A 133,198-nucleotide genomic window follows, 5' to 3' on the forward strand; every position below is an offset into this window, starting at 1 on the left:
TCTCTTAAGGAACTGATTTTCAGATATGCTCTTTTGGTAAGTGATTTTTTATCACTTGCATTCCACTGGGATTTAAAATCTGTAGTTTAAGAAACGAATAGCCCTATTCGAGCCCTCCTACAGCTCTTTCTGGGCTTCTCAGGCAGCACAGTAGTCAAGAATCTGCCTGCCAGTGCAGCAGACGCAGGAGACTAGGGTTCGATTCCTAGGCGGGGAAGATCCTCTGGAGGAGGAAATGCCAACCCACTCCAGTACTGCTGCCTGGAAAATTCCATGGACAGAGGAGCCTGATGGCTACAGTCCATGTGGTTGCAAAGAGTCAGACATGACTGAGCGTACACACTTATTTCCTTATTTCTAACTTTGCGATTTGCCAAAATCAAGAGACCATTTAACGTCCTCCAGGCTAGACTTTTTAAATTCTTTTCAAATAAGGAATGGGGTGGAAATATCAGGACCCCAAGACATTTAGAGAGTTCAAGAGTTTTCTATTGCTTTTTTTTTTTTTGCCTCCCAGTGAGGCATGTGGGATCTTAGTTCCCCTGCCAGAGATGGAACCCATGACCCTTAAGGCGGAAGCAAAGGGTCTTAACCGCTGGACTGCCAGGTAAGCCCAGGAGTTTTCTATTACTATTCTCTACCCAAAAAAACTGTTTTGCAAGAGTCAGATATTATCTCACTGGATTCAGCCCTCCCTTGGGAGAGGTTTTTTCCTTCATATTATAGCAGACCTTTGATCAATTTGGAGGAGAAAGTCAGTTTTGTCAAACAGCTTCAGAACTGGGGGGGAGGGTCCTGGCCCTATTTGTAACATCAGACACAGAAGCAGAATCTTGTTCAATCAAGATTCCTTTATTTCATTTCTGGCAGGTTAAACAGGCAAGTTGTTCTCTGCTGTTTAGTAGCAACTTTAAACAGTAGGCAGCCACAATTTGGGGGTTAAAATTTCTCACAGAAACTTTGCAAATGCTACATGGTTCATTTATTGCAATGACATAAAATAGATCTGAGAAAGGTCCATGTGTATTTTTTATTTTTGGATTACAACTTTCTTTTCTTTTAATTAAGTATGGTTAATTTACAACGTTGGGTTAGCTTCAGGTATACGGCAAAGTGATTCTCTCTCACACACACACACGAACACACGTTTTTTTCCCAGATTCTTCTCCCTTATAGGTTTTTACAAGATATTGAATCATGGTGTGCACCTTTTTAAATTTGTTTTACCTTGCTCTTGCATTTCCCAAGTTATTCTTCACAGCACTATTTGATAGCTGTGTATTATTCTAGTGTATGATAAGAGAAATTCTGAACAAAATTAAAGGTATTTATGAAACCATAGGGAAGAGTTTATGCAGTCTGCTTGCTGATGTCTTGACATGAAATGCCTTACAGTAATTGCATGTAAAGTAGAAGGCAACCCTAGTTTTAGAACTCACTCAGAGTGGCTGTAACTTTAAGCGTAAGAAAGTCCTTGCTATGTCAGTCACTCAGGTGTGTCCGACTCTTTGCAACCCCACGGAATATAACCCACCAGGCTCCTCTATCCTCGGAATTCTCCAGGCAAGAATACTGGAGTGGGTAGCCATTCCCTTCTGCAGGGGATCTTCCCGACCCAGCGACTGAACCCAGGTCTCCTGCATTGCAGGCAGATTCTTCACCGTCTGAGCCACCAGGAAGTCTAATTCAATTTTATTCAACAGCAACAGAATTCTGTCCTACTCATCACGATGCTATTCTCAAGAATTCCACTAGGTGGCAGCACGGGGCCAGATGATAGATAACAGCCATGGTACTCCACTTTTGCAGGCATGGGAACCACCTGCCCAACTCCAGCCTCAGAGTTTCTGATTTATTAGTCTGCAGTGCAGCCCCCAAATTTGCATTTCTACCAAGTTCCCAGGTAATACGAATGTGCTGGAAGAATATCACATATGTTGGGAACATGGAATCAATGTAGACCAATCCCGGGCCCATTCACCCATGCGTCCATCCAGCCCCTCCTTCTGAGTTTATGCCAGTTCTAGGCCATATGGGCGCCGAGAAGAGTGAGACACTGCTCCTGTTGGCAAGACATAGTCTTATGGTGGAGAAAAAGAGAAACTGAGAAGACGACGCCTTGTCTTTTCAGCTGAGGTTGGCACCATATTCTTCTAAGTGTTCTTTATTTTTCTAGTTTCCTCTCAGAGTTCAAGCAGGAATTCCCTGGCAGTCAGTGGTTAGGACTTGGAGCTTTCACTGCAGTGGCCCATGTTCAATCCCTGGTTGGGGAACTAAGATCCCACAAGCCGAGCAGCACAGCCAGAAAAAAAAAGAGAGACAGAGTTCAAGCTTTGTGCCCTTAAAGCTTGAATGATCAACCAGCTCGTCACCTCACATGGCTAAATCTGCTGAACTAGCAAAACTCAGGACTGTTTGCTCTCCTGCAAAACCTTACAGATGGAAATTTTCCTCTCTGAACTCACAGAGGCCTGAAATGAAACAGCGTGCCTGACAACCGCTCCCTGACTCTGCATTACTGAGTAAAACACGAGGCCAACTATGTCCTTAGAGTCTGCACTTGGTTGCCTTCTGCATTAGTCCCTTTTTGTAAATTTCAACACGTTAATTTGGGGAGACATTTTTTTGATTCATGATTGCCCACACTGTCCTATAAATACTATGAACCACCTGTTATACATCTTCAATAGGAAAAGTTTAAACTAGAAAGTCAGTGCTAGGCCTCCCCTGCTGGCCCAGTGGGTAAGAGCACACTCACAACGCCGAGGGCCCAGGTTCAATCCCTAGTCGGGGAGCTGAGTTCCCACGTGCCATACAGCATGTTCAAAAAAAGACATTTCTGTGTGTCCTGTACTGATGACAGGTTGATGGCTGGCCCTCTTCTGAGGTACTGGGACTCCTACTTTGACAGGCAGTGCGGTTTGTGACAGAGCATGTTAAAAAAAACCCACTCCAGCACTCTTGCCTGGAAAATCCCATGGATGGAGGAGCCTGGTAGGCTACCGTCCAAGGGATCGCAAAGAGTCGGACACGACTGAGCAGCTTCACTGGTTCGCTGGATGTTAATGACTGGGATATAAACAGTGATTGTTGAGAGGCTCACTCGACATCAATCCTCTTTATGGACAGAAAATTTCAACGCATGTCTTGGGTTGAGTTCATACTTCTAAATTAGTGATGCCTAGATCAGTGAGATTTTTTCTGTGACTATCACTCATCTCAATGTTTCCCAAGTTTTTGAAAATGTAAAAAAAAAATAGATGGGTAAAAGAGGAAAACAGAATTCAGAAGAAATACAAATAAGCACACATAAAAATATCTGGGGGCTTTCCTGGGGGTCCAGCGGCTAAGACTCTGCCTCTCAATGCAGCAGGTGTAGGTTTGGGCCCTGGTCGATGAGCTAAGACCCCACATGCCTCATGGTCAAAAAAAAAGAACATAAACAACAGAAGCAGTATTGTACAAAATTCAACAAAGACTTATCTCCACATGTTAAAGAAACGACAAAATTAAAGCGACCTTGAGATACCTTCTCTATACCTACTGAATTGGCCAAAGTTTAAAATAACTACTCAGCACTGACGACGCTGTGTTGAAACATGTATACTGGACCCGGCGAGCTGACACCACCTTTAACCCATGTGGAAAGCGTATGGCAGGCGTGAAGCAAAAGCCATGGCAGTGCTACTTCCTGGAAACAGAAGAGGTTTCTGGGGAGCCAGAAATACTCTTTTTGCTTGGAGAGTGGTTATACAGCTGTTCCCTCTATAGTGACTCAATAAATGGTGTGTCTTATGCTCTCTTCCATGTCTGTAACAACAATAAAAAAAAAGTTTCCTTTGCTTTTACCAATAAGTCATCGATTAGGAACCTGTTCTAAGGAAATCATGCACAAAGAAATTCTCTGTAGAATTATCTAAAAAGCAAAACTGGAAACCACCTAATTATCCACCCAAACAGGAATGGTTTAGCAAATTATATGTAATAAAGGAATATTACAAAGTATTATGGTAATTGCAAAGACTTAGAGCACAATTCTGACAGTACAATATGGAAGAATGACTTGTAATTACATAAATCTACACACATATGCGTAAGGACTAGAAGAATAAAGGTCATTATGATAAATGAGACTGAGTAATTTTCTCGAAAAGTTTCTGTTGTTGGGCGAGCTTTGCCACAGAGAAAAGAACACGTGGTTAGAAGGCAAAGAAGAGGAGCATCGCTGGCAAGGACTCCCCACGTCTCACCGGAGTGATCATCAAACGTCCTGCTCGGCTGTACTCAGAGTACTTTAGATGTTACAGAATATGGCAGAACCACGCAGCCTACGTTCACAGCAGCACTACTGACAACAGCCAAATGTCCACTGATGGACGAAGGATAAGGCTGCGGAGGACGGCTGCACAGCCATACACAAGAGCGCAGCCAGAATGTTAGCGTCTGCTGCAGCATGAGTGGGCTAGAGTGAAGTCAGAGCGAAAGACAAGCAGCCTCTGATATCACTTAAATGGCAAACCTAAAATACGATGCAAAAGAACTTATGTACGAGACAGAAACAGACTCGTGAAGAGAACAGACTGACGGCTGCCAGGGGGGAGGGGGCGGGAGAAGGATGAATCGGGGGTTTGGGGTGAGTAGATGCCACGCATTATATATAGAGGAGACACACAACAAGGTCTTATTGAGAGCACAGGAAACTATAGTCAACATCCTGGGATAAACTGTAATGGAAGAGAATATGGAGAAATGCGTAACTGCATCACTTTTCTGCACGGCAGAAATTAATACAACACTGTAAACCAACTACACGTTAATAATAAATGAAAAAGAACACGGCAGAGGAGGGAAGCCTGAAAGGGGAGGGCTGTGTGTAACTGCTGGTTCCCTTTGCTTCAGCGCCTACATCTTCCAGTTCTTTCCTTCATAACACACAGCCCCCAAGATAATGCATGAAATTTATTAAAACATTAAGACTGTACTGAGCATCACGTAAGAACTCAATCTTAAATTGTTGCTGGAGAGCCAAAGCAGTCACCTAAATTTTTTAAAGTGTACAGATCAAGGGTAAAAGCTAATGGTTTGCCAACTGCAAAAGGTTCTGCGTGATGAATCACCAAATGAGCTGCACAGCTAAGGACTCGGGACAAAACACCGAGTCAGGCCCAGTGGGCGGATGGTGGTCAGCAGACTTACCACAGTGGGAGGCCAACGGGGCCCTCCAGGCTGGCCCATGGGGCCCTCCAGGCTGGCCCGAGGACAGGCAGAGATGGCAAATGGAGCCCTCCAGGCTGGCCTGAGGACAGGCGGAGATGGCAAATGGGACCCTCCAGGCTGGCCCGAGGACAGGCGGAAGCGGCAGAGGGCTTCCCCATGAGGACGCGGGGAGATCCAAGGTGCAAAGACAGGAGAAGAAAGAGCAAGGACTGTTTGAAGAGGTAAGCTGGGACTCAGACTACACTGATGCACCTAGACACTTCTGGTTGATAACGGGGAGTCACTAAGGCTGTTGGACGGAGCTACCCAGGAGGCTCAGTGGTAAACAATGTGTCTCCAACACAGAAGACCCAGGTTCGATCCTTGGCCTGGGAAGATCCCCTGGGGAAGGAAATGGCAACCCACTCCAGTGTTCTTGCCTGGAGAATTCCACGGACAGAGGAGCCTGGTGGTGGTGGTGGAGGGTGTTTTGCAAGAAAAGTGGGGCATGACTTAGCCACTGCACAACAAGGCTGCTGGAAGAGGAGACACGGGCTCCAGGGAGTGGGGGGGAGATGCCCCAGCCGCAGAGTCCACGGCGGCTCGGGAGGGGCACACGAGCGGCGAGGGGGCTGGGCAGCAGTCCAGGTCTGGACTGAAGAAACCGAAGTAGGGAGAGAATGGGAAGAGAAACAAGAAAAGGTAGGAGAAACCCGTGTCTGTGAATGCTGAACACCAGGCCTCCTTCTCACCACTTACTACTCCTGTAAGCAACCAGCCACCCTCCCAAGCCTCAACTTCTCACCTGTGAAGCAGAAAGGCCCTGCATGGCCCTGCTGGGGAGCAGAGGTACAGGGCCATGTACGATGACGGGCCCTACGCAGTCACATCGAGTAGGAAGGATGAACCAACTTGGGGACGTACTGATCCTCAAGTGGGTTCAGCGGAGCCAGGGAGGATTCCAAGGTCTGGACTCCGCACCAAGACATTTTTCTCCCCATCTCCATCTATTCACGAAGGTCGCCAAAATCCTTCCTTGCATTTTGCTTTAAATTTATTTCCACTCTTGGGCCTCGTTGAGATCATTACGTTGTTAGACTGGCATTCTAGAACATACAGAAACCTTAGAACATGGTCGCTTTAGATCATTCGAGGAACAGTTCATTTCAAACACACTTGCTTTTGAAAAGCGTCCTTGAAACTGGCTGGCGGGAGTGGGGGACAAGAAAGCAGTCTTCATTGCAGAATGTAATTTTTAAGGAAATGCAGCTTTATTTCTTTCAAGTACAAACAGTAACTTGGGCTTGGCGAACTGATCAAAGGAACCTGCTTTCATGTATGGCGATAAATGATTTCTAGTTAGCATAATCACTCACAGGTAGAATGCTTCTGTGACACATGAAAATAACTTCTCATCTTACAGAGACATGTTGCTCCACAGTCACTCCACTATTTGCTTAAGCAATCCCTTCTCCCCCGCCCACCCACCCCAGACAGTGCCAGGATAGACTTCACCTCACTCCCCCGAGACCACAACATACATCAAATAAGTGAAACAGAAGTCCCACGCTGCCATCGGCGTTGGATCGGTGAGAACAGCCTGTTTCAACCTGAGCCTTCTCATCAAGAGAACTAAGTCTAAGTGAATGAAATGTGTCTGTTCACATGTCAGTATATGGACCCCAACAGCACTGAGCCTCTATCATCTGAATTAATAATTTGCCAGGTTTAAATATGGAAAAACACATTTTTACTTGAGTACATTCATGAAGAGTAGAAGTTAGCTGGATTTCTTAAGCTGCAGTCATTAAGTATGTTCACGCCGGTCAAGACTGTAACACAAGTTTTAAGCAACTGGGCTAGACTGGAAACACACTGAAAACAACTTGATAGCAAAACCCCTTTTCGCACTGAGCGTGGTCATTCAGCCCCATCAGGCTGAAGGGAGTGGTGCAGAGATCACTGGTAATCCATTTCATGACTTATCCTGAAATTCAATTTCCTAGAGTAAGCACAAGGAGCTGCGGATCAGGACACAAAGGTGGCTGGCAGGCATTTCTGTCAAGAGCGCTAACCTGTCCCCTCCATCAGACACTCTATCTAGGCACTGCAGAATTCTCAAGAGGGTCTTGGTCATCTTAAACATCTTGGCAAGCACCAGCACAAGCAGGTAGGAAGGCTGTGTCCAGGGGACGGACCTGGGGCCTCTCCCCTGTGCCGACAACCCCATGGGCTGAAGGCAAAGGGGAGAGTGTGCCCTGGACCAGGCTGCCTCCCGGGACAGCAGTCTGACTACACACCTCCCTACAGACATTGGCAAGCAGCTGGGACACCAGGGCCCGGCAGAGGCCCAGACGAGGAGGCACGGAGAGCTAGGTGCAGGACGGTGGGGAGACCCGTCTCTAGGCATCCCAGAAGTCGGGCAACCACCACGGCTTCAGGGGGTTGGCTGGGTTTGGCCAAAACAACGTGTCAAGCCGGGCTCCACTCTCCTTAGCCCCTTCTGTTCAGTTGAAACGCCTCACCTGACAGGAACAATTTCTTCATGACTAACGTAATACTGTTTGCAAAAGTATTTCTTTTCTCCCTAAGATGTTTTACAAATGCAGCGCAGTAAACACTCTCCTGAGAGCAAATACTAGCATGGCCACGAACCCTCACTCACGCTTTCCTGAGCGTTTCCAAAGGCCAGAACAGAGTAACTCTGAACTATGAAAAAGGAAGTGCACAGCTTAAAACCCAATAGCAATATTCCATTTCTTCCACTCAAAAGCTGTTCAAACATGTGTACTTCCTGTGGAACTTGTTCAAAGTCGAGCCCCTCCCCTGGAGGAAGTCTTTCTTCCTACTTCTCCGATGGGTCTAAGAGGTCAGGTGAAACCCAGCTGTGACATCACTTATAGTCTTCAAATAACGAGGCTTGCTGGGGGAACCAGTTTCCTTTGGAATGGGAACCAAGTCTGCTGAAACCTCACACCCCCTCGGCTCTCTCAGGCCCCATCCTCTCCCCAGAATCCCAAGTTCTTATGAGTCCTTCCACAGACCCGAGCAGAGAGCCACCCCACCTTCCACCACACTAGGGTCACCAGAGAAATTCAAAGCTCATGAAGAAAGATGGACTCTATCTGCTCATGACCTAAGAATTTTTCAGAAAAGAATACTCGCAAAAGAAGAGGCAAAGGCAAATCCCTAGCCTCTGAGCTACGGAAGCAGAAGTCGGTGTGTGGGAAGAGCGGCCCCGACTCTGTGAAAGGAGCCTGAGTCCCCCCGATCCACGGCGCTCACCAACTCCCCACCTCGCCTTTTTTTCAAAGGATGAGTCGGTTTCCCATTTTTATAGAAGCTGTTGTTGTTCAGTAGCTAAGTCGTGTCCAACTCTTTGCCACGCCATGGACTGCAGTACACCAGGCTCCTCTGTCCTCCACTGTCTCCCAGAGTTTGCTCAAATTCATGTCCACTGAGTCACTGATGCTATCAAACTATTTCTTCAGCCCCCTTCTCCTTTTGCTTTCAATCTTTCTCAACATCAGGGTCTTCTCTTAATGAGTTGCCTCTTTGCATCAGGTGGCCAAAGCATTGGAGCCTCAGCTTCAGCATCAGTCTTCCTGATTAATATTCAGGGTTGATTTCCTTTAGGATTGATTGATCTCCCTGCTATCCAAGGGACTTCAAGAGTCTTCTCCATCACCACAATTCAGAAGCATCAGTTCTTCAGTGCTCAGCCTTATTTGTGGTCCAGCTCTCACATCTGTACATGACTGCTGGAAAAGCCAGCTTTGACTCTATGGACCGCAATACTATGTGAAGAGGGATAAAGGCAGGACTCCGAGCACCGCGCTGCCTTGATGATAACTTTGGTATTCACCACTGAAAAGTGAGAGGAGACGTGCCATACGAGCTTCAGGTCTGCCATTTCAGTCTTCCCCACAGATGACTATATAACCGCGTGGTCTTTAAAGCGAGTGTATGTATGTTGGAAGGTGAGGTGGGGCTACAGATGATCGTCAGATCTGTGATCTCGGTTCCCGGTTCCACGTTCTGGGTGGACGAAAATGAGAAAAGTCATTTCCCCTCACCGTGGCCCAAAGCCTCCTGAGGTTCCTGAGAAATAGATTCTAGCTGTGAACCTAGTCCCATTTCTTAAGAGAACCAAGCGGCGCTCACCCACAGAAATCAACATGAGATGGATCTGGGGCATGTAGATCTTGCTCTTTCACCCGATTTCATCAGACTCTCGGCAGGGATATTGCCTAAACGCATCCTTGGAACCAACTGTCAATTCTCTAAAACCCTGACTTTGCAGCATTCAGAGGGCCGTTGTCAGGCTCTAGGGTGACGGATTTGGGAGAGTGGTGTCCCCCCTGTACTTTGAATCATTCTCAGCTCTGCCAGCAACCCTTTCCCTACCTGAAAAATGGGTTAATATCAAAATTAATAAGAAGAATCCCTCAAATTCCCAGGCAGAGCCTTCCACTCAGGTTCCAGCTCTTAAATTCATCTTCTAACTATTAATACTTTCCTGTAGGTCTGTGAGTGAACGGCCCCCCCTCACTCCTCTGTCACCCAACGGGGGACTCTTGAATTCTTCCCAACACTTGTTCCCTCGACTTTCTCCCTGATGCTTGTGACAATTACATTGAAACACCGCCCCTGCTGCATCACGGCATCTCGTCTGCAGGAACGAGAAGGTGGGGATGGAACTGGCAGCCTGCAGACTTGCTGCGTTATTAGCCCACTGCATTTGACTGCAAGCCACTGTCCGCATCTTTAAAATCAGGGAATTACAAATACAATGCTGGAAGCCTACCTCTGGCTGAGAAGTCAGAAGACCTGCGCCAACACTGGGCTTCTTCCTGCTTGACGCTCAGGGCTCTGAAACTGCCCTGTCAGACGAGCTTCCCTTGGTGCAGCTCCCCCCTGCCCAGAGTGCTACACTCACCTATGCTGTCTGCACAGCTCCCCGGCCCCGCGCGTTTGCAAACCCTGCTCTAGCACAATTTTCCTTCATTTTCAACAGAAAGTTAGCCTGCCTGAGGCTACACATCAAGACAGAGACAGAGGAGCAAGGAGAGTCAGGGATTTTTCTCTCTGATCGGGCACCCTGCTTCTTCAGAGAACCCCAGCTCCTCTCAGCACTTCTTCCACCAACTGCTTACATTTTTTAAAGCAGACTGTTAACATTTGCCACATTCCCTTTTATCCATTCTTTTTTTGCATGTTTGATTTCCTTAGAGATGACAACTTTGTATCAGTGATTTCATTTACAGATGATCTCCAAATGCCAAGAAACAAGCAATTAGCAATCAGATAAAACTGAAGCATCAGCTTTTGCACAGCTCGACAGACACAAGACCAGAGAGAATTCCAGAAATCAAAAGACAGCCTAACAACTAGCTATACAGACAGAAAGCGGGGCCCAGGGAGCTGCACTCCTGGGCTGCAGGGTTCCCAGGCAACAGGCCGGGCTTCAGTCTGCCAGCCTGGCGCTTTCCACTGCACCGTGTCACCTCCACGCAGTCATGGAGGCGGCAGGCGACCCAGGGCTTGTCCCACAGAGACAAAGACGGCAGCACTGCGTGCAGCTCAGACACGGCCAGTCCCGGCTGGGACAAGCACTAGGGTTGAACACGGGTCACAAACCATCATCTACAGAACTGCATTCGCACTGCAGACACACCCTCTTTAGAACTGGCATTTGGTGGAGAACATGAGTGTCACAGAACGCGGTGGTCTTTACAACACGGTTGTTATAAAAGCTAAGCCCCATGTGAGAAAAGTTGCTGTAACAACATCATAGCACCTTTGCTTCAAGAGAGAAAAAGGCAATGGTAAAAAGCTTTAATAATAGACTGTTTTTATAGACAACCAATTAGCAGATTAATGAGCCATTTAAATTTCTTTACTTAAAATCAATATTCAAGAAAGATGAACCCCGGATGCAGCCTCTCACACTGACCCACAAACTAAGAACAAATGAAGCCAACGGTGACCCCGTCAGCGTGCTGTGGTGTCAACAGAACGAGCCCCCCGCCCCAAGCCCTGGCCCCCGGCAAAGAGATACGTGATTGTGCACTGCGCGATGATACCGTGAGGTGAGAACTTTGGTTCATGCAGTCGGCTGCCACAGAGGCTGCACCCCAAACCCGCAGCCCTGGCGCCCGAAGTCAGCCGTGCTCCTTCCACAACACCAGGTGGATGCTGTGGTCTGGCATGCTGGTGGCGAAGACCAAGCCCGTGTCGTTGTGCCCATCCAGTCCGTTCAGCCAGGACGCTTCGCCTGCCAGGAAGCTGGAGCCCCTCTTGGACTTCCTGTACTCGGGGAGAGGCCAGCGGCTAATCAGGCTCTCTGTCCGCAAGTCCAGGATATACAGGTAGCGGTTGTCAAACAGCAGGGCAAAGATGTCCCCAAAGCCAAGCAAGGCCAGGTTTGCTATCTCAGGAGTCTTGATGACCCTGCAAGGATGAGAGTGAAGAGGCGTGAACCAGGCTTGAAGGCCACTGTGTATCTGTTGCGCTGCTGCCATCTTTTCTGGAGACATTTAAGACCGATACAGGGAACCTCCTGGTGGTCCAGTGGTGAGGGCTCCTGCAGGTGGCCCAGGTTTGATACTCAGTCAGGGAAGTGAGATCTCCCATCCCGTGAGCAGTGCAGTCAAAGGAAAAAACCAACACAAAATTCAAGCAAATTTAAAACTAAATGCACTTTCTTATAAAAAGGAAAATATGAGGGCATAAAACTCAGCCTACTTTGGAAAAAAGGTGTGGGAAAAGAACCCTTCATAATAACATAAGACAGGCATATAAGGAAATGAACATTTATAAAAGCATAAAACGCCCATCTTAGCTGGAAAGGATCTTTCAGATGATCTCATTTAATATTTTCATTTCTAAGATGTGAAAACTGAAATCCAGCCAGGGTAAATGCTCTGGCTAAGGCTTTACAACTAGCTAGTTACTCGTCAGAGGGAGCGTCTAACACTCCACTCTCAGTGCTGGGTAAAAACTGCTATACATCATCCCTTGCTTCCTGAACCCCTCAGATACCAGAATCTGAGGATGCTCGAGTCCCCTACATAGAACGGCGCAGTACGGCCGGCCCTCCACGGCCACAGATGCAGAGCACACAGACGTGGAGGGCAGACTGCACTGGCCGAGGGGAAGCCCCCAAGCCCAGAAAGAAGAGGGAAAGTCAAGTGATTTGGTGCTGCTCTGCTCTGCAGGTAGCAAGCCCAGGTTCTGCTCAAGGTAGTCTAGAGGCTGAAAATAAAAAGTTTCCCAAATAATTCAGAAACATTTAATAATAATAGATTCGTAGTAAGTTAGAGAAAACTGGGAGAGCAGGGGGGACTGCTTTAACCGTCTCAGGCTGGCAGTTCATAAAACACTGATGACAAAGGCACAAGGGGGAGAGACCGTGCTGAAGAGGAGCACACATCGAAGCACCTGCTGTCAGCCTCTGCACACTTGGTGAGGTGAAGCGCCAACGTTCTCTTCAGAAGCACTGGGAAAAGAGCGACGGGACAGAGCTACGCAAGCTGCGGCGCCTGTCCGCTGGGGCCCAAGTGACATCCAGTTTGCTCTACACCTTAACAAGGACACCACAGCGAGTGTGCGCGCAAGACGTGAACCAGACGAAACAGGGAGAAAATCGCCAGTCATCACCCTTCGATAGTGAAGGATCTATGAGAGGCCCCGCACGAGGGGCTCCAGCAGGCAGGTCGAAGGGAAGAGCGCACACAGAATCGGACTCCAGTCTGGGGCCAGGAAGGGAGGGGGACTCAGCATGAAGACAAAGACCTGTTCCTCACACTTATCAGGTCCAAAACTCAACTTCGCAGCCAAACCTGTTTCTCTTCGTTTCCTGGCTTGCTCACTCACCCAACCACTCAAGACAGGAAATGTGGCAGCCATCCAACTCTAAAGCCACAAATCCAACCACCGAGGTCTACTGGTTTCACCTCCTAAATCTTCCGGAGTCACTCGCTGCAGCCTGAACTGCCACAGCTCGGACCTAGGACACCGCCTGCTGCCTGCACACCGCCCAGGGTCCCGCTGGTCTCCCCAGCTCTGCTCTTGGACCTGTCAGTCATTTAACCTCCCACTTAAACTTACACCTGTTACCACCTGATTCAAACTTGCAACCCCTCCACTGGCTACCCACTGTACTCCCATCTACAACACTGGCCTTCTTTCAGTCACTCCAGCGCGCGGGGCTCGGGTGGGCTCTGGGCCTTTCAGCAGACTGCACGCTCGGCCTACCATGTTCCTCACCGCACACTCGCACCCCCAGCACTTAGCTAGGTGCATCTCCCCACCCTTAACAGCGTGGCCTGACCCTCCTCCTCAAAGAAGCTTTCCTTTACTTCTCAAACTAGGCAAGGTCTCAGTGTACCCCATTCCATGTTGCTCGTCTCCCAACCACTAAAACATCTGCGTGCAGTTAGCTGTTTAATGTCAGCCTTTCCTGGTTCAACATGTCTGCAAGCTTGGTAAGTACTTCTGCTGGTTCCTAGTGTGCATCACAGCGCCTAACACACAGCTTAGATAAGTAAGTATCTGCTAATGCCTAGAGCAGCGGTGCAGTGAGTACGGGAAAATACAAATTCCTACAAGACAGAGTCAAAGAGGGCTGGGGACACCGGGAGAGTCTAAAGTCCCATATCACTGACAAAGCAGAAAATGACCAGGAACTTGGAAAGCTGAGTGGCTAGGGGATAAGACTTGAGGCTGGGAGGATAAAAGTCAAAGTCACTCAGTTGTGTTGGACTCCTTTGTGACCCCATGGACTATACAGTCCATGGAATTCTCTAGGCCAGAATACCAGAGTGGATAGCTGTCTTCCCAACCCAGGGATCAAACCCAGGTCTCCCACATTGCAGGTGGATTCTTTATCAGCTGAGCCACAAGGGAAGCCCAAGAATACTGTAGTGAGTAGCCTATCCCTTCTCCAGGGGATCTTCTCGACCTAGGAAGTTGAACCAGAGTCTCCTGCATTGCAGGCAGATTCTTTGCCAGCTGAGCTACTAGGGAAGCTCTAAACTGACTTCAACGACTCAAGCACAAACCTGCTGCAGGACTGAACACAGGTCTTGACAGGCTCACAGCACCTTGCACTTTGATTACTTTAGAACTGCAGACAGACATCCCTGCTGTGCCGCCTGCGCCCTGCCTGCTGCACTGAGGTAGCCTCACTCAGCAGAACGCATCGCATCTTACTTGTGGAGCAACACGCTGCTGCTGGCGCTTTGTGTCTTTTCAATTAGCATCGAAGCTTAAGGAACGCAACCCAGTACTGGCAACTGAGGCCACAGTCACAGAATTGTTCAACCCCTTGAAGAAAGGTTGTTTTATTCATGTGAGGAAGAGGGGGAGGAGTAAGAGATAAAATATCCCCTTTTCCAAAAGAAAAAAACCTGAACTTAGCACTTGCAAGCAGCAAGCAACTGTGCAGGTTTATTGGTTACAGCCAATATATCCAAATAGCAAAAGCCAACAGAATCTTCATCTGGAATCTGGACTCCACCTGCCATTCTTACAGGAGAAAAGCAGATCCAGGATCAAATGAAACCTTTCTAGCCTCTAAGCATGAAAAGATCACGACCCCTTTCTTCCACCCTGCCTCAGCACCACTCTCTTCCAAACTTTAATTCAAACAAAAACATTAGTAAGCTATCAAAGATCTGACTTTCCCATGGTGACTACAGTCGTTCTCTGGGGGGGGACTGGCTGCGCAGCCCTCTCAGATACCAGAATGCATGGCTGCTCACATCCTTCGGGCGTAATGGTGCAGTATCTGCATATGACCTAGACACATCCTCCCGGATATTTCAAATCATCTCTAGGTTACTTGCACCTGATGCAATGTAAATACTATGAAAATAGTTGCTGATGCATGGCAAATTCAAAATTTTGCTTTTGGGAACTTTCTGAAAATTAAAAAAAATTTTTCCATCCTCAGTTGGTTGAATCTGTGGGTGCAAAACCCATGGCCAACTGTACTTGAATTTCTTACTTTGCAAACAATCAAGTTCTTTCAAAAGTTCCTTCTCTCTGGCTTGCTGCTGTCTGCTGGATGATCCAGCCATGGATGGACGGATGGATGGAGGGGTGGGTGGGGGCTGGGCTAGGGTGAGTTGTGGGATGTTCGGCCAGGCCCCTAACCTCTCTCAGCTTCAGTTCCCCAACCTGTAAAATGAAGAGCTTGGAGTAATATTTTCTAGGATTTGTTCCAGTCTGTTTTGTCAGTGTGCAATTATCAATTATTTCTAGAAATTATTCTGATAGCTTGGAATTCTAACTGGTTAGAAATGTAGATCTGGAAAAAAAAAAAAAAAAGTAGTAGTGTCTGTCTGACTCCAGGAAGCCAATAATGAGGCTGTAACTTTACGACCAAAGATGGGTGGTCAGCTGCTGGCTGGCAGGACCACATCCCATTCGAGCTGACCTCTAAACAGTCACACATAAAAACAATGAAGATCAACTGTTCAATTTTTGTCTCCAAGCAGTCCTTTCTGAAGCACGCCGAGTGAGTGAGTGAAGTTGCTCACTCGTGTCCGACTCTTTGCAACCCCATGGACTATAGCCTATCAGGCCCCTCTGTCCATGGGATTTTCCAGGCAAGAAGGCTGGAGTGGATTGCCATTTCCTTATCCAGGGGATCTTCCTGACCCAGGAATCCAACCCGGGTCTCCTGCATTGCGGGCAGACCCCTTACTGTCTGAGCCACCAGGGAAGCATGCTATGGAACACTAATTCTGTGAGCTGCCAATAGGCACTCTTCCAAGCAAGGGCACCATGCCAGTGTGTGTGAGGTACAGTAGGTTAAACAAAGTAAAACAGGTTTCTTTATGTAGGACTTCTCAGATGTATTAATAACACAGACTGTCAGGTCCTGAGCTAGATCCTCACTCAGTTCAGTCGCTCAGTCGTGTCCAGCTCTTTGTGACCCCATGAACTGCAGCACGCCAGGCCTCCCTGTCCATCATCAACTTCTGGAGTTTGCTCAAACTCATGTCCATCGAGTCAGTGATGCCATCCAACCATCTCATCCTCTGTCATCCCCTTCTCCTCCTGCCTTCAATCTTTCCCAGCTCTTTCCATCATGTTGCCAAAGTACTGGAGCTTGAGCTTCAGCATCAGTCCTTCCAATGAATATTCAGGACTGATTTCATTTAGGACTGATCCTCATTAGAGGCAATTAATTTAATCTTTACAGGTGAGACAAATGAGGCACAGAGAGGTTAAGAAACTTACAGAACTAGGTCTTAAAGCAAGGTTTATTTATCACCAAAGTAAGTTCTCTTGATCACCACACAGCACTGGCTTCCGCCAGCCTCCAATATGCTACCATATACCGCCATCTCCAAGAGGGGTCTGTGGTATGCAGGGAATCACGAAACTGTCTCTAGGCCTCTGTTCCGTTGGAGAGAAAGCCCGCAGGCTGTGACATTCTCTAAGCACCTCTGTCTTTCTACTAGTCAACAGAAGGTCACTTGATTCCTCAATGCACAGTTTCAAAATGACCAGGATGAAGAACTTAACATATTATAACTAGAGGAAATCGGAAAGACCTCTTCATCTAAACTCTTCATTTTCCAGAAAACTTGGCAGGAGAATCCAGACATTGGGAAAGGGGAAGTTAGCTCCGAGTTAAGAAGCGGGACTGGGCTTGTCTGGTGGTGCAGTGGCGAAAATCCACCCACCAGTGCAGAAGACTCAAGAGCCGCGGGTTTGACCCCTGGGTGGGGAAGATCCCTCGGAGGAGGAAATGGCAGCCCACTTCAGAATTCCTGCCTGGAGAATTCCACGGACAGAGGAGCCCGGTGGGCTATGGTCCATGGGGTCTCAAGAGTCAGATGCGACTGAGCACACAGCACCTAACAAGAGGGACTAGAAGCTGAGTCTCTACAGTCTAACACATAACTCGTTCTAACTTAATTCCTGCCTTACAGCACCTAAGAAGAGGGACTAGAAGCTGAGTCTCTACACTCTAACACATAACTCATTCTAACTTAATTACTGCCTTTAAAATATTTTTGTGTGAGATTTTCAGCACAGAATCATTCACAGCTGATGTGAGTAAACATCTCCCCAAAGCAAGTTATTAACTAGTTTCTCCAAATACTGTTTTGTCTTTATTATTAAACTGCAACAGCCTACTAACGGTAAGGGCCCAGGAAGTATTACCTGAGAATATCGTAACTGGCAAAGTCCCACTGGTAGAGGCCCAGTGCCGAGCTACAGACAATGTATTTGCCGTCGAAATGGAGTCTTGGCTGCAGGCAGATACTTCTATCCTCAGAGACAGACAATGTCTTTAAGCACTTACAGTTAATTTCTCTCCCAATTGGCCAAATCTACAGATAAAAGAAAATTAGGAAAGATGATAGATCACATCACCAGAGAAAAACCTGTTTTTAAACAATGTGGCTTGTGTTTGCTTAAGTCAGAAATAAAGTAAAGTGAACTGGAAACACCACAGGCTTTACAGCTGAGGCAGGGGGGCTCAAATTCTTATTTGGCACCTATGTGTTGTGTAATCTTGGGTAAAATATTCAACCTCTTCTAAACCCGAGTTCCTGCAATGAAGATAGATAGTGCCTACCATATGGAACATTTTAGAAGATACAACAAAAATATATGTCAGAGTGCTCTGTAAACTTTTTGCAAATTGCTTTTATTATTATACTAATAAATATTTATGTTTTCATACTTCAGACCTAAGAATGGAGGAGGGCAGGAGATATATGTCTTAAGAAAATGGTAAGAACGCAGTGAAGATAAATTTCTGTGGATTTTTCCCCCTTCATTTATAAATCAGAGTTAGAAACTGCCTAGAACACGGAGAAAATGAATTCATTCTCTTTCCAACGGGTTTAAGAGGGCTTAGACTAAAGACTTTCCTGCCTCCCTTGAAATATTCCCTTGTGCCACACTCTTTCATGAAGCAAATTCATCGAGGAAAAAACCCTCACCTTGATCTCATATTTGTCTGCACTTAAGAGGATGTAGTCTCCAGGGCTGTGCAAGAGAGACCTGACTTGGCACTTCTGCAAGACCACCTAGAAATAACACACATCCATGTTACAGAAAGACGCTTTTAGCACCATATACATCCCTTTTAAGTAAAATATGAAAAAGAGCTCGAAATGATATGGTATGTGGGTAATCTATAACTCTACGTTAACTAGAACTCAAGTTAACCCTTACTAAGAGTTTTATTATAACCAGATTCTCTAGGCTACCAGCAGGATCCAAAAGTGTCTAATATTGGCAGCATTTACTCTCAGCTTTGGTCCGGAAGCAAACATTAGGACTGATTTTTTAAATCATAAGATGTGACGTCATAAAATGATAAAGAATAGGAAATAAAAAAATCCATATACATTAATAGGTACAAATGACCTGTTTTCATAAGTACATGTGTCATAAAGAGAAAAGACACTCTACTTGCGACCAGAATCTGTCATATGCTGACTCTGCAACCTTGGGTGGGACCATCTAAATTCTTCACCTGTTTCCTCATCTTTAAAAACAGAAGTTGGGGCACCTATTATCTCAGATAATCGCACTGAAAATGAAATAAAAAATGAAAATAAGTCTAATAGAAGCTAAAATCCCATGAGCACTTGGGATAATCTGTAAACACTAGGTTCTGGTTATTTTAGCATTAAATCAGCATCAGGTGAGAAGGGAGGCCAGGCTCACTCCCTCAGAAGCCTGGGTTGCAGATACAAATGAAACTTGTGGGGAGCTGCCCCATCACCTCATTTAATGTTCACAAGAACATGAGCAGACGATGAGACTCTGGCCCTGAAGGGAAGAGTCACTTGTCTAAGACATTATAGCCAGGTCCTAGCCCCAAATCCACTGTTTTTTAACTAACACTAAATTGTCTTATGTAACTTTTCTATTTAAAACTGAATGTGCCCAGTACAGGTTTTCTTTCCAGTTTTTAACTGTGGTAAAATACACAGAACATAAAATGTAGAATCGCAACCATTTTCCAGTGTGTAGTTCGGTGCTATTACTGGTCTTCCCACACAGTCACCCGCCCCACCCGGTCTAAAAGCCACTAGTCATCTTCCTTTGTCCCCGTAAGCTCAGCTGGCTTTGCCTCAAAGACAGCCTCCGCATGTGCCCTTCTCTCTCCCTGGCACCACCCAAGTCCAAGCCAGGGGTCTCTAACTGACCACCGAGCATCCACTTGTGCCCCATTAGTGCCCCACTCGAATTCATTTTTTCACTCGGCAATTATCTTCTTAAAACAGGAATCACACCAGACTCTTGCTCAGAACGCATCAACTGCTTGCTACTACACTTAGAACCACACAAATCCCTTAGTAGGGTCTAGTAGAGCACACCGGACGGCCCCTGCTCCCACGCCTCCCCCAGCTGCAGCTCCGCTCCGCTTCCAGGGCATCAGGTTAGCAAGAGTTCTGGGTTCTTTCCCACCCCAGGGCCTCTGCACACACCGCACCCTCTGAAACACTCCTCTACTCTTTACACAGCTACCTCCAATTCATTCTTCATACTTGGCACCTTTTCTAAAAGCTTTCCCTCAATCAAACTAAACCAGACACCTTCCTAGACTTTCTCGGAGAACACGACACTCTTGCTCCCAATTTGTGATTATGTATTTATTTGTGAAATTACAGACTAATAACTATTTCCCCTACTAGACTAACACTCGTGTTAGGCCTGGGTCTACTTTGCTCACTGATATATACTCAGCCCCTCAAAGAACAGCACGATAGGCTCAAGAACAGTGTCTCTCCATGGCATTTCCATTAACATGGCTTTTGATATTCACAGCATCTCTTTAAAACTAGAAGATATCACAATATTCTTTAAAAGATGCTGTAAATTTTTGTTTCACTTCTTGTAAGATTTTCTCCTTCTTCCTCCCTCCCTCCTGCTCTTTCTTCACATTAAAAAAGCAAAAACCAGTTTACCCATGTCTCCCACTCACCACACTCCACCCTCTGCTTCTGACAGCCACCAATCGGTTCTCTGTATCTATGAACTTGGCTTCCCCCTTCTTCTGTACAGTTCACTTTTAAGAGACTGTACGGTATTTGCCTTTCTTTGACTTATTTCACTCAGCGTAATGTCCTTGAGGTCCATCCATGTTATCATAAATCATAAGATTTCACTTTTTATGGCTAAATAACATTTCAATATACATATCCATCCATCCATCAATGAACAATCTGGTTGGTTCTGTATCTTGACTATTACAGATAATACTGCAATGAACATGGGCATGCATGCATCTTTCTGAGTTTTCCAATTTCTTTGGATAGATACCCAGAAGGGGAATTGCTGGGTCACATGGAAGTTCTATTTCTCATGAATTTTTCACAGTGGCTGCACCAATTTACATTCCCCTAAAAGTGAACAAAGTTCCTTTTTTCTCCACAACCTCACCAACAATGTGCTATTTCTTGTCTTTTTGGTAACAGCCATTCCAACCGGTATGAGGTGCTATCTCATTCTGGTTCCGATTCACAGCTGCATTACCCTGGTGACTATGTTGAACATCTTTTCACTTATCTATGCATCTTCTTTGGGAAAATGTCTGTTCAGATCTTCTGCCCATTTTTTAAGTAGACTGTTTGGTTTTTTGCTCTTAAGTTGTATGATTTACATATTTTGGATATTAGCCCATGACCTATGATTTGTGAATATTTTCTCCCATTCAGTAGGTTGCCTCTTAATTTTGTTGATGGCTTCTTTTGCTGCGCAGAAGCTTTTTAGTATGATGCTTGCTTTATTCTTGCTTTTGTTGCCAGATTCAAAAAATCACGGCCAAAACCTATGTCAAGATGTTCACTATGTTTTCTTCTAGGAGTTTTATGATTTCAGGTGTGTTAAGTCTTTAATCAATTTTGAGTTAATTTCTATGTACCGTTTAAAACAGTGGTTCAGTTTCATTCTTTTGATGTGGCTTTTCAGTTTTCCCAACAAAATTTATGGAAGACACTGTCCGTTCTCCATCATATATTCTTGGCTCCTTTGTCATAAATGAATTGACCATGGACACAAGGGTTTATTTCTGGGCTCTTAATTCTGTTCCATTGATCTAAGTGTCTGTTCTGCTGACATCACATTGCTTTAATTACTGTATCTTTGTCACATAGTTTGAAAGCATGATGCCTGCAGCTTTGTGCCTTTTCAAGGGTTTTTTGTTTTTCATGGTTCCATATGAATTTTAGGACTATTTGTCTTATTTCCTTGAAACATACCATTGGAACTTTGATGCAGACTGCACTGAATCTATAGGTTGCTTTGGAAAGTATGGACATTTGATTGTTCAAATCTGTGAGCATGAAACAACTCTCCATTTATTTGTCTACTTCAATTTCCTTCGTTCATGTCTCATGGTTTTCAATACACAGGTCTTTCTGTTATATACTGATTAAATTTATTCCCAGGGTATTTCATTCTTTTTGATGCAACTGTACATGGGACTGTTTTTTCTTTACTTCTTTTTCTGATAGTTCTTTATTACTGTACAGAAATGCAACAGATTTTGTATACAGATTTTATATCTTGCAATGTTACATGTTTTAGTTCTAACAGATTTCTGATGCCATCACCAAAATATTATCATGCATTCGCAAATCCTGAGAGTTCTGCCTCTTCCTTTCCAACATGGATGCCTTTTTTCCTTCTGCTGCTCTGGCTGCAACTTCCCATTACATGCTGAAGAAAAGTGGCTAGAGACCAGCACAGTGGTGTTTCAGAGAGCCTGCACATCTCTCTCTGTTCCACTTCCAGCAAGAGCTTTCTTTTTCAAAATGAAAATTGCTTTTCTGATTTAAAAAGAAACGTGCTTATCCTAAAGGGAAAAAAGTACTCACAACTTCACAAGAAATAGTCACCTTCAACACTTCAGTGCAAAAACACATTCAGAAACTATCATCATACTCTACGCAGCTTTTCATATAACCTGTTTTACTCACCCGCTCTGTCCACCTAATATACTGTGAGCACCCTCCCATGTCCACTGCCGTTCGTCCACTAACTTACCGAGCGCCTTTCACATGCTGGTCTCTGCTGTACGCCATCATGCCTTGGGGTTGTATCTACTCCATCTTATGGCTCATCTGCCACTTACGAGTCAGTGTCTGCCATCCTCCAACCTGCCCCCAGCTTCCCCACCCTCGGCAAGAGCGACGTCAGCATCAGTGAGTCTTCTTACCTTGGTGACCCACTCTGTGTGCCCCGTGAGCGTGTTCAGGCAGGTCCCAGCAGAGAGAGCCCACACCTTCACAGTGAAGTCTGCAGAGCCACTCACCAAGATGTCCAGCTCGTCATTGTAGTCGACACTGAACACTAGTATACACAACACACACCAAGTTAACACACGCCTTTGCCTGCGGGTCATGTATAACAGTAACACTCATTCTTCCTAGCTGCCCAATTATGTGATTTCTTAACCAGAACTACTGTAAGAAGGGTGCTTTCTCAACCAGCATTTTTTTGCTAAAAAAAAAAAAAAAAAAATACCCATTTCAAAATTCTTATTATTATAGCTTATTATCCTAAGGATGGAAAGTCCCTGGAATATACAATCTCTCATATTTGTACTAGCTTCACAGTCAAACAACTGTAGGAGATCCTGGCATTTCTTCTCAGGATGGAGAAGAAAAATAGGTGGACCTACTGAGATTTGTACTATTTATTGCAGTAAGATAAAATGTCAAGAGTATTCATACTCAGGAAAAGCCAGTGTAATGAGAAAAACAAAGCAAAGGTCTTAAGTTCAGACTGAGCCATTCTCTCAAACCGTCTGATTTTCTTCAGACCTATATCCCTGGCACCTAAAACAGTGCCTGAGTATAACTAGTACTTGTTTTCAAATACCTGTCAAGCTCTAAAGGGACACCAGGGACCCAGAGATGAAGACACTGCTCTTTTCTTTAAGGAACTCTGACTAAGTGAGGGATGGAGAAGGAAGGCAAAAAAAAAAGTAAACGTTTACCTCTTGCTAGGGGAACACCAAGGAGAATGACTAACTCTGCCCAGGGCTATCAGGGAGGACATCAGGGAAGAGGCGATATTGGAGGTGGGCCCTGAAGGATGAGTAGAGTTTATCAAGAAAAGAAAGAGAATACGCAGGTAGAGGCAACAGCGGAGGCACGGAGTTAGGAGAAGCCACAGCGACGTCTTGCGAACAGCAAGGAGGAAATTTTTTAGAACAGGGCTCTCTAAGCTGAGCAGGTATAAAATCACCTGGAACAGGTGCGATCCTTGACAATGCGGAATACTGCACTCAGTTGGATACATAAGCTCCATATTAAGTCATATATCTTCAAATATTAACTACTACAAACAAGTGATAGCAGCCTGAAGAAAAATGTACAGGATGACACACAAAATGGGGGGGTGCAGATTCGGGGGGGTTTATGGTGTTTTTCTTTTTGCCATAAAACAGCTAAATTTACTTTAAAGAATTACTGAGCACCACGCAAGGAATTCAGGACCTAAGGGTGAATAAGACAGGTGGGATCCCTGCCCTTCCAGAAATGACAGGTTGGTAGGGAACCAGTTACCATACTCACTTGGATGACGGGTGTTACACAGGTTACTGGAAGCCTACAGCAGAGAAACTCAACCTGTTTAGGGTGTCCAGGAAGGCGCTCGTAAATGTGATGCTCAAGAGCACAGACTGTGACTCTCAGAGGCGAATGCAGCGGGTAATGGGGGGCAGGGGAGGCGAAGGGAACTCGATCACACAATTTCTACACAAAGCTCCAGGATACGATGTGCCAGAGGAGACGCTCTGGTCAAAAGGCTTCGTTCAGATGACCAGCTTACAGACCAAGGCTGCTGCAACCTCATCAGGAAATATGCAGCTATCTCCTTTTCATCTTGTCTCTCAGCAGTGAGATTAACATCAACCAAGCTCCAATTTGATGTAATCTGTGTAGTCACTACTAAGGATTTCCGGTCCTAATTCTACAAATAAAGTGGACTAAATTTACATTTACTCAATTTGGAGGTATGGAATTTGATCAAAACAAAGGGGGCCGATTGTGCAAACAGGAAATAAATGAAACAGAAGAAAAGAAGAACTGCCTCTCCTAGCCTAAGGGTATAAAGGCATTACGAGTTAAAAAATGGGCCAAGGAAAGCAAAATTCGAGGTAAAATTGTAAGAATAACCTGAATAAAGGGATTAACTGTACTGACTGAAAATGTAGGGGGAATGACTGATTAAATTAAAAAACAAAAAAAACAAAAAAAACAAAAGAGGGATCACATTCTTGGCCCCTGGCTTTAAGCAATGTGGTTAAAGTAACTGTGGAAAGCCTTGAAGAAAGGCGACCCACCCGCCCCCGTGTGCCCCCGGAAGTGCTGGGTCCTGGCTCCGGAGCTCCACTCCCAGCAGGCCACAGTGTTGTCAAAGGAGCCTGTCACAAGCTTCTGCTCATCAAACTTCACCGCAGCACAAGTGTGGGTCTGGATGCCATAAACACACTGCCCTGTGCTCACATCCCACAGTTTTGCAGACAAGTCATCTGACCCTTCAAGAGAAAAACAGGGAGGTTAATAAGAAGACAAACACTAAGGAAGTAACATCAGTCCCCAAAGATGGCATCCTTAAAGGAGAACTTAACTTTCTCCAGCACTCCCACTTTATAGCTAGGGAAAACCAAAGCAGAGAGAGGAACATAGCCTGTTCTGCGTCGCCAAAACAGTGCTAGCAGCCCTGGGACCAACTCCAAGCCTTGGTTTACTCCTTTTCCCTAAATGTTCCAGGTTATAGAGCCGTGTTAGACTGGCACATCCCTTGGTGCGTCCACTTATAAACTTCCCTAAATCTCTGGCTATCATAAGCTCTCTCTGACTTAAGCTTAAAACGATGGGAATTACCTATCACTGCATGTATACACTTGCCTGCCTATCCATTATCCAACAACTCTGAACAAACAAAGAACGCTGAAATAGTAAAGCTGTAGGCTGGAACATGTTCCACTCTAAGGCAAGTCAAAGACAAGCCCTGATCGATCACTGGTTAACTTCTATAAAGTCTAACTGCTAATTTCTTAAGCCATCCCAAAATGTGTGAAGGAGCTTCAAAGAAAACAAGACATAAACTATTCCAGACGTTCACAACAATTCAGCAAAGAGTTTGTAAAGTCTCTTAAGATTATGCAAAATAAAAGGCAGGTTTTACTTCTGCCTCTGATGAAAACTGCGTAACAATTCACAACATTACTGCTCAGTAACCAAGTCATGTCTAACTCTTTGTGGCCCCATGGACTGTAGCCCACCAGGCTCCTCTGTCCATGGCATTTCCCAGGCAAGCATACTGGAGTGGGTTGCCATTTCCTCCTCCAGGGGACTTTGCAGACCCAGGGATCGAACCCATGTCTCCTGCACTGCAGACAGATTCTTTACCACTGAGCCACTGGGGAAATCACATTTAAAATCCTAATGATTAATTCATGTTTCACAATTTATCTTTATAAAATATTAAGAATTAACAAAGAGAAAGTCATTTTGAAGATACATAAATGTAATTCCTGTAATAAGGACATGGTATCTTGAGAAAGCACCAACTGATCAGTTTTCCAAAAGCTTACATGACTAAATAAAGCCAGCCACAATTCCACCTTTAAGGACTGATCAAGAGCCACTGTTTCAGACAACGGAAAAATATCTATCAGTTATGAAAGAGCAGAGCAGAAATTTCAGCCTGGGAAATCCACGAGAGCATACTCGAATGAAGGCTCTATTTGTTGTCATTGTACTATTTAGGGATTCAGTTTCCTTTCTAGAAAATGAAAGGTGAGACTTGGCTAGTGGTTCTCAAAGGCATATGAGGCATCAGAATCAACTGGAGAGCTTTATCAAGACATACATGCTAGGCCTTATCTTCAGAGATTCTAACTCAGAACATCTGAGGCAAGAGCCAATAATCAGAAAAACTTGCCAGGTGAACTTATTAGCAATGCACTGAGGACCAATGAGCTAAGAACAATCCTATCTGATAGATAAGGCAAGCCACATACGCAATGAAAATTTTTCTAATATTTACTTTAAAAAGTACAAAAAAGGAAACAATTTTAAACTCAGTACGCCGAAAAACATTATCAGCTAATGTAATCAATACAGAAATTTATTAATGAAATGGTTCACATTCTAAGTCTTCAAAACCCAGCACGCATTTCCTGTTTCACGTCTCAGTTTGAGCTAGCCTTATCTCAGGTGTGGTGAGTGGCTACCCCAGTGGACAGCACAGGTCCAGACAACCTTTAAGGTCCTCTCAGATTTTTGGCAGAGTCATCATTTTGTGGCTCTATTTCCAGGAAGCTGAAGCAGGGAGAGGAAACACATCTGGCCCTAGCTGAGCCTGGTTCTGATTTATGGCCAGTGTTTCACAGAGTCGTCTTCACTCATTCAACCCATTTTAGAGAACTTTTATGTCAGGTAGGTGCGGGGAGCCAGCACGGGAGATCCCACCCATGACAAGGTCCTGCGGAGAGGCCTGAGGGGCAAGGCAAGTCAGGCTTCAGGGGTTCCCCCTGGGTTTTCCCGAGCATCTACCCCGAAACCAAAACCTGTCTGTTTACCGTCTGCTATACTCTACTCTTCTGACATTACCGCCTTTTCTCTGGAAAGAGTTAATTCAGAGCTCCAGTGAACAGTCTCCTGCACATGAAAAGAACCCCTCTGACGGCTCTCTAACTTGCCTAACAGCTGGGGACCTTACAATCCGTGGATTGTTTACAGCCCCCAACCGTGAGAGGCACGAAGCTCAAAACATCTTAAAGATATAGAGCCTTTTAGAGTTAAGAGTTTGGTGAAGAGTTTGTTGAGTCAATGACTGCTGCCAGGCTTCCATATCCTTTATCTTTTAGGCACCTGGGAGGATATTAATCCATGTAATTGGAATGCAGAAATAGGAATATAGTAGTTTTGATGTTAGCAACACTAGACTTTTGAGTTACTTTTCTCTTTGTTATAAATCACTGTACTTCTTTCATCGTTATAAATTATTGTCTTTGCTATGTAACAATGTAACTTTATTTAGTGCTTTCTGAGAGTGGCACCAGACTTTGGGAAGAACAACACTGTTAAGGCAAATAAGTCTTCTGGTTGACAAACCCTTATCAGGAAAGGGCTGTAAAATGTTAATTGGCCTTCTGGCCAGAAGATGATGTAAATCACGTAAGACTTGTGTACACAACTAGGTAAGCAGAGAGAGAGCCTGGTCTCAGTAAGAGTCAGGGCTGCTGACGCTGCCTAATTTTATATTACCCATAGAGGATGGGCCAGCCACTGGACTGGTTTCCCCCGTGTGGTCTGTTCTCCTTCTCTCCTTTTCTGGCTGAATTCCCATCTGGAGCGGGGAGGCTCGCCATGTCTACTTACTTGCCCCAGCTTCTAAGATCCGTGAGAGAGGGAGCCTAAGGCGGGGCACCCCCAATACTCAAGCGGGCGCCGGTGGCCCAGCGCAGACGGTGCAAGTTCCTAGTCTGGAACTTTACTGGTTTTCCATGTAAACCAAGTTATTCAGCCTCTTTCTCCACTAACTTCCCCACTATACTATTTCTTCCTAATCTCTCTTATATTTCTAGTTAAATAATTCTTTCTAAGATGCCACGCCGTCTCCGCTTCAAATTACCCTGGATCCACCGGGGCTGGACCCCGGCAGGCAGGGATCCTGCTCTTATGGTGCTTGGTCTTCCAAGGAAGACAGAAAGGCTAAACAAGCAGTAACAACTCAGTAAAGTGGCGGGCAGCACAAAAGCCCACAGCAAATCCGAGGAGGGGACGAAAGGAGACAGCACCCCAGATGAGGTTCCGCTGGGTTCACGGCTGCGCTCCTCAGCGTCAAGGGCTTCCACAAACACGCCCTAGGAGACAGCACGCCCGGCTCCACACTACACACTCTGATTTGCTAACCCTAACCCTTGGTGTAGGACTGTTTGAAGAAGGAATTTCATGGCTTAAAAAATACCCAAACTTGGGACTTCCCTGGTGATCCAGCGGTTAAGACTCCAAGCTCCCAATGCCAGTGGCACGGGTTAATCACTGGCCAGGGAACTAAGACCTCACATGCCACATGGCACCACCAAAAATAAATAAACAAGAATAAATACTCTACAAAATTAAAAATTTTCTTTCAATATTAACAAGTTGAAATCTAAAGGATGAGTAAAGTGATCGGCACTCTCCCCCCAGTCAAAAAATAAGAGAAAAGGTCAACAGTATACGCCAGAGCTCAGCCAAACTTTTCCTGTAAAAGCCTGGGCAGTAAAATAGATTAGTCTTCTGGAGCCACAGTCTCCGGGGCAATTACCCCACTCTGCTGGATCTGGCCCCTGTGGTTTGTGGTTTACCAATCCTGGGAATGTAACTATTTAAGTACCTATTAAATACCTCTATTTATTACAGAAATATACGTGGACACGCATTAGGGTCGATTCATAAAGAACTCCTTGAACCCATTCTATTAATAAAAACTAGGTAGGAATTACTGGCAATGCTTGTCAAAATGCACTGCCTCAAACACCCTGACAACAGTTCAGTGTGACCGGGAAGTCGTGGGAAAGGTCAGGATGGCGAACTGGGTACGGAGGGAGCTCAACTATGACCTCATCCGCATTTCTGAAAGACCTCTGTGGCAGCATCACCGGAAACGACGTGAAGGGGAGCAAAGCTGGACGCAGGAAGGCCACTTATAAACCAGGACGGAGGATACACAAAACGTGGCCTATACGTCAAAGGGTTACTATTCAGCCTCAAAAAGGAAGGAAACTCTGACACAGGCAACCACACGGAGGAACCACGGAGACATCACGCTAAGCAACATAAAGTCGGCCACAAAAGCGCAAATGCTGCTCAGAGTCCACCCAAGAGGCGCCTAGAGCGCTCACATTCAGAGAAAGGAGCATGGTGGTTGCCTGGGGCTGTGGGAGGAGAGGAGGTGTCAGTGATTAATGAATACGATTTCACTTTGAGAAGATGCAAAGAGTTCTAGAGACTGACGGTGGTGATGTCTGTGCAACGACAAGAATGTACTTAATGGCACTGAACCGTGCATTTAAAACGGTTAAAATGGTAAATCTTCTATTTTCCCACACTTTGTTAAAAAAAAAGGGCGGGGGAGGAGATTATCCAATGTCATAGAGGAAAACATTAAGCCGTTCAATTTCACACCATAATAAACATCAGAGAACAATCAGGCTGGGCTGCACTCCGTTTTACAAGGCATAAGCCTAACTTCAACTGCTAAGCCTTTAGGAGCCATTATTCCATCCTCTTTTGCTTTGTGTCAACCTTCTTCATAGACTCTCATTTGCTGTGCTGACCAACCCAACATGTTTTCAAAGAGGTCATCAATGACACTGTGTAGAGAGGAAAGTGAAATAACTGAATGCAGACTATTTTTCATTACATGAAAGGGGGGAAAAGCCCTCTCAATTCAGAGAACAGGGGGAAAACAATAATTACAGACACGGGTAATGCAACAAAGGTGAGCAGAAAAATGAGCTGCAATGCAAACAGAGTTAGCTATCTTATCAAGCTAAGTTTAAATATTTAACCGGTAGAATCAGATCTCAGCCCTCAAACCACCTGAGTCATTTGACTCTGTTAACCAACTGAATAAACATTTACTAGTGCCTCTTTCGGAGAAGGCAATGGCACCCCACTCCGGTACTCTTGTCTGGAAAATCCCATGGACGGAGGAGCCTGGTAGGCTGCAGTCCATGGGGTTGCCAAGAGTCAGACATGACTGAGTGACTTCACTTTCACTTTTCACTTTCATGCATTGGAGAAGGAAATGGCAACCCACTCCAGTGTTCTTGCCTGGAGAATCCCAGGGACGGCGGAGCCTGGTGGGCTGCCGTCTATGGGGTCGCACAGAGTTGGACACGACTGAAGCGACTTAGCAGCAGCAGCAGTGCCTCTCTAAGACAGGCAACTTTCATTCTCCCTTTAAAACCCTATTACCCTTCTGTCTCTTTGCCTCTCCCCAATCCACCCTACACTGTGCATTCTTTCTCCTCTCTCCATCTCCTTTTAAAATTTCACCTGCAGCCACAGTTATGATGTGACTAACTCCTAAATCATTCTCTCTAGCCCTGAGCACTCTCGAAAGCTCTTACCCTGCATTTGCAGATATTACGGGAATCTCCACTTCAAGTCCAATCAGATTCAGTTCATCCCACACTGAACTCCATCCATCCTCTTGCCTTTGTCCTCAGTTTCTATTCTCTCATAGTGCTACCTTCGCATTCATACACGCAGCTAGAAGACTTCGGTCACCTTTGAAATATCCCTATTCCTTGCCACATACCCAATTCACTGCCAAATCCTGTCATTTCTGTTTCAATAGCTGCTCTTCCATTCAACTGCTACTTTCAAAAATCTCTACCCGTAGTATCCTGTATCTAGACCGATTTAAACTCATCTGAACTGCAACAGACTAGTAGTTTAATTTGGAAGCTCGAGATCTGTTAGAAGGTATCAGAAGAGTTAATATCTTCTGGGGGAACACTTTAGAAGCGGCAGGGTGGCTTCACTGTCACAGCGAGGACATCGCTGGCCTCCGCTCGGTAGAGCCCGGGGATGCTGGACACACGGTAGCGTCTGCAGGGCACAGAGAGAGTCGCCCGTGCTCTGCATGGCATCTCGAAGGTCCTGCCGGGCATTCCTAAGTGTAAGGCTTACTCTTAGCTACCTGAGCCCAATTTTTGCTGTTTTACAAAGCAAACGAGCGGGTTAACTGTGTGCTTAATTTTCTATGAGTATAACCATCAGATAAACTGAGGAAAGATGTCCTTTCCTGGGGACTCTGCTAAGAGCTTTTCCTCATTTGAAAAGATAAAGTCGTGGATGGTATCTGTGACACAAATGCAACCTTCTACAGTCACAGGTGCCATGCTCACAATGACAGTACATGATGAGGTGCAGACACCTCCTTACCACCTTCTGGAACAGCCGCGGTTGAGCATGTCTTCAATGTTACTGTAAATTACAGTTCTCTAATTTCTCCTCTCGGTCAGACTTTGGCTGTTATACTGATTTCTAAAATGGGTATGTATAGATAAGCTGCTTCCATGACTTTTAATTCATGATAGGGGGATATTGTAAAATCTTGTAAAAAGAGGACCCAAGTCTGACAGAAACAAGAAACATAGTTTCTTTGAAGTGGAAGGCTCTGAACCTGACTTTCTGCTCAAAAATCATTCAGAGTTCACAGAAAACTGTCCAAATACATGTTCACGGCATTCCAGCCCAAACCTATTTCTTCAGATCACATTCTAAGAGTCTTAGAGTCCCTGATCATATTCCCAGATTTTGGTATTCTCCTCCGCCATGCTTGGACCTTTCCATGCCTTTAGAGTGCTTCTCCTCTTACTGGAAAACCCTGACTGTGTGTATCAAACCTTCAAAATGTATACATTCTTCAAGACCCAACATAAACACTACTCTGCTTTCTCAAATCAAGAAACCATCCCTTCTTTTGAACAACCACATAATTTTATTTTCCTCATACAGTCCAACCACGTCATTTTTTTTGGTTGGTCTCTCTTTTAATTACGATACAACTGACAGACAACACTGTATTAATTCTAGGTGTATAATGTAACGATTTGACATCTGTATATAATGTGAAATATTCACAACAAAACTAGTTAAATACATCATCTGATCATATCTCCTTTATAGCGCTTGTTTGTCTCATTTCCCTGCCTGTAAGGCAGGGGTCACAATATAGCCATTTATAGGTTGAATATGATCCAACCACAACATTTTAAAAATTTGAATAAAACTTAGAAAATTAATACTTTTTGTAAAAAATGAGGCTATTTCACAAAAACCTAGACTCCTGAAAAGTCAGATCTGACGATTCAGAGTCTGAATTCCACACGAGAATTCTCTACTACAGTAGAGCAGCAGCTCCCCGTGTCAGTGTTTGCTTATTAGCCACAGTCCACACAGAGACCTTCTTTCACTCAGTCAGGTTACCTTCCTGGTCACAGCATGTACATTCTTTGAGGAAAGAACAATTCTAATTCAGCTACGCATGCTTGCGCTGCCTGTCACACAGTAGGCATTTTAGAAATAAATATCTACTGAACAGCACAAAGCACAATAGGTCCCTTTCTTACCATTTCAGAAATGAGCAGAATTTCTGAAATTCTGAACAGACGTACAATCTCATACAACCACACAATCTATACCATGCTAATGTTAGCATTATTAAACCTTTCGGTAATACTGTTCCACTGCTTGCTTAAGGGCTAATCTGAGTCACTAAATTTACTGCCAAATTCAGAATTTCCCAGTTGAAAACAGTGAAAAGACAAGCTCTTAAGTGACAAGGTGATACAAACACATTTAATTCTATGAAAAATATTTCTTGCTAGTAACAGTCTCAGGAATGCTGCTTTAAACAAATGCTTTGAATCATTTTCAACAGCATACTTTTCCATAAGCAAAGCCCGTGAATTTAATCATACTAAAAATAAGATAGCATATAGACTCACCTGGAGAATAATCATAAAATGCAGGGTTGTGTCCACAGTCATCTGTAGATATTAACCTCCCAGGTGATTAGGGAATTCAGTGAATGTATTCCATTCACCTCTGGGCCAAGTAACTGAGGTTTTACTGAATTTCAAAAGTGAACTTTAACAAGACATTAAAAAAAAAAAAAAGCTGGAGCTAGTTCTGAAAATGAGTCAACTGCCAGTATTGATCCAAGTGTGAGTAAGTGGCAAGTTTAAAGGCAATATGGCATCTTAATCTTAAAAGAGAAACAAAAACCTGCCAGTGATTATGAGGCAAAAAAGAATGCTGAAAGTCATCACCACAGGTGGCAAAGTACATCAAAGTACAGAAGGACAGATGATGCTGTTCCAATAATCAGGCTTTTAATAGGACAGGGCAAGTAATATGAGCATGGAGTAACCTCACGATGACAAGCAAAACCATGAAGTATCTTAAATGTTTATTTTATAAAACTGACAGTGTTGAGCATTTCAGAAGATGTCACCACATAAGAAAATGGACATCCTCAATGAATAAAGAAATTCAATTTTAAAACAGTCTTCAGAAATCACACCTCTCTTAAAAATATTAAACTGAGTATGTGGGATTCTGAGGGAGAAGCAGGTTCACCTTAGACTTTGCTGTGGGCACAGCATCAACTCAATACATCTGGAAAGGACACTAAGAGGGGCTATAAAGGCATTCAAGCTTCGGGATCTGGTGACTCTGCTCTGAGGCTTCTGCCTCAAATGAATAATCCAAACAGAAACAATAACGCAGACAAAACTATCCATAAAAACAGGAACACCCTGAATACGCACTAGTACGGAAATGGCTAAATGATGACATATTTACACAAAGAAACAGCACACGACAGCTGTGTGGTTTGCGTAACACTCAAGTGTTTGTCAGAAATCATTCTGGAGGAAGAAACACATGGAATGTCCCTGTGCTGCGCTCAGTCGCTCAGTCGGGTCTGATTCTTTGTGATCCCGCAGATGGCAGCCTGTCAGGCTCCTCTGTCCATGGGATTTTCCAAGCAGGAATACTGCAGTGGGTTGCCACTTCCTACTCCAGGGAATCTGCCTAACCCAGGGATCAACTTGTGTCTCCTGCATTGGCAGGCGGCTTCTTTACCACTGCACCACCTGGGAAGCCCAATACTGTATATCATATATGATGGAAGTGAACAGCACTGTGATCACTGATAAGATGATCCAGAACCTTGAGCCATTCTAAACTTCGCTTAGTCATTATATGCAACACCCATCAACATGTACTGCCTGAAACATGGGCACCAACTATATAATCCCATGTGGAAACACATGCCCATTATAATTGGAAGACGCACATAATTCTAACTTTAATCATTACATTTATAATAAAAAGTTACTTAACTACTTGTTGTTATTGCTGTTTAGTCACTAAGTCGTGTCTGACTCTTTCACGACCTAACAGACCACAGCCTGCCAGGCTCCTCTGTTCGTAGGATTTCCCAGGCAAGAACACTGGAGCAGGTTGCCATTCCCTTCTCCAGGGGATCTTCTTGACTCAGAGATCAAACCCACACCTCCTGCATTGGCAGGCGAACTCTTTACCACTGAGCGACCAAGGAAGGCCTGCTTGCGGAGTTTTAAAATATCCAACTATTTCCATTCCCATGCCCAAACTCTTCTAAATTCTTCTCAGAACCACAAGATCTTAGAGCAAGAGAAATAGCTCCCTTTGCATATTTTAAATACAAGGAAACAAACACAGAGAGGTTTCATAATTCTTTCAAAATGAATTATTTGCTAGGACCAGACAGTAACTTTTCTACAGTTTTTTTCCCCCAAAATTACTGCTGCTAAAAAAAAAAAAAAAAAACCCAACATGAGGGACTGTATATGGGAAAAAAGCATAGAAAAACGCAGTCAGAGCTTTCAGACTCATATCACACTTATAAAAATTGTCTGGAGCTTTCTTCTCATAAAATTTTATAAAAATAATTGTCTTCTCAGAGTGAAAAAGGATAAAGGGGTGGTGGAGGGGAGAGGAGGAACCAGTCCGGGACGGAGCATCTATCTATGCCATCACAGGTATCTCAGATAATTAACGACTGCCATTCTCAAGCCTGAGGAGTACGTTGTTCTGTCTGTAAGATTACACTCCACGAAACACAAAAATTAAAAAGAAAAAAAAATAGGTCCAGGCTCTCTTACCTGTACACAGAAGTCCATCTTTGTAGTAAAGTGCATACACTCTGGCACTGTGTCCAATTAAAGATGAGGTCTCAAAGGCTTCATGGTCCTCCAGTTGCTTCATTCTCAAAATAGCCTTCAAATAAACCTTCTTCCAGTGCAAAGCGTCCTGAACGGAATCATCTATCTGCCAGCCCAGACTCTTACAGGCGGCCTGCCACACCTCCGTACAGGCACTTATCACCTTATTCCACTGTTTAGAGACGAGGCAGCATGTGAGTAAAGTCTGAGGGTCAAGCCATTTTAACAAATAAAAACTGAGCTCCAGGGGAAGGAGTTTGAGGAAGTCCCGCTTGAGCAGAGTCTCCAGGTTATTGGAGAGGTGTCTGAGCTGGACTGCCCCACTCAGACTAATCAGGTGATCCAGAGTTTCATTTTTCTGCAAGTCCGTCAGAGAAAGAAATGTAACAGAAATGTTATCAAGCCATGTCTCAAAGTCCTTTCTCTCCATAAGGTTATGGAAAAATTTACCTGTGGCACATCAAAATATTGTATTAGTTCTGCTCAAAAAGACCGTTCAAGCAAGACTGCTAACAAATGAAGTATTAAAAATTAGTGCAAAAATCTGTTACAACTTTAGAGCTTAGTTACATTACAACTTTACACTTAATACATTGTATTTATCTGAAACAATTTCCATGCGCATAGAAGAAAACATTTGAGAAAACATACTTTAACAAATCATGACCTCCAAAACAACTCAGTGAAGCTACTTTTGGTGCGTGCGCCTTGCTCCTTCTGAAGTCTAGCACATGCTACATGCATCTTCACAGTAAAAGATTTACAGTATTCATTCTTTATGAAACAGTGTATTCTGTATAATAGAACCCCCATCAAAATCATCATGACTCCATTTTCTTAAATACACTCTATTTGGGCAGGAAAATCACAAAAATAAGCACAAAGATGTGACCCCCAGAAAGTAAGTCTCTAGACCAGTAACTTGAGACATCAGTTACCAGGCTAGGTATAACCTGACCTGTTACAGGGATCACAGAACTGACTACTAGCTTTTGCAATAGATGCTTAGGCAAAAAGGTTTGGGGAAGAAAAATAAGTAGATGCAATGTTATATGGCTCTGGTGTTCCGGTTCTTCCACTTCCCTTATGGCATTGCCTGTTAGAACATGAATCACCAAAAGCCTTATCTGGCCTTACATGGTCTGTTTTAATAAGATTAATATGAGCTGGTGACATCTCTTAACCTCATGTGTCCCCAAGAGCCATGAGGGTCCTGGAGGTGTGCACAAATAAGACAAATTAGTCATCCTGATGCTTACAAGACGCACGAAGAAAGGTACCATTTCCTTCACTTAGCGCATGAGGAAGCTGCAGGTCAGAGAAGGTAAGTGATTTGCCTACAGCCAACTGTGCTATTAAAATAGCAACAGAACAGACAGGAAGCCAGTGCTCCCAAGGTCGGGACTCCTCCAGCTTCCATCAGGAGAATCACAGCCTGGTGGTAAGATCTGGGAGCACCGAGTCCCTCTGACTATAACATCTCTCCCTTTAGGCTAACTGGACCCCCCCTCAAAAAAAGACAAGTATCCATCAATCCATAATATGTCAAGGTGTCTACCCACTCTTAACAATGGGGACTAACTAATGGGAAGAAGAAAAAGTAAAGCAAATCGGTGAAAACCACCTTTCCCAAGATCAGCCATGTTGACTGATATTAGTGCCGGGCAATAGGTACATGGTTTTGTTTTTTTTTTTAATTAGATTTTTATGTGTTGAAACACTTCAATGATTAAAAAAAAAAACTTTCCTTGTAATCTGACCAGTTTCCCATCATACTGTCATACTAATTTTAAAAGCTAATGTCCAAATTAAAGTGAAAGCGGAAAGTAAATTCATTTATCAGTTCAGTTGCTTAGTCGTGTCCAACTCTTTGCAACCCCATGGACAGAAGCACACCAGGCTTCCCTGTCCACCACCAACTCCCAGAGCTTGCTAGATCTCATGTCCACTGAGCTGATGAAGCCATCCAACCATCTCATCCTCTGTCATCCCCTTCTCCTCCTGCTTTCAATCTTTCCCAGCATCAGGGTTTTTTCCAATGAGTCAGTTCTTCACTTCAGGTGGCCAAAGGATTGGAGCTTCAGCATCAGTCCTTCCAATGAATATTCAGGACTGATGTCCTTTAGGATCGACTGGCTGGATCTCCCTGCAGCCCAAGAGACTCTCAAGAGTCTTCTTCAACACCACAGTTCAAAAGTATGAATTCTTCAGTGCTCAGTTTTCTTTATGGTCCAACTCACATCCATACATGACTACTGGAAAAACCAAAGCTTTGACTAGACGGACCTTTGTCGGCAAAGTAACGCCTCCGCTTTTTAGTATGTTGTTTAGGTTGGCCATAGCTTTTCTTCCAAGGAGCAAGTGTCTTTTAATCTCATGGCTGCAGTCACTATCTGCAGTGATTTTGGAGCCCGAGAAAATAATGTCACTGTTTCCATTGTTTCCCCATCTATTTGCCATGAAGTGATGGGACGAGATGCCATGATCATTTATCTGGTTTACACAAATAGTCAGATCTCACTGTCCAACTTCATTAATATTAAGATATGTAAAGACCATTTTCATTAATTTCCCAATATCAAATTTGGCAGGAACATTTGTTATCAGACAAAAAGCAGTTAAAGCAAACAACCTGCTTCTAATCACATCATCTGGTGTCTAATGTTGTCGAATAGTGAACGGACTTTAAAATAAGGCTCAGGGTTTGGGCTAGGTAGGATTTATTAACTTTAGGATTTACTTGGCTGCCAAAAACTAAAGAGTCCATGGCAAGCTATATGAACTGAACACAAGATAACAAATGTCCTGGGAATTTCTTGGTTGCCCACTGGTTAGGACTCTGCATGTTCACTGCCAGAGGGCCTGGGTTTGATCCCTGCTCAGGGAACTAAGGTCCCACGAGTTGCTTGGCACAGCAAAAAAAACCAAAAAAAGCCACCAACAAGATTAACAGGCCTCCTGTTTCTGAATCCCAACAACCTTTTATCTGTAATATTTCTGGAAAAGCTTTACTTTAAAAAAATCATTCACAGCAAGACAAGAAAAAAGTTTCTGTGGACAGTCAGAAAATGAGGCCAACAGCTAATTAATCCTGGCCAATTAAAAATACAACCAAAACATGTGCCCAGGAATCATCTTTTACCACAAAGAAGTGGGGGGAGGGGCTTCTTCTATCACATCTGCGCAGCCACACACACAAAGTATGCCACATACACATCTTAGGAATTCATCTGTGTACAATGAACTGTTACTTAAATGGACACAAGGCAAATTTATAATACCCACGAAAACAGTATCATTACCAAATAACCAAGAGACATGTACAGCACACCCAATCAGTGAACCCATGACACCACGGAGATTATGGGATGAGTTTGCCATTGAGCACCTTAAAAAACCCAGGCATTTCTGAGATTTACACATACTCCTAACAAGAATTTTTCTTCCAGCTCTTAAAGACTGCCCTTTAAGCTACTGAACCCTTTATGGGAAGGTCTTATCCAGTTCTTCATCTCTCACTATCATGAAAAAGGCATCTTTTTAAAATAAAGTAGGACCCATTAGCTTTGCAGAATGAACTATTTAAAAAAAAATCAGCTTTTGTTTCTCTAAAAAATGAACTGACTCTGGAGAGAACTTAAGAAAAGGTCGTAGGTCTAAACTGAACTCTTAGAGAGCCTCGAGGAATATCACTTACTGGCAGCACAATGCCCCACAGGGAATACTTCAGGAAGTGAGAATTCAATTCAACTGAAGGAGGAGCTTTTAAAACATCAGAGCTTTCCAGTAATGGAACAGCTGCCTCCAGGGTGGTGAGCTTCCCATTACTGGGAATAGTCAAGGACAGCTAACTACAGAGGCGGACTGAGGTAAAGGAAAATGCTTTCAAGTCAGCCAAACCTTCCACAGATTCAGCCACTTCCTATGTGATCATGGACATACTCAGCTAACTTCTGAGCTTCAGTTCTGTCATCTGTAAAATGGAAGCTAGCTCACCTTGAGCGCTGCACGAATCACAAACAGTAGTGACAAGCTTAGAACACAGCCCAGTAGGGTAACTCAAATGGCACTTTTTGTTAGTTTTATTACTATCAATACCTGGCAGGAAAGCTCCAGTAACATCCCCTTCAAACCTAGCACATTACCAGTTTCTCTTTTTTGTCCGTCCCCCACTCCCCACTCCCCACTCCTGTTTCTCTTGAAACGGATTAAAATATACAGGAAAAAAAAGAAAAACCTCAAGTGCTCAAACTTACTGGGAATTTAATTTTATAATTAAGGGCAGTTACTGACATGAGGCTGATTTCCCAGGAGAGGCATTCTCTTTCCACCCTCTCCACACTCTATGGTGTCCCATCCTTTCCTCCCCACCACAACTTCAGACTAAACATAAAACTTGCCCTTTTGCCCTCAGTGTTAACAATCACAAAGCTCTGAAACAGACAGATGTGAAAACATTCCTAAACTGGGAGATGGGAGATGTGGGTTTGGTCTCTGGTTCTGCTACTGACTGCCTACGTTCCCTCAGGTAACTCATCTTTGTACTGGTTTGAAACACTGGAGTACTACTCTTAGGTGTTACCTCACATGATTTTCACGACCTTGTGGAAGGTATGAGAACTGCCCTTAATAAATGAAGAAATTTATGGCCCCCAAAGTGGAGTGACTTTCCCTGGGTCTCACAGGAAGGAACAGGAACAACATCTTGCCCAGCCCCAACCCTTCTCAAAGAAGCAAAACAAAACTTATACTTCCAGGTCTTACTAAAGATAGAACATTCTTGACTGAACATGATGCATGCCCTTTACCTCTCCTCTCTCAGGACCTGGCCTAATCAAGAGAGAAAACAAGACATTTGCTATCTTTGGGAGGGAGGCTTCATCTTCCCTCTCTTTTCTTATCAAGCACAACCAGGGTTAAAGAAAACAGAGGCTCTGAGCTTATCTAAATACACTTATGTATACATAAAATGTCTTCTGAATACTCAATAAGCTGGTTAACACTGGTTGTTTCCAGAGAATACTGGAGGGTTGAGGAATAGGAGTGAAGGTCCCTTTATGAATTTAAGACCCTATGAATATTTGATCTGTTTATATACACCGTCAGTTTTAAGATGAATTTTTAAAAGCTTCGAAGGAATACAAATAGGGTTTCTAAAAGGGCTTTGCAACCCCACTTGTTGCTGGGTGACCCTGGGCAAATCACTTCACCTATCCAAGCCCAACTTCCTCACTGGTAAAAGGTAACCACTAACAGCATTATCTACAAGCGTTTTTACAAGGAATAAAGGGGACAATGCACATAAAACGTTTAGCATAGTATCCGCACAGTGGAAGCCTACAAGAAATGCTGGTTACCATTATTCAGCATTAACCTTGCTATCTTTATTGCAAGCAGCACTCCACATACACACCCGTCTCCATGGCATACCCACAATTATGGCGCAGTCCCTCACATTAGTACAGCGCTTTGTACTTCATAAACCGCCTCTCCATACTGCTTCATCCTTCAAACTCATTAACAGCCCTGGGACATCACGGTTAACTCATTTCGCAGCTAAGGAAACTGAGGCTCCAGGAGGCAATCACTCAATTCTCCCATCTCTAAATCAACTCCAGATCCCTTCAACCCGCTCGCCACTCCCAGGTCCCCTACTCCCGGAGCCGTGTTCCGCGCGGCACTGACCTGAGCGAGCGCCCCGGGGCCCGGGACCTCGCGCCGGGCTCACACCAACTAGGCGCGCTCGGGCCGCCAGAGCCTCGCAGCGGCCGGGTCCGCTCCGCAGCCATGGCGCCTGCAGCGAGAGAAAGGCAAACAGCCCGAGGCGCGGCGAGTCAACAGAGGCGCGGGCGCCAAACAACCCCCTCCGCGACCCGGCCCCGCCTAGTACACAGACCTGGACCGGCGGCCGCCGCTCCGGGTCCACAGCCTCACAGGGGAGCGGCTTCCGGTGCTGCCTGCGTCATCTCCGCGCGTCCCTCCACCCGCGGCGCCCAGCGGACGCGACTGCACTTCCGGCCCCGCCTTGAAGCGGAAGTGGGAGGGCAGAGGGGCGTAGAGGGAAACGGAGCACGCGGCGGACCCCTCAGTCCTGTGGCACCTGGGCGGAAGTTTACTTCCAGGCGGTATAAACAAATTATCCAGTGAATTTATGTCCGTCACCCAATCTGATCTTGCACCGACTGTGCGACACTTTTCCTTATTATGCTCACTTTACGAGGAGAGAGGGACTGTAAAAGACGTGCCCAAAGAACAGCTACTCATATGACCGACAGTCGTATGTGCAGTTAGTGGTAGAGCAGAGCAAAGGCTCCATGTCTCCGGAGTACATCTAGGGCACTGAACACACAGGAAATAAAAAGTTGATTCTTTGTGGTGGTGGAAACTAAGTATGGAGTTCAGAAAGTCAGGTCTTAAACTGGTTTGGTTTGGTAGACAACAGGAAGACTGAGAACTTCTAAGGCAGAGGGTGACTGATGATGATATTACAGGAAAATTTAGGAAGACATGGGTTGACATGTCAGATTGGGTGAGCTTTATGAAAGAGAAGGCAGTGCTAAGGTAATCAAGAAAACCAGGCACTTCTATTTGCAGCAAATGATCTCAACCCTAATACCGTAAGTTTGCTGAATCAAACTGAAAATTCTAGATGGAGCTGGCTTCAGTTCAGTTCAGTCAGTCAGTCGTGTCCGACTCTTTGCGACCCCATGAATTGCAGCACGCCAGGCCTCCCTGTCCATCATCTCCTGGAGTTCGCTCAGACTCTCGTCCATTCCGTGATGCCATCCAGCCATCTCATCCTCTGTCGTCCCCTTCTCCTCCGGCCCCCAATCCCTCCCAGCATCAGAGTCTTTTCCAGTGAGTCAACTCTTCGCATGAGGTGGCCATAGTACTGGAGCTTCAGCTTTAGCATCATTCCTTCCAAAGAAATCCCAGGGCTGATCTCCTTCAGAATGGACCAGTTGGATCTCCTTGCAGTCCAGGGACTCTCAAGAGTCTTCTGCAACACCACTGTTCAAAAGCATCAATTCTTCGGCGCTCAGCCTTCTTCACAGTCCAATTCTCACATCCATACATGACCACAGGAAAAACCATAGCCTTGACTAGACGGACCTTAGTCGGCAAAGTAATGTCTCTGCTTTTGAATATACTATCTAGGTTGGTCATAACTTTTCTTCCAAGGAGTAAGCGTCTTTTAATTTCATGGCTGCAGTCACCATCTGCAGTGATTTTGGAGCCCCCAAAAATAAAGTCTGACACTGTTTCTACTGTTTCCCCATCTTTCTCATGATCTTTGTTTTCTGAATGTTGAGCTTTAAGCCAACTTTTTCACTCTCCTCTTTCACTTTCATCAAGAGGCTTTTTAGCTCCTCTTCACTTTTTGCCATAAGGGTGGTGTCATCTGCATATCTGAGGTGATTGATATTTCTCCCAGCAATCTTGATTCCAGCTTGTGTTTCTTCCAGTCCAGTGTTTCTCATGATGTACTCTGCATAGAAGTTAAATAAGCAGGGTGACAATATACAGCCTTGACGTACTCCTTTTCCTATTCGGAACCAGTCTGTTGTTCCATGTCCACTTCTAACTCTTGCTTCCTGACCTGCATACAGATTTCTCAAGAGGCAGGTCAGGTGGTCTGGTATTCCCATCTCTTTCAGAATTTTCCACAGTGTATTGTGATCCACACAGTCAAAGGCTTTGGCATAGTCAATAAAGCAGAAATAGATGTTTTCTGGAACTCTCTTGCTTTTTCAATGATTCAGCGGATGTTGCAATTTGATCTCTGGTTCCTCTGCCTTTTCTAAAACCAGCTTGAACATCAAAGAGTTCACGGTTCACGTATTGCTGAAGCCTGGCTTGGAGAATTTTGAGCATTACTTTACTAGCATGTGAGATAAGTGCAATTGTGCGGTAGTTTGAGCATTCTTTGGCATTGCCTTTCTTTGGAACTGGAATGAAAACTGACCTTTTCCAGTCCTGTGGCCACTGCTGAGTTTTCCAAATTTGCTGGCATATTGAGTGCAGCACTTTCACAGCATCATCTTTCAGGATTTGAAACAGCTCAACTGGAATTCCATCACCTCCACTAGCTTTGTTCATAGTGATGCTTTCTAAGGCCCACTTGACTTCACATTCCAAGATGTCTGGCTCTAGATTAGTGATCACATCATCATGATATCTGGGTCGTGAAGATCTTTTTTGTAGAGATAATATTGTTTGAACCTCTCATGGACAAAGAAACCAAACTGTCTCAGTTTAAGTCCAGAGGATATCCAGGAGCAAAATTTATGGCTCATTAAAAAATGTAAATTGCAAAATGGAATTTGTATTTAGTGAAATCCAAGACCTATGTAATCATTCAATTTTGTATATGTAAAAAAATTCTCATTTGAATTTTTTTAGGATATATATTCCCCACTTTGTAAAAAATCTCCAAGAATCCACACTGATTGGTGAGAAAACATAGCCAGCTTTAAAATGCAATGAATTATTCCTAGGCAAATAACTACAAAAACTGCTATGAATGGCAGGCAGGAAGATCAACATGCAAAAAGCAAAACGTGAAATAGCCTGGCATAGGAACAGAAGGCTCAGTGCAACCGTTTGTGACAGGAACATAAAAATATGCTGGATGTTGTTTCTTTCTTTCTTTACTAAACTTGCTGATCAAATGGTATTTGGAGTAATTTCTACACATAGAGACAATAGAAAAATTGCAAACATCAAATGCTTAGTTTTTCCATTTCAGGCTAAAGTGGATTACGGGTTATTTCCTCTTTTGAGATAAAGTTGCCTGGGAGAGGTAGATGGATGACATAACTGATTTAAGAACAATCTTACATGGCCTATACTAGGAATTCAGAATCCTTCCTGGTGAGACATGTATCAAACTACACCGTAAGTTTCTTTTGGTAGAAAAAATGCACCTACCAGGGATGACAAGCATCCGTTGATGTTTAACACATTTCTTGCACATGCACGTACCAGCAAGCAGAGACTACTCTGTTTAGTTTCTTGAGATAGACTCCCTGTGTGATGATGCTATGGAGACACATGTGTGAACTGTTCTTTCAACTCCCACACATACTTCACCAGGAACTCCATATAAAGACAAGGGGTCAGCTTCAAGAGGTACACAAGGTTGGAAGCATTTGAAGAGATTTGCTTTCTATTCTTTGTTCTGGATTCCCTCTAGCTGTAACATGATCAGCACTTGCTCTCCTATAGAGCTAGAATGTATTCTGGGACAAAAGCCCAGGTTGATTGACAAGAAACCTTATCCTGAAGGTCTCAGGCACGAGGTACTGTACTTCAATTGCTGTTAGAATGAGTGATCCTGAGTTACATTTGGACACACTTTGGCATCTGGGCTCAATAATTTCCAAAGCCCCCAGATTGTTCACAGACAACATGCAGGTAAGTTTCTTATAATCTTTGTAGCATTTTGTATCTACTAGAAAGCTTTTGAGTAAGCTGAAGTTTCTTCTTTGTGCAAATCATCAGATGAACTGAAAAAAAAAAAGAGAAATGAGTTCAGATTGTAATTGTGGGAATTTGTTTTGATTTGTTGTATTTTTCTTATTAAAAAGACATGGGAAAGTAAAAGATGGACTTCAGGAGTTTCTAGTGGTTAAGAGTGAGCTTTGAAACTGACAGATCTGAGTTCCTATCACGGCCCTATCTCACCCTCTTCTTATTCACTGAATGATCTTGAGCAAATGCCTAAACCACATGGATGCTCAGTTTAAGTCTGAAGATAACCTATCTGAAAGGGATGTTAGCAAGACTGAAAGAGTTAAGCCACGTAAAGTGTTTAGTGCAGGGCCTGGCTCACAGCCAGTGCTCAATACATCGTTAAGTGTCACTATGGGAGTCTTTATTGATTGACGTTCTGGTGAACAGAGACTGAATTCTTCTGATGTCTCTGGCTCTGTTATATAGCAGTACTACATTGTATATGTTCTTCCAGATGGAAAGTTTCCATCTCCTTTAATGAGACGGAATAAGCTTGGCCTCAGATACGTCCTAGCGCTCGGAAAAGGTGCTATGCAGATTGTCCATGTTGAAAGACATGTCAGAAAGATTAGGGGACCCTGCCAAAACCAATAATGTCAGAATTGTCAGAATTGAAAACTCTTACTAGAAGAATGTAAATGTTTGATCCTAGCCATTGTGCAGTGGTCAACAAAAGCTGCCACTCCATTGACAAATAGCTCTGGACCTTTGTAATCAGAGAAGAAACTGACCCAAGCACATTGGTTCTGGAAAGGACCGTCATATATTTTCCTGTAAGTTTTTAGCCTAATGATACCAATTGTTACTTTATATTCAGGTGTCTACGTCTGATTCCTCTTTGTTTCCCCAGTGTCTAACACAGGTGCCTTGAATGTAGTAAGTAGGGTTTCATCCAAGCAAGAAAACAGCCAGCATTTTGTTCAGTTTCCACTTTGTGCTAAATACTGGTCTCAGTAGTACTGGAGAAGAGAGAGGCATGATGTCCAGGGGACCAAGATCCTAGTGAGAGAGACAGGGAATAGAAACACTAATAATAAACACTTAAAATAGCGTGCTGTTAAGTGCTTTCAGAGGTACACACGGTATTCCGGGGGTATATACACAGAAATGCGGATGAGGCTTGAAGGAATGAATGTGTTCTTTCATTTAGGTGACTTTCTGCAGACTTCGGACTCACCAGTGGTGTTTCATCCTGTTTAATGTTATTCTGTTTCATGCCTTGCTTTTTGGGGCTGATTTTGTGGAAGAATATTTTCTGCATGCTTTGCCTTATGTAGATATGAAAATTCTTGAAACTAAGGATAAGGCAAGAAAATTGAGCACGGAGCCCTTGAGAAGCAATCTTTCCAAATGCTATATCCTGAGCCAGTCAGAGGTGTGTAAAGGGAAGAGCGTATTTTTGCTCTCCCTTATATTCAGTAGCCCAGAAAATGGAACAAGGCGGGATCTCATCAGCAAAACCTGGGGTAACGTGACCAGTGTCCGAGGGCACCCCACTCTCACACTATTTGCTTTGGGAATGCCTGTTTTGGTAACCACTCAGCAAGAGATAGAGAGTCCCAAAAGAATAATGACATAATTGAAGGCATCTTCTTGGACAGTGCTGAGAACCAGACGCTGAAGATTATCGCCATGACGCAGTGGGCTGTGGCTTTCTGCCCTAATGCCCTATTTGTCCTGAAGGTTGATGAAGGGATGTTTGTCAATATACCAAGCTTGGTGGACTATCTTCTCAATCTGAAAGAACACCTTAACGATATCTATGTTGGAAGAGTTATCCATCAGGATACGCCCAACAGAGACCCTAATAGCCAAGAATTTGTCCCTTTCAGTGAGTACCCAGAAAAGTACTACCCAGATTACTGCAGCAGGGAGGCCTTTGTTATATCCCAAGATGTGGCTGGGATGATGTATGTAGTTTTCAAAGAAGTACCCACTAAAGTCCCTGCTGTGTTCGTAGGAATCTGTGCTAAGTCCATCGGCCTTATACCCATCCACAGTTCAAGGTTTTCTGGGAAAAGGCACATCAGATACAACAGATGTTGCTATAAGTTCATTTTCACATCCTCAGAAACTACAGATGCTGAAATGCCCCAGGCATGGGAGGAAATTAACAGTGGAAAAGAATGTACGCTGCTTGAAACCTATAATGGGCTTGTTTCCTGCAAACTTCTGACGTATCTTGACAGCTTTAAACGCTTTCACATGGGTACCGTAAAAAATAATGCCATGTCTTATGATGATTAGGGTTTCTTTGTTTTTCTTCAAAGTGTGTTCTTTTAAAACTACCTCCAATCGTGTTACGGAAAATGCCCCTCCTTCCTTGTGTTTTTATGTAGTTTCTTTGAATCTTTAATTGTACTCAGCAAGTTGCAAAGTGTCTTATTGCTCTGATGTACTACACTGAATTGAGATCTCATTTTAAGAAATTTAAATTGGTGTAAAGTGATTCTCTTCAAAATAAAACCTTCTGTCTGGAAAGGAGAGGACATAAACTTGAATTGCAACTCAGAAGTCTTGTTTCGCGTTTATAATTACTGGGTTTCTAAGAATCACGTTCTATGGAGCTGCCATGACTCCAGTGACCACAGCAGTGACTGACCTTTTAGAATGCTCAGAAACAGTAAGTGAGGACTTTTAACAAAATGCTCATCTTGTCTGCAAGCAGGAAACATTTTTCGTAATCTGGATGGTGGGATCACATTTAAAAGTTTTAGCTACCTAGTATATATTAACTTGGAGAACGAAATGGCAACCCACTCCAGTATTCTTGCCTGGAGAACCCCGTGGACAGAGAAGCCTGGTGGGCTACAGTCCATGGGGTCACACACAGTTGGACACGACTGAAGCGACTTAGCATGCATGCATACATTGGAGAAGGAAATGGCAACCCACTCCACTGTTCTTGCCCGGAGAATCCCAGGGATGGGGGAGCCTGGTGGGTTGGTTAAACAATTTCCATCAAGTCCTAATTAGGCAGTGTTTTACAAATGGGATGCAACAAATACACACGTTACGTAGACACTCTATTGGGCTTCCCTGCGTGGTTCAGTGGTACAGAATCTGCCTGCCACTGCAGGAGACAGGAGTTTCATCCTGGGTTGGGAAGAATCCGTGAAGAAGGAAATAGCAACCCACTCCAGTCTTCTTGCCTGGGAAATCCCATGGACAGAGGAGTCTGGCAGTCCACAGGGTTGCAGAGTTGGACGTGACTTGGCGACAACCACCATATACTCTTATTAGTTTCCTAAGGTGCTTAACAGAATACAACAAACTAAGTGGCTTAAAACAACAGAAATTTAGTGGTATTAGCAGTAGGAAAATGGCCAGTATGGGAACGTGGACAAACGGAACTCAGGGATACCAGAGAGGGTGAAAGACCGATAACTAATCTGGGACAAGAAAATTCCAGTCACTAAAGAATCATTTTGTAACAGAGCAGGGCTGGTTTATCGATGTCACCATGGCTTGAAAGAAACCTACTTCTACATTCTGAACCACCACACTCTGATAACATATTCACATAAAAACCTCTGGATTGGTGACAGCTTTGCCGTTTAGAGAGCAGAACACTAGAAAACAGGTGGGAACACTTTCTGTCAATGAAAAATAAGTGCATCCTTTGTTAATCAGTGAGATGGTGTCCTGGTTTAGGCAAAGGGAGCCTTCCATTCTGACCTGGGTTATTAGGGGTCAATTTCCCTCTCTTTGAACAACTCAATATTGACTTGAATGTCAAAAATTAAAGCTCTCAAAAATGACCACCAATAACTAATACGACAGTTCGGGGACCTTTCCAGTTTAGCATGTTATCACTTCCTACCGCCCAAACCACAACAGAGTAAAATGCATTGATACACAGCAAAAAGGGCACCAAGGAACACTAGAAACATCTTCAAAAGATTTATTTTCTATTTTTCAAAGGAATAATAGTAACAAAAAATCAAGAGATCTTATTAAAAATATTTATTCTTAGTATAGGGAACATAATTTTAAGACTGCATATTACTTGTTTTTCAAAGAATATTAAATATCCAAGACTTTGAAAGTAGAATCAGAAGGGAGAAAAGGATCCCCCTTCCAAAAAAAAAAATACCCAAAAAAGGTGAGGGGGTGGGGATGAAAAGAATTCAGAAACAATTTGGTTCCATTTTAGTTAAAGTGGATTTTAAAATAAGAGAGTAAGTCCATGAAGTTTCTTTGGGAGGAGAACAAAACTTCCATCTTCTTGCAGAGATTAAGGCAGTAAAAGGAATCTGAGAAACATCCGGTTCAATTATGACGAAGTCTGCCTGCTTTCCTGGTTTTACGTTGAGTTTCAATGCGGAAAGACAACAAATGTGGGTGATAAAATTGCGCTAGACACTCCATGATAGCTCTGGGCGGGCGAGGGCAGTCTCTTGTTTTGAAGAATCCAGATGGAGCCAAGCGCCTCAGGAGAAATTTTGGTCAATACACGGTCTAGGCTCTGGAAGAAGTCACTCTGCTCCTTCCACTGCTGTTGTGGAAATGGGCTTCACGTAGTACGGACCTTCACTCAGGTAAGTTCTGAGCCTCAAATAATTCGGGTTCCCAAAGATTTCTGCAATTGTCTTGGAATTGGCAAGTGCTTTCACCAGTTCATACTTAGCATCCTTTGAAGCTTTGTCATGCTCCACGGACCGATCCATCACATATTCTACGAAACCTGGACTGTTGAACATAAGTTTCTGAGCCCAGGGTTGGTTTGCAATGGCCTGAAATGGAAGGGGGAAAAGAACACAATTCCGCTGAGCCTTAAGAAGTTAGGTGTGTTAATGGAATGGCACAAACCTTAGAAAAAAATCTGGCAACACAAACTTTAAAAATGTTACTTTTTACCTAAGTAAATTCCTCCTAAAACTCTAACTTAAGAAAATACTCAATATATTTTTTAAAGTTCTGTATACAAAGATGCTCATTACAGTGTGAAAGGTACGCTATAAATCCCTTGTAGTGGGAAGATGGGTTAGTAAATTATGGTATATAGCAATAAAAAATTAAAAATAAAGTATATATTAAGAATAATGTTTATAAAGATGGGTAAGTCTGTTATATGAAAAGAGTAGGTCCAAATTACACACACGGCATAATTACAACGATGGAAAAATTAACGACTAGAGAAGAAAAGACTACCATAAAGAAGCTCGTTCACGTGCACAAGAGTGTATTTTTGAGAATGTTCATTGTAGCATCATTTGTGATGGATGCTATCTAAATCTTCATTTACTGGAGAATGACACATTGCGGCTACACAATGAAATGCTGATGACTTTCCAATTGCCTCTTTTAGTACAGACAAATCTTAAAACATGCTAAAGAGAAAAAGCAAATTGCAGAATGATATGAAGAGCATGATACCATGTGTAAAGTTCAAGAATATGTGAAATACTGTATTTTAAGGATATATGCATAACCAGTAAAAGTAAGAAATCACACATGCGCTTGTAAACCCTGAACTCACGGCAGTGCAGACGCTGAGAAAGCGAGGAAGGGGAAGTGAGTCAGGCCGAGGTAGCAAGGTAAGACCGTGTCTGAACGTTTTCCCCAGTACACAGACAGACACTAAGACCAACGCTGACACCAGCACGGAAACGAAACACACCGAACAGGTGTGCTGTGTGCTTAAAACCCTGCTACTTCTCAATCTCTTCCAAATTTAAAAGTAATGAATAAGCAACTTTTATAATCAAAAATGTTTTTTAAAACCTTAGTACTATATTTTAACAAGGAACAATTAAGCTTACAGCCTGTCTCTTCCCTTCAAAATGTGCTCTGCAGCCCATCAGCATCGGCATCACCTGGGAACTTGTTAGAAACTGAGGCTCTCAGGCTGTATCCCAGAACCGCTGACTGAGACTCTGCATCGCAACAACCTTACAGTGTGAGAAACATCCGCCTATTTAACAATATTTGAGGATGGGGGGGTTTGAAATAAAAACAGCTGCCCCAACCAGTAAATCAAAAATGGTTTCTACAGCTATGGCTGCGTAAGCGAATGCAAGGTAGGAGAGTAGGAAACTAAAGCAATATAGAGACTGGGCTTCCCAGGTGGCTCAGCGGAAAAGAATCAGCCCGTCAATGGAGCAGATGTGGGTTAGATCCCTGGGTGGGGAAGATCCCCTGGAGAAAGAAATGGCAACCCACTCCAGTATTCTAGCCTGGAGAACCCCATGGACAGAGGAGCCTGGCGAGTTACAATCCATGGGGTCACAAAACAGCCAAGCGCGACTTAGCGACTAAAACAAGAATACCAGTGCGGGAGCCAAAATGCCCATCACAGTGGCTACTAAGAAGAGTGAAACAGTCTAAAAACCGCATTCTTGAAGTTGGCAGGTATTCTGTGTCCTTCAGGACGCAGACTGTATCACATCCTGGAGGAAGCCTTCCCTGTCTGGCCACCCCCCTCTCCTGTTCCTTCCCTTTCCAGGCCAAGCATGCTACCTGAGATCCCATTGTTAAGATTACTAAAGGGCGTATTACTACATTTCCACCAGCCCAGGGAACCACAGTAAGTGCTGAAGCTACGAAGTTAAATCAGATATGGTTCCTATTTTTCAATAAACTCTGTTAACAGGTCAACAAATAAACATTTTCAACAAGTGTAATAAACAGAACACAGAGGCATAACCCTCACCACAACTGTAACTATACAATTAACTATATAATTATATTTACTGCCTGGGTCCCTCCATAGACAGGGAGCTGCACGAAAGGAAGGTCTTTGTCTATTTTGTTCACTGTTACATCCCCAGAACCTAACATAGAAGCTCAATAAATATTTGCTGAATAAATTAGGAAATGCAAAGTAGGAAAGTCAGCATTGCTGAAGTCAACCTTATGAGTTTGGGCAAAGCCTGCTGAAAAGATACCTGAGCTAGCCCTTGGAAGAATAAATAGAAGTTAACAAGCAGAGTCAGGGAAGAGTGCTGCCTGCAGAGAATACATGAGGGTCCAGAGATATGACTAGATATGAGCAGTCCCGTTATCACTAGAACATCCAGGACCGAAAGGGAACGGCAGGAAATTAGGCTGCGGGAAGACCAGTGCTACGACAGTAAGGGCTTGCTTGATGGCAGGTAAGGACTCTGGAGTTAACTGTGATCCCTGAGTACCCCAAACATCTGCCACGGCATCTAATAGCTTTCACCAAAACAATCTGTTCACACATTTGTCTCCCTCATTAGTCTACACTAATAGCAGAGGGCAGAAACTTTCGGGCTCACTGTAAGCACTCAAGTGTTAGAGGGGCAGAGTCCCAGAAGGGCCCGTGGAAAAGAAGAGGCTGCCTACCGTGAACACTTTTAAGGCGGCACAGTGTAGCTCAGGAAAGGGTTGGTTACTGATGCCACGGAAGAGCTCCAGGGGGTCCCGAGACAAAGAAGAAAACCAGGACTCCGCCATCCTCAGGAGGTCGTCAGTCTGCTGCTCAGGCTACACGAGACAAGAGGAAAATCTCAAGGCACTAGGAAGCGAGGAAACCTGGGTTCTGATCACACCCTGCCATTACCCAGCTGGGTGGTCTCTGCCAAGTCTGGAGCACTCTTCCCCAAGCACAGCCCTGACTTCCCCCAGATTTGTTTTGGCTTGCTTTTTCGTTTTGTTTCGATGGGGTTGATTAAGCAATCTCTAGGGTCCTCTCTGGCTCTGATACTCTATGATTCCACTTTAACTTAGAAAAATGTCACTAGTCATATAAAGGTTATCTTCTTTCACTAAGAGTGAGAAAGATGGCATTTATTTGGTCAAAATTTAGAGTAAGTTAACTAGTATTATACAGATTTATTCTCCCCCAAATATCCCATTGTCCATTTCCCAAACCGCTTACTGGTAAATAAAAAAGAGATGACAATGCATCCAAACATCTGATTTTGAGCTCTGTTGTGGCATTCTTTGCTTGATATCCTATTTTCTTGAGCAAGCGTTCAAAGCGAGTTCCTTTGAAGAAAAACAAGATACTTTTCATTGTGGTAAAATACATGTCACATAAAATTTATCATTTATCCATTTTTAAAAGGATACATTCACACCGTTGTGCAACCATTACCCCATCCACCTCGAGAACATTATCACCACCTCAAACTGCACTCACTGAATAACAACTTCCCTTTCCCCGTCCCCTGGTAACCACTATTCCACTCTCTGTCTCTGTGAATCTGACTCATCCAGGTACGCTGTGTAAGTGGAATCATACAGAATCTGTCTTTTTGTGTTGGCTTATTTCACTTAGCACTGTATCTTCAAGGTTCCCCCATGTTGCAGCATGCGTCAGAATTACACTCCTTTAAAAGACTGAATAACATTCCTCTGAATGTATATCTACCACATTTTGTTTATCCATTCATTCATCATGACTTGTTTCTACCCTTTGTGGTTTACTGTGAATGATGTGATTAGTGAACACAGGTGTGTCTATGTAAGCCCCTGCTCTCGATATACCTGGAAGCGGCATTGCTGGACCATATGGTGATTCTGTGTTTAATTTCTGAGGAACCACCATAGTGTTTCCACAGCAGCTGCACCATTTTATATTCCCACCAGATGTGCACAAGCATTCCCATTTCTCATATCCTTGTTATTTTGTTTAAAAAACAACAACAACACAATAGCCATCCTAATGGGTGTTAAGTGAACAATGAGATTTCATATGCAATACAACATCTAGAAATTAAAGTGTAGAGATCTGGGATCAATGGACCTGGATTTGAGTAGCAGCTGCCCCACAATCTGAATGATCTTAAAAAACTTTTTTAGCCTCTCTGAGTTTCAGCTACTTTATCTATAAGATGAGAGTGACACTAGGGTGTTCTCTGCACTACTGTAAGAGGATTGTATGTTATCGGTACGAGCACTTGGAAAAGGACCTATAACATGGATATTAGCTATGAAACACAACAGCACATATATTAGTAATTTTTAACATCTATTTCACAAGGGTTTTAACAGTGTTGTGCATTTTTTTTGGTGCGTGGAATTCACAGTACTTGCAAGATATCCATGGTTGTGCCATAAAAGTATCACTCTTGGCATAAAATCTTATAACATATTTTTGTTTACCTTCCTTGACATATAAATATTAAACAAAGGTGTCTTTTCATTAAATACGAACAACCCTGAGAAATATTAACAGTTGTTATGCTGTTTTTATATATGAGGAAAATGAAGCCGAGAGCAGTGAAGTGAATGTGAGAAGCTGAAAAAGCTACATCAATGTTAGAACTGGGACATAAAGCCAGGTCTTTCTGACTCCAGACTACAGTCTCTGTACCATGAATACTATTTAAAAAGATGTAGAAGGGAAACAGTGTTTGATCCAGTCAAGTTAAAAAAAAAATTCAGTAATTATTATGAGACTTTTTAGCAGTTAGTCACAGGTCATGCTAAGCAGACTGTCCTATAAAACCAGCTTCTACAATGAAGTTAAGCATAGCAGCAAATTAATTCTTATTTTTAAAAAACCAGAGAGAGAGAGAGCGCGCCTTAAGGAAAACCAAAACAAATCATACCAACCTGTTTTCTGTAAAACTTGTTTTCCTTCAACATTGGATCCCAGAATTCCAATTGTGTCCACTGCTACACCAATCATGGTGGGGTCTTGACTTTCTGTCATTTCAAAGACCTTTTCCACGAAGATAGGATAACGCTCACAGATCTGTTGTGGACTATCCATTATGGCCAGGTTTCCAAAGAACTTCACAAACCCTGAAGATATTTAGAAGAGTGTATTTTAATAGAGAAAGACAACAGAAATTGTGGGCCCCACATTTTCAAGGGACAGTAATAACCTTCAGACCAGAAAGGGGAGAAAGGTTATGGTGCTGTGCTGCCCAGAAACCAGACAGGCCACAAGAAGATACTGAAGGATCTGTGCGGTCCTGAGGGAACAGAGACCCCAGGGTGTCAGCTGATCTGAGTCTGAACACTGAAGCACTGTCATCAGCAAAAAGGAGAAGAGAACGAGGACCCATGGAATCAGAGGAAGGCAAGTCTGGAGTCATTTTCAGGAAGAAAATTTTAAACAGAGACATTCATCAATGAAATAAGCAAGGCTCTCTAAAATAAACCTTCAATTTCTGAAAGTGCTCAAGAAAAACTAACCAACCATGTCCTAGAATAGAATGACTAGAACAATTCCATATTAAAGGTTTCAACGCAAGCTTTGACAACTCTGTGAGACATACTGTACATGTCATTCTGGAAGTTTTATTTATGACTCTTTTGACTGAGGGTCAAAGGAAACATCCTAATGCTCTAAATAGCAACATTTCTTGAAAATCAGAATCAACAGCACGTGGCTCCCAGAGCAAGATTCCACTTCATTAAGGGCCTATGGGCATCATCTTGAGGAAAACTGGCTCTAAAGAAAACAACTCTTGGCCTCCCCTGTCAAAGAGTAATTCTGAATCAAAACACACACTGTCAATTCCACAAGTATTTCTTACCTGGCAAATAGAAGCTAGAGAAAGGGTCTGCATCTGCCCCAACGATTATGTTAGAAATCTGATCAATGACTCCTTCTTGAGCAAGGTACTGTCGTCCATGGTGAGTACAGGCCAGCGATGTCACCATTTCTATACAGGTGGCTCTGAAACGCCAAGGTTTTGCATATGACAGACAGTTTATAAACTGTTTTTATACAGGTTATTTTATTTAATTCTTCCCACCAAATGTGAAAGGTCAATGATCCTGGATCTCCTTTTCAGATGAGGACAGAAGGATGAGAAAATTGTAACTTGTCCAGAAACACAATCGTACTGTTTTTCCGAGGCAGTTATGACTCAAACCGTGGTCTTCTAATACGAGACCCACGGCTGCTCCTTGTTTCCATTATAACACAACCCTCCTCAAAGAGTTTCTAAACCTATGTTTTATTTTGTAATGTCAAACGTGACTTTTTTTTTTAACACAATTACTTCTACCACATATTTAAAAAATAATTCTTTGGTATCATTTAAAGCCTAACCATGAAAAAATTTCCTCATATAACTAAAACAAGTATTTTTATAGTTGATCCTAAGATATATTAACTATTTGCAAGTTTTTTTTCCTATGTCACTGACTCTGATACTAAGTTAAAGAAACTTAACAGAATAATTTCCTTATTATGAAAGCTCTGAAACAACCTAACTCCAATGTTTTGAGACAGCATTAACTGAGGACTGGTTTATACATGTGAGTTTAACAAATTCAGTCACAATTAAAGAACAGAGGACAATCAGAAAATCATTTAAGAAAAGGAAAACAAAGTCCTGTGTACACAAAGGTAACCATAGTGCTCTTATAACAGCAAAATATTTGAAACAAACCAAGTGTTTAGGAGTGAGGAGGTGTTGGTAAATTGTGGAACATCCAAGGAAACACTTGGCAGATATCAAAGGGGACTCGAGGAGGAGTAGGGAGCTGGGAATAGAGTCTGGAATTAACATTTCTCAATATAGAGCCTATATCAGCTGTTGTACTGGTCTCTATGGTTAATTAACTTAATCCTCATTTTCAGAGTTGTCATTCACATTTAATGCTGTAAATGACAACATTTACAGAGTTGTCATCAAGCTCAGTTCAGTTCAGTTGCTCAGTCGTGTCCAACTCTTTGCGACCCCATGGACTGTAGCACGCCAGGCCTCCCCATCCATCACCAATTCCTGGAGTCTACCCAAACTCATGTCGGTGATCCCATCCAACCATCTCATCCTCTGACGTCCCCTTCTCCTCCTGCCCTCAATCTTTCCCAGCATCAGAGTCTTTTCAAATGAGTCAGCTCTTCACTTCAGGTGGCCAAAGTATTGGAGTTTCAGCTTCAACATCAGTCCTTCTGACGAACACCCAGGACTGATCTCCTTTCGGATGGACTGGTTGGATCTCCTTGCAGTACAAGGGACTCTCAAGAGTCTTCTCCAACACCACAGTTCAAAAGCATCAATTCTTCAGCACTCAGCTTTCTTTATAGTCCAACTCTCACATCCATACATGACTACTGGAAAAACCATAGCTTTGACTAGACAGACCTTTGCTGACAAAGTAATATCTCTGCTTTTTAATATGCTGTCTAGGTTGGTCATAACTTTCCTTCTAAGGAGTAAGGTGACTGCTGGCTGCAGTCACCATCTGCAGTGATTTTGGAGCCCCCCAAAATAAAGTCTGACACTGTTTCCACTGTTTCCCCATATATTTTCCATGAAGTGATGGGACCGGATGCCATGATCTTAGTTTTCTGAATGTTGAGCTTTAAGCCAACTTTTTCACTCTCCTCTTTCACTTTCATCAAGAGGCTTTTTAGCTCCTCTTCACTTTCTGCCATAAGGGTGCTGTCATCTGCAAGTCTGATGTTATTGATATTTCTCCCAGCAACCTTGATTCCAGCTTGTGCTTCCTCCAGCCCAGCGTTTCTCATGATGTAGTCTGCATAGAAGTTAAATAAGCAGGGTGACAATATACAGCCTTAATGTACTCCTTTTCCTATTTGGAACCAGTCTGTTGTTCCATGTCCAGTTCTAACTGCTGCTTCCTGACCTGCAAACAGATTTCTCAAGAGGCAGGTCAGGTGGTCTGGTATTCCCATCCCTTTCAGAATTTTTCACAGTTTACTGTGATCCACACAGTCAAAGGCTTTGGCATAGTCAATAAAGCAGAAATAGATGTTTTTCTGGAACTCTCTTGCTTTTTCCATGATCCAGCAGATGTTGGCAATTTGATCTCTGGTTCCTCTGCCTTTTTTGAAACCAGCTTGAACGTCTGGAAGTTCACAGTTCACGTATTGCTGAAGCCTGGCTTGGAAAATTTTGGGCATTACTTTGCTAGCGTGTGAGATGAGTGCAATTGTGTGGTAGTTTGAGCGTTCTTTGGCATTGCCTTTCTTTGGGATTGGAATGAAAAGTGACCTTTTTCAGTCCTGTGGCCCCTGCTGAGTTTTCCAAATTTGCTGGCATACATGTTGTTGTCATCAAGGAGATGAGGAAAACTCAGGTGCACAAAGGTTACAATAATCTAAGGTCAAACAGCTACTTAGTAGTAGGGATACATGCAAACCAAGTCTCTCACTCATTTTCAAGAGGCCAAGTTTTATTCTGTCATGCTGTAGTGCTATTACTTAACAACATCAAAACATATGCATGTCGGGAATTCTCTGTTAGTCCAGCAGTTAAGAGTCAGCGCTTTCACAGCCTAGGGCCTGGGTTCAATCCCTGGTCAGGGAACTAAGATTCCATAAGCTGCACAGCGTGGCCAAAAGAAACAAGCAAAGAAACAAAATATATATGTATATGCAATGGGGTTCCCTGGTGGCTCAGACAGTAAAGAATCTACCTGCCAAGCAAAAAATCTGGGTTTGATTCATGGGTCAGGAAGATCCCTGGAGAAAGATGTGGCTACCCGCTTCAATATTTTTGTCTGGAGAATTCAATGGACAGAGAAGCCTAGTGGGCTACAGTCCATGGGGTTACCAAGAGTCAGGCACAACTGACTGACTCTCACTTTACTTTCCCTGGTGGCTCAGTGGTTAAGAATTCACCCATCAATGCAGGGAACTCAGGCTCAACCCCTGAGTCAGGAAGATCCCCTGGAGAAGGAAATGGCAACCCACTCCAGTGTTCTTACCTGGGAAATTCCATGGACAGAGGAGGCTGGAAGGCTATAGTCCATGGGGTCACGAAAGAGTCGGACACAGCTTAGCAACTAAACAACCATATATGCGTGCGTGTGTGCGCGCACACACACACACACACACACACACACACACACACACCCCATGTGCATGCTAACATGTTAAGCAATACAAAACGACAGTTACCATGTGGTTGGCACCTTCTAAAGCGCACACAGGCCTAAGGACAGGGAATGGTTATTCAAAAGGAGCTAAACTGTCATGAAGGGCTTTGCTAAGTTCCAGTATGTTGTGATCACATAAGTTGAGCCGTGTTCTAAATGCCCCTTCTTCAGGACATACATCGGTCTGGAGATTGCAACCTGAGCATAGGATCCAGGCAGGGGAGGTCATGCTAGCCCTTAGGTTGTCTCCTGGCTCTCCAGAAGACATTTTGCTTTAAGAACTTTCTCCATCAACATACCTGACCAGCACATCCTCACCAGTCAGTTCTCGGAGGAGCTGGGTTACCAACCCACTGGTGGTACAGTAGTTCAAAGATTCTGGTGACACAGAAGAAATCTCCACAATTAGCTGAGAGAAAAGAATAGAAAAAGCAGAAAGGTGAAAAGAGCACCAAACTTGTTTGTTAGACGGCATTTTAAGTTTAATGCAGGGCTATGAAGTATATTACATACTGGTACAAATTACATATGTACATTACATATGTACATATTACATTCTGTCAGTAATTCAGCTACTCATTCCACAAGTGTGTTCTGAGCGCTTACTGAGAGACCTGGGACACCAAGGATCCTAAGCAGAGGAATGGAAGAATCGGATTCTGCCTTTAGAAGGTCATCCTGACTGCACGCGGCAACAGACGAGCAGCGCCAAAGCAAGCTGGCAGACCCGTCTGGGGGAAAACCCAGTAGTCCAGGTGAGAGGCACTGGTGGCTTAAGGCCAGGGCTGTGGCAGCTACACCAAGGAAGAGAACTGCGTGAGTCTGACTAAAACCGACGCAGTGTGATGACTGAATGGATACGTGGTAGGGAGGAGATGGCCTCAGAGAATGAGCTGGAGGTCCAATATCCAGCTGTGTGGGCTGTGAGCCAGGGTCCATTTGTTGCTGCTGTGTCCCTTTAGGGGTATGAGGTGAATGGAGAGAATAAGGGGTTTGTTTTGAACATGAGCACGGCCTAGCTTGCCTTCACAAACCCCAACAATTCAAAGTTCAATAGAGGTTAAGGACTCAGGACACCAAGAAGAAATGGCTATATAAATAGAAGGAAAACTAAGACTCTTACATGTTAAGACACGCAACGTAATTCCCCCTTCAGACTGTTCTGAAGAGGGAATTAGACTATAGAAGGTTCATTTTGAAAACAGAGTCTACTAACTGAATGGTCTTGGGTAAATGACTCCATTAATAGTGAGATTAATGATAATGAAGTATAGGATTTACTGTGAGAACTGAAGACAGTACAGATGAGAGGATTCAGCACACTGCTCAGTACAGAGCTGCTTCTTACTAGCACTACTATGCTAATTTTTTCGAAGTGTAATCTCAATGGTATCTCCTCTATTATATCAGTAGTATTTAGTGAAAGACGCTCAGTCGTGTCCGACTCTTTGTGACTCATGGACTATACAGTCCACGGAATTCTCCAGGCCAGAATATTGGAGTGGGTAGCCTTTCCCTTCTCCAGGGGATCTTCCCAACCCAGGGACAGAACCCAGGTCTCCCACATTGCAGGCGATATAAACATTTTTTATATGACTGTCTCACACACTAGGCTGGGAGTTCATCTCTACATTGTTAGCGACTAGTATGTTAGGGCCCAACATAGACTATACACTCAATAAATACATGTCAAATGAGCCATCTTGCCTTTTTATGTAAGCCCTACTGCGTTCTGAATTACCGGCACCAGTGAGTATGCTTTCAGTCTTACCTCATAGACTCTATACCGAACAATGTCATTTGTTTTCATGACACTTTTCAAATCATCCAGCAGATTACTTTCAAATAAAGCCTCCAGTCCAGCTTGGGTCAGTGATATTTTTGACAGGGATTTAATGGCCTTATAAGGAAAGAAAATATCTGTTAAGTAGTCAAAATGCCAAACCATATTTTCTACTTCCTAAGACTGAAGTGAAAATTAGTGTATGGAATGCACCTTATCCAAAGAGCATTCACTACATTTTACGTATAATTACTTATAATTGGAAAAGATACACTGTATTTTCAATAGAAAATAGAAACAGTTTCTTATTAAGCAACCCAACTTATGTAAGCTCTATGATGGATAATTCAGACATGTGTATTCTAGAAAATAAAAGGGGTTTACTAGCTTTTTTTTTTTGACAACCATTTATTTATTTGATCCCATCGATATGAGGTTGCAAATTCAATTACAGAAATCATTAATTCTAAACCTTCACCTCTCAATCCAGAAGGCCTTTCTGTTTTTTAGGACATCGTCACTGCATGTTTAGGCGATGGTTGTAGCTGACTCACCGTTTTAGCTACAGACAGATTCTCTCCACCAATACAATAAACAATTTGTTTCAGTAATTCAGCATTATTTAGAATCTCAGTAACAGCATCAGAATTTTCAACAATCCTTCCAACCTGAAAGGAAAAAAACAATCAGAAATACTCTTCCAAGGCAGGGCAACATGGGAACACATGACAGTCAAATCTCCTTAGTGTACAGTTATTTTAGGAGTTACTGACTATAGCCATGAGTCATTAAAAATTCCAAATGACTCAGATTCATTAAAGTCAAACACACAGATGGCAGAGTCACGTCTTTGAAAGAAAAAAACAAAGCAGGAGAGTTAAGGTTTGAGACACCTCAGTGAGCGAACACAGTACAAATCCACGTTCTGTCGGCTTTCAGTGGTTAACTGCAAGAGCAGATTAACTTCTTTGGGCCTAACTTTTTGTCTGTCAAATAGGAATGCAATACTTAACTGCAGGATCATAATAAAGATTAAATGAAACTTAAATAGGTAAAGCCAGAGTATCTGCAAGGAAATGGTTAATGGGTAACTTGATACCTTCCCCTTTTCCTGAATAAATACTTTAGAGGAGAAAAGAAAAAACAGCAACTGAACATCTCTTGGAAAGCTAACTGCTCAGCTTCTGTCCCTTCATGATAATCCTCAGCAGCAGCTCTTCACCCAAACAGTAGCATTTTGGTTACCAGGCTGGTAAGAGTTACTGTCAATTTGTTGGAATTGTGACCTTTATAATAGTACTTCGTTCGTGCCACTATAATAAGACTTACCATGGCAATCTTTTTTTTTTAGACTTGGGGCTCCTTGGAGCAAAGAAACAGGCTTTATTTAACAACTTTTGTATCAGGCATTTTACCATATACTAACATCAATATGGTAAAATGTCTGACAAAAGCAACTCCGTATTTGATGAAAAACTGATTCAGATGGTACTTATTGGAACTTCTTACTTCAGCTTGCATTCCCCAGTTATACTTAGCTACACACACTAGACTGGATAATTCTTACAGACAGAGAGAACATGCATCTTCTTCACCTCTCTCTCTCTCTAGCACCCAGCACAGAGCCTGGCCCAGGGCAAATGGTCACTAAACGCTGATTCCATTATGTGCTAGTAAAATATTCATACCTGGGACAGAGTGAGGATTTTTACAGAATCATTAGGGTGAGTCAGTCCCCTCTGCAGGTCAACCCTGAGGTTCCGGGCCACATGAACTGGCTCCAAAGCTTGCAGCAATCTCTCCAGGATGGATACACACAAAGTAGTCTGTTCCCTAGAGGAGACACCATAGATCCCATCAATTCCTGTCCCACCAGGTAGGAAGAGACAACCTAATCCTAAAGGAAATCAGTCCTGAACATTCACTGGAAGGACTGATGCTGAAGCTCCAATCCTGTGGCCACCTGATGTGAAGACCTGACACTGGAAAACACCCTGATGCTGGGAAAGCTTGCAGGAGGAGAAGGGGACGACAGAGGATGAGATGGTTGGAGGGCATCACCAACTCAACAGACACGAGTTTGAGCAAGCTCCGGGAGTTGGTCATGGACAGGGAGGCCTGGTGTGCTGCAGTCCATGGGGTCACAGAGTCGAACACGACTAAGCAATTGAGCTGAAGTGAACAACCTTAATATCTGACACCAAGCTTAATAAGGCTCTCCTCCGCACAGAGATTTCCCTTTGAAAGACCACTTCTACTAATTTATTCAACATTTACTAAGTATCTGTTATGTACCATGTCTGTGCTGCTGCTGCTAAGTCGCATCAGTTGTGTCCGACTCTGTGCGACTCCATAGACGGAAGCCCACCAGGCTCCTCTATCCATGGGATTTCTAGGGAGATATATATATATATATATATATATATATATATAATATATATACTCTCTAAGGATAAGATATATTCTCTGATCTCAAGGAGCTCATTTAATGGAAGACACAGAAAAATAGGCAACTATAATCCAGGTAGATAAAGGCTACAGGTTAGGGCTGAAAGCTGAAGGAGCTCAGAAAAGAAGATGGGATTCAGGGAAGGCCTCCCAGAGAGTAACACCTAAATGATACTTTAAGAAAACATGGGAGTTATCTAAGAGAAGTGTTCCAGGCAAAGGGGGTATGAGCACAAAGGAATACACAAAGGAATGAGACGGTGTTATGCATTCAAGGAACCACAGGTCACTTGGGATGATGGGGTGGGGGAGAAGTGGGGAGAAGGATGAACGACAAAAAGTGAAACAGGAAAGACGCACAAAAGCTGGGCTCTGATAGGTCTTTCACGTCCTGCTATGGAATTTAGCCTTTTCCTAGAAAGCAACAGAAAGCCATTAAGTGGTTTTAAAGCAGAGAAGGAACACAATGACATCTGACTTGTAGAAATCACTGCATCAGTTTTAGAGAAAAAACTTTCAGTTAGAAGTTATTTGATGGTGAGAGGTGATAAAGGAGCAAAAAGGAGGAAGTAACAGTGAGAAAGGAGAAGAGGGAAAAGATTCAAGAGCTATTAAGGAGGCAAATTTAAGCAGAACTTGATGACTACCAGATGCAGATAGAGGTGTTTCACGAGTCATTTCCTTGTCTCTTAATAGGCCATACAAATAAATCGGCACTCATATACTACTAACAGGAGTATATCGTTAAAACTGTGCCTGTTTAACAGGGAACTAAGCAATATACTAACACACGGCTCCACAGGTGGCACAGAGTCTGCCTGCCAATGCATGGCACGCAAGAGATGCAGGTTCAGTCCCTGGGTCGGGAAGATCCCCTGGAGAAGGAAAGGGAGACCTGCTCCAATTTTCTTGCCTGGAAAATTCCATGGACAGGGGAGCCTAGAAGGCTAGAGTCCTTGGGGTCGCAAAGAGTCAGACATGACTGAGCTCAGCAACATACAGCAATTCAAAGCAAATGAACATATCCTTTTAACTTAGTGACTGCACTTTGCACAATCAAGCCCAAGAGAGTAGTTAATTTTTTTATTCTCAAGATAAGTCAAAACGTATGTCCACACAATAACTGTACACCAATGTTCACAGACCCTGCTTGCCAGGGCTGGAGGAGGGATGAGGGGGGGAAGTAGAGTGATTGCCAATGGCTATAGGTTTCTGTGATTAAGCCTTTGTGTGGATCACAAGCAGCTATGGAAAATTCTTAGAGAGATGGGAATACCAGAGCACCTTACCTGTGGTCAGTTGGAACCGGACATGGAACAACCGACTCGTTCAAAATAGGGAAAGGAGTGTGACAAGGCTGTATACTGTCACCCTGCTTATTTAACTTACATGCAGAGTTCAGTTCAGTTGTTCAGTTGTGTCCAACTCTTTGGAACCCCATGGACTGCAGCACACTAGGCTTCCCTATCTATCACCAACTCCCGGAGCTTTCTCAAACTCATGTCCATTGACTCCGTGATGTCATCCAACCACCTCATCCTCTGTTGTCCCCTTCTCCTGATGCCTTCAATCTTTTCCAGCATCAGGGTCTTTTCCAATGAATCAGTTCTTTGCATCAAGTAGCCAAAATATTGGCGTTTCGGCTTCAGCATCGTCCTTCCAGTGAATATTCTGGACTGATTTCCTTTAGGATGGACTGGTTGGATCTGCTTGCAGTCCAAGGGACTCTCAAGAGACTTCTCCAATACCACAGTTCAAAAGCATCAATTCTTCGGTGCTCAGCTTTCTTTATAGTCCAACTCTCACATCCATACATGACTACTGGAAAAACCACAGCCTTGACTAGACGGACCTTAGTCAGCAAAGTAATGTCTCTGGTTTTTAATATGCTGTCTAGGTTGGTCATAGCTTTTCTTCCAAGAGCAAGGGTCTTTTAAGTTCATGGCTATAGTCACCATCTGCAGTGATTTTGGAGCCCCCTCAATATAGTCTGTCACTATTTCCATTGTTTCCCCATCTATTTTCCATGAAGTGATGGGACCGGATGCCATGATCTTAGTTTTCTGAATGTTGAGCTTTAAGCCAGCTTTTTCACTCTCCTCTTTCATTTTCATCAAGAGGCTCTTTAGTTCCTCTTCACTTTCTGCCATAAGGGTGGTATCATCTGCATATCGAGGTTATTGATATTTCTCCCAGCAATCCTGATTCCAGCTTGTGCTTCTTCCAGTCCAGCGTTTCTCATGATGTACTCTGCATAGAAGTTAAATAAGCAGGGTGACAATATATAGCCTTGATGTACTCGTTTCCTAGTTTAGAACCAGTCTGTTGTTTCATGTACAGTTCCAACTGTTGCCTCTTGACCTGCAGGTCAAGATTTCTCAGGAGGCAGGTCAGGTAGTCTGGTATTGCCATCTCTTCAAGAATTTTCCACAGTTTGTTGTGATCCACACAGTCAAAGGCTTTGGCATAGTCAATGAGGCAGAAGTAGATGTTTTTCTGGAACTCTCTTGCTTTTTTGATGATCCAGCAGATGTTGGCAATTTGATCTCTGGTTCCTCTGTATTTTCTAAATGCAGCTTGAACATCTGAAGTTCATGGTTCACGTACTGTTGAAGCCTGGCTTAGAGAATTTTGAGCATTTCTTTGCTAGAGTACGAGATGAGTACATGCCGAGTATATCATGAGAAATGCCTGGCTGAAGCACAAGCACAAACTGGAATCAAGATTGATGGGAGAAATATCAATAACCTCAGATATGCAGATGACACCACCCTTATGGCAGAAAGCGAAGAGGAACTAAAAAACCTGTTGATGAAAGGTAAAGAGGAGAGTGAAAAAGTTGGCTTAAAACTCAACATTCAAAAAACTAAGATCACGGCATCTGGTCCCATCACTTCATGGCAAATAGATGGGAAAACAATGGAAACAGTGACAGACTTTATTTTCTTGGGCTCCAGAATCACTGCAGAGGGTGACTGCACTCATGAAATTAAGATACTTGCTCCTTGGAAGAAAAGCTATGACCAACCTAGACAGCATATTAAAAACCAGAGACATTAGTTTGGCGACAAAAGTCCATCTAGTCAAAGCTACAGTTTTTCCAGCAGTCATGTATGAATGTGAGAGTTGGACTATAAAAAAAGCTGAGCACCGAAGAATTGATGCTTTTGAACTGTGGTGTTGAAGGATACTCTTAAGAGTCCCTTGGATTGCACGGAGATCCAACCAGTCCATCCTAAAGGAAATCCGTCCTAAATATTCACTGGAAGGACTGATGGTGAAGCTCTACTCTTTGGGCCACCTGATACGAAGAACTGACTCACTGGAAAAGACCCTGATGCTGGGAAAGATTGAAGGTGGGAGGAGAAGGGGACGACAGAGGATGAGATGGCTGGATGGCATCACCAACGCGATGGACATGAGTCTGAACAAGCCCCGGGAGTTGGTGATGGACAGGGAAGCCTAGTGTGCTGCAGTCCATGGTGTCGTAAAGAGTCAGACACGACTGAGCAACTGAACTGAACTGAGGAAAGATCCTGAACCAATATATAGCCCAAAGAAACAGAAAAATATCTAGAGATTGCCAATTCAATATACAGAGAGTTATTCCCACAAGTTGGTATCTACTACCCTGTCTTTAAATTTCCAGTGACACTGTTTTCTAGAGTACTGCTCCTTCTTCCAGCGAACTACCTCCCCCACGGACCTTATTCTTCAAACTCCACTTCATTTCAGTCCCAATTGCATTCCTGGTGTTAACTTATGGTGTAGCCACTGAAAGTCTCTTCATGTACAATATAAAGTGGCTGGACTAGTTGGGCTGTCTAAAAGCTATGCATCTTTTATTTGGCATCTATCATATTATGTGCTGCACCCTAGGAGGGATGCAGAGATGAACAAAACATGGGCCCTGTCGTCAAAGAATTTACAAACTAGAATGAAACACATATGGAATTACAACATAAGGCAAAAATGTCAAGGATCACTAAGAGAAATAACCATAATGTCCTTAAGGAGATCTGAGATCTGTCTCTACAACTGGAGTGACCAAGAAAGACTTTTTGGAGGGGAACACACTTCATCTGGGCCTTAAAAGATGACAGATTTGGAGAGAAGGAAAGAAGGTATTTCAGTTAGTACGACTGGCATAACCAGTTAGAAAAGTGCCAAGTCATGCTTAAGGAAAAGTAATTAGTGCCACATGGTAGCTGGAGCAGATGAAATATGTGTAGAGTGGAGAAGAGAGATGAGGCTGGAAAAGCAGGGTGAAAATCAACTGTACGGGTCCGAATGCCAGACTGGCGAGTCTCACTTTCACACCCAAGGGCCTGGGAGACCATGGAGAAGCCGGGAGCCAAACAACCTGAGAAGTTCACCGTGGTTGCAACGCTGGAAGAACACACTGGAAAAGTAAACTCAGGGATAATGAGAAATTAAACCAATGCAACAGGTCTAGGAAGAGGGAGAAAATGAGGGCCTGAAGTAAAATGGACGTATAAGAGGGATTTAATAAGCAGGTCTAAATAATGTTGACTAACAGAATTAAAGAAGGGATAACACAAAAGAAAAAGAGAGAACTCTTAGAAGGTCAGAGCCAAAAAAGTCCTCTGAAATCATCCAGTCTTAACTCAGTGATTCATTATCTTTTCAAGAAGGAAGGTCGCTTTTAAATTTCTGGATCACAAACATTTTAAAAGTGTTTTAGGTTAACAGATGATCAAATACAAAAAATAAAATACTACAGATGTAAATAAAATGAAAAGTAAAATGCCATCCTACCACGCTAAGTTCCATTTCCATATTAATAGCTTCTGACGTACCTTTCCAATATTTCTAATGTTGCATTGGCCAGTGTTCATGCGGGTATGAGAGGGCTGTAATTCTTTTTTTTAAATTACATATAATGGGATTATAAACTCCAACAATTTTTTCATTCACCAATATATATTAAAGATCTATGTCCATATACACAGAGAGATAGATATATCTACTCAATTTTTCTAATAGCTGCATATTGTTCCATAGTCGTATGTCATAATTTAAGCATCTCCTTTTAAGAGATATTCAGGTTGCTCCTAGTTGTTTGCTTTCTGCTGTCAACTTCTGTGGTGAATAAACCTGTAGATACAGTACATTTTGTGTGTGAGTATACCTGCACGCTAAATTTCTGTAACAAGAATTACTGGATCAAGGGTATGTGAATTTAAAATATCGACAGAGCCTACCAAGCCGCCAGGATAGGACCTCTTCTAAAGAGGAGAGAAAAAGTCAAGGACTGGAAACGTGTTGGAGGAGCCCTTCCTATAGGTGGGCAACCTTGCCTTTCGCCTCCTATTTCAAGGATGAAAGCAGCGAGTCCAAACGACCGCCAGGGGCACCCCTCAGAGGCTGTACTTGAACCCCGTCACTTGCCTCTCAGCCCTGGATCCTTCCTCTCTGAAATTTCATCTACATTCAGCCTTCACTGAGACTAGGAAAAGCCTCCCCCGTCACCACCCCCGATCCCCGGCTCCATACTTAGGGGTGTCATTCTCCCCCGCTCAAGCTGCAGGGTCCTCTCACCGATGGTTCTCGCTGAGCAGGGAGAAAAGCGGACCAAGGCGCAGTTCCGCCGCTTGCTCGCGGAGCTCGCTGAGCGGCACCGACTGCAACAGCGACTGCAGAGCGCGCAGCTCCTCCAGCGGCGCCTCCAGCCGCGAAACCTCCCTCAGCAGCGCCAACGCCTGGGCCGCCATGATGCCCCCTCCCGCCAGGGTTCGCCAGTCAGCCCGCCCCGCTCCTGGTTCGCGGCGCGCTTCTTCGAGCCTCGCGAGATCTTCCCGGCGCAGCCTCCCTTCCCTGAGGTTTGGCCGAGCCCAAATCGCCCCGGCCGCACCAATAGCATTGCTCAGCTGCCGGGCCGCGCGCGTTCGGGAGCTGCCAAGCCTCGCGAGACCGGGGCTCACTAGCGTCGCTGGTAGTTACGGGGTCGCCCCCGTGCGTCATCGTGGGTGCTGCTCTGTGGGCCCGAGTGTCTGGTCCGGTTGCTTCTGTCGCACTGAGAGCGAAGGCTGGGTCAGTGTCTGGCAAGCGGAGTGGTGAGAATGAGAACCCCCCGAAGGTTAAACGGCCTTGCCATTGGCCCCCTGGCTCTAAAACCAGGCTGTGGTGGAGGCTTAGGCCGACAGGGCGGAGCGGAGGCGGTGAACATCCTGCTCCCCGGCCAGACACATACTAAGAGGAGGCGAAGGGTCAGGCCTCGGGAAGATGAAAATTTTCGAGAAGCTGGAAGAAGGCGTGAGTAACACCGACGTGGGGCCGTGCACACCCTTACGCAAAACGAGAAGGCCGTCGGGGCCAGCATGGAGAGTTTTTCGCGCGTCTGCTCCCTAGGTGCTATGCATTCCCAAGGATGTAAACATCGAGAAGATGGAAACTTCAGTTAATCTTTTGGGTCTAGGATTGGGGGCAGGAAGCGGGGCGGCGATCGCGGAAGGCTGTGCAGCCAGGCCAAACAGGTTTACATGCAACTGGTGGAAACCACTGGCAAGGACAACCCAGACGAGTTTTCATGCGAGCGAGGGATGGTTTGAGTTTAGAAATTACTATAGACTGCGAAATTCGAGTTTGATGGAAGATCCGTTAAATACCCAGTCACCCACGTATTTCAAGCAACTCTAGCAACTGGTCAGAGCTAGAGGCTTTAACCTCAATAGGTCTTCACCATCAAGGAAATGAACATGCTTTGGAAGTGCTTGCCTTTGTGTACTTTTGGGGGAAAAGACAGAAATCCGGGAAACTTAGAGGACGCTAAGGACAGGATTTCCCTTACATTTCGTGCCAGTGCCGCAGGTGACAAAATGATAAACCTGTTGCTGCTTTATGAAGACCCCAAATTCCGCTTGTTTTATGAAAAAAGATATGCTTTCTTGTTTTTCTGGCGATCACTAATCTTATCGTTAACAGCTACCCTCATTTTGGATTGGCTTCATAATTGTTTTATTCTTTGAGCCTGGAATTATTTAACTCCCCCAAATCTTGCCTTCAGAGTATCGCTAATAGTGTTCCCAATCACCCAGACTCATTGTTCCTTGCTCATCCGTACGTTGTTACTATGTTTCTTTGTCTGGAACGCACTAGCTATCTTTAGCCTTTGGATCAGAGTGTAATTGAAGCATTCATGGGGTATTACACCAAGCATGTTTGACCACTTTGCCCATGGCTTTGAAAAAAAAAAACAAAAAACAAAAATCTTTGCTCACTTTAAAAGAAACATGGTAATAATAAAAGAGGTGACGGATGATAAGAAAAACCAGATGCTCTTGATAAAGCTTGCTGGAAGATTTGCTATGATGTTATGAATGATTATGAATGTTCCCTGGAGCTAAAGAAGAAGCTGAAAAAGAAATCATAGTCTGCAAATTGGATGGGCTTTAAATTCATCAGTATGAAACTTTAAGTTTCAGGCTTTGGCAGTAACAGAGAGTCTGTATCATCTTGAGATGATAGATACACGTCTGTACATTGAGAGGAAGAAGGCAAATCTTTGGAACCAGAGATAAAGATGAACCTAAGGAAACAATGCTGTCCTACACCAGGTGTCAGACCTCATCCATGCTGCGATTGATACGGATTCTTTCCTGGATCGAGGTTTGGCCTTTAAAAAAGAGACTTCAATAAATTGTATACCTATAGAAGAGGTGCGGAACAACTTTCAAAATAAAGTAGAGGAGCTGAAGAAAGAGAAGGAAGATACAAACAGTATTGTGGATGAAAGAGATGGGTACAGAATCTGACTCTGAAGAGTCAGTTCACCTCTGAATCCAGTAAGGAGGAGGAAAGAAAGAGAGAAGGCAAGATGCCTCCAGAAGAGCCTGTGATATCAGGCAGGGGCACTGAGGCTCTTACTAGATCTGAAGGATCTGCCAAGGCCATAAATCCAGAATTGGACATTTGGAATCTGACCTTGGAATTGACTCGGAAGAGAGTAGAGGTGCCTGAGGTGAAGGAAAAGAGAATCCAGAGGTGGTTTCTTCCAGATAGCAGTTCATCCCTTCCCATCATTTGCCCCAACATCACCTTCATGATGACCATCCTTGTCAGCACCAGTCACACATCTGTATCATTTAGTCGTTGAACAAATATTTACTGAACATAATCTGTGCAGGAACCTGTGCTAAATTCTGGGACATCATCTCAGGATCTAAGGTAAAATGGTCATTAACAGTGACCTTTCCTATTAATATAACGGATTTAAAAGATCACAGTCTTGATTTATTTTAGTGGACTTTGAATATAAAGGGTTTTTTAAGGACCACTCAGCCTCATTTTTTTCCAACCTTGTTTCTTTCATACATGCTAAGTTCTTCAATCACAACTGGAGATTTTCTGAGTTAACCTTGTTTGGTAGTGCTTGTTTGGTAGAGACTGCTCTTGAAATGCTGACATGGTCTTTTTATTTTATAAAACACTCTTAGATTTATCTTCTGTTAATCTTCACTTTAGATCTATGAAAGAGGTATTACCTCTTTCTTTACCAAGAAAAAAAGCCCCCAAAGCTCAGAGAGGTTTAGTTATTTGCCTGAGTCTACACAGCCATCATAAATGATAGAACTAGGGCTACAGCTGGCTTTGTCAGGCGCTTTGCTGGAAAGTGTTATCAGGCCTTTTAAGAATAATAGTCCCAAGGAATAAGGCAGACAGGTAAACAGGTAGTTAAACACAGAAGCTGTGAACTGGCAGCTTGCCTGCCAGTTTGGGAACCAGGTAGGTTTTGTTTTGTCTGCCTAGTTTAAAACAATTCCTAATTGATTTTCAGCATTCTCCCCACCTGCTTTGTTTAAGGTACTATTTACATAGAACACAATTTACCAATTTAAGTGTCCAGTTTGTTGAATTTTTTAATGTTTGTGTAATCACTACTACAGTCAAGATAAAGAGTAGTTTTCCTTGGCTTAAAATTTACTTAGGGTCTTACCAGCAGTGTGGTCATTTAAAAATTAAGAAATTTCGCATTAAGAAGCTGGATTAAAAAATTGGAACCCCTGACAACAATGGACTCTGTCCCCAAAGGGTAACAGTCAGTCATTAGCTTGCTGCTTTTGAGTTTGTTTTAGCAGCTGACGTTAAATGTGGACAGAGTGCCTTAGGGGAAATGGGACCTTGGGATTAACCTTGGTAAAGGCTGCACAGACCAGCTGGCCTTGAAAGATGGGTGGGTTTACAGGGAGAACAGTCAGCAGCAGAAGTGTTCGTTTTAAACCAGGGAGGATTAGAAGGGAGATGCTGTGGGGGGGACATGAAGTCAGCCACGTGTGGGCTTCATTTATTTGGGTTTGTTTTTATTTTCTTTTTTTGGTGGGATGGGCCTCAGTGGAAGAGTTTTGTGTTTGTGGGCTGTGGTTTCTGAAGGTTTTATATATCTAAGAAGCTTTAATCTGTACACCTCAGGGGATTTTATGGTTTTTGGTATATGCAAGAATGGGGAGGGAAAATTGGTATTTTTACTTTTGCAGGGGTTGGAGGTTTGCACGGGGTGTTTGGGTTATATGTTTCTAGAGAGTTGCCCAGTGAAAAATGAGTCCCTCTTTCCCCGCCTCCTCCACCCTCTCCTTCCGGCCAGCCTGGCTGGGACCTGGCCGGGCGGCGGGGCAGGCAGCAGGTGGTAAGGGGACAGGGGCTCGGGCCCTTGGAGCCCATCCGTCCGCCAGCGACTTTGCTCAGGCTGCAGTTGCCATAGTCGGTGCTGGCTCAGTCACCAGCGACACCATGGACAGGCTGGGCTCACGGTGCCCTCTGCCAGGCTCCGCTCGGCCCTCTATCTTTATATGCCTCTTGGTGAGTGTTCCGCAGTATGATGCTGTGAGTCCTCTCGCCTCTAAACCTCCAGCGTGGGGACTGAGGGAGGAAGGGGCATTTGTGTTGTATACTCCTGGGATTTTCAGCTGGGGGCAGGCAGGTAGGGGGTGGATGGTAAAGTTCCTGGAGGTGCCACCCAGTGTCCTGGAGATCGCGGTGTGATTCTGAAGCTCACCAGCACCCCTTTCTGCCCTGCCTTTGAGGAGCGACTGGGCTGTTCACTGCCCAGGAGGGTGGGGTGGTGAAGGGTGTTTGCTGGCGCGTTCTCATCTAAGGGTCCCGTGCTAGCTTGTTTTCCTCTTCCCAGTGCATTACCATCTCATTTTTCTGGGGCTTTGCTGTCTCATCTCTGAAGTATCTTCACATGTGAAGTTTGGCAGTGGCTGCAGAGTGCCTGTTGGTGATGCTGGTGGTAGCTGCCCTTTGGGGCAGGGCCGCGTGGTGGAAAGGAGAACTGTTGAAGCCCAGGGGTCTAGCCCAGCTCCGCTGCTCGCTTTTCTGGTGATTTCTTCCCCTCTCTGGCCCTTAATTAACTGGCACACGTCAGTGATGCTTAATATTTTGGGGACTATAGATTTTCTTGGGTGGGGGGTGTGTGTGAAAATTCTGGATTTGCACCCAAGGAAAGTGTATAGATAAACACAATGTTAATTTCAGAGTATTTCCAAATTCCTTAAAAGTAGGTATGTTATAAATTTAGAAACACTAGGTAGCTTCTTAGGCCCCTTTTGCCTAAACACAGATTGTCAAGTCAACCATAGACTCTTCAGGACGGTTCCCGACGGTCCCGTGCTTAGGACTCCACCTTCCAGCGCAGGGGAGTTAGGTGTGATCCCTGGTTGGGGAACTAAGGTCACGAATGCCTCGGGGTGTGACCATAAAATTAAAACAAAACCATAACCTCTTAAAGGTTAGGCAGATAGATACTCCAGTACCAAAAAAAGGAAAAAGGCAGAATGAAGTAATTGAAAGGATACATAAAATATTTTGAAACAATGTAAACTTAGAAAAGGTGTAAAGATATAAATATGAAAATGTTACAAACTTACAGTAATAAGTAGAATGTTTCTATTAGGAAATACGTTGGTATATGTATTTTGCACTCATGTAATATCACTCTCTAACGTACTATAGTCCACCTTTGATTCCAAATTGACCTTTCATATCTTCTGATTCTTTGTTGATATGGTCTGCAAACACTTTTCAAGTCCATACCTCTTAGCAGGGCTTTAAAGTGCTGAGGATACAGAAATGAATGAGCTCACATCCAATGAGGGAGATGGATGTAAACCTCTGTATTTCAGTGTGATCAGTGGTACAGCAGAAGGATGTTCAGCAGCAATCCTGGCCTCTCCCAATGGCATTTCTTCCCCAGTCATGACATCAAAATTGTCCCTAGATGTGACCAGATATCCCCTGGGGCAGGGGCAAAATTGCCTCAAGCTAAGAGCCACTGGATTAAGTGAAGCTGAAATAACCCTGCTGTGTCACTTCCTCCTTGCAGTTCAGAGAGCCCAGAATGGGAGGCAGGAGTGTGGATTTAAGTCTTGGATCAGTCACAGAACTGCCTCAGTTATCTTATCTGTTCAATAAAGGCTTGTCTTAGGTAATACCCAAGTGCCCAGACTACCTCTGAGTGTCTGTTTCACTGTGAGTTCACACAAGAGTTTCAATTCATTTTAGGTGAGTTTGTATTTAATCCTGTGAGTTCTGTGTTCCACTGATACTTGCTGGCTGAAATTCCTAGATTTCCCCTAGGAATGGCTTTTTTGGTTGGGGGACAGACCATTGCTCCTTTTGTTTAGAGTCCGTGTTGAAAGCCACCTTAGAGTCGTGTGTCTGACCCCTTAGAGTGTTCTGGTATGTCCGATTCTCTGCCAAAAGTTCTGTGGATGACCCAAAAGCCCCACTTATTTCACAAGACTATGTAGTCTGCATCTCAGCATCTTGCTGGTATGCGAATTCACCAGTCTGCAGGTTATTTCTTGAGAAGCTGCTGTGTGCTGTGAACTGTCCCGGGGACACAGTGATGAGCAAAGCGTGGTTCCTTTCTTTATTGGATTAGTGGTCAGAAACTGTTTTTCCTATCTTGTTTGAACCCATGGCAACTCTGAGGTAAGGCAGCACAAATGCTGTAATCTCCACTTTCTAGTAACCTATATAGAAGAGAGAGGAAGTAACTTGTTGAAGACTGCAGAGAGCTGGACTAACACTAGGTTTTAAATCTGCTGTGTAGTGCCTGTGTTTTTTTATATCCTATATAATCTAATTGAGTTGTCACTAACAACCTCCTTGAAAACCCTGGTTGGTTGTTTTTTCTTGTGTGGTCACTGGTTTAGTTCAGAGGACTAGTATGTTGGACTGGAGGTGTTGGGGGAGGTCGTGGGAGGGAATGAGAAGCTAAAGACATAAAAATGCTCCTCAGGCCCTGCCAAGAAGTAGGAGGCAGGCAGGGCCAGGCGATAACGCAGGAGTGGGAGAACAAAGGTTTGTTTGAGCTAGACATGAGCCCCGGGCTGGCAGGCAGGAGAAGCGTGTTCTTGTCCAGTCTTGCCTGATTCGCGGTGGGGCTCCTTACAAGTTGCCTCCATCTCTGTTAATGACTCTTTTGTATCCCCCAAGCAAAGAACCCTGGAAGATGTCCTCTAATTCTCTTATTTCCCTCTTATTTTAGATGTTTTATCATTAAAGTAGCAAGAAAAGTTGTATCTTGACTGTCTTTTCCTCTCCTGTTATCATTGTCATTTCCTTAGCTCAGGATCTTAATATCTCTTTCCTGCAACATTGTAATGGCCTTTGACTCGCCTATCTCTGATCTCTCCCCACCCTCCTTCCCGTTACTCTGCTCAGCCTGAACATGCTATTACTCTTCTACGTAAGCCTCCAAAAGCACCCCATCGCTTGAGTGCAGACCCCACACTTGTTAGCCTGACCCTTTGTAGTTCTAGCCAGACTCATTTTCCTCCCAGCCTCATGCCCACTGACGGAGACCCATGCAGTCTAGGTTACTCATCTGTCCCCAAATCCCTCTTGAGCTTGTACATATTAACCGTGTCTTCTGTTTCAGTCCTACCTATTATTTCAGTTCCAACTTGGATGGTCCCTTCTCTTCAAAGCCTCCTGCCCTCAACGGCTGGAGCCTTCCTTTTGGACCTCCCCCCCCGCCGGTTGTGTGTCATAGTAGCGCAGGCCCCATTGCTGTAGAATCAGGCTTCCTTTTCCTGTGCACTCCCCACAGCACCTGGCATGTACACAACTGAATGACGGTGAAATTAACTCCCTAACACGTCAACAGATACAGGAATTTATTGTCAGTCACAGTCTCCACAGGATGACAGCAGTCCCGTGGATGCCAGTCGGTGTTACCTGCAGTAGCAGTTTTCCAGTGGGAATGGATTTCAAGTTATCCAGGATCCACTCCTATTCTTGGCTTCACCAGTTAAAAGCTGTGTGATTTGTGTGTGTGTGTGATTTCTGTGTGTGTGTGATGTGTGTGTGTGTGTGATTTGTGTGTGTGTGGGTGTGTGTGTGTGTGGCCCTGCTGCGTGGCTTTTTTGGTCTCACAGGGTCTTAGTTCCCCAACCAGGGATCGAACCTGGGCCCTGGAAGTGAAAGCACAGAATCCTGACCACTGGACCAGCTGGGGATTCCCACCGCTGTGTGATTTTGAGCGAGTGTCTTGATTTTTAAGCCTTTTTTTTTTTTAAACCATTTGCAAAATGCAGAGGCAAGTAATCTCGGCATGAACACAGTAAGCACTGGAGCTCGATGCAGACCCTAGGAGCTCTTTTGTGGGTGGGAAATGGGGTACAGTGTGCTGCCCAGCGTGGGCCCCAGTCAGCTTGAGCTTGCAGGCGGCGAGCTGGCCATGCCTCTGCTGACCTGTGCCTTCTCTCTCCCCACTGTGCAGATCCTGACAGCCTCGCTCCTGACATACCCCGCGCTCAGGACCCTCAGCCTGCAGCTCCTTTCCGTTGTCACTGGCAGCTATGTGTCCGGCACGTACTCTGTTGTTTTTGTCAACTGCCCCAACGAGCAGATTGCCAGAGATATCGCCAGGTACGGGGAAGGGGCTCAGGTGCTGCGCCAGGGGGCTCAGGAGCCACCGGGGGCTCCAGAGGGGCCGCTTGGGGACTCTTCCTTTGCTCTTGACAACCCACCTGTCCAGTGCGCAACTGCACAGCTGTCTCATTGGGGCGGTTGGAGAGGCACGCGTGAAAGACACTTGGATGGGTCCTGTTTCTGGGCCTGAAAATGTTGAGTGGTGCCTGGGGGCAGATAAGGGACCTGAGACCCAGAGAGCGAGGCGCCTTGCGCAGATGGAAGCCTGCAGGTTGAGCATTTAACAGTTCTAATTCCTGACCCAGCTTTCCATTTTTGGAGATAGTTTTTGCTCAGTCCCAGAGATGCGGACCATGACAGCGGGAAGAGGAGGAGACCGATTCCAGGTGTTTGGCGAATTCCTGAAAGCAGGGGTGGAGAGAGCAGGGGAACAGAGCTGGAATCTTGGCTCCGTCTCTTGCTGACTGTGTGACCTCAGGCAAGCTGCTCCTCTTCTCTAAACCTTAGTTTTTGAATTACCCTTTTTGAGAGGATTAAAGGAGATGGTATCTGTTCAGCCCTTACTCCAGGAACTCGAATGTAACAGATGCTCAGTAATGGTTGTATCTGATTTCCACCCCCTCTCCCTCCTTTTGCTTTTTTGGCTGCACCGTGCAGCCTGCGGCATATTGGTTCCCGGGGTGGGGGTTGAGCCCAGAGCCAGGGCAGTGAGTCGAGTCCTGACCGCTGAGCCGCTGGGGAAGTTGCCCCTCCTTTATAGCCGCAGCTCTGAAGAGGGTTAGTGGGGCTGAGGGGTAATAAGCTTGACTCCCAGCTCCTTTTCTTGCCCTGCAATTCTGCATTCTTGAAGTTTGGTGTAGTTACACTGTTTTATGCGTTGAATCTGGTGTTTGGGGGCGCACAGCTTCCAAACTGATGGTCACAGGTTAACTTTGGATTTGATTACATCTTTCCTGCCCCTAACCAGAATGTCTGGTTTTTTCCTTATTAATGTTGCTTTTGGAGAACAGCTCTTGTCTGAATGAGCACGTGATTACTCCAGAAATAGGACCTCAGCTTTGCACAGCTAGGAATTGAAATCCCTTCTGTGCTTCTGGTATACCCAGGGCCTGTGCTGAACTCACTGGACCCCTGGACTAGCCACTCTGGGTCCTGTCAGGAGCAACTTCAGGTGACATCTGTGAGGTGCTGGGTATTGGGAGGAAAAGGGCTCTGAATAGTGGAAAGGCCAGCTGAGGGGAGTGGATCGGTCTCAGCTTGGAGAGAGGTCTCTGCCGTCTTGCATCCAGGGTTGCTGATGAAAAGCAGCAGTGGATCTCATTCCTCGGTAGGTGATGCGTTTTCTTTCTGCTAGTTTTTAGGGGCGTATCTTAATGTTCAGTTGTTAACTTCTTAAATATACTCTCCTATTCTCTTTCTGCGTCCTGTTCCTGGAATTTCTGTTAGATAGGGGGATGTTGAATTCGTTTTCTGTGGCTGACCTTATAGTTTTCTTTAGACTGAATTCTATAGTTTCCTTTTCAAGATTTCGAATTGTTTTTAGTAACCAAGTGCGTTTGGTCTGATCTTGTTTTATAGATGCAATAATCTTATCTTTCTGCAGATAGTAATTATACTTACTTTATCTTTTTTTTTGTAGCTTTATTGAGATATTGTCATATAACATTGTGTAAGTTTAAGATATGCAACATGATCATTTATGTATGTATTGCGAAATGATTATGACAGTAAGGTTAGTTAAAACAGCCATCATCTCGGTTACCTTTTTTTGGTGTGGTACAAACTTAAGATCTGCTCTTAGCAATTTTCAAGTATACGTAATTGTACTTATTTTAAAATCTTGGTTTTGATTGTTCTATTGATTTGTCTTTCTCAAGTAAATTCTTCGTTGTTGAATTGTAGTTTCTCGTGGTGTTTGACTTTCTGCAGATGCTTTCCTCTCTCACCTTCCTGGTGATGCTGACGGGGGAGCGCAGGAGCAGCTGCAGGAGTTGCCCGTAGGCAGCGCTGTTTTCACTGCACGTGGGGCAGGCAGGTGGACATTCTGCAGTCTGAATCAGTTCCTAAGAATAATTTATCGCCTCAAGTATTTTCAGAGGGGTCAAATTTTATAATCTTCAAAATTCTCCAAGTTGCTGGAAGCCAGGTAAACCAGATCACTACCAGTTTTTAAAAGATCCGAAGGCTCTTGAACGAGGCAGCCCCCTTGCACGCTCCCATGCATGTCTCAGCGCTGCCCGTATTCTTCAGGGCTTCCTGCTACTTGCTGGTGCGTGCAGTGTTCTCCGTCCTGTGCTCCAGCGTGGCTAAATAAGTGTTCTCTGCTGTCGCTGGCATAGGGTGTGAAAGGGAGGTTGCAGTGTGTGTGTGTGTGTGTGTGTGTGTGTGTGTGTGTGTGTGGCATGGGGTGTGAAAGGGAGGTTGCAGTGTGTGTGTGTGTGTGTGTGTGTGGCATGGGGTGTGAAAGGTTGCTGTGTGTGTGTGTGTGTGTGTGTGTGTGTGTGGGGCATGGGGTGTGAAAGGTTGCAGTGTGTGTGTGTGTGTGTGTGTGTGTGTGTGTGGCATGGGGTGTGAAAGGGAGGTTGCAGTGTGTGTGTGTGTGTGTGTGTGTGGCATGGGGTGTGAAAGGGAGGTTGCAGTGTGTGTGTGTGTGTGTGTGTGTGTGTGGCATGGGGTGTGAAAGGGAGGTTGCAGTGTGTGTGTGTGTGTGTGTGTGTGTGTGTGGCATGGGGTGTGAAAGGGAGGTTGCAGTGTGTGTGTGTGTGTGTGTGTGTGTGTGTGGTGTGAAAGAGAGGTTGCAGTGTGTGTGTGTGTGTGTGTGTGTGGCATGGGGTGTGAAAGGTTGCTGTGTGTGTGTGTGTGTGTGTGTGTGGCATGGGGTGTGAAAGGGAGGTTGCAGTGTGTGTGTGTGTGTGTGTGTGTGTGTGGCATGGGGTGTGAAAGGGAGGTTGCAGTGTGTGTGTGTGTGTGTGTGTGTGTGTGTGTGTGTGTGGCATGGGGTGTGAAAGGGAGGTTGCAGTGTGTGTGTGTGTGTGTGTGTGTGTGTGTGGTGTGAAAGAGAGGTTGCAGTGTGTGTGTGTGTGTGTGTGTGTGGCATGGGGTGTGAAAGGTTGCTGTGTGTGTGTGTGTGTGTGTGTGTGGCATGGGGTGTGAAAGGGAGGTTGCAGTGTGTGTGTGTGTGTGTGTGTGTGTGTGGCATGGGGTGTGAAAGGGAGGTTGCAGTGTGTGTGTGTGTGTGTGTGTGTGTGTGTGTGTGTGGCATGGGGTGTGAAAGGGAGGTTGCAGTGTGTGTGTGTGTGTGTGTGTGTGTGTGTGTGGCATGGGGTGTGAAAGGTTGCTGTGTGTGTGTGTGTGGGGGGGGGCATGGGGTGTGAAAGGTTGCAGTGTGTGTGTGTGTGTGTGTGTGTGTGGCATGGGGTGTGAAAGGGAGGTTGCAGTGTGTGTGTGTGTGTGTGTGTGTGGCATGGGGTGTGAAAGGTTGCAGTGTGTGTGTGTGTGTGTGTGGCATGGGGTGTGAAAGGGAGGTTGCAGTGTGTGTGTGTGTGTGTGTGTGTGTGGTGTGAAAGAGAGGTTGCAGTGTGTGTGTGTGTGTGTGTGTGTGGCATGGGGTGTGAAAGGTTGCTGTGTGTGTGTGTGTGTGTGTGTGGCATGGGGTGTGAAAGGGAGGTTGCAGTGTGTGTGTGTGTGTGTGTGTGTGTGGCATGGGGTGTGAAAGGGAGGTTGCAGTGTGTGTGTGTGTGTGTGTGTGTGGCATGGGGTGTGAAAGGGAGGTTGCAGTGTGTGTGTGTGTGTGTGTGTGTGTGTGTGTGGCATGGGGTGTGAAAGGTTGCTGTGTGTGTGTGTGTGGGGGGGGGCATGGGGTGTGAAAGGTTGCAGTGTGTGTGTGTGTGTGTGTGTGGCATGGGGTGTGAAAGGGAGGTTGCAGTGTGTGTGTGTGTGTGTGTGTGTGGCATGGGGTGTGAAAGGTTGCTGTGTGTGTGTGTGTGTGTGTGTGTGTGTGTGTGTGGGGCATGGGGTGTGAAAGGTTGCAGTGTGTGTGTGTGTGTGTGTGTGTGTGTGTGGCATGGGGTGTGAAAGGGAGGTTGCAGTGTGTGTGTGTGTGTGTGTGGCATGGGGTGTGAAAGGGAGGTTGCAGTGTGTGTGTGTGTGTGTGTGTGTGTGTGTGGCATGGGGTGTGAAAGGGAGGTTGCAGTGTGTGTGTGTGTGTGTGTGTGTGTGTCCCACAGCTGTTCTGTTCACTAATGATTCAACTGGAATAGAAGAGAGGCAAATAGATTTTGTTTCCAGGTGGTGTGTGTGTGTGTGTGTGTGTGTGTGTGTGTGTGTGTGTGTGTGTGTGTCCATGTCCCACAGCTGTTCTGTTCACTAATGATTCAACTGGAATAGAAGAGAGGCAAATAGATTTTGTTTCCAGGTGGGGTGTGTGTGTGTGTGTGTGTGTGTGTGTGTGTGTGTGTGTGTGTCCATGTCCCACAGCTGTTCTGTTCACTAATGATTCAACTGGAATAGAAGAGAGGCAAATAGATTTTGTTTCCAGGTTGCAGAGTGTGTGTGTATGTGTGTGTGTGTGTCCCACAGCTGTTCTGTTCACTAATGATTCAACTGGAATAGAAGAGAGGCAAATAGATTTTGTTTCCAGGTTTATAGGAGAGAGTAAGTAGGTATGTGGTAGGGAGGGCCCCACAGATGTTAGCTGGCAGGTAGCTCAGCTCTGCCTACAGACCTGGTGCGGGAACCAGGCCTTTCGGCTCCAGTCTGGGGCTCGCTGTTCTCAGTGTTCTTTAGAGCTGCCTCTCAGTCTGGTGCAGCTCCGTTCTGGCTCCGGGTAATGCTCTTAGAGCTCTCAGTGACAGGCAGCCTCTACACTGGAAACGTCTCTAGCTGGGGCCAGGCCGGAAACCTGAGTGCTGAGCCAGGAGAGCTGGGCGTTGCGCCCTCTTTGCTGGCGACACCACAGATGACCCTGACACGTCTTCCTTCGCTGGGCCGTGGTCTCCTACATAGGGAAGGGGGTCAGGCCGCGTCAGCCTGAGCGAAGTGGGCTGGGGCGGTGGCGTGAAGAATGGCAGCGGTTGGCAGCCCTTGTGCGTCCCAGGTGTTGGGAGGAAGGGGAGTGGAAACTCACTGACCCGAGAAGCTCTGGCCATGCCTGGAGGTGGGAGCCCCTGCTCAGCCCTGGCTGAACGTGACCTTGTAGGACTACGGGTCCACAAGGGTCTAAGATTCATTTTTTGGTGAGAAGCTAAGGAACGTGTATTTTTGAATGTAAAGTACCCAATAGTAAATACTGGTAACAAAGTCACGATTTTTTTTAAACGTCCTGAAAGCCAAACCGTGTATCAGGTCCATGAGCCTCCAGTCTGGGGCCTTTGCCGTTCTGGAGGCCCTCGAAGGTCTGTCTTCTGCTTTACTCAGACGAGCATGGGGGCTTGAGCTCCCGCTCTGTGACTCACCGCTGGACTTTGGTGTTTGTTTTATCTATCAGCTTGTACATTTGTTTTCTCTCTCTGGTGTTTTTTTTTTCCCTTTTTCGCCACAGGCGCATTTTGAATAACAGCCCTCCAGAACTTTACAGTCTTTTTCCCAAGTACAAGTTGCTGTGATTAGTCACTGAGGAGTTCACACTGCCAAAGAGATTGGAGGCCCGTGAAGCAATGGATTAATTTTTTTTCTAAAGGTTTAACTCATTCCCTGTGTTTGCATGCCACTTTCAGAACCAGTGAAATGTGATTTCTCAGCAGATGACTAGATCGAGTGAGCAAGACTTGTAGCAGTTCCTTAAACAAATTTGGGCCGTGTGCCTCCCCTTAGAGTCAGGGATTTATTTACCACCTGGAACTTTCCAAGGGCATGAGGGTGGTGATAATACCACATTAATGTGGAGCCTTAAATAGAACACTGTTCAGCCGGGAACTTGGGAGAAGAGAAAGTAGGTCAGTTCTCTTGGCAGCAGTCAAGGAAAGGAGGGCTCAGGGCTCAGGGCTCAGACGCATTGTATTTGGCAGGGCCCACACACTTCAGGGAACCGAGACGGGCCTCCGTGGCTGACGGCAGACCTGCGGCGGGTTTGTCTGGCCTGCCTGATCCCCAGGGCTTAGGGTTTGAGCGCTGGGGCCACTTCCCTGCGCTGGCAACGCGGTGGTGCTTGTTCCTGTGACGTGCACTGGTTCAGGCACATTGTGTCGTGTTCACCAGGGCCCTGCACAGGGATCAGACCATCGGAGCAGGAATGCCAGTCTGCAGTCTGCCCAACAGAACAACCCAGTGCTTAGAGGCCTGCAGAGGTGGTGACGGTGCTCCTAGGACTGTGGTAGGAAGCATCACAAAAATGAAAAGTGTAAAGAGCCTGTGTTGGCCAGTCACAGGACAGGATGCCTTTTTTGCTTTTCCTTTGAGTTGTGTCAATTCCATGTGGTCATCAGACACTTCTGATCTGTAGAGCTCATGTGAAAGCCTAGTGCATATCCAAGAGAGAAGAGGAACAGAAGCTGACATAATAAAAGGAGTATTTGGTGGTGAAGAGGATTGGAACCCGTCAGCTGAACCGTTCCTCTGGTTGTACAGCAGGAGAGTCAAGTTGAGTGAGGCGGTCGTGCCTGTCGTGGATAGGTGCTCAAATACTGATTTCTGGGATGGAAGAAGGCGCTTGCATAAGGTCACACAGCCATCCTGCTGCAGGGCTGGGTTGGAATCCAGGTCTTTTTGTTTTTCTTCCAGTGCTAACAGATTCCTATTCCCCAAGCCGACTGGGCCTGTCCTTGAAACAGCCTTTGCATAGCTGCTTCCCTACTTCTCCCACTCAGGGAAGGACTTATAACCAACTCTGTCTGCAGAGGGTCTGTGCATGGGAGTTATGGAGCGTATTGGTCTGACTGGGGAGGGGCACTCTAAATGGCTATCTACTGAGACTTAGGTTTCCTGGGAAACTCCCAGGAACTCCTGTATCCTGTTCCAACTCTTCAGATGCTGGACACTCGCCCCAGTAACCGGCGTGCTCTCTCTTTGCTTTAGGGCTATCCTGGATAAGAAGCTGGCTGCCTCTGTGAACATCCTGCCTACGGCCTCCTCGCTGTGAGTTCTGCTCTGGCCAGTGGAGGGGTGTGAGAGTGCTCCGTCAGGTCCTGCCTGGTGGAAATTCGGGCACTGAACTAATTTTTGTACACCCATGCAGTCGTGTCCGACTCTTTGCAACCCCACGGACTGTAGCCTACCAGGCTCCTCCCTCCTTGGGATTCTCCAGGCAAGAGCACTGGAGTGGGTCACCATGAACCTGTAAAAGAACAACTCAAAGACATTTGCTTAATCAGTACTTCACTGTCAATCTGTATTCAAAGGAAGTCAGCCAGTGGGTTTGTGCCATTCAACCATAGCAAAAACAGGCTATGGTTAGAGAAGGCAGAAAAAAAATCTACAGTTTTTTAGGAACAGTGAGCCTTGTTTCCTGATTCTTTGTTTAAATCAGTCCGTCAGTTAGCTTGCTGTTAGCAAAGAAGTCAGACTGGGTAAGCCAGTCTGAGTAAGCCAGCTAAGGATCTCAGAGATTATAATTCCTATTGCTTTTGGATTCTCTGGAAAACTCAGAGCTTGGGCTGTTGCTGTGTATTGTCTGCCTTTCATTTGGTCAGCTCCTTTACTTAAGCCAGGCCCACACCATTTCCCTCATCAAAATGCGTCACCATGGGTGGGGGGCAGGAGAGGTTCAGGAGGGAGGGAGGGGACGTGAGACGCCCATTTACACCGATGTTTGGCAGAAACCAGCGCAATACTGTAAAGCAGTGATCCTCCAATTAAAAGTAAATAAAGTGATGAAAACCGGCACCTCAGCATCCCAGCACTACCCGTGCAGGACTTGTCTTGTGTCTTAACTCTAGTCAGCCTGCTTCTCACCCCCTTCCTGCCCTGATGAGAGAGGGAGCGATGCCTGCTCTGCAGCTGAGAACAGACGTGCTGGAGCAGGAAGCTGCCCCTGCCCAGCAGGACACGCCACGGTGCGCCTGTCGCCGGGGCTCCCAGGCCTGGCCGTACTTCAGACGCCTGAGCTCCGTCCTGGATCTGTTTAGTCTCCCTGAGGATGGGGCTTGAGTCTCTGAATTTCTCAGAGGTCGTGTTAAGTGACTCACATAGAGCCAGTCCGGAAGCTAGTGCTGGGAAGCTAGACTGGAGTGTCAGCCTGCCGCTGCCTCATGCTCGCCCTTCCTTGTGGGTCACGCTTTCACCGCAGCTCTGTGGGGTGAGGCCAGGGGCCTGAGCCATCTGAGACTCGCCCTGGGTCAGCACAGATATGCTCAGGCCGAATTCCTCTGCCTCCCATGATGCTGATCTGCTCTTTTTCTGAACATTGTCAGTGACTCTGTTTTGAACTTTCAGACCTGCTTCCGTATTTTATAAGGCTTGCTTCTTCCCTGAGTAAGTCCTGTGCTCTTCCATTGATCGCTCGGTGGGCACTCAGCTTTGAGAGTCAGTGATACAAGTAGCACCAGCCCAGAGGATGGGGAGGTGCACGGAAGCCAGCAGTTTGGGGGGAGCGCTGAACGAGCTGGGGACGCCCGCTTTAGAGGGGAACATACGGGAGTTTCTGCAGGGCTGTCACGTGGAAGTTGGGGACGACAGTAGGGTGGCAAATGTCGGCACACCGTAAGAGAAACCAGCTCATGTGAAAACCGTTAAAGTAGATGGACTTCAAGAGACAGTGAGCCTCTTACTTCCAGGAAAGTTAAGTCAGGTGCTAGAAGCATGTATTAGAATGTTTAGACTACATGACCTGTAGGGCCTTGGCCAACTCCAGGCTTTTTCATATGAGCTTGGAAAGATTTTAAAGTTTCCACTTTAGCAAGTCAGCAAATTGGGCCAGGTTTATTTCACTGAGCTCGTTTTGTCAGTGGACTTCCTGGTAATTCAGCTGGTAAAGAATCCGCCTGCAATGTAGAAGACCCTGGTTCGATTCCTGGATTGGGAAGGTCCCCTGGAGGAGGGCATGGCAGCCCACTCCAGTATTCTTGCCTGGAGAATCCCCATGGACAGAGGAGCCTGGGGGGCTACAGTCAGTGGGGTCACAAAGAGTCAGACACGACTGAGTGACTAAGCATAGCTCATCTTGTAAGCATGATACTTCTTTTTTTTGTTCTTTTCTCCAGATACTATTGGAATGGAGAAATAGAAGAAGCAACTGAGGTCCTGTTGGTGAGTGAAGCTGGAGGGATGGGGCCTTAATCAGGAAAGACTGAGAGCAAAGTTCCAGTTAAATGTTAGCAAAGATCAACTGACTGAGGCTCTTGCCCGACACAAGATGCTCTATGTCCATTTGTAAGTTAGTGACTGGGCCTGGGGACCTGGAGGAGTGCTGTTTCCTAAAAAGCCAGAGGAATGAAGGGCTGTGGAGCTGGAGCTGAGATCCTAAACCAGTGATTTTTTTTTTTTTTTTTTTTAACAGTTAATAAAGACAAAGACTTCAAAGATCCATATGCTCTTCAGCTACATCAGGTAATAGCGCCATCTCCTCCCGGCCAGGGACCTGTAGGTAACTAAGTGCATGAGCGTGAGCCTAGTCACCAGCCTCCCGTGTGACCTTGGCTATGACCCTGTCCCATAGACTCTCTATCTATAAAATGAGGTATTGGGCTTCTTTAAAATTAGTTTATTTTTAAAATATTTATTTGTCTGCACCAGGGCTCGCCTGACACCTCAGTTGGTAAAGAATCCGCCTGGGATGCGGTTCAACTCCTGGTCGGGAAGATCCGCTGGAGGAGGGATAGGCTGCCCACTCCAGTATTCTTGGGCTTCCCTGGTGGCTCAGCTGGTAAAGAATCTCCCTGCAGTGTGGGAGACCTGGGTTTGATCCCTGGGTTGGGAAGATCCCCTGCAGAAGGGAAAGGCTACCCACGCCAGTATTCTGGCCTGGAGAATTCCGTGGACTGTATAGTCCATGGGGTCACACAGAGTTGGACACTACTGAGCGACTTTGATTCACTTCACCAGGTCTTCATTGCAGCATGCGGAATCTTCAGCTGAGGCCTGTGAGGTCTAGCTCCCTGACCAGGGATGGAAACCAGGTCCCCTGTATTCAAAGCACAGAGTCTTAGCCACTGGACCACCAGGAAATTTCCTGTAAAATGAGTTCCTAGTTTCAAACCACTGGTTCTCAAAATTTCGGTCTCAGGATCCCTTTACACTTTTAAAAATTATTGAGGACCCAAAAGAGCTTCACTTATGTGAGTTCTATCAAAGTTTACTGTATAAGAAGCTAAAGCTGAAAAATTTTTAAGATACATATTTTTAGTTCATTGAAAATAACAGTAATGGAATAATAACCTATGAACAGAAGTAAATACAGGCATACCTTGGAGATATTGCAGGTTTGGTTCCAGACCACCACAGTGAAGCGAGTGATTTCACTTCTTGATTTCCCAGTGCATATGAAGTTATATGTTTACCCTAGATTGCAGTATAAGTGTGCTAACAATACCATTATGTCTAAAGAAAATAAAGTATGTACCTTAATTTAAAAATACAAAACAAAAAACCGTTCTGGTAACATCAAAGATCACCGATGTCAGATCACCATAAGAAATACAATAATCATGAAAAAGTTTGGAATTTTGCAAGAATTAGCAAAACATGACGCAGAAAAATAAACTGAGCAAAGGAGGTGTCAGTAGACTTGTTCAGTGTTGGGTTGCCACAAACCATCAGTTTGTAAAAAATGCAGTGTCTGCAGTGAAGTGTAGCGCAGTGAAACAGCATGCTGGTGATGCCTTCTTATGGGAAGTAACCATGTTTTCAAAAAACAAAACAACTGAAGAATGGCATCTTTCTACATTTTTGGAAAATCTGGCTTAATAAGAGAGCTGGATCTCCTCAAAAGCATCTCTTAAGTACTGAGACACTTTCAAGTTCATGGTGGTATATTCAAATTTTCCAAACTTCTGATTTTTGCTTAAAAACATGAATTTATTCTTATTTACAGTGTTCATAGGGTCGCAAAGAGTTGGACAGGACTGAGCGACTGACACTGCACAGTGTCATGCCATGTGTGGTCTCTGCTGTGCAGCAGAGTGGCTCAGCTATACACGTGTATCTTCTTTTCCGTGTTCTTTCCCATCATGGTTTATCACCAGATACTGGATAGAGCTCCCTGCACCGCACAGCAGGGCCTTGCGGTTTGCCCATCCTGTGGAAATAGTTTACATCTGCTAATCCCAGACTCCCAACGCTTCCCTCCCCTGCCCCCAAAACACGAATATTTTTTTAATGAATTCTTTGATTGGCAATAAACGATGTAAATTGTCTTCATTTGAGTGATGGGCCAAATGTTTGTTCATATTTGAGAAAATGTGTACCTAATACTCAAACCTGAGTCACCTTAATTTGTGAAATTGACAGACAAATGATGGTTACTCAAGCTGGAAAGTAAAAATGGTGTACTGTGGGGAAAAGGTCTAGTTTAGCTTGCGACTCAAATCAGACAAGTCTAAGGCAACACTGAGCTCAGGTATGAAAGCAGAAGCACTTAATGCATACCTCCCATTCTGTTACACAGTATTGAAACGCCACTCAAGAGTCACACTTTAATAAAAATAGTGATCTTTGCCACATTGTCAGAAATGTTCTTAGGTGAATTTGAGTTTTAAAAAAATGCATGATAAAAGAAATGCATGCATGTCTGCGACGGTGAAGATATTGGCGGCCAGAGCAGTGTGGGGCTGCTGTCCTGAGCGTGCTCGGGCGGCCAGTTTCACCCATCACTGCTTTTGCACCATCAGTGCAAACGTCAACATAGTGGAAGAATAAATAACATTGTTGTGAAAATAGTTTTGGCCTCTTGGACCTCCTGAAAGAGCCTTGAAAGTTCCCCAGGGGTCAGAGGACTCCACTTGGAGAACCACTGGTCTAGGTCTCCATGAAATAGGAAATTCATTCTTCTCAGGCGCTGGATAAAATTACATGGCCTGCTCCTACTGTTCCAGCAACTGTGCGTGCACATGTTGTGATTTAGTAAGCAGCCTCTCGTGAGAGCTTTTCAGCACCTGAAGTCAGGAGAGCAGAGGACTGCTGCCCCGGCTCGACAGTGGGGACCGAGGCCCAGTGTCTTCTGCTTTTTCAGTTTGCAAAGTGAAGAGAGCACGTGTGCTCAGGACTGGGTGAGAGAGACGGGCAGAAGGGAGAGACCGCTGTGGGTTTGGATGGTCAAGGAAGATCCCTGGGGAGAGGTCGTTGGTTGCAATGAGCCTTGAGGAGTAGAGAGGCTTTCGGTTTAGCAGCAGGAGTGGGGAGGGGCATAGAGAGGTGCAGGGGCAGGCCCAGCGATGAGTGAAGGGCAGCGATAAAGACAGCAGCTGGCAGCGAAAGCACACAGTGCCGTCAGTGCGGCAGCTAAGCGCCTTGCATACCTTGCTCATTTAATCCTCAGCAATCCAGTACTATCTTCACCCTCCTTTTTTTGCGGGGGCTTCAGCGAAATGAAGAGATATGTCCATGCTTACATGGCTAGTAAGTGGCGGACTTAGAATTTGAACCCATGCTTGTGAGACTTTAATGCCATCTGGGCCTAATTTATACTTGGTAACAGATGGGCATAGGCTTAGGAGTGGTGGGCTGCAGGCCGACTGTGGAGGGCCTCAAGGGAGGCCGGCCAGTTTGGGTTTATGGCATAGGTTTATATGCCACTCACGGGCCTCTGCTTTCCTTCCAAAGGTTGGTGCATCCTTTTGAAATCCCAGAGCTCTTCAGTCTTCCCATGGACCAAGGAGATGTGCACTACTTAAGGTGGCTGGAGGAGGGCATGGAGCAGGAGTGAGGGGGGCTCTTGTGCCTCCTGCCGCGTACCCCAAAGAGCTGTCATTATCTGTTCTCCGGCTGAAGGGCGGCTTCTGTCTGCCTCCTCGCATCTCTGGATTCCATGCTTTTCTCAGCACAGAGGAGCTAAGTAACTTGTGGCGGGTGAAGGTCCTAGACCCCTGAGGCTGGAAGAGGATGCTGGGCCAGTCAGGCCAAGCACGGACCCGGTGGCACGTGCCTCTGAGTGCCTCACACGTAAAGGTGGCCAGGAGCGGCAAGGTCACAGTGAGGGTGAGGCTGGTCTGTGTTCATTGAACCTAAACTGAGTGCCGCGGAGGTTATTACTCCTGCTTCTGATTAGGAATTATCTGGCGACCTGTCACCCAGAAGTGTGTGGGGGTGAAGGTCACCTTCTAGGGGAGCTGGAAGCACTCTGTCCAGAAGGATGAATTGCTAATGGTGGAATGTCAGGGACAAGCAGGATTATTTCCTCGAGCTGGAGGTGGTGGTGGTTATTGCTGAGTCCTGAGGAAGTGGGCCTGGGAAAGGGCTTCATGAATGCAGGTAGGACTGGGGAGGGGAGGGCTTAGACACAGTCTCAAGGATTGAGAGTTGGTCTTGACTGTTTCCTAGCCCGAAGGTGGCAGACCTCAGTAAGCTGTGGTCCCTTGCTCAGCAGAGACATGGGTTCTGAGCCCACCACACTGACCTTCCCATGTGAGCACAGAAACCGAGCATCCTAAAGTGGGAAGAACCCGGGAGAGCTGCTGGATCAGAACCCCAGGGGTTCACAGGAAGGACCCTGCTGCTGCTGCTAAGTCACTTTAGTCATGTCAGACTTTGTGTGACCCCATAGACGGCAGCCCACCAGGCTCCGCCGTCCCTGGGATTCTCCAGGCAAGAGCACGAGTGGGTTGCCATTTCCTTCTCCAGTGCATGAAAGTAAAAAGTGAAAGTGAAGTCACTGAGTCGTGTCCAACTCTCAGCGACCCCATGGACTGCAGCCCACCAGGCTCCGCTGTCCCTGGGATTTTCCAGGCAGGAGTGCTGGAGTGGGGTGCCACTGCCTTCTCCAGGAGGGACCCTGAGGGCTCCTCATACTTCAGCCAGTGCACCCATGCTTTTATTATTAATTTTTATGTATTGAGCTAAGTTTTTGTTGTTACAAGTTTGTAAACCAGTAGCCTGAGCCAGTCTTACAGATTTTGTAAGGTTCAAGACCCTTGAGGCTGGAAAAGGATGCGGGGCCAGTCAGGCCAAGCAAGGACCCAGTGGAATCTATAAAGCCAGTTTTATAGATGACTGAAGGGAATTGAACTGCCCTGAGGTCCAGAAAAGGGGTGGGTCGTGTTACAGAGGGGAGAACCAAGGCTGCTCATTCCATCGGCTGCGCTCCTAACCCTGCTCCCTGGGGCTGGTGGACCCCCAGGGGGTGAGAGGAGAGCCTGACCTAGGCCCCCTCACGGCTCCGCTGCAGGGTGACCCCCCTCAGGGCCCTTCAGAGCCTTGCCCCAGCTCACTCTGCCACCTCCACTCTCCTCCCCTGCCTGGACCTGTGGGTGGCTCTGGTGTGCCAGGCTGGTGCCCTGCCTGAGCACCCTCTGCACCCTCTGGAGGAGCGTGGCTGCCCCTCTGCGGGCCTGGCGTCCAGTTGGAGGCAGTCGCCCCTGCCCTGGTGTCCTGTTGCCCCCGTGCATCCTGGCCCATCTCCAGGATTGTGCATCGAGCCAGGGGAGGGGCGTGCTGACAGCAACTTGGTCTCCTGTACACAGTTTGGCATATATTTCCCAAATTGATGTTTCAAGGATTTGAGTAACTAAAGCTTTCTCTACTTTCCACAGTTACCTTCTCATTTACCAGGTTGGCAAAATCCAATTATTTTTCCTTGAACTTCCTTAAAGTGAGATTAATTCCAGAGATTTTCCTGTCTCTGACTGCCATTGGTTCATGTTTTGTGCTGAGTGTGCTTTGAAAACTGTTTTTTGGTGGCCTGCCTTTGCCTCAGTCACAGCTGACTATAGGAAATAGCACCAGCTCTCTCTGCAGGTACTGTCCTAGGTCTTAACATTTATCCTTGTAATCCAGGTTACCCTCATTTTGCAGTTGAAACCTTAGATTGGAGAGCAGAGACGCTTAAAATAAGTATGAAAGCAGGTGTCTGACTCTAAATCTGATGCTCTTACAGTCTTTCAAAGAGGCTGGCTATATCTCTCTGTAGGCCAGAGAACCTGCTGTAGCCATCTCTAAGGAAGAGCTGTTCATTCCTAAAACATCCACCTTAACAGTGTGGTGAGTTGGTATGTTGTGTGGTTTCCTTCTCCCCACAGGTCTGGAGGCCGGTGGTGACGTCTTCATTCTGTAGATGAGGGAACAGCTTGAGAGGCTTGCCCAGCTCTACCACACTGCCCTCAATGTGCTGTGGGCACGGGGGCTAGACATCAGGGTTTCCACCCGGGAATTCCTTCCCAGCACTTCTCAGGAAGCATGGTTATGACTCCAGAACCCTGGGAGAATCAATCAGTTGAGGAAATGAGAAGTAAAAAAGTATCCATGAATACTGAAGCTTAAAAGCATAAAGGTGCTACTGGTTTGAAAAAGTAGAGCAAGAAGCAGTTGCTTACACAGAGTTGAGTGTGCAGTTACCTAACCAGGACAGGAGTGTGGAAGAGAAGTGGTTTCCATCTCCTTTTGCCTGGGATTGTCTAGCCCTGTCCACTGCAAGTGAGAAATGTATACATGCAGTATGCTTTATACAAATCCTGTGAGTGGTGTTCTAAGAAATAAGCTTTGGAAGCAAAATAAATTCTTAATTTGGCAATTCTGACACTCGTCTGTACTCTTCACCTTGTTAGGCTATTTGAATGTTAACGTTTGAATACTATCCAATGACGTTCTCTGGTGTTTTCCAGGGTTTAAATATTCCCTAGAGACTGCAGTTCTTTGTAAATACTACTAAGTTTAATAATCCTATTTGTTAAACAGTTTTTTTTTTCAGATTTCTGTAATAACAGGAAAAGTATGAAGAATGTTTGACATATTTTAAGAGTAAGTTATGATTTAGGGAATTTGTGAGAATTCTAATTTCTTGCTCCAGAATTCTAAAGGCAGACAGATGTGTGTTGCGAGTTTGTGAGCACTCACCTAAACCACACAGAAACGGGCACTTTCCAGCCCAGGGAGAACTAGCGACCTCAGAGGGGTCTCCAGGGCTCTTTGCTGTGCAGCCTGGGCTAGAGCCCGAGTCTCTGGGGACCTGGGGCCACCCGTCCCTCCACTGAGCTCCGAGACAGCCCCCCGCCCCGCCCTGGCCTCAAGTGCGGTTTGTTCCAAGGGCAGTTGTAAGGTCACCGGAGGTGTGGTAGGAAACAATGGGAGCCCCTGGTAGGTCAGACAGTAAAGAACTGGCCGGCAATTTTTAAGGTCAGCCATTAACACTCAGGGGTTAACAGGCTACACTGACTTTGGAAATAGAGCTCAGTTAGGCCCGTGGCCTTCACCTGCCTGTAGCTTTTCCTATTCCCCTCTTTTTCTCTCTCTCCAAACTACCCCTGACTTACAGAAGTTTGTGTAAGGTGGTAATCTGTAACGTTTATGAGGTGGTTCCCTCAGCATCTAGGGGGCTGAACACCAGCAGGGATTCTCCCAGGCAGGTGAAGCGGGGGTGGGGGGTGGGGGGTGCGGAAAGGGGACTGAAGCAAAGGACCCCGACAGGGCGGGGCCGGGAATGCACTTCAGCCATGTGCTGCCAGCACTTGGTGAAGTTTTACAACGCCTGTACTGGAGCATCCTTCCGGGGTCACATTCTAAGTTCAGGCCCCAGCTTTTATCTCTGTGGCTCTCAGCTGATGTTTCCTGCCCCCATGGGCATGGTCCTCAGAGCAGAAAAAAGGTTCTCTGTCCCAGTGGTAAAGGTAAGAACACCGCTAAGAGAATAAGGTGGCAGGTACCGGAGTGGCAGGGTGATCGGAGAGGGGGTCGGGTCCCACCGTTCCCCCGTCACCTTCCTGATACTTCACTAGAGCAGTGATAGGTCGTTCTTCAGAGGGAGCCTTTAAAATGTGAATCCGACACATTAATTATAATTTTAATATAACAAATGTTATTAAAAGCAGCAATTCAAAACCATAAATCTTTCTGAAGGTGCACAGGGTTATAAGGTCAGTTGGCAGTAATGCAGCTATCGCCAGGTAGGAATGAAACGCTGGGGCATGGAGTCAGGGTGGCCTTGCCAGGCCTCACGCTGACCTCCCAGTGGGGAAGACCCTGGCTCCCTCCTCCCCTCTTCCAGGCCAGAGCCTCTGGAGCTGGAGGAGAGGCGGCACAGGGGCACCGACAGGCCGTGTTCGTCCCGCACCTTCTCAGAAGCCTGGGAGCAGAGCTGGGAGGTTGCTGTGCTCGGGCCAGGCAGGAAGCCAGGGACTGGCTCTCAGTCCCACCCCCGGGCTGAGCGGGGGCTGGCTTCTCAGCTTCCCTTCCACCCGGCCCCGTCAGGGAGCATCAGTGGCACCAGTGGTGGGGCTGAGGTGGGGGCAAGCTGGGCCCAACCAGCCGTCCCTGCCTGGACCAGGCTGGGAAGCAGAGGAAGTGGGGGCTGTACTGCAGGTGAGGGCCCGCCTGAAAGGCACTGCTGGGGCTGAGGTCTGAGGCAAGGGGCATCTGAGCGCTCTCAGCGCCCCCCACCCCAAAAGCCCGCAGATGGGGGGGTGGCCTAATGATGGAAAAGCCAGCTCCAGGTCCGCAGCTGCCCCCTCACTGTGCATCCCCCTTCGCCTGGCAGCTGCCAGCCTCTAAAGCCCAGCCAAGCCGGAGGCCACGGCAGCAGTTGGCAAGGCTGGCCTCCATCTGGCGCGCCCCTCACCCCAGTCAAGGCACTTCTTTCCAATCAAGTGAGTCAGTTTCTAATGCCTCCGGAAGCAGCAAAAATGAGGGGTCTCCTTCCCCTCCCACTTTTGATCTCCCTCCAGATGGGTCTGAGTTTTAACATCGGTTCTAAGAACTCTGTACTCCCACTGACAAAAGGCTTCCCTTTTTTTGAGGAGATGTAATGACTCAGGCCCTTAAAAAAAAAATCCCAACCTGCCCCCCAAAGTGATTGTCAGTTTCAGAGCTAGGTAGGGGGTATGGAAGGAGGTGTGAGTCCCCCTGCTGCCCTCTCGGCCCCAAGCTGGTTCACCAGCCCGAGCTGGACTTTCACATTTCGTTGCAGCACGTGGCACCCGTAAGAGGGCCCAGGAAAAGCCAAGGGCAGGAGCCAGGCTGGCAATCAAAGGGATGTGTGGCTGTGTGTGTGGTGTGTGTACACATGGAGGCTGGGACCCATGTGTGTGCCTGGAGGTGAGAGTGCGCACACAGATGGAAGCACTGTGCGTGTGTGCGTGCGCGTGCACGCGCCCTTGGGCTATATTGGGTTGGAGGCAGAAGAGACAGTCCGAGATGTAGCAAGCAGGACGCGGCTACCTCTCCTCCTCATGCCTCCCGCCTGCAAGGCCAGGCCCCGCTCCACGGCAGCAAAGAGGGAATGTGACCCGAGAAGGGAAAACGGGGTTCTCGGAAGCCGACACCGCAGCCTGCACCCTCTGCCTTCTGAAGCAGAGACCCAGCCTCCTCCTCCTTGGATCCTGAGAGTCGCAGGGTCTCTGCCCCGCAGGCTTCCCAGAGGCGTTCTCCCACCCTCACCACCTCCTCCTGGGACAGGAGGAGGGGTGGGAACAGGGGAGAGGAGCTCCACAAGGCCTCTTCTTACCCACCTTCACCCCGTCTTTCTCAAAGACTTTGTCTTCCTGGAGCGGTCCCCGGATGGGTCAGGTGTGAAGGACGTCCAGGGGAGGGCTGGGTGTGCAAATGCACACACCCAAAAGGGGAGAGGGAGGGGGCACGCTGGGGACGAAGACTCAGGCCTCCGCGGAGTCAGGAGGGATGCTAACTCAGGGACAGGTGAACAGCTGGGGGGACCGCAGAGACACGGGCGAGGGGGCGGTGGGCCTGAGGGCCCGGAGCAGGCCGGGACAGCAGAGGCGCAGGCGGGGCTCGGCCGGGCCCTCCAGCTGTCTTGCGTCCCTCCCTCCTGCAGCCGGGGGAGGGCCGAGGGGCCTGTGGCTCCCACCGCCTCTCCTTTGGTTTCCGGGGCTCCGGGCCCCCTCGGGGGGCTGCTCAGTAAGGGGTGGTCCCTTCCCACTCCACCAGGTACTGCACCTTGCCCTCTGGCGTGACCCTCCGCGCCAGCACCTGGTACTTCTCCCCGCAGGCCAGCCGCCCCGCTGCGCCGAAATAGCTGGTGATGGACGACTTGAGGTGGGACAAGGACGAGCCGTCCTCACTGATGCTGTCAAACGCGTGGCCGTCGACGCCCTCGTCCAGCCGCTCGGGGCCCGAGGCCGCCTCCGCGCTGCTGTCCGAGGCGCAGCGTCCGCCGGGCTCGGCTGCCCGGCGCTTGGCCCGCAGCGGCACGTACGCTTTGGCTGCCAGCTTCCTCTTGCGGCTGCCCACCGTCCGTCTGCGCGGGGAGGGGGCGAGGCGGGGAGGGTGGGAATGAGATGCGATCACCCCCACCAGTCCCGTCCCTGAGCTCCGCCGGCCCCAGGCAACTCACTGAATCCTCACGGCAGCCCTGAGGAGACCCCAGAGGGGGCTAATGCCAGCCGGGAGTGGTGGAGCCGGGACCCAAGCCTAGCTGCATCCATCTCCAGAGCCTCGCTCTTTTATACTGAGCTCAGCGCTGTCTGAGTCCAAGAAACAAACGTGTCTCCACCCACCCACCCTCCCAAAAGGGAAGAGGGGAGAGAAAACAAAGAAGAGCTACATGTTCACAGACACTTGGAAACCCAGATCCAAAGCGCTAGTAAGAGCCTAAGGAACCGGGGAAGGACATGGACACACAGAGGCGGCGGCAGAGAACGACCCCCAGAGGTGTTTGGAGACGACGGGCTTCCCCGGGCATGGCGCTTTTAATTCCCCTCCTGCAGGTGCCAGGAGTGCCCTGGATACAGGTGAAGGGGCCTCGGCTGAGAGCTGGCCCAAACGCTTGGCAGCACCCCTGCCCTTTGCTGCTGAGGACCTGCTGCGGTGAAGCACGCGGTACCCTTTGCGAGGCTTCTGGAGACTTCTGTCCCCTCTCCCAGTCCTTATACTTGGCAGGAAACCATTTCCCCTCTCTGTCAGGCTCTGCTCCTTAAAGACAGACCCCCAGCAGACACACACAGTTCAGACAGCCAGGAACCATGGCTGGGGACCTTGCAGGCAGAGGCACAGACATCACAAAATCCTGGCACATGTCGGCCAGACCCCGAGAATGACAGAACCCAGATCTGAAACTGCCCAGCGAGAGGCGTCACACACGCAGCAGCAGGTGAAGAGGGGTCAGGGAAGCAGACCCCGACGCCCACACGGACAGGAGCCCAGGGTGAGCCCCTCGTCACAGGTGTGGGTAGGGGCGCCGGCGGCACTGGGAAGCTCACCTGGAGTCGTACGAGAGGCTGGTGGAAGCAGAGCCAGAGGTGCTGGCGGCATCGGTGGAGTCCACGTCCGAGAAGAAGGTCTGGCCTGAGCTGGCGCTGAGGGGGAGGAGGGGTGAGCCTGCTGCCAGCCCTCAGGGCCCCAAGGCTTTCCTGGGCATCTCTGGCCCCTCTGTCCGGCACCCTTTCTCTCGGGCAAGCCCCTTCCCACCGAGCTGCCCGCCACCACAGTGGCGGGCACACCTCCTCTGCCGTCCATTGCCTGCCCACCAAGCCTTCAAAGCCCCAGAGGCCACAGAGGCCTTCCCTGACCACCTCCCCGGTCGGCGACACAACACTGTGACGAGAGATGATAAAGAGCGTTCTGAGTCTCCTAACAGCCAAGCAGCGGCGGTTCAGGGAGGTTAGAGAACTTTGCCAAAGTCACACAGCTGGCAGCTGGCAAGTAGGGCCTGGGGCCCAGGCCTCACTGACCGAAGTCCTTGCCCCCCTTTTCATGCCTACAGGAGAGCCCGAGATGACCTTCAGTATTCAGGAGAATAAAACCCTGGATGCGGTCCCACCCATCGGGGCACCAAGGATGAGGTGCTGTGGGGCAGAGGGAGCATCGCCAGCACCCGGGGAGGGGCAGGGGCGGCTCCCCAGAGGACCGTGAATGTGGGGTGACCACAGCAAGTCTGGCTCCAGGTGTGAAGCAGCAGGGAGAGCGGGGCAGGAGGTGTAGGGAGGGCTGGGGTCGGGGGGCTATCCCCAGGAGCCCCTCAGGCCTCCGGGGGTGGGCGTGAGGTGTCAGGCTGAAAACCCTGATGCAGAAAGACCCTTCAGGCAGCCTTCTGCAGTGCAGAGCCTTTAACTCAGCGACCCCAGGAGAGTGTCCCCATGCTCCAAGGCTCTGTGTCAGCCCCTGCAGGGCTGGGGGAACAGGGGGCATCCGTCTCCCTGCTCGGTCCTACTCCCGTTTCCAGAGCAGCCCTCTCTGCCGGGCCCCTCACTGTTACCTTTTTAAACTCTGGATCTCGTCCAGCGTGAAGTCAAATATGCTGGCCAGGTGGTGATTGGTGCTCCAGGCCGAGGTGAAGTCGCTCTGTGGACACAGGGGGCGTGGTCGGCCGGGAGCAGCAGGCCCCGCCCCCAGCACCCTTCTCCGCGCTGGGCCCGGGCCACGCCTGCCACTTCCTCTCTCTCCAGTCCTGCCCGGGGAGGCAGGGCACGCCGGGGCTAGTCCGGGCTGGCTCTGTCTCGAGCTGACTGTCCGACCGGCCCATCTGTGGGCTTCGGTTACCTCCACTGCAGAGGTGGGTAACAACCCCTACCGAGCTTGACTCCCAGAGGCGTCAGCATGGCAGAAGGGAATGAGGATTCTGAAAGTCGCTCAGGCGTGTCCGACTCTCTGTGACCCCACGGACTACACATTCCATGGAATTCTCCAGGCCAGAATACTGGCGTGGGTGGCCTTTCCCTTCTCCAGGGGATCTTTCCCAACCCAGGGATCGAACCCAGGTCTCCCACACGGCAGGCGGCTTCTTGACCAGCTGAGGGACGAGGGAAGCCCGAGGATCATGAAAGGTCCAGGCGAGATGTGAGGCACTGTTCCTATAACTGCCCACAGGGAGGGCCCCAGTGTGAACGCAAGAGAGCTCCAGAGCCCTGGTTCTGGGCCGGGCTCTGCCACTGCCTGGGGTGTGACCTCCACAGAGTCACTGCTCTCCGGGGCCTCAGTTTCTCCACTGGGACAGCGGGGCAAGGCTGCGACCCACCCTGGCCCAGCCCCGCTCTGGGTTCTCAGCAGAACTTGGGGAGACAAAGGAGGAGCCCCTCCTTGTGTAACCAGCTGTCAGAGGGACCGGTTTTCTCCTTTCAGGGCCAGTCTCTGGGTCTGGGAGATCCCTAGTGGGAGTGGCCCCTACGTGTGAAAGTGGAGAGAGAGAAAACGAGCAACTAACACTGGGGATAGCGTCTTCCAGCAAAAACTTTGATCTTTTTCTTCTATAAACTCGCCTTTTCTGCTGCTGGAACTCATGAGGCAGCAAACTGTGGAGACAGAAAGAAGAGAGGGCGGCCCGGTCAGAGCCCGAAGGCCCCGGGAGGCATGGGGTCAGCACGGGCACAGGCTGTCCTTCCCGGGGAGCCCTGGGGAAGTGGGGGCCGCAGGCGTGGGAGGTGGAGGCAGGTGTGGCGGCACCTCTCCTCACCCAGGCTTCCAGGAACTCTGCACCCCCACCCCCCAATGCCCTGGAAGGGGGGCTGCTGCTGCTAAGTCACTGCAGTCGTGTCCGACTCTTGGTGACTTCATCGACCGTAGCCCGCCAGGCTCCTCTGTCCATGGGGATTCTCCAGGCAAGAATACTGGAGTGGAGTGGGTTACCATGCCCTCCTCCAGGGGATCTTTCCCGATCCAGGGATCAAACCCACATCGCTTGTGTCTCTGTGTTGGCAGGCAGGTTCTTTACCACTAGCACCACCTGGGAAGAAGCCAGGAGCGCTAGGGACCCCTTCCCCACTCTCACTGCCCTTCACCTCGCTGCCTCGGCCCTAAGCCAGCAAGACTGGGTCCCAGCTTCCCCTCCGAGCAAGGCCACCGAGGGGCTGTGGTGAAGGCAGTGGGGCCTGGGTCAGGCCCCAGCCTAGCCACGGACCGGCCCACGAGGGCGCCTCCAGCTGGGACTAACTGGCGGGAGTCCTGCCTTGCTCCCTCGGATGTCACCGCACAGCCGATGGGAGGGGGCTGGCGGGCACTGACCCAGGCTTGCTCTTCCCTCTCCTCCGCAGCTCGGAGGCGGCGCCGTGCTCCGGGGGCGCCAGGCCCTTGTCGGGCAGCAGCTTCCCCGGCGGGTTGGGCGGGACGCGGATGCGCAGGCGGAAGATGCACTTCTTCTTCTTGATCTCCTTGCCGCAGAGGAACCTGGGGGTGGGCAGGGAGAGGAGAAAGCTCTGGAGCCTGTCCGTCCATCCTCCTGGGGAGGAGAGCCGAGTGTTAAAAACCTCCCTCTCTGCCTCCCCGGACCCAGCGCTAAAATCCAGAGCAGCCCGTGGAGACACTGAGTCCGCAAGGCCTGCGGGATCGGGGGCTCAAGTGGCTCCTCCCTGTCCTTCCTCATCTGGGCGTGGTGCTCGTCTCCCCCTACTTCTCTGCCTCAAGCAGCCCCCGAGACTTCTGCCTGCAGGACGGACGGCCTCACTCCGCTCCCAGGGGACCCTTATGGTGGCAACACAGGGTTCCACAGCCCTGGAATCCGGAGAGCTCCTGCAGGCAGTGCCCTCACCCTTTCGTGATGGGCTGAGCTGCCTGGGGGCCTCAGAGGGGCCTCGCTGCAGTCTACCCCCAGGAGACTGTCCATGGAGATGGCAGGAGGCCCCGTGCGCTCAAGCGTAGGTAGGGCTGTGTCCGGGCCCCAGAGCAGAAGATGGAAGACAGAGTGGATAACCCTCTCTAGAGAGGCCTGGGGAGGTCTCACAGCAGTCAGGGACCGTGTCTTATTCGCTGTGGCCTCAGCACCTACACAGGGCTGACAGTTCAACAGACAGTCGCCGATGGAGCAAATGAATGAGAGGGACTGAAGAGCATCTGGGGTGAGGGGTGTGAGCAAGAGCACTAGGGAGGGAAGCAAAGGGTTGAGAGTGGGTGGCACTCAGCGGAAATCACGCACAGGGTCCGTGGCGGAAGGTGTGGGCAGGATCTGATCTTACGTCTCTGTGGTAGGGACGTGTGTGCCAAGAAGAACTCAACAGTCCAGGTTGGAAGACACGGGCTGGGGACAGTTAAGAGGCTGCAGCCCACCCGAGACGATGAACCATGGGCTCAGGGCCTGGCCCAGAACCCCAGATGGCTAAAGCGGGGGGGCAGCCCCCTATGGAGCTGAACCCAGCAGCAAAAAGGGTCAGGCTGCTGGAGTGGTCAGGGGAGGCATCCCAAAGAAGATGAGTGCTCCCTGGATCTTGAAGGACGGGTGATGCAGCCACAGAGAAGCAGAGGGAGGCCCAGATGGGAGCACAGCTGGTACGAAGGTCACAAGACAGGAGGACACTGGAAACACTTGGAATGCAGCCCATCGGTTCCCACCCCCGCCCCAACCCCACACCAGCACTCTGTCCTTCCCCGTACGCACCGGCTCTTGTAACTGTTCAGTGCATTGAGGAGATGCGGGCCTCGGTCCGTCACAGGGGTGCTGGTGAGCTACGGGGGAGCAGGGCAGTCAGGCCCGGCACGTGGCCTCCGAGAAGGCCTCAGTCCCGTCCCCTCCTTCCCCTCAAGCCCCGGATGCTCTGAGTCCTCCACGTGAGGACCACTGACTTGTTCCATGATCTCAGACAAGTCTTTTCACCTCTCTGACCTCACATCCCCATCTGCAGATGAGGAGAGTAACTCCTGTCGTAAATGTATCAAGAGCTTTAAAAATGTCCCTGCCCTTGACCCAATAATGGTGCTTCATGGATCCTATCGTACAGACACGACACACCAACAAAGTTTTATATACAAAAAAGCTCACTGCAGCATGTTCCTAACGATGGGGAAATATGAAAAATGTGGGGAAGAAAACTACATGCCCAGCAGGACAAAGACAAGTAAGCAAACCGTGGAGAGAGCCAATGCAGCCGCGGAAAAAGATGACGGAAACTTTCATGATACGGACAAGTACTTACGATACAGTGTAAGCTGAGAAGGGGACTTGAACTTGTGTGTGAATCTGCTTTATATCCAGGTTTATTTATTTTTCAGATTGTACGCGTAAGTGATGTATTTGTCTTTCTCTGCCTGCCTGACTTCGCTTAGGGCGATATTCCCTGGGTCCATTCATGTTGCACTGCGCATGGGAATATTTCCATTCTTTTGTATATTTGCACATCTTCTTACACCAATCATCCGCTGGTGGGCACTTGGGTTGTGTTTCGGTCATTGTGGATAGTGCTGCTATGACCACTGGGGCACATGTATCTTTTAAACTTAAGAGTTTTCATCTTTTCTGAATATATGCCCAGGAGTGGGATTGCTGGATCATACGGCAGCTCTATTTTTAGCTTTTAAAGGAACTTCCATACTGTTTTCCATAGTGGCTGCACCAGTTTACATTCCCACAAACTTACGGTTGGGCTTCCCAGGTGGCACCAGTGGTAAAGAAACCTCCTGCCAACGCAGGAGACGTGAGAGTTCGATCCCTGGGTTGGGAATATCCCTTGGAGGGGCGCATGGCAGCCCACTCCAGTATCCTTGCCTGGAGAATCCCATGGACAGAGAAGCCTGGTGGGCTACAGTCCACAGGGTTGCAAAGAGTCAGACACAACCGCACGACTTAGCATGCATGCATGCAAACTTGCAGTTACCAAAGAGGAAAAGGATGTGGGAGGGACAAATTAGGGTACTGGATTAAGAGATACATATTACCATATATAAAACAGATAAGCAACAAGGATTTACTGTGCAGCACAAGGAACTATATTCAATACCCTGTAACAACCTAAAATGGAAAACAATCTGGAAATACATACAAAAATTATAACTGAGTCACTTTGCTGTCTATACCTGAAACTGATACAATATTTTAAATCAACTCTACTTCAATAAAAAACTGCCAATACTGTATAATCTCATGTAAAAAGAAAAACAGACGCAGAAGAAAGAACTGAACGATGTGTGCCTGTGCGCATTAGTAACAGATGTCCCTGAGTGGTGTGATGCAGGCATATGGTTTTAAGTACACGTTCTTATACTTGTTGGTACTTTGAAAATTTTCTACCAGGAACATGTAGGATTTTTTATGTATATAAATCAGAAAAAAAAAACTTGTTAAAAAAATATCAGCTCTACCTGTCTTTTAGGGCTTGATATTAATAATTATGTATATCATTAATAAATTATCAAACACTGTAAATGAAGATGTTATTACATGAGAAACTTCTGCCAAGAATAAAGATTATTTTTTAAAAAATTCCCGTTTCCTGAAAGGATTTGGGCAGTCAGTGGAGAAGATGCCTCCCTCTAGATACGGTGGAGAGGGTCTGAGGGTGTCACGGAAGGCGGCATGGCCCTATCGGGGAAGTGGTTGGGGAGTCCCTGGCTCAGCTCCAAAGCTGTGCGGTCACCAGCAAGTGGCTCTCCACCTCTGAAATCCTGGAAGTCTCTGGTCTGTTACTTAGTGACTCCCAGCTCCCGGGACCCCTGGTGAATACCCCTGAGAATTCAGAGTACTCAGAGTATACTCTGAATACGCTGCTATTCAGAGTGCAGCCAGCAGGGGACAGGCCCACTTCACTTTCCATCCTAGCCAGGCAATTTGGAGTGGGTCACTGCAGAGAGGCCTTTTCCAGCCAGACTTGACCCCCAGCTCCCTTCGCTGAGTTGGTGAGGCCCTAAGCCATCTACTACCAAAGCCTGGGTCAGGAAGCCCCTTGCAGGGCCCAGGCTCAGAAGCCTGGACTCAGGGATACAGCAGTTAAGACTGGACCTTGGTACCCGCTCAGCAGCCCTCACAGGCAGGCAGTGTTCCCAAAGAGCTGTGCTCAGAGACCCAGACCCTGGTTCTGCACTGTGTGACCCCGGGCACAGCCTTCACCCCTCTGGACTCAGGGCACCCCACTGTGGAAAGGATTCTCTCCATCCTCACAGCCCACGGCCGTGCATACCTTGCCAAGCTGCAGGAGCTCCCAGTGATGGTTAACGAAGGCCAGAATCTCCTCAAAGTCGAAGTACTTCTTCTTGCTCTGCACGCCCAGGTTGTAGAGGGCCAGGTGAACCACATCGACCCTGGGCAAGGGTGCACGGAGGTGAGGCCAGCGTGAGGCGGCAGCCTGGGCAGCCAGGGTTGCAACGCCCTGGATCCAGGCTGAAGGGCAGGGGCAAGGCTGGGACCCGGGGGCTGGAGGCAGAATTGTTCCCGGAGGGACGCAGGAGGGGAGAAGCTCAGAGGGGCCAGGAGGGGGCCTGGGCCAAACCCCACCCTCTCACCACCGCAGGGGTGCGGGAGGGGAGAAGCTGAGAGGGGCCAGGAGGGGCCTGGACCAAGCCCCACCCTCTCACCACCGCAGGGGCAGCCTCTCGATGTACTCTGGGCCCTGGTTGCACACGGAGCACAAGAACAGGTAGAACCTGTGGGGGGTGAAAAGGGGCCCAGGGGTAGGAGGGGCTCTGAGCCCTTGCCCCCCACCTGCCGTTCACGGTCAGCACTGTCTTCACCCCCTCCAAGGAGGGGACCAACATGGGACAGAACAGGGACCAAGAACTGTTCCCCCACCCCTTCCAACCTCTCCCTCAGACCCTTTCCCAAACAGCACTGCCCTGGACTGTCGCTGAGCTCAGAGGGAGCTGAACAAGGCTGGGCTGCAGGGGCCCCCTCTTCCCCTCCGCCTGAGAGAGACAGAGACAGACACACACGTGTGCACACGCACGCACGCACACCTACTTCAGTCACAAACCACATGAGGCACCAACCAAGACACACAGACACCTTCTACTAGCTTAGCCCCCTTGTTAGAGGCCAAATCAAGTCATCCACCCCGCTGTGGCTCCTCCAACAATCCTGGGCAGGGGTGGGGCAGGCCTGTGTCCCTCCCGCTTCCCAGACCCTTCAAGAGACTGGGGCTTGGGGAAGGCAGGCCTTTGTCTAAGGTCCCCTGCAAGTCAGTGGAGACGGGGGATGTGGTTCAGCCGGTCCCTCTGCTGGGAAGACCTCCCAACCCTGAGCAGCCTCCGTAGACAGGAGGCTACGCTGTTCCGGAGCCCAGGGTTCTGAGGTCTGGCAGGCAATCTGAAGGAGTTGCTGCAGCTTCTGCCCCCATCCCCCACCACAACCCCCAGGCTGAGTCGGACCAGACAAGCACCTACCGGTCACCGAACATCATGGGCTCATTGAGACACTGGGTGCAGGCCTCGTGGAACCACTGTCTGCAGCGGTAACACTGTAGCATCCGCAGGTACCACCTGGAGAGCCAGAGGAGCCGGGGTCAGCCAGGCCCGCACTCCCTGCCAGGAATCGGCCTCAGCGACCTTTTCCAACACCAACTTGCCTCCCAGCGGGGGAAAGGGAAGGGAACTGTTACCAAGCCCCAGGCTGTGCCGGGGAGGCCCGAGCAGCAGGACATAACATGGTATCATTTGCTCTCACCAAGTGGTAAAACACAGGCCTCTGTTCCCGTTTTACAGATAGCTTGTTCGAGGTTGCTCAGGAGGCAAGGGGTGGAGAGTGACTCAGATCCTAGTCTCCTGACTTCAGAGCCCATGCTCTTTGTTACACACTGGAGCCCCCTTCTCGGGTCTGTGCCCCACACATTGCTTCCCAAACACCACTGATGGGGAAAGCTTTGCTCAGGCCATTTCATGGGAAAATAAAGGCTCCTGTGAGCCCCTCACGTGAGGCTGTATCCATCCTGTTACAATCATTCAACAACTACTCACTGAATAAGAATGAAAACCAAAAAAGGTATTTTCTTAATTAACAATGCTCAGTTCACACCTTGACAGGTGTGGTCCATGGACCACCTGCATCAGAATCACCTGGAGTCTAGGTTAAAATGCAGGAGATTCCTGGACCTGATCCAGGTCTACTCAGTCTTTGGGGCAGCTCCTGGGAGATGCATATTTGACAATCACCCAAGCAACTCTGCCCGGTAAGCATCAAGAACCACCGCCTCAGTGCTGCAAAGGTCTCTATGTCTCCACATACTCCCAGAGGCCCCACAACACCCACAGAAGGTGATGGGGCCAAGGTTATTAATCTCACTTGAGAGATGAAGCACTTCAGGTGACTTGCCCAAATCACCCAGCTAGGTTGTAAGCATGGCCTTCAGACCCCCAGGGCTTGTCCAGAACTGGGGGCTGAGACTCAGGACTCAGGGCGCCCTGTGGGCTGTTCCCTGCGAGCAGAGGTTCCATCTCTCACTCCTGTGGTTCCTCCCACAAGGTTGGTGCAGTCAGCCCAAGGGAACCGGCTCAATCGCCCATGGCTATACGCAGGCCCAGGCCACAAGGAAGACTCAAAGGCGCCTGTTCTATAGTTAGGGTGAGAACACCCTCCAAAGCATTCTCAAACATGCCCAATCCCTGCCTGCACACCTCCAGGGAAAAGGACCTTCATCTCTCACCAGCAACCTGTTTCACTGCTTCTGATGACGGAAAGGTTTATCCAAACGTCCATGCACCAACAGTAAGAGCTCACATTTATTAAGTGCTTGCCAAGTGCCAGGCACTGTGTGAGCCTTTACACGAATGATCTAAATCACGCTCTAGTCACAACCCGCAAGCCACGGGGCAGCTACCACGAGAGCAGAGCTCAGCTGTAAGGGGCTGGGAGAATGTGGGCACTCGCGAGCAGGCTGTTAGCACTGTTCGACACTTCCTTCTCTTCCGTGGAGCCCCAAGAAAACCTCCACCCCCAGCGCCCCCCCTCCCCCTCGTGCTAGCCTCCGGCTCTCCAGCTACCCCAGCCAGCCGCGCCCCTGCCTCCCTGAAGCCCCGCCCACCAGGGAAGACCACGCCCACCGGGGAGGCCCCGCCCCGCCCCGCGGCCTTACTCTCCCGGCCCGCCGCAGTAACAGTAGCATTGCTGCTGGTTGGTGCGGTGGGGGGAGTCCCACTCGAGCTCCTCGGGCTGGTAGGACAGCACCATCTTCACGGCCTGCAGCGTCCTGGCGATGGCGCCCTTCTTCAGCGCGCCGCCTTTCTGCGGGGAGATGAGGGCCTGAGTCACCCGCCCGGGGTCCCAGTAGGGCCACACGTGGATCCCCATCAAGACTATCAAGGCTAATGCCGGACCAGGTGGGGCAAGCACTTCCAGTGTAGTCAGAAACGCACGGATCCTCTTCCCATCGATCTCAGATCCATGCTCGCTCTATCCCCAAGGGTCTGCATTTTCAATAGTGTTAACAGGAATAAGCAGAACAATAAAAGTCACAGGAGCCAGTAGGTATCGACAGTGGGCGCTTAGCGGACTTTTCTGTCACTAGCAAAGCGCTATTTGTTGGGGGCCTCCTACACCTGACACCAAGCCTGTATCCATTTAGCAGCGGAGGAAACAGGCTCAGGGAGGCTAAGGAACCGGGCCAAGGGCATACAGCCGGTAAGTGGCAGCCGCTGTTTGCCTCCAAAGCCAGAAGTCAGGCCTGAGTCCAGAGAGTCTCTGGGCTTCCAGACTGGAGGGAGGGGGGCAGGCAAGGTGGGAATGGAGGGCTCACCCGCACAGCCAGCGCGAAGATGCAGCGTCGGCAGAACCAAGGTGTGAGCAGGGGCCGGTCGGCACTGCCTGCTATGGGGATGTGGCACTGCTGGTGGTAACCTAGGAGCCGGGGAAAGGAGGGTGGTGAGTGCCCACCAGGGAGCAGCGGCCCCAGGCTGGGGAGGGCGGCAGCGAGTGCTGGGAGCCGTGTGCCTGCCAGCTGCCAGGGTACTTACTGGTTGGCACAGCACCCAAGCTGGGGTCCAAGCAGGCCACTCAAAGCCAGCATGGGCCCAGTGCGGGAAGCACGCAAGGTCTGACTTCAGCTTCTGTGCTCCATCCCTGTTACCCATCCTCTCCACCCCTCGGAGCTCCAAAGCGCCTAATTTCTCTCACTTTCTAGAAGCCCCAGCTCTCCCCCAGGATCACCTCCCTGGGCCCCTATTCCCAGAGACTGGCCCCCTTGTCACTCTGCCCCGCCAAGAGAAAGAGGCCGCCAGCTGAGGCCCGGGGATTGAGGATCGGGTGCGGAGCGGTCCCGAGCCAGCGGGGCCCCAGGTCTGGCCGCACTCACCCAGGCCGCACTTCCCACAGATGAGGATCTCGTTCAGGGGCCCCGACGTCTTCCCCAGGCAGATGTTGCACTTCGGCTCCTCCCCCGGAACACCGGCTGGAAGAAAGGGGCCCTGCATGGTCACCTTGGGTTCATTGGAATGACCGCTCCTGGGAATGATCCATGGTCTTAAGACCACAGTACAGGCACCGTGCCTCTGGGTCTGAGCGTTGGGCCCCAGAGGCTGACTCACTGAGCCTCTCCAACCACTCTGAGTTGCCTGTGACCAGCACCCCATTCTAAAGATGGGGAAAACTGAGGCTCAGAGCGGTTAAGTCCCTTGCTCAGCTAGAAAGCAGGAGAAGGGGGATTCAAATCCACCGCTGTTTGACATCAACTCGTTTGATTTTTGTTTTGTTTTGGGCACACCTCAAGGCATGCAGGATCTTAGTTCCCCAGCCAAGGATTGAACCCATGTCCCCTGCATTAGAGACCCAGAGTGTTAACCACTGGACCACTAGGGAAGTCCCAAATAATTTTTTTTTTTTAGTATTTATTTATTTGGATATGCAGGGTCTTAGTTTCAGCATGAAGGATCTTTTAATACTCACTGTGGCAAGGGTTATTTTTTAGCTGAGGCATGTCAGATCCAGTTCCCCAACCAGGGGTTGAACCTGCGCCCCCTGCATTGGGAGCACGGAGTCTTAGCCACTGGGCCACTAGAGCAGTCCCCCAGATCATTCGTTCTTTTGACAACAGCGTGCTGCCTCTCCTGCTTAATTTAGCTTGATTTGTTACCGTTGTTTATGTTAAATAACTTTTAACCATTTATTATGGCATAATAATAAAATGTTATAACGAAACTCTGTGTTATCAACAGTCACGAATTCACAGCCAGTCTTGTTTTGACTATATTCCCACCCACTACCCCTCCTGTTTTATTGTGAATCAAGCCCCAAATAGCCAATCATTTTCCATAAATATTTCAGTAGGCATCTCTGAAAGATTACTACTCTCTTAAAGAAAAAGAAAAAAGAACTAGTGCCTCCACGGAACCCAAATATTAAAAATAATTTCTTAATATCATCAACAAATTCAGTGTTCACATTTCTAATTGTCTCAATGGTCCATGACAATTTTAAGTTTGTTCAATTGCTTTAAATCTACAGGTTCCATCTCTCTTTTTTTTTTCTTTGAAGTTTGATGTTGAAGAATAAACATGTGTTTGTGTGTGAAGTTCATGTGTGTTTCAGTCTCATTAGGCTTCCCTGGCGAAAAGGCAATGGCAGCCCACTCCAGTACCCTTGCCTGGAAACTCCCATGGACGGAGGAGCCTGCTAGGCTGCAGTCCATGGGGTTGCTAAGAGTCAGACACGACTGAGCAGCTTCACTTTCACTTTCCACTTTCATGCATTGGAGAAGGAAATGGCAACCCATTCCAGTGTTCTTGCCTGGAGAATCCCAGGGACGGGGAAGCCTGGTGGGCTGCCATCTATGGGGTTGCACAGAGTTGGACACGACCGAAGTGACTTAGCAGCAGCAGCAGCAGCAGGCTTCCCTGGTGGTTCAGTGGGTAAAGCGTCTGCCTACAATGTGGGAGACCCGGGTTCGATCCCTGGGTCGGGAAGATCCCCTGGAGAAGGAAATGGCAACCCACTCCAGTACTCTTGCCTGGAAAGTCCCATGGACTGAGAAGCCTGGTAGGCTACAGTCCATGGGGTCGCAAAGAGTCGGACACGACTGAGCGACTTTCCTTTCCCTCAGCAGACGGAAAGTTCGGTAAGGACAGAAAAGGTTATCTGTTCATCTGTGTCCCCAGGACCTCTGGTCGGTGTGGCACATCACACATGTTCAAAACATGTTTGTTGAATAAATGGTCTCTTGCCTCTTATTCCTGAATATGACCCCAGGAAAATAAAGCAGTTACTTAAAAAATGAAAAGTTTGAATCTCAGGAATTCATGTAAAATCACATTCACATGATTAGAAAAGGAAATAAAAATAGGTTGGCTTATTATAGTGACTGTGTTACTTTCCATTCCTTTAAGATACTAAATGACCGTCCGCCAGTTGACAGCAGTTATATTTCTTAAGAGTACCAAGAGCACCGTGGTCTCAGCAAGTCTCCACGGGCTTAATGAAGCCATGGATCAGGACCCGCAGAAGGCTCAGCCTCGTGCTCCCATCCTGGGTGAAAGCAGAGGGCCCCTGTCCTCCATGAGGAGCAGTGATCTGGGAGCCACGTAGCTCTTCCGCTGAGCACTGCAGCACCTTCTTGGTGCCTGGCACACAGCGGGCCTTCCATTCACGGTTTACTAAGGTGAACTGTCTTTCCTCATCAGCTGGCTCCTTCTGCTTTCGATAAGAAGGTAGCCCAGGAGAGGAGACCCTCATTGCTTCGGATCTTGAAATAGTACATTTAGGGTGAGAAGAGCCTGGAGAAGCATCAGCCTGCATTAGCCACAACATCTTGGAGAAGAAGGCAGCCCGGAAACTCTTCTAACTGGCTGGGTCCTGTGGTCTCTGCTTGGCAAGCTCCTGATATCATCTGTTACGGTAACAGATTCTTTAGAAACTGACTCCCTGCAACTCAACAGCACTGGTGGTGGTGTAGTTGCTAAGTCGTGTCCGACTCTGAGACCCCATGGACTGCAGCCCGCCAGGCTCCTCTGTCCATGGGATTTCCCAGGCAAGAACACTGGAGCGGGCTGCCATTCCCTTCTCCAGGGGATCATCCTGACCCAGGGATCAAACGCGTGTGGCCAGTGTCTCCTGCATTGCAAATGGATTCCTTACTGCTGAGCCATCAGGGAAGCCTGGTACAAGAACCAGGTCTTGTTTAAGGCGGGCTCCAAAACCTGCCTCTTCCTCACAGACCACCATGTCAGTCCTCCTGTTAGAGCGTAAATGGCAAAAAGGTCTGTTCTCACATGGTAACTCACTGGGAGCGGCTGCCTGGCGCTCCATGTTGAAAACGAGTGTTGTGATTGATCAGTGATGTCTGTCATGCACATGGCAGGGGAAAATGGTGGCAAGAATGCCCCCAGTTTGTCATCTCTGTGAGACAATGTCAGCCCTCTGAGGGCAGGGGTGAAACCCAACCCAGCTCCCTTTCAGCCCTGGAAACGGCTGCTACGTCATCCTGCTACGTCATCGTCACACTGCCTGCTCCAGGCTTGGTGGGTCTCTCCCCCACAGAGACAGCTGCCTCCTAGTTTTTTAACATGCTGATAGAGGACACTGTGCTTACACCGAAAGGTTTCAATTCCGATTGCCTGGGCCCCTTCTGTTCCTAGCCCCAGAGGGACCCAGAGCTTCGGGCAGCCGGGAAATACACACAGGCCTGGGACCCAACCCTGCTCTCCCACCCCTCCTCAAGCTGCCTTCTCCATCCACCTGCCTCCCGCATGAGGGATGAATGCTCAAGAGGGTGACAGGTGTCATAAATGAGTTCTCGTACAAATGTACAACTGGTAATCTCCAAGGACACGGCCAGATGCTGGAAGTTAAGAGACAGAAGGAGAGAAGGAAGAAAATGGAGGCAGAAGAGGAGAGTGGACCAGGGGTGGGGCAGGGGTGAGGAATCACAGGAACGCTCACCATGCTGTATGTCCTTCCATAAGACCCAGTATTTGGAATTGTCTTCAAAAGTGACGAGGCAGCTCTGCTTAGAACTGCTGACCTGGAGCAGAGAGAGGGAGGAGCAGGGTGAGACGGTAGGTGGGGAGAAGCCACTGCAACACCGTCTTCCTCTCCCATCTCTGCCCCCACAGGACACAGAGATCAGACTCCCTCCTTGTGCTCCAAGAATCCGACTGCAATGCAGGAGACATGGGTTCGATCCCTGGGTTGGGAAGAGCCCCTGGAGGAGGGCATGGCAACCCACTCCAGTATTCTGGCCTAGAGAATTCTATGGACTGGAATAGTCCATGGGGTCACAAAGAGTCACTCTGTGCTCCAAAAAGTAGAGCCAGGCCAGAAGGAGAATGGTGGTCCTGAAGGCTGTGCACGCCCACTCCCTGGAGTTGGGCATCGAGGTGCTCGGTGACGGCAACTTGGTGGGAATACCGAGGCCAAATGATCTCTCCAGCCTGATTTTGTTTTGTTTTGTCAGCTCACAGAGCACTTGTCTACAGATGTCCTTAGGTGCCCTAAGGATGGCACCTGCTTTTGCAGCCTCTGCCTCCTTCCACTTTCAGCTTTGGAGCAGGAGGGCACAGCAGGAATCTGCCAGCAATCTCCCATCCTCCAGCCCTGGTCTGAGGCTGGGACCAGGGATGAGCAGAGAGATGCTAAGCCTGGGGAACTGGGGCCAGGGAGGAAGGGTTTACCCTCTTGATCTTCCCAAGATAATACAGTCCATCTGTCCACCGGCACAGCACATACTGGCCCTCCGTCAGCTTGGACATCAGGTCTTTGAAGTTGCTCTTGGCTTTTGCCAGGGACCCCTTGTTAGGGAGGTGGCTGTTGGCACCATACGAGTCCCGAGTCCCTGGGTCCAGAGCTCGATTCTCCATCAGCTTCCACTGACACTGGAAGAGAAAGGAACAGGATTCTTATTCCTTACTTCAGGAGAGAGGGGAGGAAGGAGAGCAGCAACCATTCATGAAACCTGTGCGGTGCCAGATGCTTTCATCATCTCACTGGATGTTACTCCCAGTTTACTGGATGTTATTCCCATTTTACAGGTCAGGAAACTGAAGTCTGGCAAGGGGAAGTGGCTCTGGGTTCAGAGGCAGAGCCATGGTCCTTAACCAGGTGAGCTGATTCTATACTCTGCATTTGCCCCACCCCCACCACGCAGCCTTGTACAGAGAACGACTCTTTCCACCAACCACAGAGCAAAACCCTCCTGCCCAGGTGTGTATGGGGGGATCTGAACCATACCCCTTGGCTTTGGAGCCAGAGGTTTTATCCCTAAAGCAAACATACCCCATGTTTTCTGAGTGGAGGGCCTTCTCCAGGAGAGCAGCGGGAGGTTTTCAGACCCCTGCTCCCTCCCCTGAGAGCTAGCTGGAGAAAACTCACCTAGAAAGGAAAACTGGTGGCTTATGAACTGGTACAGACTTGGCCATCTGTGTCTTCTGTAATCTCCTTTGCTGTTCTCAGTTATGGGATGATTTAATGGAAACCAATTCTGGGACATTTAAACTCACTTATGCTTTTACTCAGACGCAAATTGGCTCCAAGCAGTGAAGTCATCGCCATGCCAACCTCTCTACATCTGTCTCTCACCATCCTATGAAACCTACTGCTCCTGGTGCTTTCCCACTTCCTGCTAACGGTACTACTCCGGTCCCCAGAACACCCCAGCATCTTTGACTTCTCCAACCGATGAGTTGCCACAAGCAGCCAACTTCAAGCACAGTGATTTCTGGCTTCCTCTTGTCCATCTCCCTGGCCTGGTCTGAGTTCAGGCCTCATCTTGCCTGGGCCATTCATTCATTCATTCAATAACTGTTTCATGCTCACTCAGCTGCTGGGCACCTGGGATGCAGCATGGTACCACCTAGGCACAGCGCTAAACAGGCCACTCCCTGTCTTCCTGCCTCCCCACCAGACTCCTCTCCAGGGCCAACAATTTCCCATCTTCTTCTCCCAGAAACCTTCTGTGGTTCCCCAAAGCCTTCAGTGGCATTCAAAGTCCCCCACCCCAAGGCCCTCTCCTCCTCAATCTGAGCTCACCTGGCTCCAGGCGGCTCCACACACTCTCCACTAAGCACAGCCCCCTCTGTTCCCCGCACCCACTATTCCAGTCCCCTCCTTCTCTGTCCAGGCGCTGGGCACCTGGTGTTATGATTACCTGCAGATTACAGGGAGACAGTCGTGTGTGTGTTTCCGTGTGAGTGCGTGTGTGCTCCTGTGAGACGGTGTTTGATGTCTACAGCTCTGTGGCGGTGAGGAAAGGAAACGGAGCACATGTGTGTGCATGTCAAGGGCCCCGGGGCACGCAGGGCATTGCTGGGGTCTTCACTCTCCAGATGGTGGCGCGGCCGCATCCTCTTCCCTCCCCCCGCCCAACTCCTCCCTCCTCTCCAGGGCGCAGCGCACAGGCGCTGGGCAGGGTGTGCGGTCCAAATCTCTGCCTTCTCCCTGCCACCTGGCTGCCGAGCGCTGCAAGGTCCTGCCCCGCCGGGCCTGGCCCGGGCCCTCGGCAGGTTCACAAACTGACACTTCCTCCCCCGCCGCGCCGCTGGGAGCAGGCCCAGTCGCCGCACCCTCCTCCCTGACCGGGCGGGGGCCCTCGGGTGGCGGGCCCCCCCTCCACCCGCGCCTTCATCCTCCCAGAGCGGGCCCCCGCGGGCTGTGATTGGCTGATTCAAACCCATCTGCAAAGAAATGCCTGTTTGCGGGTTCTCGTCGGCGTCCAGTTCAAATCCGCGGCCCCCGGAGCGCGGGGCCGGGCGGGGGCAGGAAGCAAGGATGATTCATGCGCCGGGGCCTCTCCCAGGGCGGCCGTTGGCTTTTTAAAAAGGGTGTTCGGGAGGGGAAAACGCTTGCAGAAGGACCCCCCTTCGGGTTCAAGCGCTCCGATCTTCAATCGCTCCGACGCCAGGCCTCCCCCCGTCCCCATCCTGCTGCAGCCTGACTTCGGACGTGAGCAAAATCCCAAACGGCCCCATCGGCCTCCAGGCCCGTCCCCCCACCAAACAGGAAAAGTAAAGATTTGGGGCACGGGAACAGCGACCTGTCACACACGCGCCCCCCCCCCCCCAAAGGCTCGGGAACCCGGGCGGGGCTCCCGCCGCCGCGCAGACACCGTTCACCCCTCTCCACCACCCCGCGCCCCCCCAGGCGAGCATCTCCCCAGGACTCCAAACCCCCTCCCCGCCCCGAGGCGTGTGACCCGCCAAAGTCCAGGGAAACTTCCAAAAGAGGGATGAGTGCGGCGAGAGGCGAGAGTGGCGAGGAGTCCCCGGCCCGGGCCGGCCGCCTGCAGCGCTGAACTTACCGCGAGGCTGCGTGTCCGCCGGTCCCACTTGGAGTCTGGCCACCAGGCGCATCGGCGGCGGAGGCGGCTGCGCTCGGCCCGCGGCTGCCCGGCCGAGTGTCCGCCCGTGGGGCCGGGGTCGGGGTCTCGGCGGGGGCGGGGCGGGGCGGGGGCGCCGGGGGGAGGAGGGAGGGGCCCGGGCGCTCAGGAAGGGGCCCCCCGGGCGCGGGGCGCCATCTTTTTCGCGTTTTCCCGCGAATTATTGACGTCCCGCTTATGTAATTAGCGGGGGCCGCGCCGGCCTCGCCATTGGAGCCCGCGGTCGCGGGGCCCCGCCGCACCGCCCGCCCGCCGGCTCGCCCGCCCCCGCCCCCGGGCCGCCCCCGCGCCGCGCCCCGGCCCCCGCCCCCGCCCCCGCGGGCGCGCATCCTCCGCCACCGCGCGCCCGGCGCAGACTCGCGGCGCGGGCGCTCACGGACGCGGGGCCCCGGCGCGGCCACTCGGCGGCGGCGCGCGCGCGGCGCCCGGGCCGGCACACACTTGTCGAGGAAACCCAGCTCTGCGCGCCGGCCGCAGACGTCAGCTGGCGGGGACACACAGCGGGGAGGTGCGGGGGCGCAGGGACGCGCTGCCCGGACAGACCTGGGACAACCCAAACGGGATTAGCACAACAGAAACACACACACGTCCTGCGCTTGCAGCGGAGACGGCCTGCGTAGAGACACAGCGCACGGCACAAACGCAAGCTGAGCACTCAGGATCTACACGACACAGCACACATTAGAGTCCAGACACAGATACGCAAGAGTGTACACAGATACGCAAGAGTGTACACGGCGCAGACACACAGCAGAACGCGTATAAAGCAGACAGGCACAGAGCCACAACACAGTAGCACGCCAGAGGAAGAGCACACCGACAACAGATCGCACACAAAGCCCAAGCGGAGAAACACAACACAGAGATACAGTTGGAAACACCCCCCGACACACGCACACACAAACACAACATTTAAATAAGTGGCGCCCGGTGAAAGCATACAGAGTCAGAGGAATAGCGGGTTGAGGCTCGGGGCACGGCTCCAGTCATGATCGGCCCTGGCCCTGGGGAGGATGGGCAGAAATGTCCGCTTCCGGCCTCACTCTCTGGGGAGTGGGTCTTGGGGTACTGTCTCTCTGGCTGGCTGGGTCTACCCTTGTTATGCGTAAGGCAGAGATTGCCGTCGGAAGCGCTCGCCTCATAGGCCAGCTCCACGGGGCGTGGGACCCTGAGCAAAGCATTTCAACTCAAACTTCAATCTCCTCATCTAGAGTTGTTGGGAAGGTTGGGGTTAATGTATGCAAAGCCCTCAGCAGCCAGTGGGTGTGCAATAAGTGATAATTGTAACTTTGTCAAGAAATCATGTACTCACCGAGTGCCCCCCGCCCCCCCCCCCCGCAGCAGTGAGGCTAGAACTGGGGGCGGCGGGACTCACGGTCTCGAGGGGGAACCAGGGGTTGGCCCAGGCAGCAACAGCACGGATGTAAACAGGAGTGGCATGCTGCGTAGAGCTGGACGTGGAATCGGAGGAGTCCTGGCTTCAAGTCCAGCTCTGTCTCTGAGCCGAAGGGAGATGCTGGGTGAACTAGTGCCCTGGTAAACCACCTTCCCTGTCTGTTCAAAGAGGGTGAACGACTACTCTGTCCCACAGGACCACTGCAGGGATGAGGCCAAAACAGCGCAATAAAGAGCTGTGCTTTTGTAAATGAAAAAGTAGTGGGCAAAATGCAAAGCTGCTTAAACACAACAAAAGGAGAAATAATAAATGCCACTAGAGTTTCACCTGTGAGTCAGAGGCAAACCCAGCTTTGAGCTGAGAAGAGAGGAGAAGGATTGCAGAAAAGGTGGCATTCAGATGGAATGTGGAGATAGGAGGGAGGCATTCCAGGCTGGGGGCGTGGTGTGTGCTGGAGGCCTGGGACTGAGCGAGTTGGGTGTCCTTTGGGTTGGAGTTCAGGGTGCGCAGGTCAAGCCTGGAGGAGGAGGAGCTGAGTGTCCTGGGCTGAGTTTGGTTTTTAGCCCACAGGCGAATCAGGGCCACTGAGCAAGGGCCTGTGGCATATTCTAGAGTTGTGCACGTTCTAGAGAGAGCCGCAGGGAGTTTAGAACAGAGAAGGGCCGTGAGCTGAGTCTGCTTTGGGAGGATCTGGCAGAAGTAGGTTGAAAGTATGGACAAACGAAAGAAACACAAATAATCACTTTTAAAAAACGGGTTCAGGGTATCAACAGGCAAGTCACAGAAGAGGAAACTTAGGTGGCCAAAAATATGAAAAGATGTTCAGCTTCGCTGGTCATGGGAGAGATGCAAATGCTAAGAGCTGGGAGACACATTTTGCATCCACCAAACTGGCAAGCAGTCAGCAGTCTCTCAGCACGGGGAAAGGAATGAAGGGAGTAAGGATGTGGCACCCTGGGAACCCTGTACCATCTTGATGGAGAAGCGAAAGGATACAGCTTCTCTGGAGAAGAAGTTTGGAAAATTCTAATAAAGTTGAAGATGCTCTTATCTATCGTTTAGTGACTTCCCTCCCCTTACTCAGCATGTGGTTGTAAAAACTGAGGAGTTGATGAATTGTCTATCGACAGATAGATAGACTGTTATCTCTTTGTGCGATGGAATAATATACTGGGAGGGAAAAGAAACTCAGGCTATAGCTTCAACATAGGTACAGTCTAGAAAAGTGGTAAAATAGTGCAATATTAAAAAGGTTGTTTTTTTTTAATTCAAAACTATGCTACATATATATTTTTAGGGATACAGTCACATAGTAAATGTTGAAATCAAAAATACTAAATTTAGAACAGCAGTTACCCCTGGGTAGGGAGGGATGGGAATGAGATCAGAAAGAGGAACACAGGATTTAATCTGTACTGTTCTATTTTTCAGGGAAAAAAAAAATCTAAGCATATGTGGCAAGGTGTCAAGACTTGGCAAAGTTGGGTGGCTTATCTGTAGTTCTTTGCATTGATCCTTCTTCTCAGGTCTAAAACTTTTTTCCTCCATTTTCTGTATGTTTGAAATATCTGGTAATTTTAAAGATGGGATGTGCAGAGAGATTACAGCGAAAGAGGTTTGGTCTCAGCACTGACCCGTCGTGTGTGCTGGGCCATCAGCTCTCAGAGTCCTGACGTGTCTGCTCCCACGGTTTGGTGACGAAGGCACGGCAGGCGTTGGGTCTGTCCACTGGCGAGGGAACAGAGGCTTGGAGACATGGGGTGACTTCCGCAAGGCCACACACAGGAGGGAGGAGTCCCCTTACCCTCAGCTGTGTCTCGGGAGACCGGCAAAGGCCGAAGAATGTCAGGAGGAGGTCTCCCACCTTGCAGAAATCAATCTTCTTCCAACTGCTGGCCATTTCTGTTTTTGCTTTCAATTAAGGACACCTCGGAAAATATAAAAAAGCCCAAGGGAGAAAATGAAAGTGACTTGTGCTTTTCACTGTCTTATTTTTAAAATTTATCATTTTTGGCTACGTTGAGACTTTGTTGCAACGTATGGGTTCCCAGACCAAGGATTGAACCCCCGTCCCCTGCATTGGTGGGTGGATTCTTTACCGCTGGACCACCAGTCAAGTCCCTGCACTGTCTGACATTTTAATTCAGCTTTATTGAGGTATATATCACAGACTCAATGGACATGAGTTTGAGCAAGCTCCGGGAGATGGTGAAGGACAGGAAAGCCTGGCGTGCTGCAGTCCATGGGGTCACGAAGAGTAGGACAGGACTGAACAACAGCAACAAATAATTCACATAAAATAAATTCACCTACTTTTAAATGTACAACAGTCTCTTCATTCTAGAGGATTTGATTGGCTTGGAAACATTTGAGTACTAGCCCACTTAGTGTGTATGGAAGTGCTCTTACAAAGAAAAATGCTTTTCATGAATTCGAATAATTATGATTCTAATAAAAGTTTTGGAAATAATTAAGATACAGGTGTTTCCATCGTTGAAAGTGGGTGGCCAGCGGGGCGGGCCTGTGTTTTATTGCCTGAATTTAGGGGTCAGTTTATAACGGCCTCGGCAGGGAGGTGCTGAGAGCTTTCAAATTATGGTAGAAAGGATGATTGTTAACACAATTTAAATTCTTTTTTTCTTTTTTTTTTTTTAAAGAAAGAAATAGTTGACAGGGTTAGATTGTGGCCTGTGGAAGTGGTTGTGGCCTTGGTTGGCTGCCAGGCCATAAACAGCTTTACCTGTGGCTTTTGTCGGGGAAATAGGAGACATCAAGTGTCTGTCCTCTCCGTGAGCCCAGGAGCGCCTCCGCTGGGATTCGGATCCTGGTGGCCCCACCCCATGCCTCCCAAGCTTGCAGTGCAACCAGGGGTGGGTCCCTTCTCCTCTGGATTGATCTCCCTGTCTGTTAAAGAACAGCTTTATTCACATTTGCAACATTCAGCAGCATGAGGGGCAAGCATGCCAAGTACTCCTAGGGGCAGGGGGGGATGTGCCATGAAGATGGATAAGTCCGTCTTTGGCTTTCAGAAGCCCAGATCCAGCCATGGGGCTGGTGGACAGACACATCAGCAGGTCACTGTGGCAGGCTTGGTTGGTGCTGTTCACTTGCTCATTTGTGTCCGACTCTGCGACCCCATGGACTGCAGCACACCAGGCTTCCCTGTCCTTCACGGCCTCCCAGAGTTTGCTCAAACTCATGGCCATTGAGTCGATGATGCCATCCAACCATCTCATCCTCAGTCAACCCCTTCTCCTCCTGACTTCGATCTTTCCCAGCATCTGGGTTTTTTTTCCAGTGAGTTGGCTCTTCTCATCAGATGGTCAAAGTATTGGAGCTTTAGTATCAGTCCTTCCAATAAATAGATCTAACCAACCAACACTCAGTATTGTCAGAAATTTTATTTTTTTCCAATAAACACTTTGTATTTTTACTTCTCATTATGTTTTCATTTTTATTTATATAAAAACACTGTTAGAATGAATTTTTTCATATAAAAATTATTTTAAAGAAAAAGAACAAAATGGGCTCTTGACAAGGAGAGGTCAGTCCTGAGCAAATACTAATGATCTCTAAGGTGCCTCTGACTACAAAAGTATTCGATTTTATGAACTTAATCTAAGCTTTGTTTCTCCCTCACCCTGAGTAACTCACTTCTCCAGTCTCTGCTTTGGATTTTCTCACTGGTCAGAACATAATGTTTAGTCCAAACGAAGAGTTTCTACTCTTTCTCTGCAAATGATCTTATATAAAGATCTGATCCATGAAACAGCACACTGATTATTTAAGAGTTGTTTGGTCTCTTTTTCACACATTGGCTTAGTCACTAAGTTGTGTCCAACCCTTTGCAATCCCATGGACTCTAGCCCACCAGACTCCTGTGTCCGTGAGATTTCCCAGGCAACAGTACTGGAGTGGGTTGCCATTTCCTTCTCCGTTTTAATGAATTAGGTCCATCTATTACTTCCACCGACAGAGGAGCCTGGCAGACTATTGCCCATAGGCTCGCAAAGAGTCGGACTCGACTGAAGCGATGTAGCATAGCACATTACATTCAATCAGAGCTTCTGATTGGTATGATACAAAGAATGTGATTATAAAAGATAGAATTAAATAGATAAATACACGGAATTCTAGTCCAAAGCTAGGGTGCTGGTTCTTTTGTTAATCTATGCCATTGTACAGCAGATACTTCTGTGGGGGGAGTAAAGACATCTTTCAAATAATCAAACATTAAAATACAGATGAGCATTTATTAGTGAATTCCAATAATTACAAGGCTTCTTTTCTGGAATCAAGCAATCCACGAATCTGTCAAGTTGGTGGCTGAGCGCCCAGCTCCATGAAGAGCAGATGGGAAACAGACAACACCTGGTCCCCGGGAGTCAAACCCCTTGCTGGGCATTTCATGAAGGAGACAAAATATAACCAGCGTGAGTAGTACAGAAATTTAGATAATATTAACTCTTCCAGTGCATAAACACACAATGACTTTCCATATGTTTGCTCCTTTCATTTCACTCTTCAATATTTTAGTTTCCCACGTACCAGTATTTTACCTCTCTGGGAAAGTTTGATTTTAAATATTTTATTCTTTTTGATGCCATAATTGGGATTGCTTCCTTGATTTCCTGTTTGGATAGTTTATTGTTAATGTATAGGAATAAAACTGATTTTTTGTGTGTGTTGAAAACAACAATTATAACTATATATGCAGATGGATAGGGCTTCCCTGGGAACTCAGCAGGTAAAGAATCTGCCTGCAATACAGGAAATCCCGATTCGATTCCTGGGTCAGGAAGTTCCCCTGGAGAAGGATAGTCTACCCACTCCAGTATTCTTGGGCGTCCCTGGTGGCTCAGACAGTAAAGAATCCACCTGCAATGCTGTAGACCTAGGTTCAGCCCCTGGGTCGGGAAGATCCCCTGCAGGAGGGCATGGCAACCCACTCCAGTACTCTTGCCTGGAGAATCCCGTGGGCAGAGGAGCCTGCTGGACTGCAGTCCACGGGGTCCCAGAGAATCAGACACGACTAAGCACAGCGCATGCAGACGGACGTTCACTAGACTTACTGTGGCGAACATTTCACAAGATATGCAAATACGAATCCCTATGTTGTGCACATGAGACTAACACAACTTTATGTCAACTCTATCTCAACTTCTAAAGAAACACTTCCTTTTGTGAACACAAGTGTAACAAATGTAATAGCAAGCTGTTCTACCCTCCACCTTTATTCACTTTGTAATTTGTAACAATGTTTTCTAGAAACATTTTGGGAATGTTTCTATATCAGTTTGTAGATATCTACATCATTAACAAAAAGCAGAAAGGAACTAAAACTATCGCAATGTATTTCACTGTATATATTGTTACATTTGTCTGATTATATTTCACTGTTTGGGTTATTATAGCTTAACTAGTCTCCATTTCATAGACATTTGGGTGATATTTAAATAATTGTCTAAAACAAAATAACTCCTTAAATATTAGTCTTGTGAAGGGGTAAATTTCACCTTGATGTTATTATTTTAGTAAACTTGTGGTTTCTAAATTAATGTTTTACAATTTAAAATGATTTTTTCCACAACTGGAAAGGACTTTTCAAATCCTGCTCCCAACTCTTCATGTTCAGACGGGCGGATTGGTGGGAGAGAAGGCGAGGCTTTGCTCAAGGTCATCCACGAAAAGCCTTGTTTAAGGTCGAGTGGTAAATCAGTCAATGAGCCATAATTTGATCAAAGTTTCTGCCTCCCTGCTGGAGAGATTTATGTCTTGTTGCTTTTGTCAGGTCTCCAGCGGTCCTCTCGAGTTTTCCTACTGCCAAAATTTATTTTTAAACCCTTCTGGTTGAGTGTTCTGTGATATGCGACATTCTTGTGAATTTTTGAGGGCGTCCCTGCCTCGGTGGGGGCATGTGTAGGTGACAATCAGCTTGGAGAGGCTGGGTGTCTATTGTGGCCTAAAGAGCATCTTTGTTCTATTGCTGCTCTCACAAGAAACTCTCATTCACTCTGTGATCTGTTCCGCTCCCCAGTCTTTGGGCCTAAGTGGGGACCACCTGGATCCGTGTTTTACAGCTGCCCCTTTCAAGATTACAGTTCAAGATCCCATATACCTCCTGCCATGGACAGGAAACACCTGGGCCAGAGCCGCGTGGACGGAGCCCAATTTGTGTGGGAGACGCCCTGAGCAAGGAGCCTGTGAGCCAAGAGCTGTTCGTTTCACTTTAATTTTTAAAGAAACCTGAATTTTAAAAGTGTATTTATTTACTTTCCTTTTGGCTGTACTGGGTCTTTGTTGCCGTGCGGGCTCTCCCTAGCTGCCGTGCTCAGGCTTCTCTCTCTCGTGCCCTCTCTCGTTGGGGAGCACCGGCTCTCGGCTTACAGGCTCCGGTGGTTGCGGGCTCAGTAGTTGCAGCTCCCAGGCTCCACAGCACAGCCTCAATCGGTGCGGTGCCCAGGCTTAGTTGCTCCACAGCGTCTGGAATCTTCCCGGATCAGGGATCGAACCTGCGCCTCTGCGAGGGCAGGTGGATTCTGTACCCCAGAGCCACCAGGGAAACCCAAGAGCTGTTCATTTCAGATGCGGTTCAGACCACTGGGGTCTGGATCCCACCTGTGACGCTTCAAAAGGCCCAGGGTGTGTTTAGGGGGCTGGGGTGGAGGGGCAGCTAGAGAAAGGCGGGAGGGAATCCAGAGCAGAGGGCATCCAGCAAAGAGGCCCTGGGACCTAGGTTGGTGGGGATGGCAGGCACAGGTTGTTTGAACAGGCAGCTGAAATAGAGATGCTGAGGCAGCCAGCCATAAAGTGGCCCGGTGGCGGGGGTAGGGGGGCGGCAAGGGGACAGGAGCGGGAGACTCAGGGACGGGACTCTGCAGCAAGGGGCTCTGTCTGTGTGGCTGAAGGGGAAGCAGAAAGAACACAGACTCAAGCCAGGAGGTCCCTGTGCACAAACCCTTCACCACCGACTCAGCTTTGGCAAGGAACCCTTGGTAAGTCGGAGGAGCTGTGTCCTCTTCTGCACCCAGGAGACGACCGATGCCAACCCGAGTGTCTCCACTCGACTGCTGGTCCTCTCTGACAGTCCCAGGAGGTACCAGCCTGCGATGACCCTTCCAGGCGGGTTAATTCTGGCACACAGTTAGGTGGTCAAACTTGAGTCTCGGTGCCGCTGTAAAGGGATCTTGTAGGTGCAGTTAACATTGAAAGTCAGGGAAGGCACTGCCCTGGTGATCCAGGGCTTAAGGCTTCCCCTTCCAATGCAGCGGGGGTGGGTTCACTCCCTGATCAGATTGAAGATCCCACAGGCTTCATGGCTAAAAACCCAAAACAGAAACAACAGAAGCAATATTGTAACAAATTCAACAAAGACTTTACAAAGTGTTCATACATAAAAGGAGAAGGCAATGGCAACCCGCTCCAGCACTCTTGCCTGGAAAATCCCATGGTCGGGGGAGCCTGGTGGGCTACATTGCATGGGGTCGTACAGAGTCTGACACGACTGACGCGACTCAGCAGCAGCAGCAGCATACATGAAAAATAGTCAGTGAAGACGACCCTAACAGTGTGTAGGGGGCCTCGCCTAATCGTTTGGAGGTCTGAAGAGCAAACACTGAGGTTTCCTGCAGCAGAAATGCTGTGTCAAGACCACAGCATGCCCTCTTGTCTGCGTTTGAGTCTATCTGCCTGCCTTAAGGATTCTGGACTTGCCAGTCCCACTATCCCATGAGCCAGTTTATGAAAGTTAAGGTCTTTCTTTTTAAAATTGTATAGACATATTCACTGTACATCTACCATCGTATCTACCTGAGCTCCCCTCGCGGCTCAGGGGCAAATAACCCTCCTGCCAATGCAGGAGACGCGGGTTTGATCCCTGAGTTGGGAAGATGACCCTGGAGGAAGAAATGGCAACCCACTCCAGTATTCTTGCCTGGAAAATCCCATGGACAGAGGAGCCTGGCAGGTCCATGGGGTCACGTAAGAGTCGGACACAACTTAGCGACTAAACAGCAACAAGACGTATCTCTCAATCATCCGTCTATGAATCTATCTTTGTGTCTATATGTGTATGTATCTGTGTGGGCTTCCCTGGCAGCTCAGCTGGTAAAGAATCCACCTGCAATGCAGGAGACCCCAGTTTGATTCCTCGGTCAGGAAGATCTGCTGGAGAGGGAATAGGCTACCCACTCCAGCGTTCTTGAGCTTCCTTCGTGGCTCAGACAGTAAGAAAATCTGCCTGCAATGCAGGAGACCTGGGTTCAATCCCCGGGTTGGGAAGATCCCCTGGAGGAGGGCATGGCAACCCGCTCCAGTATTCTTGCCTGGACAATCCCCATGGACAGAGAAGCCTGGTGGGCTGTAGTCCATGAGGTCACAAAGAGTCAGATACGACTGAGCGACTAAGCACAGAACAGCATGTATCTATCTATATATGCGCATCTGTGCATCAATATCTATTTATACCCATCAGTTCTGTATTTTGGAGAATCCTAACTGATGAACCCTCTTTCAGAGCCTTGAGAACAGAGATCAGGCCCTTCCCGGCCCATCTCCTGAGCGTCTCCTGGCACATACTCAGGTCCCCTTATTCTTCTCTCTCCTGCCCTTCTGTGTATTCCAGCCCATTGCTCCTTCAGCATTTCATACCCATGGGTTTTCCCTTAGCCTCTTTCTTTACACTCTTGACCCTTAACAGGCTAGAAGGACCCAGATGGGGATGGAATCCCATGGAAAAGCAAGCTTGGTGTCAGCTTGAAGGGCTGAGAGGTCTGAGAGCCACAGGAAGTCAGCCAAGGGAATACTGCAGACAGTCTGATCTGGGGTCCCTACTGAGGGTGATTTTGACCTCCACGGGTCATCTTTCCACTCACTCAAGGGTCAGTCCCAGGAGTGAATGTCTGGCTGGCGGCGGCTGTGCCTTTCACGCCCGCGGTCCAGGCGGGAGGTGCTGGGGAGGCACCGGGCTTCAGTAGGCGTCTATGGCGATGGTGCAGTGGGAGCTGGGTGTTAGTTTTCTTCTGGCCTCACAATCGGGGAATCCCTCAGAGGAGAAATCAGGTTTGAAAACAAGGGCAGATATTGGACAGATTATAAGTGGCGGCTAAACTCTTAGAGCTGTCGTCCAACCTAAGCCTATAACTGTTGGATGGTGTTGCTGGAAAAGGGCAGGCAGAAGTGGACAGAATGTAGGTTCTGGATGTGGCTGGGCTGTGCTTAGTTACTCCTCTGTCCATGGGGATTCTCCAGGCCAGAGTACTGGAGTGAGTTGCCATGCCCTCCTCCAGGGGATCTTCCCATCCAGGGATCGAACCCAGCGTCTGAGCTTCCAAGGAAGCCTGAATGTGTGTGACCCAAGGTCAAGTTCTACTGCTTACTATTACTGTGCCTCTGGGCAGGTTACCTAACCTCTACAAGCCTCAGTGTCCTCCTCTGAAAAAAATGGGAATAATAACAGTAGTGACAGCTCACAAAATTACACGTGAAAACACTTTGTAAACGACTGAGTGTTTTGAGCCCCAGAGGGCCCTGGGGGCGGAGTAATTGTGCCTGAGGCACCTTCTGATCTTGGGGCCCTGCTCAATCCTGGATACCCAATAAATACCCCCAGTGCTTGTTAAGTGAATGGATGAAGTGATCAAGGGATTAACATCATCTTCTGACCTGAGTCTCAGCTTTGCAGGAAAAAACCAGGCAAATGCTGTTGGACTCTAATGTGGGTTGTGTGAGCTGAGCTGCATTTTATTTTTTTTAACAACCTTTTGACGTTTTCATTTTAATATGCGAAACCTGGCTACTTGTCTCAGGGAGAGTTTATGGAAAAAAAGCTTCCAGCTGGCTTTGGGATGGCCCATAAAAATGTACTGAAAACTCTGACCAGTTAGAAATTAGGAGCTGTCGGATGATAGAGCTCATTGACGCCATAAACCCTGGTGAGGCCCACAGTATTTCAGTAATTAGCTCTCTGGGCAACAGGATGCGTTCTTCATTCCTTTTTGGTTCCTAGTCAAAGGATGGGGCCCAGAATCAGCTAAAGAGAAACCACAGCTTTCAAATAACCGACAAACACATCTTTAACAGGCAGTTTGAGATTCAAACGGTTTCAAAGGCCATGGGGGAGGGAGGGTTTTGAAGAGTTTTAACTGTAACAAGTTGTTCAGAATACCCACATCTCTCCTTCCCTGCCAGCTTTCCAAACCCTCCCCCTCCTTCAGTTCAAATCTGACCTCCTCCAGGAAGCCCTCCTTGATAACCCCAGCCTATTATGGATTCGTGCATCCATACGTCGCCTGGACTTAAAACCCTGCAGAAGTTCCTCTGAGCCTCAGGGCCAAGTTCCCTCTCCTTAGCTTGGCGTGCAAGGCCTTTTGTGATTTGGCCTCTTCCCACTGCCGTGGCCTTGTCTCATATCCTTCCTACCCTTGTCTGGGCTGCGCCAGACGGCCTTCCCCTCTGTCTCCTCCCAGCCTCCCTTCGGGCCTCTCAGAGCCTTGGATTGTACCCCCACTCGGGCTGGGATGTTCCTTCTTCTTCTTTATGTGGCTGGATGGTATTTATTCCCCAAACTCAGCCCAGGCTTCTCCTCCAGAGGATGGGGTGGTCGAGGGTTTGAGCTCCCCAGCCTGACTTAGTGGGTCTCTGGGGGATCCCAGAGAACGTGCCGCACTTACCTGCATGATCCACCGACTTGCCTCCGCCCTGTCTGTCCCCGGCGTCTTCCTCGCCTCAGTGTCTCTCCAGCCAGCATCAGAGCTGGCCTGGGGAAGTGCTTCTTTTTAAGCCAGGCCCCTCACACCTGGCGAGCACCACTGTGACCGATAGCCGCTGGCTCAGGACTAACCCCCGCGACTCAGAAGAGCATCTGCCAAGTTCATGATCTTGAACTCGCCGCCCCCACTGCACTTGCCAAAAGTTGTGTTGGAAAGAACACTACTCACCCTTTTATCTGGACTGGTGGTGCTGAACAGCTGTACAACCATCTTCAGGTGCCACCCAGGCTTCCAGCTTCCCAGGAGAGACCCCTGTACCTAGACACTTGTCAGGCTGTCTGAGCCTGCCCCCCGCATGCACTCAGATCCCAGAAGCCCGGCCTGGGAACCCCCACTGTAAACCGGTTACTGACTGCTTCCTACACGCACTGCAGGGACACAACTCAAAACACCCCAAACCTAGGCTTCAAGCTCCTGAAGACTTGTAAGCCAGGCAGGGACGCTGCAAACAAAAGGGCCTTCAGGGAACCATGGAGGGCTCACTGGAAGACTACTCAGCTTGAGCCAGTTCTTATCCTTAGGGAATGTGGGCCCCGGGTAGTCAAATCCCCCCTTTTTATTTTTTTTTCCAATCTGGCTTTTTAGGTGAAATTTCCTAACCGTTTAAAGTTGACAACGAATCCAAATCATTGAAGTATACTTCTCAGGCCAAACTAGAGCTTACCTGAGGACTGCGGGCAGCTAGTGGTATGCCAGTTTGTTCTAAGTGTTTCCTACAAAGCCCGCAGGGGGATTAAACCGGAGGGTGGAGAGGGGCCGCCTCGCCCTGGGCTGTGATCTCTGCTCTGAGCAGCTCTGGGACCTGGGCCAGCACGGAGTCGGGCGGAGGAAACAGCGCCCGGGGCCTGCGCTGTAGGGGCAGCAGGGACGCCGTCTGGGGGCGTCGCTCCTGAGGGTCCATGGTGCGCTTCGCATGTCAGCCCCCCAGGAGAAGGCATCTCTGGTCTCAGGGCCCCAGGAAGTTCTTCCGTCGCGGTAGCCCCTGAGTCATGGGTATCTCACAAACACTGAACCTCGTGCATTCAGTTTTGGCCGCTGGAAAGCTCAGGACAATTTGGGGTCTGTCCCTCGTCACACAGAGGACCCTGTGTGCCCCCTTTTATGCGCCTGTCTCACTCCTGGATTCCTCCAACCTTCCCAGCTTCTGTTCCCATTTGTTCCTTGTCACATGACCATCCCTCTAAAACTTTATCCCCTTATATCAAGAAGTCATATGAAGTGCTTTCTGGAATAAGGCATGCTATAAATAAAGAAGCCCTTTCAGAGGAGTAGGGGCTCAATGAGGAAAAAAAAAAAAAAAAAAAAAGAGCTTGTTGAATTGATAACTACTTGAATGATTCATCTACAGTCCCACCCAGGGCCCGGCTCGGAGCAGGTGTTCAGGAAAGGCGGGGCAGGACAGTGGAGAGGAAAGCGACCGTTTAGAGGTGGTGAGACAGGAGCCCCGTCATCTCCTAGCGGCTAGGGGCTTGGCTCAGTTCTTTAAGCTCTCTCAGCCTCAGTTTCCTTGTCTGAAAAAAGGGGATAATCTCAGCACCCACGTTCTGGGAGTCCTTAGGAGGACTGATTGAGGTTTTATATATAAAGTGCCTGGTACATAATAGACACACTAAATGGCAGTTGTGATGATTAATTATAAACCCCCTCATGTATCTGTGTCTTTATTTAATAGCCAAATTAAAAAGGTGTGCAGCATGGGTGGGGGTACTCTCGCCCTGCTCAAGTTGGCTAGACTCTGAAAAAGAAGCCACAAGTATCCACTGGGGAAATAAAATGGTTTCCAAGAAACCCTCTATTTCCTCCACTCTCTGTCCCAGCTCTCTGCTGACCAGGGTACCCCGGGTTTCAGCGGTGACGCCCTCGCTTCCTGTCTGGGTCAGCAGCTGCCCCATCACCTCTTCCTAGAATGTGCGGACCCTGGCCTGCCTTCCCCATCACTCAACTCCCCAGCCCTACTCCTGCACATCCTTTTCTTGAAAGCCTTGGGCAGTTTTTTCCAAGCCTTCCAGCTCTTGTTTGGCTCTGAGTAGCCCCTCTCCCAGGGGTCACTTATAGAAGAAAATTCATCATCAACAATCACTTGTTCTCATTGCTTGATGGGCGCACCCTCCCTTGAGAAAGTCTGTCCCTTGGTGCCCAGGAGGAGCTCTTAGAGGACTGCGTGTGGCACTGTGCACTGCAGGGGCCGCTCCCCTGAGGGCGGGGCAGAACAGAACTCTCTAATGTTATATATTATATAATATTATCTATAGGGATGGCAGCCCGTCTCACATTCCAGTGATGAATGTCAGGTCTCCCTAATCACTAAAAGTTTATCCAGAGGGGGTGCCACAGTGTAGGCGGGGTTCCCAAAGTGCGTCCTGGACCAAGGGCATTGGCATTAACCGGGAACATGTGACTAATACGAGTTCTCTGGCCCTGCTCCAGAAATACTGAGCTGAAAAAAAGAAAAAAAATCTGGGTGGACCAGCACTCCTTTCCCCTTTTTTGGCCCAGCTAAATGGCTTGTGGGATCTCAGTTCCCCAGCCAGGCATCGCACTTCAGCTCCAGTAGTGGAAGCCTAGAGTCCTAACCTCTGGACTGCCAGGGAGGTCCCCTAGCACTCTGTTTCAGCAAGCCCTCAACCTGGTCCGGAAGCATGGCAGCTTGCTGACCTCTGGGGTGGAGGGAAGGGTGGAGCCTGGGTTCCAGTTCTGGGTCCCCGTTGTCCCCTCTGTAAATAGGGACCATGCTTAAAGCAGGGGCCATCTGTCAGGGAAGAGAGATCGGCCTGGGACTCATGGCCACACAAAGCTGGTGCCTCAGCCGTCCCTCACCCAGTCATTCATTAAACCAAGCCCTGAGGGTCAAGGATGAGCTGACATTGTTCTGTGACAGGCCTAGAATCAATGCTGGATCCCTAGAGTCCTGACTCTATCAAGGATAGAAAGTTTGGGGGCACCCTACATCCCCACTTTACGATTTTTATTTCCTTTTTAAAAATTGAAGTATAGTTGATTTAAAACGTCGTGTTAATTACTGCTGTGCAGCAAAGTAACTCAGCTATATGTCTGCAAAGTGACTCACTTATATACATACAAAGTGACTCGTATATACGTATAAATATGAAATATGAAAAATAAGATGAAAGAAAAATCTGGATATTCTTTTCTATTAGGGTTTATCACAGGATATTGAATAGAGTTCCCTGTGCTCTACTGTGGAACTTTTATTTGAAATGTTTCTATTAATTTTCTGGGCTTCCTTGACAGTAAAGAATCTACCTGAGAATGCCGGAGACTCGGGTTTGATCCCTGGGGCGGGAAGATCCCCTAGAGAAGGAAATGGCAACCCACTCCAGTATTCTTGGGACTTCCATGGACCAAGGAGCCTGGCAGGCTTCAGTTCATGGGGTCGACTCAGTTATTCAACATTACTTTCCTACAACAAAGCAACCCAGCGCTTTTGGTTCCAGCGGCCCCTGGGGCCACTGGCCCCTTCTCTCCAGCCATCCCCGGTCCCTGGTGGGGCTGTGGAGAAGAGACGGAGCATCAAGGACACCTCTCCCACCTCCCCCGCTGGCCTTGGCAGCGCTCTTGTGGAAGGCAGCCGCGGGAGGCCCTCTTATCAGGCGCAGAGGCCCTGGCTGCCTGCAGAAGGCCTGGTGAGGTCCAGGAAAAGGCGCCTGGGAGAGCCGAACCGCGCGTTTGGAATGCGCCAGCCGCTCAATGCATTCCATATGGGTGCGGGTGCGGGCGGCCTGGCCCGCCCAGGGGACCGCGGGCGGGGCCGGACCTTGGCAATCAGCAGCTCCCGCATTAGGCCCTTGCCAGCCCCGCCCTGCGGGAAGGCACGTTTATTTGTGCTCATTTACTGTCTGTCTCCCCTCCGCCCTGCGCCCAGTGCCAGGAACATAGATGCTGGGAGGATTTGATGAGTGAACACCTAATAAACAGCTTCGTGGTAGAAGGCTTGAGGGATTCTTCCCCTTAAGTAAACCCAGCACACCATCCCTCAGCACACTCAGCTTCCGCTAACATTCCGGGGACTCTTCTGTGTGCCTGGACTTCATCCTAGCTGCCCCTCATAATCCCGCTGGTGGGGGCTGTGCCACCCAGCTTTGCCCATGAGGATGGTGGAGCTCAGAGCTGGCGATGGGACTTGCCTGAGGTCTCAGCCAGCAAGCAGCTGATTAGGATCTGCAAGCCAGTGAAAGAATTACAGGTCCAGGGCCCTTTCTGTCCAAGCTCCACAGGGAACGAAACTCCTCTGAAGGTTTAAGGTACTCTGATCTCCTGGGCTTCCTCCTCACTCAGGTCCCAAGATCCCTGCAGGAAGGGACTAACGCCTTAAGAAAACAAGGCCCAGATACCTCCAGCAACCTTAAAAATTTTATTTTTGTTTCAACTTTACTGATGTATAAATAACAAACTTGTTAGAGGTTTGGAGCTTTCAGATTTAAGGTTGCCTTAAAGAGGAGTCTGTGGTTTTCATGTTGCATTTATGTAACAGCTTTAGAGGCCTGATTGCTTGATTAATAGGCTCTTTGGGTAAAACCCTGGAAGCTCTCCAGTCAAAATTAGGAACTTGATAGTGAATGAAACCCAATACCATTATCCAACATTGATCTGAAAGTTTTAGCCACTGCAGTAAGATGTGAAGCAAGGACTTAGCAAAAAGATTACCACTTCTTAAGGACTCTGAAATTGGAGTAAATATCTTATTTTACCGAAAACTCATAGCACCTTAACAAGATAGATAGTTATTTTATATATTAGCATTATTTCCATTTTTTCCTTATAAAGGAACTGAAGTAAGATAATCAGAAACTTTCTAATATTTATCCACCAAATGATCCCTGAGGCTATAGAGTGTTACTGCCACTGTATAGGAGACAAATTATGCTGATTTAAAGAGGGTCTTTGTTCATCTTGAAAACCAAGAGAATTCACCGAAAAAGGTACTAGAATAAATAAGAGAATTCAGCAAGATGATTGGATATAACAGACAGCCACTGTTCTATATATCTATACCATCTATGTACCAACATTGCCAATTGAAAAACATAATTTTAAAAAAATGTCAGTCATAACCCATCAATAACTAACCTTAACAAGAAATGTGAAAAGCTGATAAGAAGACAACGGCAAATCTTCTCTGAGAAACAAAATAAATAAAAAAATAAATGGAGCTCCATTCCTAACCTGTGGTCTTGGATGGGAAAACTGGATGTTGTGAAGATGCCAACTTTTCTCAGGGTAATTTGCAAGTTTCATGAGACTCCCATAAAAAATCTCTGAAATATTTTTTATTGTGTTTGTTCCAACTGGAAGAATAAGAATTTTAAAATGTTGAAAAATACAAGTAATATAAAAGGGTTACTTTGATGTGTGAAGGAAACTACAGCTAAAATACACTCTGAAGCTGTAATAATCAAAACAGCAGGGCAAGGGCATAAGGAAGGAATGGACACTGTGTCAGAATCCCTTATCAGCATATGTGGTAACGGATCAGAACAAAAATGGCCCAGAGACAGTCCTTGTCATTTATAGGCTTCAGTGTATCATAAAGCCGGTGCCCAAATCACCAGGAAGAGGAGGAATGATTTGATATGAAGGCTAAGACAGTTGGCCAGCCATCTGGAAAAGAATTAAGTCAGAGTCTCACCTCTCACTTAACATCAAATAAATTACTGATGGAGGGAAGAGTAAAACTATGAGTCCATAAACCTTAAACAAAAATCTAAATGAACATTTTTCAACTTAATTATTTTTAACCTTGTGTTTGGAAATAATTTAAGACTCACATAGGGACTTTCCTGATGACTCAGTGGTTAAGACTCTGCACTCCCAAGGCAAGAAGTGAAGGTTCCGTTTCTGGTCTGGGAACTAAGATCCCATATGCTGCGTGGTGTGGCCAAAAAAAAAAAAAAAAAAAAAAAAATTAAGCCTCACATAATGTTGGGAAAACAGTACAGAATTCCTATGCACGTCATTACATGGTTTCTCCTAATCATAGCCTCTGACATAACCGTAGTGCACACTCACAACAAAGGGACCGAAGGCAGTGTGACACTGCCAACCAACCACATACCTTATTTGGATGGGATCATTTTAGACAAGAAGAAATACAAATCTATTTTAAAAATTAAAGTCTTCAGTGTGTGAAAAATCATGAAAGAAATCAGAAAAGCAAATAGCAAAGTGAGAAAAATACAAGAAGTATGACAGTTATTACCATGTTTGGGATAATAAGAAAAATACTAACATGTATATAGAAATTTGGAAACAGGGCACGTGTAGACAATTCACATGAAATGTAGATAGTTACTGACCATATGAAACAGGTTTATCCTCCCCAGATACAAAGGCAATTGAAAATGCCAGTTTGCATCTAGTACATTAACGCACATAGCAACACTTGGATGTATCCCTCAATACAATATGCTACTTGGGGAAATTTAAATTCGTATGTCATTTCTGGAAAACAATTTTCAGTGTGTAAAAAGAGCCCCCCAAAATAAAGTCTGCCACTATTTCTCCATCTATTTGCCATGAAGTGAGCAACTAATACACAGAAGAACTGTACAAAAAAGATCTTCATGACCCAGATAATCACGATGGTGTGATCACTCACCTAGAGCCAGACATCCTGGCATGTGAAGTCAAGTGGGGCTTAGAAAGCATCACTACGAACAA

The 133,198-nt window shown here is 47.4% G+C and overlaps 5 protein-coding genes across 6 annotated transcripts; 2 read left to right on the forward strand and 3 right to left on the reverse strand.

The window, feature by feature from the left end:
- Positions 1–6,709: 6,709 nt before the first annotated feature.
- On the reverse strand, positions 6,710–40,794 carry FBXW2 (F-box and WD repeat domain containing 2). The gene is made up of 7 exons (XM_068973870.1): positions 40,664–40,794; positions 34,919–35,428; positions 24,536–24,730; positions 22,403–22,536; positions 18,171–18,257; positions 17,383–17,552; positions 6,710–11,649 (listed from the first exon to the last, which is right to left on the reverse strand). The coding sequence occupies exons 2-7, from the start codon at positions 35,406–35,408 to the stop codon at positions 11,361–11,363; spliced, it is 1,365 nt and encodes a 454-aa protein (XP_068829971.1). The 5' UTR covers positions 35,409–35,428; positions 40,664–40,794; the 3' UTR covers positions 6,710–11,360.
- A 3,595-nt stretch (positions 40,795–44,389) lies between these two features.
- Positions 44,390–46,741, forward strand: B3GALT9 (beta-1,3-galactosyltransferase 9). The gene is given in 3 exon segments (XM_068973660.1): positions 44,390–44,395; positions 45,645–46,044; positions 46,047–46,741. Coding segments are annotated over 3 exon segments (1,101 nt in total).
- Positions 46,742–48,470: 1,729 nt separating this feature from the next.
- On the reverse strand, positions 48,471–68,242 carry PSMD5 (proteasome 26S subunit, non-ATPase 5). Of its 2 annotated transcripts, XM_068974281.1 has the most exons (10): positions 68,070–68,242; positions 61,748–61,892; positions 60,614–60,727; positions 60,048–60,176; positions 58,576–58,685; positions 54,955–55,097; positions 54,023–54,214; positions 52,341–52,450; positions 51,806–51,946; positions 48,471–49,230 (listed from the first exon to the last, which is right to left on the reverse strand). In XM_068974281.1, the coding sequence occupies exons 1-10, from the start codon at positions 68,240–68,242 to the stop codon at positions 48,973–48,975; spliced, it is 1,515 nt and encodes a 504-aa protein (XP_068830382.1). In that variant the 3' UTR covers positions 48,471–48,972. The 2 variants fall into 2 exon arrangements, with proteins under 2 accessions (XP_068830382.1, XP_068830383.1); XM_068974282.1 differs by lacking the exon at positions 60,048–60,176.
- A 7,904-nt stretch (positions 68,243–76,146) lies between these two features.
- LOC138080822 (protein CutA homolog) lies at positions 76,147–91,981 on the forward strand. The gene is made up of 5 exons (XM_068973661.1): positions 76,147–76,403; positions 83,418–83,477; positions 85,541–85,586; positions 85,837–85,886; positions 89,097–91,981. The coding sequence occupies exons 1-5, from the start codon at positions 76,147–76,149 to the stop codon at positions 89,197–89,199; spliced, it is 516 nt and encodes a 171-aa protein (XP_068829762.1). The 3' UTR covers positions 89,200–91,981.
- A 3,256-nt stretch (positions 91,982–95,237) lies between these two features.
- On the reverse strand, positions 95,238–114,369 carry PHF19 (PHD finger protein 19). The gene is made up of 15 exons (XM_068974286.1): positions 114,278–114,369; positions 111,657–111,857; positions 110,926–111,007; positions 107,348–107,443; positions 106,793–106,893; positions 106,133–106,281; positions 104,448–104,543; positions 103,644–103,712; positions 103,250–103,370; positions 100,738–100,805; positions 99,372–99,533; positions 98,575–98,662; positions 97,630–97,715; positions 96,635–96,730; positions 95,238–95,673 (listed from the first exon to the last, which is right to left on the reverse strand). Exons 2-15 carry the CDS (start codon positions 111,840–111,842, stop codon positions 95,331–95,333), a joined length of 1,743 nt encoding a protein of 580 aa, XP_068830387.1. The 5' UTR covers positions 111,843–111,857; positions 114,278–114,369; the 3' UTR covers positions 95,238–95,330.
- Positions 114,370–133,198: the final 18,829 nt, after the last annotated feature.

Source organism: Capricornis sumatraensis, chromosome 6 (genome assembly GCF_032405125.1).
Source record: "Capricornis sumatraensis isolate serow.1 chromosome 6, serow.2, whole genome shotgun sequence".
NCBI classification, from domain to species: domain Eukaryota; kingdom Metazoa; phylum Chordata; class Mammalia; order Artiodactyla; family Bovidae; genus Capricornis; species Capricornis sumatraensis.

Coding starts and splice junctions, on each gene's coding strand:
- FBXW2 (XM_068973870.1), bottom strand. CDS start 35,408: ATGGAGAGAAAGGACTTTGAGACATGGCTTGATAACATTTCTGTTACA. Junction 17,553..18,170: donor CAGACAAATATGAGATCAAG/GTGAGGGTTTTT, acceptor TTTTATCTGTAG/ATTTGGCCAATTGGGAGAGA. Junction 11,650..17,382: donor GCCAGTTACGATATTCTCAG/GTAATACTTCCT, acceptor TCATCCTTGCAG/GGTCATCAAGACTCCTGAGA.
- PSMD5 (XM_068974281.1), bottom strand. CDS start 68,242: ATGGCGGCCCAGGCGTTGGCGCTGCTGAGGGAGGTTTCGCGGCTGGAG. Junction 55,098..58,575: donor GGTGAGGATGTGCTGGTCAG/GTATGTTGATGG, acceptor TTGGCGTTTCAG/AGCCACCTGTATAGAAATGG. Junction 49,231..51,805: donor CCGCCTTAAAAGTGTTCACG/GTAGGCAGCCTC, acceptor CTTCCATTTCAG/GCCATTGCAAACCAACCCTG.
- LOC138080822 (XM_068973661.1), top strand. CDS start 76,147: ATGGGGTACAGTGTGCTGCCCAGCGTGGGCCCCAGTCAGCTTGAGCTT. Junction 76,404..83,417: donor ATTGCCAGAGATATCGCCAG/GTACGGGGAAGG, acceptor TCTTTGCTTTAG/GGCTATCCTGGATAAGAAGC. Junction 85,587..85,836: donor AAGCAACTGAGGTCCTGTTG/GTGAGTGAAGCT, acceptor TTTTTTTAACAG/TTAATAAAGACAAAGACTTC.
- PHF19 (XM_068974286.1), bottom strand. CDS start 111,842: ATGGAGAATCGAGCTCTGGACCCAGGGACTCGGGACTCGTATGGTGCC. Junction 99,534..100,737: donor CTGAACAGTTACAAGAGCCG/GTGCGTACGGGG, acceptor GCCCACCCCCAG/GTTCCTCTGCGGCAAGGAGA. Junction 97,716..98,574: donor TGGAAGACGCTATCCCCAGT/GTTAGTTGCTCG, acceptor CTGTGTCCACAG/AGCGACTTCACCTCGGCCTG.